The sequence below is a fragment of the Bemisia tabaci genome, chromosome 3, assembly GCF_918797505.1.
Source record: "Bemisia tabaci chromosome 3, PGI_BMITA_v3".
Lineage (NCBI taxonomy): Eukaryota > Metazoa > Arthropoda > Insecta > Hemiptera > Aleyrodidae > Bemisia > Bemisia tabaci.
The window spans coordinates 37728498-37850393 of NC_092795.1; the positions used below are offsets into that span (position 1 = coordinate 37728498).

Genomic DNA, 121896 nt, shown 5'->3' on the forward strand with positions numbered 1-121896 from the left:
CAACGACGAATCAGCATCTACCAGCAAGAAACGAGACCGCTAGAAGTTACCGTTGACTCGTTTCGTGTGACTAGGAAACTGCCCTCAGACACGGGAAATTAGAAAAAAGAACTTGTTCCAAACGACGCAAATTGCTCACTAAGGGGTGAAAATCAGACTTTTGTAATGTAGCGTTTTGTGTCATTTTATCTCTAACAAGTCACGGCTGCATCTCTCGCGTGCAAGAGACTCATTTTACCGCAAAGCATCCAGTCACATTTTTTTTTTTTTTTTTTTTTTTTTTTTTTTTTTTTTTTGATTTACCAAACGGCAAACGTTTATGATTTTCGCATTTTTTAGCAATTTGAAAGGAATATTTGATCAAAATCTCAATGTGGATGCGATTTAAATCCAGCTATTTAAAATTTTTTATTTACTTTTTAGAACTAATCCGTGTTTGATGCGACTTCAGGAAAATTTTTGGTGAATGTGTACCCAGCTCTAAAAATTCTTCAAACCATAAAAAAGTTGAATGTTCTGCATCGGATTTTCTTCTACATATGCTCGGATAATCTTTTCGTAAAATATTAGGAAAGATCTCAGAATCCGTTTATTTTGGTATGGTAATTGACTGTCTGTCTAGACATAATGTAGTTTGAAAAAATGTCTGATCAGCTATATTAGCCTGCCGCATAATACATTGAGTAAAACATAGAACGGTTTCTCTTCTAGTTGTCATGTCGATAGTCACCATTTTCATAAGCACCCAATGTAGGAGTTGCTTTTGATAGAGTAATTCATATTATGCGTGATGTTAATAAACCAAAAACTCTCCTGATAACTCATTAATAATTTAAAATACTATCGAGGAAACATCATGTTTCATTTCAAATGTTTCACAACGCAATGCATGCCACCTCCGATATATAAGTAACATATCCTTTCATTTAGAAAAGGGTACATGCCCAAAGCTCTGACTCAATTAAAAAGCTGTCTAGCCAAAACGAGATCGAAACAACATTCTTAAGTGTAGTTTTTGAAGCATGTCAAAGTTTACATTTGTTACAGTCGTCCGTTTACGGGGATTAAAGCAATATTGAAATTGGTTTTTCCACTTTGAATGAGAGGGTCTCGCCGGTCTAGGACAGAGCAAGAAGTAATGGTACTTACGAGGAGCTTCATGATAATGTTTTTTTTTTTAAAAAAAAGTTATGTCACTCAAGTTTGCATCCATAGGAACACAGCAACAAATGAGGACTTAATTTCAGAGCATCTCGATACAAACTTTGATAGCCTCCGGATTAATTTGAACATTAAGATAACGCACGCGATCTGACACTAATGAGATGTCACTGATGAACCTCTCTTCAATTTGGAAAATTTTCAGTAATGAAAAACGTTTAATCTAAAAGGGCGACGATGCGAGATCAGAATTATGATCTATTTTTTACTAAAATAAAACCATTTTTTGCATTATCGGCCAACTGGGGTCACTGGGGGACATTATTTTGTTTTATCGTTTAACAGATAATACATGATTGAAAATTGTTTACGAACAAATCAGCTGCCTTTTGCAAGTCTTTTAACCAAAATATTCTAAGTATAGTATATTTTTAAAAATTATTATGATCCCTGCATTGCCAATGTTTCTTCGTTAGTAGATTTTTACGAATGATTCTCATAATATTTGCGCAAGAAAGCGCCCTGGTAAAAATTGGCGATAGGAGCTGCGTTTCAAAATACCATAGGAGTTCTCATAGCCGACTGAAGAGGGCGATAGAAAACCATATAGCTGGCTGTAGAAAGTGGGAAAAATCATACGGCCGGGCTACACAAAGCGATAAAAAATTATACAGCCCGGCTATAGTTCCTATCGCCGGGCTGTACACTTTATCGCCTGGCTGTTGCTTTTTCGCCATCGACTATGAAAGGCTATAAGAAATTGTGTAGAAATTCGTGTGGTTTGTAAATCCATAAGTATGTACGGAATCACCTTAATATTTACAAAACGCACATTTTATTTTCCTTTACTACATATTTTTTTTCATTAATTAAAATGAGAATAATCCATACAGAGTGTGCAAACATTTCAAAGTCATGAGTTGAAAAACGCTGACTCCGCGAGATTAAGCCTAACACAAAGCGGAGCGGCGGCGCACTGGCGCCTACAAACCTAACAGGGATACTTCACGCATTGCGCAATGCGTGAAGTATCCCTGTTAGGTTTGTAGGCGCCAATGCGTGTTCAAGCGCTGGCTTCCCGCCCGCCGCGCCGCAACGTACCGCGGCGCTTGAAGCAACTATTTCACAACAGAGGTATTGTACAGTATCATAGAAATTGAAGGCGCTCCAACATATTAGGAATGGCAGGCATCCTTCAAAAGTACGGAGCTTTCCTCGCTAATTATATCAAGATACTGCGGCCCACAAAGAGAGCGGTAGTCCAAAAATACACTAAGTCCTAGCATCCGTAATTAGTAACGTTTAGCATACACTTTATCGCCAGGCTATTGCTTAATCGCCATCGGCTATAAAAGGCTATAAGAAATTTTGTTGCCCGCTATAGAAGCTATTCGAAATCTTACAGCCGGCTGTAGGTCTATAGTATTTTGGAACACGGATTCTACTGCCAATTTTTACCAGGGCGAAGCAAAATTAAATTAAATTAATATGCAGCACCTACTATATGCGGTCAAAACTACCATTTGCCACTAGCTTTTACTAGTACATACCAACATGATAAAAAAGTCATGCAAACAGATTAGTCTCTGCCATAAAGTCAAGCGGATCAAATTTAAAACGACTCAACAACGATTTGCGTCACTGAAGCGATGACGATTCTTGCTGAAGAGAAACGATGTTTTTTGTCTTTTTAAACTCATGTAATATAAATCCTGTTTTTCGAGACCGATAGTTTTATACAGAACCAATTTTCTACCCTCGAGTTAAATGGAGGAGTGTAGAAAGCGTAATCAACTTGCAAGACAACTCCACGCTAATAATGCTGAAACTTTTAACGGATCGTTACGAGAACTTTGGCCACCAACCCTGGCAGCGCATTGCGGTTCGTGGATTCCGAAGTGTAGCGCACGCCGCAAGCTTCGATTTGCCGCAGCGCAATTTGAGGATGATTCGTCTTTAATGAGTTTCAAAATTTAACTACTCTCACGTCATTTGCAGATTTACACACTCTGAAGACGATCTTCCTTCATAGTAGTTGTAATTTTTAAATTATTAAATTTCATAACGATTTTGAACATACACTGGAAAAAAAACGCATTGGATCTAGAGTCCAGACTCTTGAAAACATTGACAAGAAAATGGACTCTTGATTCAATCAGATTTAAGCTTAAATCAAAAGGAAATCCGCTCAAATGAAGAGGCTTGGTTCTTGATTTAAGCTTAAATCTGATTTAATCAAGAGTATTTTTTCTTGCTGATGTTTTTAAGAGTCTGGACTCTAGAGCCAATGTGTTTTTTTTTTTTTTTTTCCAGTGTAAATCGATGATTTTCCAACAATATATGATCATGACGAATAATGAATTGCACCTTTGATTCAGAGAATATTTTTCTTGCACATCGCTGGACAAAATAACGAGGCTAAGTTCCATCTGTTCCAATCCAATGTGTTTTTTAGTTGTTTGTAAAACAGCTGTGTCGGCTAAAATGAAAAAAGAAAAACCGTGTACCACAGATTGTGACATCATCGCATATTTTTTTATTTTTTTTAAATGGACAAAGAACATATATTTGTCCTCAAAGTTTTCAGTGACAAATATTTAAAATGATTTTAAAACTGTGTTTATATATCAGTATTTATTATTCAAATATGAGCCTTTAAGCAAGTACTCCACCTGAAGCTTTTATCCTTTTAACCTACAAATATTTTGCCAATACATTAGCTAGCCCTGATCCTTGAGCGCTTCTTGAAACAATCCGGTTGGAATATAAATCCTTACTTGTGGAACACTTAACTATTCTTCCATTTTACGATTTTCGTGAGTGTTTTGGTATTTTTTTTTTTTTTGCCAAAAATATATCAGGAGTTCATTTTAACATAACGTTTTTTTCTAGAGGTTGGAAAGACCAGAAGATCCAAAAGTTCATTTCAGCCTTACGCGATATTGGGAACACGAAAATGCGATGAAATTTACCAAAACTCGCTAAGACGACAGATTAAATTTACAGCAAGTGCTAAGGTATCAGTCCACAAATGCTCGAAAGTAATCCCAAAAGTTGGAATGACGGGCCTCTAGACAAGGTATGAATGAAAGCCTGCGCAAAATTGGTTTTCTTCGTAATTCCACGAGGAAATCGAATTATACAACGGGGATCGAGGGTCTAAAATTCAGATTCTAAGTAAGATGTAAGTGTTTACAATCAACATTGGTAAAACGGAAAAAAGAAAATAACGCCATTCGTATAAATTCACTTCCGTTTTGTTCGGTTCTCAGTCCAAAATATATGATGATATCTTGTTCCTAAGCATATTTTTCCAAACTTCCCGTCGTTGTTTTACTTGTGTGAATTTTTCAATGGTCAAGACCCTCTCTAGTGGCTCATTGCAATGCCACTTTAACACACAGAAAATAAAAATCAAATAATTATCAGATAATTTCCTCTTCATTTTATTCATTCCACATTCACATAATAAATTCATTATGGGCTCAAATTTTTGACAAAGACTAACAAACACGCAATGATGTTTTAACTCCAACTACTCAACGCCATGCGGACATCCAGCATCTCCTAAGTGAAGGTGGACCTGCGTAAATTGCTCAGTAGAAATGGGTGAGCTCGGAGTAAGCACCGGGTGAGGCTTGGACGATGCTGGAGCGGCCGACGACGCCGACAGCGGCGGGGGCGGCGGCAACCACGGCGGCCGGAGCAGGGGAGAGGGCGGTGGCGGCGTAGGCGTGAGGGTAGGCGGCTGGGGCGTAGGCAACTGCGGCTGCCGGGTAGTCGGCGAAGAAGACGGCCCGCTTGTCACGGGGCAGAGGAGAGGCGGAGACGGCAACGAAGGCCAATACGAGGGCGACCTGGGTAATAGAGCACAAATTTTGAGGTTAGTTCATAGTCCCACTCGATTAGGAAGAGAACATAGTGTACATAGAGTCGTAATGTAAATGGGAGAGCCGGCGCCAAGTTCTGCTCGACGAGTTCCGAGCCCGGTGTGCGCCGAGTTCGGGTCACTTTTTCGATACATGTTCGATCCAAAATGGCGGTGTGGAATACGTGGTGATTCCTATCTTCTTTGTTTACATCGGATGGTCGGGTACCCGTGTATCGCAAACAATCGATTATGTATAAAAAAAAAGTGACCCGGCGTCACACAGAATTCTCGGAATTCGGGACCTGGAAAATGCATAAAAGTGGCGCCAGCTCATACCCTCTTACATTACGACTCTATGTACTCTATGATTAGGTAGAGAATGATTATGTCTAGAGTCTCTTTATATCAGAGGCAAAAGACCCTCCACTGGCCTCTTGGCGATAGGTGGAAGCTTTTACTTTCGGGGCTTCAACAAGTCCTTATGTACAATTATGAGGGAGCAGCAGTCATCACCCTATTTTCGGCTGTTGACCTACCTACATGGTGGATGATGAGCTTCGGATGACGTCATGAGCCAAACAAGTTTACCGAACTACCAGTGGCGTGGCGTGCTTTGCGATACATCGATTGATTCTCCATTTAAACAGATGGGAAAGGATCGATAGACAGTGTGTTCGCAACGAACACCTTAATAATCGATCCTTCATCACAACTTCAAATGAGGAAATATCTATAATCGATTATGCACGCCACGCCACTGCAAACTTGGGCTAAGTTTACCTTCAGGAAATACGAAAGAGAATTACCTTAATTTTTTTGAACATAAATAAATTCAAAATTAAAAGTCTATAAACTTACGAAGAATTTCATGGTGGTTTTTTGTTGCACGGTGGTCGCTGTGGTAGTAAAGAAACTAAGAAAACATTGACGCTTCTTTGATGATTCAACAGTTTTATACTCCGTAGAATTATCCACAAACTCTCGGGGCTATTCTGATTAAGCAGTTTGGTGATATGTTAATGGAAAACATGACAGGATATCAATTTGTTCTAATGAGCTTAATAACATGATCAATTCGAGCTACTCTCTAAAGTTACAAGAATTAGATACAGTTCGCATTCAGCATCGTTTCTGGCGACTTTTTTTATTAGAAGAAACACTTAGGTGGCAAATAGTAGATGTGTTTTGTTCTACCCATCTCACAGAAATCTATGATCCAGATTCTTTAAGCCATGTGGCCGATCAAAAATTCCTTGAAAATAGTTTAGCAGCCTGGTAATTTCAATGACTTATAGAAATATTAGCAGCATGGCGCGATTGTTAAATTTTTCTTTAATCTCAATGATCAGAGCAACTTTTGAAAATTAAACGATAGCTAAAAAATGTGCCACACTATACAAAAGACTGTAGTTTTTGGTTGGGATGAATCGAAATGTAACTTTGAGCACTAAAAACTTGTATCTTGAGCGCAGTAAACTCGTATCTTGAGTGCAGTAAACTCGTATAGCTTCAATGCCGTCAGTTTGCATCCGTTCTCTATTAAATCAATCTCAAATTCTGAGTCCTGTATTCATGCAGATTTGATCTCGGTGCGTAAATTTTTGAAAAACATTGCTCACTTTTGGATAGAAAAAATAAGTTAATTCTCCAGTCAGTATCCTAGCAAACGGTCCCAATTTGAACTACAACGTTTGAGTACAACTATACTTCCACGATGGTTGTCTATATTGCATGTGCGAAAATTGAAGGCGTTTTTAATCGCTGAAGACTTTAACGAGTGGATAGAAGAGTATTGCAAATTTGCAACCTTACCCCGTTTACACCGAATGGATCCTCTGATTGTAATTAATTATCACATGCCCATAACTGTATTGATATGTACTATTATTCATATTTTTCCTTACACATAGAATAGTCAAATAATTATAAAGCAATGTGAGTAGAATTAAAACCAGTGTATATGAGGGTATCCGCAAAACTCTGCATGATTTTTACAATCCAATAGTGAGGTACAGTAAAATAACAGCTCGTCAGTCTGTTATATTACATATACTAGCCGGGACATCATTCAGAATACCTAATTTCATTGTTAGGTGTCATTAAAGTGAAAATAATTATCAATACTTATGTTTTATACATTTTTTCACAAGTTCTTTCAACGGATGTTTTGAAAAAAGAAAGAAAAATCATTACATCGTGCGGAAGTGATGATTTGTGCACGGAGAAAAAAAACACGGTTATTCGACGGTTATACTATACCACGGTGATTATGTCACACGGGATTTCATGGTAGTGGAACCGTGGATTTCGGTAATATTATTGATGAGCACAGTAGCATAACCCTGTTCATAATAGTATGTCTGTGCCCACAGTAATATGACAGTGAACACGGTCTAATCACCGTGCCCATCGTTACAATAATCAAAATCGACGATTCTACTACCGTGGAATCCCGAATCCCGTGTGACATTACTACCGTTGTGGCGGTGGTAGAATGTCTGTGTTTTTTTTCTAGGTGTGTGATTTTTTGAAATTTTGAAAGAATATGATTTCCGTTTACGATCCGATGCCTTGCAACAACTGCTGTGGTACTCGTATATTTCTAAAAAAAATGTAACGAGCTATTAAAGAAATACGCTTTGATAAGGTACCTAACTCGAGCACGTCATATCGTGGGTGACTGAATCCATTTGTGTAAATGAAAACGCGGGGAGGTATGTATGGTAAGAGTAACGTTTGCAATTATTTAGATGTTGTTGTCAAGATTCTAATTCAAAAAACCAAGTTCAAAATTTCTGGTGTCAGAATAGTTACAACCGCATTAAACCCAGATAGACTGAATGTCTCTTGATATAGCCCATGCCCTTAACGAAAACAATACATAATCAATGGTCTTCGGAAGTTTTAAGGTACGAAAGGATCTTCAAGGATCATAAAAGCACAGTATTGCCGAATTGTTTTATAGTCCGTTTTCTTCTTTTCATCTCAATGTCTGCTGATATTAACACTAGAACTTCCGGTAAAGAAACAAGAATAGACCATATCATATGCCGGCACCCTTCTTATAATGATCATCGAAGGTCTTCTCGAGTCTCTAATAATATCATTGACAATTTCTCATTTTAAATATAAATACTTCAGGTTCCATTATGAAAACTTTACTCTGAAGTATAAAACTTTACTGTGTTTGAGATTAGGAATAATGATTATTGTAGGAATAAAAATACTTTATAAATGTTGATGTTTATTTTTAAACAAAAAAATCATTCTTGAAAAAAAAAGATGAGCTGTGTACAATGAGAATATCTCAAAAGAACATTATAAAAATACTGAAATCAGCTACTTCAATGCATTTCTCAATTCCAAGAGAGATGGACAAGTAAGATCAGAGTTTTGAAACCCTAACTTCGAGGAGGGGGCAGTAGTCGGGTAGGTGGATTGGTTGGTGCAAAATTTCCAGAGTTGGCGATGTTGACCCATGGAGCAGCCTGAACAGGGGTGCCTTGGGGGAGCCTGAGAACAGTATCCAGCCCAAAAACAGTCGCTATGACGAAAAATAAAACGCACTGGAAAGAGAAACAAAAAAGACACTAGAGAGGTTTTGAATAAAAAATCATTCGAGATGTTCATTTGAAAAATGAAATTATTGCATCATTACAAGCAAAAATATTATGATAAATAATGGTCACCAAAAGGCTAATTTCATCTAATAAATGGACGCTTATAGAGTCTCTCTACATATAATTAACAAATCGATGGCCAAAGTGCGAAACCACATATCTCTGTTTGCGACATTGCAGACTTCCTGTCATACTTTGCTGGTTCCGTGGAAAACTAATGAGCGCGATTTTTTGAAAACTGCTCTGGCTTTTTTCAATGTTAAAATTTTGCCTTTGATGCGGATTCCAAGCTGTCAATTTGGTTTTTTCTCTTCGAAAAAATAAAATGGGGCGGCAATTTTGAATCACTTCAATGGAGACACAAGGTTTCGAACTTAGCCTCGTTACTTTGGCCAGCAATGTGCAAGAAAAATGTTCCCTGAATCATAGGTGCAATTCATTATTCGTCATGATCATATATTGTTGGAAAATAATCGTCTTAATCATAGTTTCGCAGTTATTAATGAAACTATCACTACGATTTGCTGAAATTCTGTGGTTTCCAATATGAGCCTCTATAAACAAATTAGCCTCTAAACAGAATATCTATTTGTCTCACTTAATCAGCCGACATACGACCGCGAAAGCGTTTTCAACGACAATGCGGGAGCCAAGTTTATAAGAAGTATTATGGGCGTGATAAATAGAAATAAAACTTTCCAGTGTGAACTTATATTTTCGGTTCATTCATGTTTCAGAATATTTGTGAGGATCGCACCTGGTTGAATTTGTATTGTAGCATCACCAATATCTAGTGATGCCTTCGATGAATCCTTGGAATTTTTCAAAACGTGAGCATTGAATTCAACAAATGCACACAGACAAGAAATTTTGAAATCTCAAAGAGCTTGTATTAATTAACTTTGCTCGAGATAAACGCTCTTTTTATTTGAAACCAGGCACTCAATTTTCTTCCATTCTAATTGTCATTCGGGGCCTTTTGTAGAAGTTACGTGAAATATAGATTTCATAAATTAAGATTTGAATAGAAACATTAATGAAATATTTAACACAATTTTTGGGGTTTTTTTTGTTGTCTTTTAAAACTTACATGTTTTTAGGAATGTACATCAAACTGAGGTTGAACTGTTGATAGAAAGACTTAGTTGGATAAACACAAAATAAAAATAAAATAGGCATACACAAACGTCTCTATCTCAAAATTCAAATATTTCTGTATTACACCGGTACAGATTTTAACTAATTTAAAATTTGTTGAGTGACTAGCTTTAGTTTTGAAAATTTTTCTAAGGTAGATTGGCCGGAAAAAACTATTCGCATGATATAGTATCAAGAGAAACCTATCGAGGATAATAGTGTACAAAAAAACAAAACAGGAACATAAGAATAAAAATGTTAAGCAAAACAGGAACATAAGAATACATTTGTTAAGCAAAACAGGAACGTAAGAATAAAAATGTTATTTTGAACTTACGAGGAACTTCATGGTGTTTTTTTTTACTTGAAATTCGGCACTGTAGAAGCTGAGGAGTTGAATCAAATACCCTATACAAGAAAGCTGATGTTTGCACTCAAGGTGCTAGAAGATTTTGCTAGTCCCCGTGGGCAATTTGAAAAGTGAAAACGAGAACTTATGATTTTCTAATTAGCTAACAGACCTCAAGATCAAGTGAGTCAATTCCTTTCCTACAGAGCCATATTACAATCACAGCCTATATTTTAGGTTCGACTTCAGACATTTATCTCGTCAAAGCCATGATGCACGAATCTGAATACTACACCAAATCAAGCATTTAAAAAATCATTAGTAGTCCCTCGTTTGAAAAGAAGTAATTTTTTGACCTAGCTCATTAATTATTAAACCATGCATATAATCACGAATATTTGCATAGTCTCAATCAAGTACAGAGAAATTTAGGGACTTTTATGAAAACACAGTCAAGAAGAATGAACATGCAAGATGATACTATTATTCCAAAAATTCTATAGTTCGAAATGAGCAGACTAATATTTATTGCAGAATTGTCCTCTCCAAAAAAAAAAAAAAAAAATACAAAAGGAGCGTAAGTAACAAGCAAATAAAATTTAACCAATTTCGGTTGATTTTATTTTTTAAACGATCATTGATATATAGATATTTTTTTGATTCTATAAATAATACAACGTGTCTAAGGTCCAATAACCGAGAGAGGCAATCCGCAGTTTTAGTAAAATTATGATAAGAATTTTGTTGGTAACGCGACTCGCGAATGAAACTCGGAAAGATGACAATCAAAAGATATTAATATCATGGGGTACCGAAAAAAAAAAAAAAAAAATATTTCTAGGAGACCTATCTATACTACGTCAATACCTCTTGGAAAAATGAATTTTCGAACAGTGAACCGGTTCCAACTGATGTTATAGAGAAATTAAAGCAGAATGCTGTTTGGGAAAAAGCCTCGCGTTCGATTTAGTTACCGAATTCTGTATCGAATGCGTGGTTTTTTCCCAAGCAGCTCTCCTTCCTTCCTTTCCTTTCTCTGAATTTTGATAGTTTTTGAGTTTAAAATAATTCTCCAGGCTTATGCGCAGGGGTTTTCGTCCTTTTATTGACTAAAAAATCAAAATCTGCTGAAATTTTTGGCATAATCGATGCAATACATCGCATGCCAATTTGACCACGTCAGAAACCTCGACGAATCATCTTAAGTGAACAAGTAAGAATTTCGATGATCTGCACACAATATCACGATTAGAAATAAACCAAACCTATTAAATGAACGAATAAAACTTGCAATGTATCACTTACAATTTCAATTACGTCCAAGCGACTATTTTATCCTTAGGTGCGTCTGTTTCTTGCAAAAAGAAATGATTTATACCTTTCGGTAAATAAATGTCAGAGGGGTAGGTAACAGTTTGCAAAATTGTTAATTTATAAGTATTCAGAAAATGCATAACATGGTACACAATTTGTTGATTATAAGTGATTTTTAGACATTCCTGACACATTGGTTGAGCAAATATATTTTCGTGTGATTCAACGGTATTTAAATTTATTCAGTTCGCTGTATCTAATTTGCGCAACAGATCCATTCTGCGACTTAGAAAATAGCGCTAACTTGAAATCATACCACCTTACTGTTTTTTATTCTTCCCTCCGATCATAACCATTCCAATCATGTTTTTCCAGAATGTTGCGGAAGACTACGAAGGTGTTTTAAATCTCTCGCTACCTATGTTGGCTAAACCAGACGCACAGAAATTGGAAGTCAGAAACTGGTTGTTTCATCGTAAACCAAAATCAAAGAAGAATGGCAAACGCTCTCAAAAGTGTTGCCAGTGCCGTTGGAGAAAACGAACTCAGGAGAAGGGTTGCAGTCAATTCGTAGAGCCAGACGAAGGAGATATATGGGCGGGTGTATGTTGTTGTTTCGGCTGCTTTCTGTGCTGCTAATGAATTTCCGAGGTTAAAAAAACTTACCGAAAATCCCAATGATCTTTTAAAAAGTATCTTCATTTATATTATTAAAAGTAACTCTCAACCAATCTTTTTCTACTGATGGATTCAAACGTCTCACCCGTCACTTGCATTTACCACTTCAGTCTTGACGTACTTTACTTTCCCTGAATCAAATCGAACTCTGAACGTTGACGTCACGCTTTTTGGCGGTATACAAATATGGTAACCTAGATGTCGGCGCTTAGGCTCAGCTGTTGCCCGTTCTCAACACTTTGCACAACGCAGGGCGCGGAAGGGACACTGCTTGATTAAGAAGCCTGCAAAAACCGTTTAAGTTCACGATATGACTAGCGTAGACGGAAGTTTTTCATATGTGAGCGGGATAAACAGTATTCTCCATAACCAGCGCTAATTAGAAACATTTACATGTTGCTCGGATTTCAATTTCATTAATTTCAGCTTTGCAGATCGTGTTCCTCATGAAATTCCGAGGAAGTAACGTATAGATAACGGGTGTTCCAGAGCACATGTCCACAATATTTTCCTCGGAAACGGCCGAGAATTGAGTTTCAGGACGAAAACTACTGGGGGAAAATCAACCCCAAATAATTTAAAATATATATACTTATTCAGTCCTCCAAATCCTATTTTGGGGAGGTTCTAGGGAGGGGAGAGGGCTCGGGGTACCTCTGTTCTTCGAATTTATCAAATAGGGAGGGTATGTTTTGACTTCGGATTAGAATTATACGGTCAAAAATTAGAACTTTTTGTTCAATGTACTTTTTCCTTAAACCCCCATTTTCTTGAGTTACGGGACAATTTGGGGCATAATTCAATTTGCCACTGTAGGCGCCGGTTTTAGAAAATCTAAACATCTCCTGGGAGAAGAGATCAAACCTCCTTAAAATTGGGTTTTTGGGGGCAGAAAATATCTTCATTGAATTCTTCGGGGTTGATTTACCCCTTAAAGTTTTCGTCCTGAAGCTCAATTTTCGGCCGTTTCCGGGAAAGAGATGGTGGACGGAGGCTCTGGAATACCCAGTATATTAGCGTGCCTCATTTTGTCCTTTAGCCTATTCAATTTTTCTCATTAATATAATATTTGATTGACAATTTTTATTTATTTAAAAATACTCAAAAAAAAAAAAAAAATAAATAAAATCTGTCGTCTTTGCCACGACTATGACCATAGCTACGTCTAAAAACTATTATATCCATCACATGTCTTGTCTACATTTAAAGTTATGTCCAAAAGTACCTTTTGGAAAAGGCTAAGTCTATATTTCCCTCTTAATAAGCATCATAGTGGCAAGCCTTTAAATCTAATTTTTCACCGACCGAAATGTGTTTGTCACGGACCCATTTAAAAACAAGCATATACATATTTGAAGAACAATTTATGAATGTCAAAGCTTTGCTGATGTTCTTAGATAAAAGGGACTTCGTGTCCTTTCAGCTCACCAAAAAGATAAAAAAAGGAGAGTAGAGGCAGCCAGTATCGAGGTAATTTTTGAAATGTGCTTCGGTTTACCGCAATTTGATGATCATTTTTTATAAGCTATGTAGGCTTCCCTCGTGCAGAAAAACTGTCGAAATAAAACGCAAGACATACTACATCGGATCGGTTGGCACATGTACTTCGAAAAATATGCAATCGTATTGAAAGGAAGTTAAAACGAATTACAGACATTTTGTCAGCTTCGTCATTGTGTAGCATGTACACCATAAGATTTTCAAAAACCAATCCGTCAAAATCAAAAGTTAATGGCTACACCTTTGAAGAAGAAGAAAATATTTTAGCGTCTCTGTGGGCAAAAATGAAGTCGAAAGGAATGTATGTAATAAGTACAGCTTGTTTTAAAACATGAACGGAAGGTAGCTTAACAAGGTTCAAGACCTTTAGATCAAGAAAAAAAACATTGCTCTTATGGAAAACTTAAAACATGTTTATTTCAACAAAATATACTTCTTGAAACGACAGGGTAACAGATGTTAAAAAAACTCCGTTTACAATAAATATAACTTCGTATTAAATCACAGATGATATTAGAAAACAATAACTTTTCAAAAGTTTAGTAATACGTCTTAAGTAGAAAGAATGAGTGCTCTCTTTGGGGCCATGATACTTGCCGGTGAGAACGCTGCATTTGTTGGCAAGATGAAATAATATCTCTTTTTGTTTAGCGAATTTTAGTTTTTGTAGCTGAAGCACAAGTCATGAACATAATGTATAAACGTCCGGGTGATCTCATTCTAATCAATGATGTTTGGATCAGTACTGTCCATAGCGGATACGCTGTTTCTTAGCAAATAATTTTCATTTCCAGACATATTTGTAAAATGAAGCTAAAATGCACGCAAATAAAGTCAGTTTCTGAAAACTGAGCAAAACTGAAACCTTATCAGAAAATGAGCATATGTTGACACCTTGAAAATTCCACTGGTAAAAAAAAACCTCTTGGACCAATGCCGCATTGCATTGACTTAAGAGTTCTGTTTCTTGTCACCGGATTTAAGAGTCTTGAACTCTTGTTTCAAACGGATTTTGCATTGATTCAAGTGGATTTTGCATTGAAACAAGAGTCCAGACTCTTAAATCCGGCGACAAGAAACTGCACTCTTGAACCAAGATGTTTTTTTTTTTTACCAGTGCGATTTAAGAGAGACCGAAGGAATTCGATCCAAAACTCGTCAAATTACACGAATCTAAAGAAATTTAAAGCTACTTTTTTGCGATGACTTCGGCTCCATTTTAATTATTCCTTCTTGTTATACCATTACGGAACTTTAAAGTGCGAATAAAAGGTCTCAACCCCTCAAATGCCCCCTTAGAAATGCAGATCATTCAATTTAAGTGAATCCCTTAGGCAAAGGAAACGTATTCGGCGTGGGCGCCAGGTACGGAGTGAACGACCTTACTGCGGGGGGCAGCCACGGGGGCGAAGGCGGGAACTGGGGCAAAGGCGGGGGCTGGAGCGAAGGCGGGGGATCGGGCGAAGGCGGGTGCTGGGGCGAAGGCGGGTGCTGGGGCGAAAGCGTGATGAACGTATGCGGGGGCGTAGGCTGGAGCGAAGGCAGGTGCTGGAGCAAAGGCGGGTGCTGGAGCAAAGGCGGGTGCTGGAGCAAAGGCGGGTGCTGGGGCGAAGGCGGGTGCCGGAGCGAAGGCGGCGGCGGTGGCAACGGCGTAACGCTTTTCACGGCTGAGCTCTGTGGACTCCTCTCCGTAGGCGAAGACGGCGCACAAGGCGAAGACGACGGCAACCTGGAATACAGAGCATCAGGGTTCGTGTTTTTAGGTAGAAATGGAGATGTTGCAGGTGTGAGGAATTTGCGATTTGACTGTTGATACTTATGTAAAAGTTTGCGAGAAACACGATGGTGCCACTGGTTTTCTCCGAAGTCAACTCCCAAGCTCAAAAAAAGCTCTCAAGTTGAGACCAAAATGGAGGGGATATCCCACGCTTTCCTGAGAGTCCACCACTACATCAAGACAAAATCTCCATGCAAAGATAGGGAGCAAATACAATATTGACAGGACTGCCACTTTATTTGGGGACTCTAAAACTGAAAACACGGCAACCCTGCTAATTTGCTCCCTATCTTTGCATGGAGAGTTTGTTTTAATGTAGAGGTGGACTCTTAGGATAGCGTGGGATATCCCCTTCATTTTGGCTTCAAGTCGAGATCTTTTTTGAGCTTGGGAGTTGATTTCAGAGAAAACCAGTGGCACCATCGTGTTTCTCGCGAATTTTTACATAAGAATCATTAGTCAAATCGCAAATTCCTCACACATGCAACATCTCCATTGCAAAATATAAGTCTGCGTATTTCAAAAAATAAGATGCTCTTTACATGAAAGCTAAAATTGACACATTTACGCCCATTTTTTGTCGTCGGAGTGAATAACACTGTTTCTTTTAAATTTAATGTATCATTGATGCACATAAATCATCCAGCATTACCAGTGTATCCAGTTTCCATGTGCACCCCAATCTATAAAACAAGGTGGAAGAGGTACGTAGTGAACTACAGCATAATGCATAATTTCACCGCTACAGCTTTATTCAAAAGTCACGCACCACTGGTCATGAGGGGGGTGGCCATTTGAAATTTTTGAGTTGCACCCCGCCCCCTCCCCCGAGGGGATCAAAAACTGGAAAGTACCTGAAAAAGTTCCTTCCTCAATATGAGGAAAAACGTCACAAACCGCAAATCGACACCTTAATTAGAACTAAAGTTATGGCCAGTGGTGCGTGACTTTTGAATAACCATGTATAATTTCAAGAGACAGTTTCTGTTTCGATTTTAAGTGAAGAAACTTGGTATTTGAACTGTTCATGTTATTTTTCTTGCTTAGATACAAAATACTGTCATCAAAGCACGACTCTGAGCCCAGTGCAACTGACCCATTCATATCCTTATAGACTATCAAATATCAAACTTCCTTGACTCGATGAGTTTGTCATAAAAATGTCATAAATTAAACTCAATTACACACACAAAAAACTCAATTTAAGTTTGCGTTACCAAGTTGTTTTTTAATAAAAAAAGAAAAATAATAATAAAAGGAAAGACATATACGTCATCGAATCTGCCAATAAATGTAAAGCTTTGTAAACTGAAAAATAAGCAATATGAACGTACCTGGAATTTCATGTTGGATTTTGGTTGGTGCTGCTGAGCCGTGTTATCGAATGGAAGGCACAAAAGAAATTGATGCCGTTTGATGATTATTGGACTCTTTTATACAAATCTGAAATTCAGAGTACCATTAAAATTCAAATACAAAAAGAACCCCTGGCAGTAACTATGACGGATGTACCCCTACGGCTACGCAAATACGTGCCTCTCTGTGATGCTGGTTTAATTAAAATTAGAAGATGAGAGCAATATCGCACGTAGTCAGGTGAGAAAACATTGCTCCGGGTGGCTCGAGATGATCTGCACGGTCCAGCAGCCCGATTATTGAAACTATGTCAGCCCGACACGACAAGACATAGCCCTATCTTAACCATGCAATATATCGCAATTCGATGTCTTACCGGGCTGGTTTAAATTTCAATAATCGGTCCGCAGATGCAAAACAAAGTAAGCGGAAGAAAACAGAGAATTTTCGAATCGAGATTGAGATGGATAGTGTCATCGAAATAGATTAACGAAAATAAAAACACGTATCCTTAAAGTGAGAATTTCCTTGATTTAATGAAGTTTCGCGTTTTGGATTGATAAGTTTGCTCTAGTTGTTTCAGATTTCATAGCAAGTCTTTTAATCTCGTTACAGGATGTACCACATTTTGCAATTTGGAACTATAAATTCTAGCCCAGTTTAAAAACAACGTATGTGCCATTAGTTTCCCAATGCACATAAGTGTTTTTCCAGAAGAGCCAGAATTTATAGTTCCAAATTGCAAAATGCAGTCCAATGTTACAGCTACTGTGCTGCCGTGCAACGCAAAAACGCCGTAAACGCCATTTTAATTGTTTTGAAAACGATGTATCATACCAGGAAAACTTGTGTACTTAGGGACAATGTTTTTACAGAGCTCTTTCGCAAATACTATCAAGAACTTAACCTGAAAATTTGAGGTGCATGGGTGAAACGGTTTTTATTTCATAAAATCATCAAGTTGTTGTCGTTTTGTAAAGTTGTTTTTAAAGTGTTAAGTTCCAAAAAATGCGGGAAAAACTTGATGAATTTATGGCGTTCTTGCTTAGCAAGGCAGTATGCAACTTGAACTATGAGCAGAAAAACTGTAATTGAAATGAAATAATTCATATAGTAGGACGTTAAAAAAGCACTATTTGCATCATTTCTGGAAAAGTCTGTCGGGATAATAATAATTTTTTCATCGTATGACCATCCACAAAAAGACAGTGCAATGTTTCATTATTTGCGTGTTATCGGTGTCAGTTTTCCAGCCTTCTTTTCTCTTATTATTCATTCAAATGAAATTTACACTAAAGTAAGTAAACACAGTTATAGAATGTGACTTATAAGGTAACAGTGCACCTTCCGCGCATAATTTTGCCTTCACTAGGTTCTTACAAATATGCATAAGTTAGAACATTACATCGGGTATCGATGCAACCGCTGTAGTCTACTTAGGAAATTGAAGGCGAAACTGAAACCGTTTCCATTACACTCTTCTGCAATAGTCAAATCTAAGCCTTACTAACCGTATTCCTTAAAACTTTTCATCGATATTTTTAAAGTCTGTTTCATTCTACATCTTTCCTAGGAAAAATGGGATTTTAAAGGATTATGGAAATTCTTTTTTAATCGCCTAATTGTATTTCTTTCTTCCCCAGTATTATACGAATGAAAATAATGCCAACCTCTGTTGTATTTTATAAAACTATTATTTTGATATGATAGAGAAGAGCATAGTTATGCTGCACTCAGAAAATATAGCGGCCAATTGAATATACTTTACATGAATAAAACCGATTTGAAATTATGCAAAACAAAATAAAAAAAGTCAATTCACTCACTCACGTACAATTTGCGTAGCGCATTCTACGCATTTTCAGAGCCGCGCAAACCGCGATAGTTTTTTCTGGGTCCCCGGCAATCAGGTTAAAATTTAACACATAGGCGGATCCAGGGGGCGTAGGGGACGTCTACCCTCCTCCTGTTTACCCCCCCAAAAAGAAAGCAGAAAAAGAGACGGAACTTTTCTAAAAAAAAAAAAAAAAAAAAAAAAAAAAAAAAAGGAGGAAAGACGACGTTCTAATTTGGTGATTGTTTATGACGTAATTGACTCAAATTGCGTATTAGATGCCTCAAAAATTCAAACATTTTCCGAGGTAGGCCCCCGGAAACGCCTCCCCCCGTTCGAGGTGCCTGGATCCGCCTATGACTTAACATACTATTAATTAGCAGTTTCGGAAACTTTTATTGATCTTCCAAGCGTATGACTTTCAATGAAGAATGTTTTTGGAATTTCGCATCAAAATACAAAAGTTTATGAAACTATTGTTCAGTATTTTTCGAGGCTATTAAAACATTATAAAAGCTTTTTCTTCATACGTTGACTTCATGGAAGTCCTTTTCGGCTGATGCAAATTAAGGCAGGTTTGAAACTTTCGTCTACAAAGCGTTCGTGGTACCACACAATAAATTAGTAACACCCATTTCATGCTTTGTCTCGCCGAAGAATTTTTTATCCTTGTACGGGTATAAGCCTATCTTTAAGTTGAGAAGTGTAAAGATAAGTAGATAGGTAGGGGGCGGGGGAGGTGGAGCAAAAGAAAATATGAGCTTACAGGATATTCTTTCCTGTATATTTCATTAACCTGAGTTAGGTGTACATCAGATACGTACGGGAAAAACTGAGTGGTGGTGTAAATCTGATCCTCTCAGTTTCCTATTTCGGGATTTCGCAGGCTTTGTCAAAGTCATCGATAGCTGTGGGCTGCAGCGCCGACGAGAAAATATCTAGATCGCACATCTCATCCACCTCCGAAGGCCCTCCAACTCCACAGCCGCGGATTTTCAGAACACTGAGATTCTCATCTAAATTACTTTTTTTGTAAAGGACCTGAAATAAATGAGCATTGTGTAATTATCAGCTGGAAGACATTTCACCATTTTAGCGAGAATCAATTCACGATATTTGTACATTTTATACTTAATGCTGAAACAAATTGAATCTTCCATTTCATCGCTCCATTGAATGTTTGCGGACTTTTAATAATCAGAAAATGGCATCGCTACCCGTCTCTTGAAAATAAAAAATTTAAATTTTAAAAATTTGATACATGCACTGGTGAAAAAAACCTCTTGGACCAATAACGCATTGCATTGACTTAAGAGTGCAGTTTCTTGTCGCCGGATTTAAGAGTCTTGAACTCTTGTTTCAAGCGGATTTTGCATTGATCCAAGCGGATTTTACATTGATTCAAGCGGATTTTGCATTGAAACAAGAGTCCAGACTCTTAAATCCGGCGACAAGAAGCTGCACTCTTGAACCAAGAGGTCTTTTTTTACCAGTGTGTTCGGGAAATGTCTTACCTTTACTCTAAACTTATCTTTAATTTCATGGAGCTCTACGATAATTGCTGCCCCGTAATCAGGCCTTGGCATATCTTGACTGACGTCGAGCCCTCTCCATAGACTTTGCACAGTGCTACTGTGCGCCGAATATAAACTTAATCGTCCATTAAAGTCTTCTTTGAGTACCGCTGCTTTGTCCATTTTTGACAGAATATCGTGGATTAAAACGCCTGCAAAAGAAGATAAAAATATAATTAATAACTATACATTAATACACATAGCTGGCTGTATAGTTATCGGAATGAATTGAATTTAAATTTCAAAACAATTTTCCGCGCCATTTTCTTGACAAAATAACGTAACTCGATGCCAAGATAGCAATACGAGCAGAAAGTTTGAAAGAACACATTAGATGTGCATTTTTGTCTTATTTTACAATTCATTTGATTCTTAGAAGGAGTTTATCCGCTTCTTGCAATCATGACTCACGAAAGTCACAATAAGTTTACTGTGATTTCTTTTCATTTGCATACGGTATTTAATATGAATAATCTGAATTATTATGTGTGTAATTTTTTACTCACGATGCTTAGAAACCGCAAAGTTGATTCAGCTTTGGGTATGCGACTGAATACGTAAAATCCAAAACATGCTGTCACCAAAGATATAAATAGAATCACAGTCAACGTAATAAGACCATTTTTCAAGAACATATTCTTACGAATCGAAATAACTGTTTTACTATTTCTCATTCTGCACTTCCCACTGAGAAGATTTGTAATTGAAATATTTGAGAGAAATAAAATGAAAGTATTACAATGTAAAATGAATAAATGAACCCTTATCGTTTATCGAACACACAAGAAGGTCCGGTAAAGGTACATGATTTGACATGCTTTTAACCGAGATTTCGCTACAGCATGTCAAGTTTACAACCTGGGGGCACTATTGAGTAGGACTGATTAGAAGAATGAAGTGATATAATGCTGAATATGTCACTAATTTTCATCTATGCCTTTTGCAATCTATGTTGAAGTCAAACCCCCTTCAAATCATACTACAAATAGAGGATGATGTGGTAGACGAAGAGAGGTAATTATCGCGTGTACACTCCAAATATAAACTCCAGTTGTGACAATCTCTCAAAGTGCCAAATCGTTTTTTTAAGTACTTATTTCATACTCATAAGGATTTCTTCCATTTTTTAGTACTTCCCGCCAACGGGTGCAATCTTAGAGTTCCACAAAAACAACCTTGGATACGGAGATATGAACCTTTCAAGTTCAATAATATCGTGATAAAAGTAAGAGGCTAACAATGTAAAATCTGGCTCTAAAGTACACTCTGCTGGCCTACATTTACTCTTTGAAGAAGAGTGTCACAAATAAATTAGCATGATCGTGAGTGAGGTTGATACATTACTCGCAGATAGCACAACTTGTAACAGAAATTTGGGAGGGGTGTCTAAAATTTGTCACCTCCTATTTAACCCGGACTAGCACGTTGAAGCATTTCCGACACATATTCAAAATATATCCCACGAAATAAAACTTTTGTCCGTGTTATGTACACAACATGTTAAAATTCAGTTTAAATCCTTCCCATCGAAAGTCTTTAAAACCTTCCAGTGCCGCATGCGGTCCAGGAAGTTGTTGAAAACCCCATCAGATGCGGTTTCATTCCTACGCATTTATGTGATGAAAAATAAACTATCTAGATTAAACGTTCTGGATCTATTGAGGATCAGCTAAATATGCAAGATTGAAAGATTCTTATCACACGCATTCAAAATATTTCTACTAGTGTCGCCAATTTCAGAGTTCTACCCAGTTTCACATTATAAACGTTTCTGCCAGTTACGAGCATTACTTATGCCACTTAGTTTTTCTCACACCGGAGCTTAATATCATTGATACAACATGTGAGCATTTTTTTGAATTTTTCCTCATCGGAAGATTTCTTCGTACTATACCTTTAGAGAGCGAAGGGAAACTTCAAAGGTATTATGTACAATTGTACATGGGTGGTTAAATGTCATGAAATTTAAAATAATAAAATCTCTCTCAAAAAGTTTTCGGCAGTTTTAGAAATTTGCGAGACGTAAGAAATTTACTATCGAGAATTAGGGACCAAATAAGATCATAACTCCTTGCATTTAAGTGCGGGTTGCATACAGAGTCCCTGAAAAACGCGTTTAAAAAATGTCATGAATTTCATAAGTTGCATAGGTACGAAAAAAATTTCCGGAAATATCTCACGGAAATTTCCAAAGTTTCAAATCTTTCTTACGTTTCATACCACCCTGATTTGGACGTATTTCTATCCAACAGATTTATGTGCAAGTGAGAAATATGAGGTGTGCTCGTCAGTTCTCTGGCCGTAAGAGTGAATGAGAATAATAAAGTGCCAGTGACGTCAACGGAGATGGATGCCTTCGTCACGGCTATTCGTAGTGGTTATTAACTCATGAGCCCTGTCCACAACGCTCTCGTGCCATGCCCGCGGCTCATATATCTCAGTTGGCACATAGTTCTTTTTGCTGCGAATTTAAAATCCCGCTTTTCCAATTCTTCAAAAGAAATCACGCCCAATTATACATTGTTTCTTATGCAGATTTCTAGAGCACACCCCATATTTCTCACGTTCACATAGTTCTGTTTGATAGAAATACGTCCATTTCTGAATTCAAGATTAAATGCCTCTCACTGGAGCTTTAACACTTGAACGATTCGGAAAATTGGGAGGGAGGATTGAACATCGGAAATAAACGTGTTTTGGCTTCAAAAGTTCCCTGGAGGGATTTCTGGCTTTCGGTGAAGCGGTAGTCTATGTTTAAACTATTAACATCAAAGACAGGGGTTTAGAGCTCTCTTTAAGATCCGCAATAATTATTTCCGGAGTTACAGTCGGCCTGCCACGCGAGAGGGACTCGGGACTGTCGCCTCGTGTTGAGTGCCCGTGCCGGCTTATTACTGGATCCTTGGCAAAATTAATTTACCCGCGCAAAGCATACGACTTCGACTCGCGGTAGTCGCGCTTTCTTCCACATCCAGAGCCCCTGGGGACAGTCATCTCCAGCCCTTTGTTGCCAAGTTACGTCTCTCATTACCCAAACTCATTACACAAACGGTAATCCAGGATTGCGCGAAATGTCCAAGAAAATATATGAGGATTGTGCAAAAAAGGCACAAGGATCGCGCGAATGGAAACCTTAACATCTGCTACAGGAATGCGCGAATTTAAAATTATGTTCATTTAAGGTAGAACTTTGGCAAAACAGGAAACAGGTGGAAAATAAACGCATTTTTATGTTGTCGCTAGTTTGAGTTGGTTCGTTGACAAGTTCGATGTCTTACCTGATGAAAAGATTGAATAATAGTTGCAGGTAAAAAGAACTTTCCTAAATTTTCTCGGAGAAAAATTTTTAATCGGGAGAATTGAGGCAACGTGAGAAAGCTCATACGGCGTCGAAACACAGGCCTTTTAAGCATTATTATTCGATGTCGCGATTATCCTAGCGCGAGCTCGAATAATCGCGCCAAACACAGCGCGGCCGGCGTTAAACGTATATTAGCGCCTTCAAGACTCCAGGTATACTTCACGCATTGCACCAAAAAGTGTGGCCCCTTATAAGCGCCTACAAGACTGCATGAATACTTCTCGCATTGCGCTAAACGCAGTGCAGTCGGTCAGTTGGCGTGGAACGCATATTAGCACCTACAAGACAGGAGTAATGCTGTAGGATTGAGTGTCATTATTTGTGATTAATATATATATTGAATATCCGCGCAAACATGTTACTTTTCAGTACCAGAAAAATTCGCGCAGTCCTATGCATCTCCAAAAAGGCAAAAAAGGAGGCATTCGCGCAATTCTATCGCAGCCTACACTAAGACCTACTAAAGATTTGGATCACTAGGTCGTGTGATCATTCTCAAAAACGTTTCTTCCCAGATCTGCCTTGCCGAGTGAGAACGCCGTAAATCCGTCGAGATTTTCCCTGTTTTTTTTTTTTTTTTTTTGTTTTTTTTTTTAACTTAACACGTTATAAAATAAAAACTGTTTCACCTGTGCATATCTCAAATTTCAGGTCAAGTTTTTGACAGTTTTTGCGAAAAAAATCTGTAAAAATACTGTTCCAAGGTACACGAGTTTTTCTGCTATGATACATTGTTTCCGAAAAATGTAAAATGGCGTTTACGGCGTTCTTGCGTTGCAAGGCAGATGATGTAGGATGAATTTTCAAATTTTTGAAGGTCATAGGTGGCTATATTGAGAGAATACTATGTCTTTCAGGGGCTGGTCACATGTCTTTCAATCCGCTTTGCGGCAAGGCGTAAACTCCGGAAATTTTATTTTTGGAAAAGGCTTTTTTCTTGGGTTTCCGTCCACCTAGATTTCATCAGTCGCGCAGATTAAGGTGAGTCAATGGTGCATTTAACCAAATTCCCATCACATTGCAGCACCAACCAAGATATATGATAAGTATAAGGAAAATTAATGATTCATTGGTATGATGTATAATGTTGGGTATTTTATGGTTTGTACTTTCATCTTGATCACAAATATGAGGGACTTGGAGGACAAGCGCATAAGTAAAGTTTATGCTCTTTCGAGAAATACGTGTTCCAAGTTTCGAAATTACACGGATCCTTATGGCCGAAAGAAAGTTCGAACCGACTTTTTAATGCTTAAGAATTGGAATTTGGGAGGGAAAATTTCTCAAGATATGTATTAAGACTAGTTTTAATTGAAATCATTAATATCTCAATTTTGTCAAAAACTGCACTTATGCGCCTTGTCCTCCGAGTTCCTCGAGTGGCTTTTTCGCTGTTTATTAAAGTATCTCTTTCCTGTCGAGTTGGTCAAGTACGGGACTGCCAAGCTCTTTGAGTGCCTCAGAAAACTGATGCAACAATGCATCAGGGGTGACGAGGTACCAAGGGAGTGGAAGGAGTCTTGGATCAAGGCCATCTACAAAAAGAAGGGAAGGAAGGACGACTGTAACAACTACCGGGGGCTCTCAGTGACCGGGACAATAAGCAAAGTGTACGGGAAGATACTGAAAGCGAAGATCGAGGACGAATGGCAGGATCACGAAGCAGAGGAGCAGGCTGGTTTTAGAGCTGGCAGGTCTACGATAGATCACCTCTTTGTTATTGTCCAGGTCATTGAGAAGAAAATGGCCGTAGCTCAGGAACTGCATTTAATTTTTGTGGATCTCCAGAAGGCGTATGACAGCGTGCCGTTGGTGAAACTTTGGGAGGCCTTGGAAAAATCGAATTTTAACGGGCGGTTGATTGACGCTGTTAAGCGATTTTATAAAGGGAGTTTTACCAAAGTTAAGTGCCATGGGGGTTGTCAGCGGGATTTTATGTGACTAAGGGTTTAAAACAGGGATGTTGTTTGTCGCCAACATTATTTAAAATTTATCTCGAGTGCGTGCTAAAAGAATGGACAAAGAAATGCTCTGGTATGGGTGTCCCCTTGGGCGATCTCGAAACTCTGTTTACTCTGTGCTTTGCTGATGACCAGGTGGTGGTTGCTCAAGATCAAGATGACGCGGAATACATGATGCGCAAGCTAGTAGAAGAGTATCGGAAGTGGGGTCTGGAAGTCAGCATATCCAAATCTGAGAAGATGACTTTTGGCGGTGATCAGCAAAGCATTGAGTTGGAGGATGGGCAGCAGATCAAAGGCTGCGAGCACTTTAAGTACTTGGGAGTGCGGTTGACCCAGGATGGAAGGACGGATCAAGCTATCAGGGAAAGGAACACCTTAGCAAGGAAGGCTATAGCGATGTTAAATGGAATCCTCTAGGATCAGCGGATTTGCAAAGATAACAAGAGGAGGATATACAACGCTGTAGTCAAAAGTATATTAACATACGGATGTGAAGTTTGGCAGCTGAAGAAACGGACACAGGATATGCTAAGAGCAACGGAGATGGATTTCTGGAGAAGGTCAGCAGGAATTTCTAGGAGAGATCGGGTCCGTAATGATAGAGTGCGTCAGATAATGGAAGTCGAAAATGACATCGTGTTCGACGTCATGACCAAACAACTGGTTTGGTATGGTCATGTCAATAGGATGACGGAAGAGAGGCTGCCAAAAAAGATGCTTGATTGGGTTCCTCCTGGGAGGAGACGTAGGGGACGCCCAGTGAGAGGTTGGCGACAGGGGGTGTTAAATGAGATAAGAGATCGTCAACTCCCTGATGACCTGTGGGAAGACCGAGCTTTGTGGCGATTAGGCGTCGCACAGCGCCAAAGAGCGCTATAAAAGCGACTCATATATATATATATTAAAGTATCTCTTATCTATTAGGGTTCTTTCTCTTTTAATTATGATGAATTCCCTGTTTTCTTTTTATTTCAGCCTTAAATAAAACAAGACAGTCACAATTGAATTCAATAGAAATTTAAGACCTTTTTCCTAAGGAAGATCGCAACGTCGAACTGAAAGTTGCGCGTCAGCCAACCGTAAACTTTTAACAGTAGCGTGGCGCATCGTCTTCAGAGGGTGTTCTTAAACTAGACGCTTAAATTAGCACCTACCATCACGAAACTCCGCGTTGATGTATCCTTAATACTATTTCACCATCCTGATGAAAGCTGCACTAGCAAGTGTAAAGCTCTTTCTTTCCGTTTTCAAATTCGGTGTCCAATAGACACAAGAATAAAACACAAATTATATTAAATTTAAAGACTTATAGCGAATAGAAAAACAATACTCTCAGCATACGCTTTCAAATGTTTGAAATTTCTGTCAACGTGATATTTCAATATAGCGACTCATCTCAAATCTATGGCACAGCGATCATTTTACACCTCACATGTGTAGGTTTCGCGGATGAATTAACTTGTAGAAAGCAGGAATGAGAGGATGCAAGCATGCATCTCATCGTCACTTTCGTTCCTACAATTTAAGATCAATTTGAAAACATTCGCCTCGGAGACCGTAAATTCTGAGTGTTAACCCGATTAGTTTCATTTGAATCAGCATGAGATCGGTCGCATTGCGATCTATCTCGTGTACTTCGGACCATCAAAGTAGGTTTTTTCTGATCTAGATATTTACGGTTCTCATACAAGGTTGAAATGTTTTATGAGACTCGTGATTTTTTCATTATAGCACTCGAATTATGGTTCAAGTAGACCCAATAAATTCAAATGGTCTGGCACTCTCCTCACATGTTTGGAGCAAACCATTCCGTTTTGAACCATCCATGCCAAAATCTGATACATCAAATTCTCCCATTTCAAAAAATGAATCAAGCTCTATAGAATTTGAAAAAATAACTGTCTCGAAATATTTTTCTTGAAACTATGTGATGCTGTTGATCTGTGTCTCATATCGCCTCAACCGAGTCACATTTCCTGTGAACGCGGCACGATCAAGAGACAATTTTGTCGGGCCCTTTACGAGCATGACAAGATCGCGTGTATTGAACACAACACATTACTCCTCTGACGCATAAGGGCGTATCTCAGTGGCGTGGCGTGCTTTGCGATATATCGATCGATACGCCACTCAAACCTATGAAAAAAGATCGATTATTAGGGTGTTCGCAGCGAACATCTTAGTAATCGATTCTTTACCATAGCTTCAAATGGCGATATATCGATAATCGATCATTCACGCCACGCCACTGGCGTATCTCTGTCTCCGCATGAGCCCCCGAGAGCATCCAGTTATACGGAGAATAGGACTCCCGTTGAAAGTGAGGTACGCTCTTCTTTCAGAGAAACGACGAACAGTGGCGGAGCGTGAATAATAGGGTATCGATATCTCCCTATTTGAAACTTCGGTGAGCAATCGACAATTGTTCGTTGAGAGGACAGTGGTAATCGATCCTTTTCCATAGGTTCAATGGCAGATCGATCGATCGATCGCAAAGGACGGAAACACAACGCTTCACAGCGCGGAGCCCAGAACTCTCGGAGACACCCTGCACTCATTCTCGAGCAAGTGCAGCGTATAATTTGCGCGGAATGCGCCGATATGAAGTCTCTGAACTTCCTCAAGTTCTCTTGGACCCTCCTGCTTCATTGCACTCGAGATGAAAGTCGATTGACACCTGTCTCACTCAGCGCCGCCCATCATTCATTCCCCGCTATCGCTTCCAATTTAACCCGCGTCTGCGGTCCCTGCGGCACAGCAACAGGGGCATGGCCTCAGGCTTAGGAACTACTATCGGTGAAGATTCTACTCTGATGAACATACCCATTCATATAGAATAATACAAAATAAAAAATAAATTGAGTAAAACATGGCAAAAATGTTGAAACTCTTAAAAGACGGGACGTTCCGAACCGTCGCAGGCTCATTTCAGCCTCAAGAATAATGAAACTCAATAAAAATGAAGCAGGGGCGGTTTTCCGCGCAGAGAACAGGGGTATTTCGATTACAGATGTGTAAAGTGTGTAAAGTGTACACAAAGTGAAGTAATACCCTCTTATGCTCCTTGCTAATTCATAGGAGGGCCGTAAGAGACTATAGAAGCGCAGGAAAAGGTAAAGCGCCTTCATTATTTTGCGTATGCAATACAGGCATCCATCATGTAGGTATAGTTGTATACTCCATGCGTTAACATTAAAGCCTTCGGCGAGAGGCACGACACACGGAGAAAAGAGTAATGACGGTTATACTTAAAGTGAGTCGTCATTTTTAACAAATAGTGACTGGAATCCAATTTATTGGGGCCTATCTGTTACCTGTAGTTATGATCCAGTCACAAAGTTTTGCGGGCTAGCTACGACTTGAGTTGAAGTTTCAGCCCCAAGTAATTAGGAAGGAACGTTTCATTCCATTAAATGTTTCTGGATAGCAGCAGTTTTTCTTTTCTTTTTTTTCTTTTTTTTAAAAATTTAATGCGGTATTGAAAGAACTTTGACAAGAAGTATGAGGACCCGTTTGATGGATTAGGTTTCCTCTAGAAAATTCTAGTGGGCGGAATCCTCGCTCGCTTTAAGAAAGGTGTGTGACACCACTTGGCAATGACGACGAGCTGCATTTTCAGAGGGGGTCGGCACGTGCGACCGAAGGTTTGGCTTGGGGTAACGGGCTGAGCTTTGGCAGGTCAGTTTCCTCGGGTGACGAGAAATGCAATAAGTGTCATCTTAGTGCTACAAGCACGCCTAGGAAACCGATCGATTGAGCAGCTATGTCAAAACTAAGGTTACCAGAACCTCCCACAAAGCTCCGCTCGGCGGAAAGCCGATAAGTTGTTTTCACACATGTACAGACACCCGTCACTTTGCTCATCAGCTTTGGTGACATTCCACATTTTTCGCTAGTTTGTAATAATAAGTGCATTTCGTGCAAAATGAAATTATTTTTGCAAAAAGCTTTGAACACAGCCATTAATTTCATCCTCAGACAAACAAGGGCGCCATAGCGATGAGACAAGTGCAAGAGTCGGGAGCAAAGTTGACGAGTCACGCGGGTTGTGATACACGAGATCATGGCTCCCCAATTGGGAGTAGATTAAGATCGACCTGATCAAACGGTATGCAATAATAACCGCCATGGTGCCACCGTGAACACTGGATCAACCCAGGGAAAAGAGTCAGTCAAACGGCTTGGATAGGTACGTGGAGTTCAAAATGCGATCCGGTATGATGCAGTGTTTTCGAAAATTGTTGAAGTCTATTAGAACTCCCGAATTTCATCCTAAAATTGTGATTGCATGACCGCGGTAGATTTAAAAATCGAGTCTGATTCAGAAATGAAAAACTCTTAAAGAATGCAGTCGCACACTATTGATTGATTTATTCGGTTAGAAATAATGTTAGCCCTCTTGACACACTCGACTTTTAATACTTCTCATATAGGTCAGTCAAGGTATTTCGTATTCAAAATTAAAGGAGGGAAAAGCACGAGAAAAAGAAGAAATTGATAAGTAAAAAAATCACAAGAGAAAAAAGCAAAGGTAAAGAAGAGCAGACAAAGAGGAAAAAAGAGAAGTAAAGACATTTAAGATAAAAATAGAAAGAAGAGGAAGAGGGAGAAGATGAGGAATAAGAAACCCAATATTACGAATAAGAATATGGAAAAGGAAAAAGCGATAAAAAATAAGAGGAATAAAAATAATTCCTCTCTCCGTCTGTTTCTCCCACATCTTCTTTTTTATCTTCTTCGATTCCGTATTTCCATTCGGAGTATCCGAATTTTTCAGACTGGGGTTAAATCAAAACGAGGCGTTTAGATGGATCCTCTTGTCTTCTTATAATTCACAATCATAGACCATTAAAAAGCGATTCTGTAACGCTCGCGACTGGCGATTTACAGCATCATGCCAAAATTTACCATGCGATTCAGCATTGCTCTGTTCCGAGAACGGCAACACAGTTTGCACTGCATGTCCACGCCCATACAATAATGATTACGAAACAATGAGCCGGTGAAGTTCGGGTGTCGATTTCGATGAGAGAAATAAATCGGTCTGATCCCGGTTGAGGCGCACAGTGGATCGAGTCCATCACAGAGGTCGGACATGAAATTTTTTATTAAAATCGCAAATTTTGATTCTTATTTCGTCATATTTTAAATTAAATGGGGTGTAAAGAGAGGACATTTTCACGAAAAAACCAATGAAACCACTTTCAGAACTTCAAAGTCTTGTATAAACGGAGTTATAAGCGTTTAAAGTTTCCTTTTGCCCGACCTCTCGACTCGATCCACTGTGAGGCGGCCCGTAAAGCACAGGTACCGGGGCTCTAAAAATGAATGTGAGCGATAAAAGGGGCCTTTCGTGCGTGCGCGCCCGGCTGTCCGGTCGGGGCGACCGGAAAGAATCGGGCGAAATCATAAAGCTTAATGAAAGCCAGATCCTACTCCCATTCGATTCGGTCCATGTTTCCTACGCGATTAGAGCCCACAAATGTCATGACATGCAACACGCCGCCACCTCTGCAGGAGATCGATGGCTTTAGCGGCAATAACACCTAGCTTTTTTTGCCGTCCTGTAAATTTCAACTCGCTATTTCACTCCTTCCTTTTAATTATCGCTTAAAATTCTTCTCGTCTTTTGCATCTTTATGAAAGCACTCCAGGAGGGAGGTACGAAGTTGTGGCAGTGAAAGGTCGGAGGAGGAATAATGGTTGTAGGAAGTAATAGGGAGGATTCAGGTACCCTCCAGAGAAATGTGAGTAGAAATCCAGAGAAATGTGTAATCTTTCGTAATTAAAAACGTGTAGAGATATCAATAATTTTTGTCTGAACCCATTAAAATATGAGTAAATTTGTTAAAAGTTAAGGTTGTCATTCATTCAATTGATATTTGTCAATTGCAATACATTTTGCAATAAGGAGCTACCATTTCTAGCTCACTCAAAGGTTTACCTAAAAGGGAAGCTAATGGTACAAATGTGGTTTCCAGTATCGCCGTTTCCAAAACAAATTACTGTAACCAAATTTCAACGTTTGAAATTCCACTCGAAAAATTTATATTCACCAGAAAACTGTTGAGTGGTTTTTACTAAAAAGGCCGCTTACTTTTCTTGTGATCACTCGCAAAAACCAACTAAATTCTAGATGGAAATTAGATTAATATTTTCGTGAAAATTAAAATTGTTCGTGTCAATTTTACGACCTTGACATTAGGTTGTTGAGTCTCAGATACAATAAAATGAGCCCAGATATCCAAAAATAGGGGGACCTTATGTCAAAATGGACTGCGTTGAGCAGTAAAAGACCAAGCCACGTCAGCTTTTGCTAAACTTAATTCGGCAATTTATTTAATTGTTTATATGAAATAGGTTGTGCGGATTTTTGTATTCAAATTATGATGCATTTTCCACTTAGTAAGAAGCATATTCTTTGAAAATTTCGAAGGAACCCGCACAAACTCGAAAAATTAAATCGCTCTAGTTAATTTTTCCAATAGCTGATGTGTCTTGGTTCCTTTCTGCTAAATGCGGTCCAAATAAAGCCCAATAGATCAATTGCCAATGAAATTAAAATGCTTAGACCGAAACGCTACCTCATAGTCTCTGCTCGCGCAAATGGCTATCAAACCACGAGTAAAAGCGCAAAGCAGACCAGTCTACGAGAATTAAGACTGAGAATCACGTATGACTCGAAGAGCCCAAGGGCCGGATCCGCGAGACACGGAGAATTCCGCGGCAGATCGCAGATCCGTATCGGCATTAATGGCCCGCAACCGTTGCTCCCCAGCCCTGCTCCTGATGACGGATAGGCTCAACAGGTAATAAAAACTCGTGTTGTCTGTATCATATTCTGCAACAAATCGCGCTCTTGGTCCGCCTCGGCTTCCTCTACCCTTAGCACAAGTGCCCCAACTGTTACGGTTGCGAATGGAGATGTTGCATGTGTGAGAAATTTGCGATTTGACTGTTGATTCTTTTGTAAAAGTTCGCGACAAACACGATGGTGGCACTGGTTTTCTCTGAAATCATCTCCCAAGCTCAAAACCAGCTCTCAAGTTGAGGCGAAAATGTAGGGAATATCCAACGCTATCCTGAGAGTCCATCTCAACTAGGGGGTAACCCGGACAAAATTGCAATACAAGGATTTTGTACATCAAAAAGTGCAGAAAAATGAGTAGAACCCGAATATGCAAGAGTCATCAAAAAGCCGAAAATATTTTTACCCCAAAATTCCCCAAAAACTAAACAAATTCCCAAAATGTGCCCGTTTTTTCTCCTAAATCTCGATTTTACGCCCAAACTATTTGGTTTTAGGGCCAAATGTCACTGCACAAAATTTGTAGAGGATAGAATTTCACTTCAGGCATCTCTATTTTGAGTATCATATAATGACATTGAACCCCAGATATTTCATCCAAAATAATTGATAGTTCACATCAATCCCAGATTTCATGGGAATTATCGATTTTCTTCTTAAACCGTTTGAACTTACAGCAAAAAGTTACTGGTTATTCTACGTTTTCCGATGTATGAAAATCTTGCACTGCAATGTTTTCCCGATCGAATCAAATCTCGCTCCGACTGGAGGAGGTATCTGGTATCTTCATAAGCGTGGATTTACGACTGTATTGCTGCGTGGGATTCTCCTTTCGTTCGGATTCTTGCGGTTTATTTCGTCGCCCTTTCTGACGACCTACGTATCTTAAATCCCACATGAACCCTGTTTCACATGTAAATCCATGCTCTTGGGGCTATTGCGGAAGTCGAAATACACCCTTACGCCAGAGCAGAGGAGCAACGATTTGTCGGTTAGTAAATACGACTTTTTCCATTACTCCCTGTTAGCGTGATTTTATAGAACACTGAAGGGCTACGCCTCCAACCCCGCGAAATACTCCGCGCATCTAGCGTCTTGCGTTAACCGTTACTCTTAGGATTGCATATTGTAAAGTGAGATTGGAGAGCGTTCCGATAGAAAAAAAATATTATTTAGATAGGAACCTTATCAACCACTCTGATATTGAATTAAGATCATAATGCCAGGATTTTACCACTTCTACTGTTCTGGATAGTCGGATGATGAACCCCAGGACCTTCTCATAAAGAAATGAACAAACTAAGTTTTTTGTTTCTTTTTTTCCTAATGTATAAAAGCAATGAAACAAGTTCACACTGCCTTCGAGTTAAGATATAAATTATCAAAGATTCGTAATTTTCGCAGATGGTATTCAATTTCTCCACAAATGCATTCGCATAAAATTTAATGGCCTCCATCATAAACCTAATCAGTGTTTAAAGGTGATCGTAAAATGCAGTCATTAAAGTTTGATGGTTTCCCTCCTCTTTTATTCCGTATGCTTATTCTTCATCAGGTTGACAAATTAAGATTGAGTTGATATGGGTGTATAATCACCTAATAATCGCTTTGACGCAAGTCACCAGTTGTGCCAAATATAGCGAAAAAATATCTTCAATTTTTACCAATTTAAGAAAACAATAGGAAGGAAACAATTAGTTTCAAATCTCAGATCTCGTTTCGTGAACTTACTGCCAATTTAGTCTATGGATAAACATAAAACTTACAATCATGTAAATGTATTTTTTTTTTTTTTTAATATTTTTCCTTGCAATTACACTACTATAACAACAAAAATTAATTTGAAATGCTCAAGATACACTATTTGGGCAAAAATTTCAATTCGAATTAATTAATTTAAGGATATCTAAATAGTTCTTTGACAATGCAATACAAATTATCGTCGATTATGTAACGTCTGAAAAAACTCAAAATCAAATGCATTCAACAACAACAACAAGTGGGTACAACTACTTGGAATCGCAGAAAAATGAAATATTATAGGTATTACTTCTAATTGTCTGCGTAATCAAACTTTAGGAAACATTTAATGCCATCGTTCAAAGTATGTCAACGCGATATCATTAAGTTTACGCTTCATTATCTATTTACCTGATTTACTTCTTCTAAAAATATTTCTTTCTGCATTTCAAATGGATGAGTACAGTTTTTAAACGGATACCTACATCAAACCTGTCAATCGCATTCTTATAGGGATGAAAATTTCCTCATTGGTGTACCTACTAATAATTAGTTCTGTTCGTACTTCATAACTTGTCAAATTGATTCGAAACGACATGAGACGGTATTGGATTTGCGTTTTATGAGACGAAAAAGGATACGCAACCAGCCAACTTTTTAAAGTGTAAAAGTCTAATTGGCAACAGCTGCAGCAAAGTGTATATCGCACGTGACTTTCACCTGAGGCCGAAATTTTGTGGCGTAGGAGACGTTACTGAGGGTAAAGAAAAGAGAGAAAAAAACTGACAGCGCGACAAACAAAGCGCCTGGGGCTTGCATAACTTCTTGATGAATGATGGGCAAAATCGATGGGCCGGCCCTTGCCCTGTTGCAAGTCGAGAATGGAAGAAGGAAAAGTGAACTAGAATCCATTCATACAGGATCATGCATCTGCATTAGCCTGGCAGGTGGCCCAAAGATAGTAAAGTATAGTAAAGAAAATATGAATAATTTGTGCGCTGAAGGATCTTTTACCGTGTGGAGGGACTGAAAAGTTTCACAGAGTGCTTCGGACGTGGTGATGAGGGTAAGACCTAGTGGGTGTAGTCCAGTGTTCCTCTGTAACCAAAGTTCTGATACTGAAAATGCAAGGAAAACATTTAAATTTTCCAATGCGCAGAAATATCGCAGTATCGCAGTTAGATCGAGTTTAATGCAAGTTGTTTTTAAATGAAGAAAATAATTATGAACATTACGTCGAAAATATTTTCACTAACTCAACTTCGTGTTCGGTTTGTCAAGGTGAAGCCGATTTGAAATAATGGGAGAAAATATGGAAGACGGTCCAAACCTGACTGAAAAACCTGAGCAGGGCTATTGCCGGGAAAAGGCAAGCACGTAACGTCATTAGACGGGTAACGTTGCTGCAAAGCCAGATTACGGGTGGCGCATGAAGAGAAGCTGCGCCAGGTGCTATCACAACGAGGGTGCTAAAAAAAAAGGAGAGGAAAAAGAAGATTGAAGAGGAGAAAGAAAATAAAATTGAGGAAAAAGGAAACGAAGAAAGGAAAAATAGCGGAAAACATCGCAAAAGATAATTTGAAAGTTGAATCAATGCCAAAGATGCAGCTTACATTGTTTTGAAGTACGGGATGCCCATTGAGATGACGGAAGGGAAAAATTCGTTTGCGTTACAAAATTAGAAACAGCTCCAAAAATCGACGATTTGGTTATTTTTTTTATTTTTTATTGATTGATTGATTGAGTGAGTGAGGGAGTTCAAAACCCGTGGAAAAAAAATTGGAACCTAAAGATTTTCGAAGCTTTCTTTTGTTTATTTTAGTATAAGAAAGTTCTCGCACCGGAGTATCGACGCGGGGCTCCTCACAAACAAATTATTTTTAACTCGCTTTGATACGCGATTCCAAGGCCTTTGGAAGGACGATAACCTTCCAGAGAGGATCCAAACTTTTGATTTTGTCTCTCCTTCATATTTAACTATCATTTATTTTCAGGAATTGCATATGAGGACATTTAGGGAGAATTGTATGTTTCTATGCAAAAGTTCTGGTTGATGAAGAATAAAAGCATTGAAATTCTTCTGCGGGATCTTTATCACAAGAGAGTGATTTTTGTCGCGTCAGAAATTATTAGATTCTTTCTACTTATAATTGCCTTCCAGGTTTCCGAACTTTTCGGGTTTTCCGATGAGTCTACAGAAAAGCACGAATGGTTGAGCTATTCGAAAAACATGCAGTTATCCCACTGCATACATTCATCGAACAAATATAAATTGTGCTAGGTACTCTGCCAGTGGATATCGATCACTTACTAGCCTTAGATTGATGCGCTTATTAGGCGATAAATCTATACCTGAGAGCGTGATAAAAGCAAATAAATTAATTACTGGAAAAATGCACATTTATACAGCTTTATTAGCATTCGGTTGACCCAATAGACGATTTGTAAACCTATTGATAAATACATATCGTCAATTTGAAGTTTGTCTTCAATTTTACCGCGGAGCACAAATAGCTCTTTATTGGAAAGTATTATGAAACACATCGATAATGAACAACTCATTGGCAGATATCACCTGCTTAGAGTTGCCTTCAATTTCGCCGAGTAGGCAATAAACACAACGAGCAGCGCGGATAGCTCTGTATTTGAAAAATACATACATTCATATCCCTTTGTAGATCATAGTTGCACCTTAATGGACCTTTTTGCGGGTATCGTACATTCAAAGTTCACCTTCAATTCTGCTGCGAGGATATTAATAAACCTACCGGGTTGATCAAATAGTCACTTCCCCAAAAACATGCATTTGTCTTGCTCCGTAAGATTTAATTGAATGCTTTGAACGGGGTTGCAAGTTTCCGAATGGAGTTGCAGCTCAATAAATTTGTTTGTAAGGTAAGTTTACTATCCCCAACTATCAAATTGCAATTTAGATTGAGTCAGTCGTGCTTGATTTGCCAACTTAATTAATGTAGTGACCATTAATGTCTATATTTCGGAATAAATCTTTTATTTAAATATCATGTAAACGTCTTGAATAAGAAGAGCAAGAGTTAAAAAAAAAAATACGATTTTATAAATGTTGAGCTGTATAGTTGTAGTTTTTTTTTGCTATTTTTTTATCTTAAATAAATTGATCCTAATGAGCGATAAAAACCTTTAGAGCTAAATTTTGTCGCGGCTCTTTCACGTAGAGGTGCAATATCCATCCATGAGTACAAACCGCATCACCAGTCAATCAGGAGCGCTAAGCTGGACTTAACAGCAGTTGAGACTCGTCTGAAGTATATTTAAGTACCGTAAGGACCAACGAATTCCAGCCCTTAATTGCGTATGTATGTTATGCGATTTCAGTGATTTTCGGTTATTATTCAATCGCGGTATCAAAAATAATTAGAACGAAAGACCATAGAGGAGCGAGAGTGGAAAATAGAATCTGGTACACACGTAACACTAGAGAGAGGTGGGGGTGGATAAAAGCTGCTAATTATTCATACACCAAATTCAATAGAGGTTAATAGCAGGTCTGCCACTGCAGCAGCCTCAACGGTGACACGTCTTCTTGTCTATAATCACACCGTGCGTGATCTTTGGCTCACAGTGTTGTCAGTAATACGCGAAAAAAATTAAAAATTCATGCAATGGGCCAATCGCTAAAAGTATCTCATAAGCTCAAAACTCTCTAAAATTTTCAAATTTTGTGCGCTATTAGCTCTACGTTAGATGGCACCGTGTTCATCAGAGAGGAACCAACCCACACGAAGTTGAAACTGAGAAAAAGATGTTCGAAGTTTTATTCCTGCATAAGGCTCAATGCAGAAAATAAACTTTAACCTCTCTCTTCACAAAATCATTTCTTTTTTTTCAAATTTCAGATTTTGGCAAGAGAAATAAACGACTAGTGAAACGCATAAATATGCTTAACTCAATTTTTTTCAAAATGTGGGTTAGTTCCTCTCTGACAAATTCGGTCAAGATATACTCAACTCTTTGCTTCTCATCAGACATTTGTCAAGCACCTTTTAACCTCGTTCCCATAAGATCTATTATTGGAGAATTTGCACGCAAAATTTTTATTGCTTCATTTGAAAGTGCCTACAGAGCTGATTTTAAAGTATTTTATATAATTTTTTTCGGCTATGGGAAATAGTATAGAAATAGATTTAAAAGTGAGAAAATGCGCCGCCTAATGACGTCATCTGGCGGCATTTCCCATATGACCGCATGTATTCTAGCAGAATAGATAATTTTGTCATATCTCCTCCAATAATTGTTCAATTTATGAACCACGAGTATCCTCGTGTTCAGCTCATTTGGTCGCGTCCGTTCAAAAACGGAATCATCAAATTTCAGACACCTGCAAATTCTCCATCCTAGTTGAATATATTTTTCGTAGATCTTGTGTATTTCTATTAGAAATGTAAGTTCGGTCAAAGCAATTCACAAGATTTGACTCAAACACGAATTTTGATGAAAATAATTGCCAGTCGTAATTGTCAAACAAAATATCGATCATCGAAATCTTTATCTACCGGTTGAGTGTTTAAGCCACATCTTTCTCTCAACTTGAAAGGATGTCAGTCCTGATCTCTCGCCTATCCCGAACGGGCTTAATTAATGACCTCCCTTCGGTTTTGTGGCTGCGGATCTATTTCTGACGTCCAGCATGGGTTTCGGTAATCCGACCGCTTACTGCCGGAGAAAGGGGGCTACTCGCCGCAAGTACAAAGACCAAGGTTAATTAATTTTCGGCTGTGTTTATTAACATGTAAATTCAAATTTCACCCGATGCGTGTAATTGGTATGTAAAGATAACGGCGACCTTGCCTTTGTGTGACAGATTGCTGGGTTTCACACTTGAATCTTCAAGTGAGGAGGGCGCCAAAAAATATTACTCTTCACTCCGATAAGCTCTTGCTCAAACTTTAGTTTTTATTTTTTAATTAATATCTCATTTTCAGTTTGTGCTTAATTTTTTATAAACTTTTTTTCATAACCATAATTTCGAGTAAAAGAATACATTAAAATTAAAATAAACTCGGTATTGTTGATTGCTCCTTTTTTTCTCAAATTTTTATTTTGTTTCGAGGAACCCTGGTAAAAATTGGCGATAGGAGCTGCGTTTCAAAATACCATAGGAGTTCTTATAGCCGACTGAAGAAGGCGATAGAAAATCATATTGCTGGCTGTAGAAAGTGGAAAAAATCATACGGCCGGGCTACACGAAGCGATAAAAAATTATACAGCCGAGCCATCGTTCCTATAGCCGGGCTTTACACTTTATCGCCTGGCTGTTGCTTTTTCGCCATCGGCTATAAAAGGCTATAAGAAATTGTGTAGAAATTCGTGTGCTTTGTAAATCCTTAAATTTGTACGGAATCACCTTTATATTTACAAAACGCACATTATATTTTCCTTTACTACATATTTTTTTTCATCAATTAAAATGAGAATAATCCACACAGAAAGGGCAAACATTTCAAAGTCATGAGTTGAAAAACGCTGAATCTACGAGATTAAATATTAGAGCCTAACACAAAGTGGCACAAGGAGCGGCGGCGCACTGGCGCCTTCAAACCTAACAGGGATACTTCACGCATTGCGCAATGCGTGAAGTATCCCTGTTAGGTTTGAAGGCGCCAATGCGCGTTTCGCACTGGATGCCCACCCGCCGCGCCGCAGCGTACCACGGCGCTTGAAGCAACTATTTCACACCAGAGGTATTGCATAGTATCATACGAAATTGCAGGCGCTCCAACATGTTAGGAATGGCAGGCATCCTTCAAAAGTACGGAGCTTTCCTCGCAAAATAAATCAAGATACTACGGCCCAAAAAGAGAGCAGTAGTCCAAAAGCTCACTAAGTCCTAGCATCCGTAATTAGTAACGTTTAGCATACACTTTATCGCCAGGCTGTTGGTTAGTTGCCATCGGCTATAAAAGGCTGTAAGAAATTGTGTTGCCGGCTATAGAAGCTATTGGAAATCTTACAGCCGGCTTTAGGTCTATGGTATTTTGGAACACAGATTCTACTGCCAATTTTTACCAGGGAAAAGTAATTAAATTCACCTGCCAATTGGATTAGAGTTTTCTGAATTTTTCTTTCGATTATTTTAAACAAGTAGAGCTCATTTTAGGAGCAAAGATTTTGTAAAGCATACGTCCTAATCAAGTTCTACTCTGTGAGGGAATGTAATGCTTTTGTTGACGAATATTCCCTAATTTCTTTTAGCCGCCTTACGGGAGAAAAAATATAAACACGTGTAGGAATAATATTTTCTAGTGAAGTAATATTGTTAATTGATTTCTTTCTCAAGCAAAAGTTATAAATGGTCAAAAAAACGACACTACCTGATCGTCAGTGTCGTTATTTTAATTGATGTATCTTGTATCCCCGTCAACTTTCAAGTGTCTGTCCGTTCAACTACATAGTCTCCGTGTTAATTTACTATCATCAGCTACAGATAAAATTACACGGAAAAAAATTGGATGTTGACTTAGCATTTATACTGTCCAAAAAATGCACGACGAGTATCAGATGCTGATTTTGGATTTGAAAAAATGCTAACTCAACATTGAATCCGTTCATTTTACCGTGGACGCAGTAAACATAGCATTTTTTATCGTAAAATCAGCATTTATACTTGTCGCACATTTTTCAACAACATATGCTAAAGCAACATTCAATTTTTTTCCGTGCACAACAAAATTTACTTCCGTCATCGAGATGCGTATAAAGGTCCAATGCCCCATATCGGACTCCGAGTAAAACAGTTCCTGGCAGAGAGTCTACCTCGGTGCTATTATAAAAAGCTTATCCGCAAAAGACAAAACTTTGAGCTTCGGAGTTATTATTTGCAACAATCCCCTCGGTGTTTACATGCACCAACGCTCCGCATAGAAGCGCCGGGAGAAAGAGGCAGCGAAAGTGGCGAAAAAATGAAACAAAAAAAAGTGCACCAGAAACACTGATTTATTCATAGCTTTGTGCAAGTAGTCGCGAGTGTAATAAAAAGAGAAATGCAAGAATAATGGTGTTGTCTGCGTCGCGTCGCGTAGCGTCGGGGCCCCTAGAAAAAAGGCGCGAACGATTTTCAATGTTCGGCGAGGGATCGAAGTCGGCTCCTGTTGAATAATGCATTACTATTCACCACGGACGCAGGTAGGCGCACAATGACTCCGGCTGAGACGGTGACTACACCCGCATCCGAACAACGACCAATTGCTCTCGAATCTCTGGCTCTAATGTTCTGCGTGTTGCATAACCCGCCGTAAATCATCCGTTCGGTCCGCCTCACAGTGGCCTCGCGCTTGGATTTCGCGGATGTTTTCACCCTCGGCTCCCTGTGCAAACGAATGGACTAACACCGAATTAATAAACTGTCACTGTACTGCCGTGCTACGGAAGAACGTCGTATGAACATTCGAGAGTTGCCAAATTGCCCCGGACAAACCAAGTATTTTTGAGAGCGATTACGCTTATTTTTCCTTGAAATTTTCAGACATTTTAGACTAAATTGCGAACAAGATTACCTGAAAAAATTGAAGAAAAAAACTCACAATTTTCCCAGTAAATTAAGGATTTATTGAAGGAAATATGGCAGCGTCTGAAGGTTCATACGGCTTTCTTCCTGAGCAAGGCAGTATAGCTTCCTAAATTTAAAAACTAAAAAAGTCTAAGGAAAAAAAACTTTTGTAAATAAGAAGTTGGGACTTAAGACTGACACATATTACACAAATGCACATATGAAACACGTAACTTCATGAGTACAAATTGAATAAGTTATTAGTTTTATTATCAAACATTAATAATATTTTTAAAAATGGTGCATTCATACATTTCAGCAGGCGCATATAAGCACTTTTCAATGAAACGAAAATTTACCTTATTCCTATCCAAAAGTAAAATTTTGAATGAGTTAAGAGTGTCAAGAATCCAAATGATCTCCTAAAATTTGAAAACCCTCGACACAGAATCAATATCATTTGATGACATTCTGATCCAGATGATTGCTAACGTCAGCCTCCTGAGAGCTCCAAGGTTTCATTATAAGGAATATGACTTCCACTTCTCACGACTAAGACAACTGGCATCGGTTCAATTGTAACCAAATTGGGGCAGCAGGGAAATAAAGACTCCAATTTAGGTTCAGTTAGGGGATTCAAGCATGAGCATGTGAAATTTTCCCTAAAGATCGTGAGTAAAATGAGAACTTTGTTTACAGAAGGTTACTGCCACTTTTGGTATTTTGGCTCAAAGGAAACTTGTGGTTTTTAAGAAAAATTCGCAAAATTTGACCCTGCAATTATTTAGCGAGAGAGCGGCAAGCTGGTATTAGCAAGAGATTTTTTAATCAAACAACATATACTAGAATCGTATTCTCTTGTTATTTTGCCATCTTCATGCAGCCAATTGGTTATTTAGTTTTGTTTGACGTCATAGCTAGGCAACTGATCTTTCAGGGATAAGTATTTTTCCGAAAGAGCTGTTTGAATAACATTCTACACCTAGACATTGAGAACAACGATGAGGCGTGAATAATCGATTATCGATATTTTCTCATTTGAAGCTATGACGAAAGATCGACTATTAAGGAGTTCATTGCGAACTCTCTGTTTATCGATCCTTTTCCATGGGTTTAAATGGCAGATACACCACGCCATTGTTTGAGAACCATATTCGCATTTTTTTCTGAAGAGAGAATCTCGATGTGTTGCCTCTATCTCGATGTGCATCGTTAGATCGGAATGAAACCAACTTATGCATTTTTTTATTTTTTCTCTAAATTTTAAAAATAAACAATCCAAAAAAATTTTAAATTCGCGCGAAAAAAACATTCAGCAGACTAGGTGCTTTGCCATACCTCCCAATTCAAGAGCAGCATCTTACACATGCAACTGAGTTTAGTAACTTTTGCGGGATTCGAGCAGCTTCGGCATTAAAGTAGAGATGATGTAATGGAACGCTGAGACCAATAAATTTCACACGTATCAGTAATCTTCGCTCCAGGCGGCAATCTAAAATGATTAAGACTTCCATCAAAACAAGCTTCTCGCTTGATGATAGAACTTGTCAAAAACAAACTGCACTTTTTGTCTATGTGTGTTGCAAGGACCATATGTTCATTGAAATATACGGAGCATATATTCAGCACCAGGTGTGTAAACTCGTGCGGTTGACAAACCTTCAAGTCTATCGTCTGGACTTGGTAAATTACTTCAGTGTGATAGACATATATTAAATTGGTGTCACTTTTATGATTACAGACACCACAAAACACACCGTGAAAAACGGCTGTTTCGCCACCAGCGCTAATCAATTAAAATTCAGTAAGTGCATTTCCTCAAGTCTTGATGATCTTATCAGTCAATATCTGCTGAAAATGTATTGTAACATCATAGACACACTTTATTATCCCTGAATAATCTTTAAAGCCGGAAAGATGACAAGAAATCTTTATGACATACAAATTGTAAAGGGAGTATCAATGTATTTTTGGGATTAAAAAATAGATCAAGTCCTATTTTTGTATGGTTAATATCAAGCTGTTTGTGTGAGTTGAGGATTTAATTAACGCTTCGTTGACAGCCTCAGCTTTTTTCTGCCACATACACCTGCCCCTTGTCACGCCTGGTTATAAACGTAATAGTATCCGTAGGCACGTAATAGTATCCGTATAAAAATCAATATCAGATTTGTGGGTTTTTACGACTCTATGATTGTCAAAGCAATCTGTGCCAATTAAGGCAAGATCAGCCGTTATGTAGGCTGTAAAATTATTTGTATGTCGCATCACTTTTTTGGAATATACATTTTAGAGTAGCTTTTCGAACATTCCTGGGGTGCAAAATCGCTCCAACCGCCGAGGTGCATGTTGACACTCAATGTCAACTTGCACTCAGCGAGGCAGTCCTTTCATTCCTGATGTCATCTAAAGTAATGAGTTTTCTATTGTCATGAATGAGAACATATACGAACAGGATATTTCAATTTAGTCAGAATCACTCAAAAGACGGCCAACCACTATAAAATCAGCAACGAAGATGGATTTATGGAAAGAGGACCGCAGGCATTTTTAGAAAGGATTGGAAAATTTAAGGCGCATCCAAAATTGATTTAAAAAATCCCTAGAGAGAAGTCTATTAAGTTATTTGATTAGTTTTGGATGAAGAATATGAATGAAAGGTATGGAACATCTTTGAGCTCAAATTACAGACTTAAGTCACGCGGTAGGGCAGAAGTGGAGGTCGATATCCCTCCCTCATTTCACCATGTGACCTTTTTTGGGCATAATACCTCCGACTTAATGCATATTTTGATTTATTAACACTATTGCTGCTTCTCTCATTCTCCAAAAAAGTTCGCTTTCTTGCAACGACTTTTGAACCCCTTTACTTAGAATCAGCCCAAATTGCGCCCCTACCCGCCCAAATAAAACGAGCTGATGAAAAGGACCGTATTGAACTTCTTAACTAGAACTTCCTCAGACTTTAAGCAATTCATTTCTTAAATTAGTGTGTCAGTGAAAGTGACTACGAACACGTTCCTTGAAAAAATTGAAATTGGTAGACGTTCTCCCCCTCTTTCCTCGCAAAGACGTCCAGTCGAAAGCTGCAGCGTGCTAATGAAAAACGTCATATGAACATTCGAGAGTTGCCAAATTTCTCCGGATAAAATACGTATTTTTGAGAAATGGATTGCATTTTGCAAAAAGGAACCACTAGCATTGCAATGTTGTGCAAATTATTTTGTCTTGGAGGAAAACCCCGATTATCCCTTTATAGTTTCCATTTTACTCGCTAAAAACTGTAAATTTAAGACAAATATTATCATCTATATTTCATAGTTTTTCACAATTTCCGCAATTTTATTGCAAAGGATGAAGTTGCGCAATCTTAGCATCATTGCAATGCTAGTGGTTCCTTTTTGCAAAATGCAATCCAAATGTTATGCACATTTTCCCTTGAAATTTTTATAAAATTTAGATTAAATTACGTCAAAAATTGTCCTAAAATGTGGAGGATAAATATTCACATATTTTCTAAAAAAATCATATTTCATCTAAAGAAATTTGGCAACGCCTGAAGGTTCATACGGCGTTTTTCCTCAGCACGACAGAAAAGACCAAGAGGGGCATGCAGTGTACGTGAAATAACAGAGATTCTCCACGAGGAAGCCGTTCTTGACCGCGCAGGAATCATCTAAGAGAGTCATCCTATCCTGGTGATTGTGGAATTGAGTCATTCCGAAACGACCGGGCAAGTTTTAATAGCTTTGCTCTCCGCTCGACCGCTTCCTCTCGTCTAGACGCTGCTGCGTTTTTACCCGGTAAAAAGCCCGCACCGAACCCGTGAGAATCACACTTACACCTCGATGCTTCCGACTAAAGGAAGTAAATCCAACCCGCGAATCGGAACAACGGCTACCAATCTATCATTTGATGATTTATTGATGATTCATAGATTTATCATTATTTTTAAATATACGATCCAAAAGAGTCACATTCCGTTTCCTTTTTTGAGGGGTTGAATTCTCTACACATCCTACAGGGCCGGATTTACCTACTTGCCGCCCATGGGCCGCTAGTATTTTGCCGCCCCCTTCTCATTCGTTTTGAAACATCAACAAAAACCATCAAATGAACATGCCAGCGGGGGAGGGGTGCACAAGACGCGTTTACTGGTGTTGAACACATTTTTTGGGAAAGCCCTGTCAACACTACTAGCAAAAGTTCATGGAACTTTGCGCGAAAGTTAAGTTTTGTAAACCTATCTCTGTGTGGACAACGCCTTCCATTCATTAGAAATGAACGAAAAAATTATGAAAGAACAAATATAAATGTGGATTAATGATTTTAACTTCCGCCGCCGCGCCTCGCAGACCGCCCTGTGTTTGACGCAATGCGTGAAGTATTCACGCAGTCTTGTAGGCGCTATGCGTCTCACGCTGATCGCAATGTGTCTGCCTCAATGCGTGAGGTATTCGTGTATTCTTGTAGGGGCTATCCGTTTCACGCTGTCCGCAATGACCCAATGGCCGCACTGTGTTTGATGCAATGCGTGAAGTATTCACGCAGTCTTGTAGGTGCTATGCGTCTCATGCTGATCGCAATGTGTCTGCCTCAATGCGTGAGGTATTTGTGTATTCTTGTAGGCGCTATCCGTTTCACGCTGTCCGCAATGGCAGCATTGTGTTTTATGCAATGCGTGAAGTATTCGAGCAGTCTTGTAGGCGCTAATATGTGTTACATGCCGATCGCTGCACCGAGAGCTTCTCCTTTTCATCTCAAGTCCTCGTTATCATTTCTCTCTAGGTAAGTCGCGCCGTTCCAGGCAAAATTGCGTGTTTGGTTTCCATCTTAACTCGACTAATTAAAGGTGCTGCCTCTTGTATCACTGAAAGACGACAAAAGTAGAAATTACTATACTCTCAGAAAATTAGAAATTTTGTCGCCTTTTCTCGTTTGTAATTTTTTCTTCGCTAAGTCCGATTTTTTTTTATACCTACATTTGAAAAAATTGCCGCCCTCTATAGCTTTGCCGCCATGGGCCGCGGCCCACATGGCCACTCCCTTAATCCGGCCCTGCATCTTAATCAGTAAGTATAATTTGTCGTGCCTCTAACGTAAGGACGTATCTCGATTACTACGTGAGATCTGTTCTCCGTAAGACTCTATACTTTCCGGGCTCATGTGGAAGTCGAGATACGCCCTCACGTTCAAAGGCGGACCCAGCAATTTGGCAATACCGGGTTCCCTCCATTTAAGACTATATTAAATAATCGATTCTTCTCGGAGCACCTGGCGCCTCCAAAAATCGATACATTTCCATAGGTTTAAATGGAGAAAAGCAATGTTGCACATGTGCTGGATCCGCCAATGCTCACGTCAGAGGAGTGACGAATTTAAGTACATTAATTTTCTGCTAATCACGTTCTGCCATACTACCGTGTTAAGGAAGAAGGCCGTATGAACCATTGGATGCTGCTGGATTTCCTTTGATAAAATACGAATTTTCCGTGAGACTCTAAAATAATTTTTCCTCTGATTTTTCCATAAATTCAATTCGCAATTTAATCTGAAGTATTTGAAAACTTTAAGGAAAATTATCGGTATCCTTTTTTTAAATTAAGTATTTCATCTGGGAAAACTTGGCAATATGTGAATGTTCGTACGGCGTTTTTCGCCGAAAATAACGCGTTGCACAAACATGCCGCTTGTAGACTAGGAAAAAAAACTCATAACAGCATCGTAAATACAGATGAAGCTTTGCGTAAATAAGGATGCAATCGGAAAAAAATCGTTAATAAAAGGATAAGTACGTTGGGAGAGTGTAAATTTGATTTTTTCCATTTTCCTTTTACAAATCCTACATACTACACTTTCTCATTGGTCTTTTTTAATACATGTTTCTTATTACTTCAAAAACTCTCATACCCTTTTTTAACATTTCAAAATTTACTGTTAAAACTTTCACTTCATTGTTGCCCTCTTGCTGTAGCCAATACTTGCTTCGTAGTCATCTCGGAGAAGAAGTGTTGAGGGTTATCCCCTAAAATTTTGGTACTACCCTAACTTTTTGGATGATATGGACATTTCAAATTAAGTTTGGTAATACCACAACTAAAGTTGGGGTAATGCCGCAAAATTTGGGGCCGCTAGAATAGGGGTACTCCCACTATTAATTGGAAATCTCCAAGTTGGTGCTTCATTACTACCTTCGTTATCCGTGTTTCAATCGTACGCTAAAACTACATTTTGACGTATTTTTTCACCGATTTTTCAATCGTTCTTTGTACATTTTTTTCGTATGCTACCAGGGAGACCACACACTGGATGCTACAAGTCAGACTGTCATTGTCCACGCTGAGACGGCGCAGTGGCTTAGCGGCTGGCGGTGAAATGATTGAATGCCCCCAGCGGCCGGATCATTGTATCTACGTCGATACGAAGCAAAGACACAGCCCTACCTCAGCCATGTAATATATCGCATTTCGATGGTTTATCGTGCAGCTTTGAACTTTCAATAATCGGGCCGGAGGGCTCGACATGTGACGCGCGACGCATTCCGTGGCGTAACCCCCCGCAGCGCAGCGGGATCTTTCCTGCAGTGCCGGTGCCGCGGCCGGTCGACCCACCTGTAATTGCCGGGGCTGCCACAGGGACGCCCGACGCGACGCCGCTGCTGAGTCGTAACGGAACTCGTAATCACTCGAGATTCATTGCGAGTAATCGTCGCGCCACTAGGAAAGATCCGATCGTAACGAGAAGGGGGAGGAATCTAATGTGCACTGAGTCACAATGCGTCGTTTCCAAGATGAAAGAGCCTAGAGTCCCTTTATACTGAGAGTAAAGACAATGCGACTACATTTCTGATTGGTTCCCGTATTTTAGACCCTCACAGGGTCACACACGGGAATAAAGAATACATTTTTATTAATAGAAAATTTGCAAGTGTGTGTAATTTGATGAATTTCGAGTTGAAGAAACAAAATGATCTAATCTGCTAAAATACGTGTGTTTAAATGGGAAATGCCGCCAGATGACGTCACTAGACGGTGCATTTTCTCACTTTTAAATCTATTGTTATACTATTTCCCATATCAGAAAAAAATTATAAAAAATACAGTGAAATCGGCTCTTTAAGCACTTTTAGATGAAGTAATAAAACATTTGCTTTCAAATTCTCCATTGCAAAGATGAACTGGAATGGACCGGGGAATTGGGGGTACGACAATGAAAAAATGGAAATGAAGAGGGAACGGAGACAGGGATTCGGGAATGGATTGATTAAAGATTGCAAAAAAAATTCGATTTTTGTAATCTTTCTTCCCGTTTGTGACATCCATTAACCGCATTGTCTCGACTCTCTCATAAAGGGACTCTAAAAGAGCCTTACTGAATTTCAGCGTTGCGAGAAGTTTACTCGTAAAATTTATTATTAACGTGGACTGTGGGGCACTTCCAACGGAAAATGTCGCTAATATAGTTCCGAATGGAGAATTTGCGCGAAAAAGGTATATTGTTGCCTCTGCAAGTGCATAGGGAGCTGCGTTTGTAGTACTTAAAAAAAATATAAAAAAAATAAATAGAAAAAAAACTATGATATAGGAAATTGTAGAAAAATATATCAAAGTGAGAAAATCTATACCGCGTGTCACGCCATTAGGTGGCATTTCTCATTTAAACACATGTATTATACTAAATTAAGTCATTCGGTCACATCTCTTCTAATTTTGTTCATTTTAGTTACCAAAGAAAAACGCAAAAATCACCAAAATGTTGAACAGTGTTTGGACAAAATTTTTCTTGGAAGAAAATAAGTTCTTTCGGTCAACTTCACAACCTCAGAATGAAGTTTCGCGCCCTCATCCTGGAAAAGAAAATGATGCGATGCTGGGGAAAGTTCTTTTAATCTCACACGAGTGTTGGCAAATTTCCCGCAGGAAAACATTTATTTTTGAGGAAAGAAATGAATAATTTTTCCGTGACATTTTCAGGTACTTAAAAGTAAATTATGAACAAAACTCTCCTAAATAATTGAGATAAAATGTTCCCATGTCTCTGAGAAAATGCAAAGCTTAGCGGACAAAAGCTGGCACCGTCCAAAAGCTCAGACGGTGCTCTTTCTCAACACGTCGGAAGGCACCCGGGTGGGTGCTTACGGCGAAATGCGTTCCCGAAAAATTGCTTTGGGGAGCTTTCTTCTGCGACCTATTTGAAATGCTCTTAAGAGCAAAGAGCTTCTCCTCCTGAAAGGGGAGAAATGACTTTTTCTACGTTTACTTTTGTTAATTTCATCATGCTGTTGACATGAAAACCTTTACGTGTAGATTAGGTCGTTGTTTCCTGGAGCGAAGAACTTAATTCCATCCCAAGATTGCAACTCAAACAATTTCTGATTCATTGAGGTTTGCAGGGGTAGTTATTACTGACGCACACTTTATTTCTGATATTACGAACTACAAAACATTTTCAATAGCTTCAAATATTGGATAAAGTATTTTAAAAACACTTACTTTGTGAAACCAGATATTTCAGCATTTTCGTTGAATTGATTAATTTTATTTTTACAAATTTATTTGATATTTTATCATCCCACGAAAAAAATATTGCAGCTTTATAGATTCGTAAATTTTCTCCGTTGTAATTTTTCGAGAGAGAATAAAACGTATCCATCCTCTACTCTGGGGCCTTCCATTTTCCCACAAAATCACAGTGAAAACTACGCAGATCTTTCCTACAGAATAACATTCCAGAACCTCACGTAGATATGTATTTAATGATCAAACAAGTATTTGTTCCCCCCTTGTAGTTTGAACTGATCTCTATTTTATGCCATTACTCATGAAAGACATTAAAAAGCAACGCTTGTAGAAACAATGCTGAGCACACAACGTGCCGTGTTGAGACAGGTTGGTACAATTATTTTTCAAGTTCAGTGCGCTTAAAGATAACAAGTGAAAGCCATTAAAGTAGTCAAGGTTGAAATTCGATTCAGAATACGGTCCTTGGTGTGTAAAATGTCTTAGAATGAACAAATTTTTGCTATAAACTTCCGTGTGCAAGGCCTTAATTCACAAACGATCACTTGCCACGACAAACCCATGACCGGAGTCAAACCTCCTCTCTGGAAAGTGCAAATATGACTCACTCCATCGTTTTGCCACTTTCGATTCAATTAATTGCTATCAAATGATTGATGAATCAATGGACGATCGATAAGCAATAATCACGGTCGATGATGAACGGGCCCCTTCAATAATCGGACTCCTAAATATCAAGGGAATTAAACCAGCGCGCACTGATGCCTCGGGCTCCATAATAGCTGGGCGTGCTATACCACGAGATCATCGTGATATGACTGATTTGATTACGCTATTTGTTCAGTACTTCCAGCCCGCGCGATTAATAGCCGCAGATACGGCGTTAATTTATTCGCGATATTTTATATTTCAAAGGTGCTCCCTCTAATTTAGAGACGTTTAAAATAGACGAGAGCTCAGTGCAGGAAATAGACCCAAAGTGCCGAAGGCAATATTGAAGCCAAATACTGTCACAGCTGAAATGCAGATTTCTGATTTTTAATGTAGCTCGATCATCAAGCGTAAGTATCTTCTATTGGGATCATTGAAATTATGCGCGGTACAAACTCTACCATGATAGATTCCTGTAGCGAGTAGGTGTCACAGAGCACCCTATGGTGCCTTAAAAGCGACTTGTACATACGTACGAACTTAAGTCTCAAACTTTTTCTTAATAATTTCATAATTCATGGCATTGCAATTAAGTATCAACAACGTTTATCGACAATTTTGGGATTAGGAGGTGCTGTCAACTGAAAATGTCTTTAAAAATAAACATTTCCGCAAGGTGTTATAGTTATTCACTAAAAGAAGCAATAATTTTAAATGGCTCATTTGAGACGAAGCTCGCGCTACCCACCTACACATGGCATTGCTGAATTTATCAATGTACAACTTTGTATGGATATTTCGAATGATTATGAGTTTTTCTGGTAAGTAAAATAGGGGGCAAATTGCTTGATTTCAGAGACTCAGGATGAGCATGTGCCTTTTTCTTAGTTATAAACTGCAAAGTTAGTAAGCTACAATAATTGTGTCACCTTACACTGCAATTCAGGTTTGATGCAAGTGTAACGTGAGTTTCCGCTCAAACTTTCACTGATTTAAAATGATTGTCGAATATTCCTGGCGTGTTGCATCAATCTTCGAGTCAGCTTTATTCAAATGAATCAATTGTTACGATTGCAGTTTAAATAATCTTTCTATATTCAAAATATTATTTAATTTAACTTCGTGCCTATATTTTACAAAAAGGCAAATCTCGAGAAGAGAAATCTTGAAATGTTGCATTGTCAAACGCTGTACTATGGAGTTTCGCAACACCTGATGCATACAATATACGTTTAAAATTGCCAACCATGTGAAGTTTTCAGAAAAAAAATCGTTAACTTTTCATACAGAAGTAAAAAAAGGAATGATTTGATCTGCCAAGATCTTAACTGCAGTGTAAAAAATTGACGAAAGTCTAAGTTATTATTCTTTGAAGATACCTATCAGCTCTCCTTGCAACATTCATTAACTCCCTAACAATAAACTTTTTGCATCAATAAAGTCTGCAGCTACAAGGAAATTCGTTATACTTTTCACCGACCGAATCAAAACGCAACGCCGAAACACCATTTTTGCGAACATTTATGATCGAAGCTAAGCGGATTTAATAAAGCTTAGTATTTGTTACTTTGCAACCGATACGTCCCCTGTGAAATCGTTTGACAGTGTCGCAATCAAGTGGTCGCGAAGGGCTCTTGGCCGGCGTTGCGAGCATTCGCTAGGAATTCCCCTCATTTTACGATGGGTTTAAGACGAAGCTCGGACAAATTTCAGAAAATGGGCAATGCCGGAGCGCACGTCAAGGGAATCGACTCGTGTCAGCGTGGGTGTGGGTCACTCTTGGTATCGCCGAGTGCAAATCAAAGCTAAGTCCGTGCTAAACTTGATCAGCAAAGGACTTAATTGTGTGACGTAACAACACGACACTGATAATCACTGTCACCGTGTGAGACACGCTACGCAAACGGCGGAGTTTGAGGGTTTGGGATCCGACTGGAACTCCTTCAGGACCATGGTAGGGGCACATGGCCATGCCTGGAAGCAAAAGAAGCAGATATCTTTCTTAAAAATGATGTTGCCCCAAGTTACAACAGACGTGTTTTTTTTTGTTTTTTTTTTTGTTTTTTTTTGTTTTTCTGACAAAAACTTTAGGCAGACGGAATCTCATTTGCTAAAAACATTCAAAGACGTAATAACAGGTGGCACAATAGTGATGAGTCCACAAAATATTTTGGGGAAAGCAATGTTAAAAATTTCCAAAAATGTCAAGGAAAGTTAACCATTTGAGCTCTTCCAATAGTTGGATTACATTTTGCAATAAGGAGTCACTATATCTCTGACTCTTCAATAAAAGCTTCTTTCTGCATAGAGAGACCAATGGCATATATCTTATTTCTATGATGAGCCAGAGTTAGTGGTTCCTCATTGCAAAATTTAGTCCAGTTTATACCACCATGTTATACATAGGTACAGCTCGGGCGAAATTTTGTCGAACTGCTGACATAAAAGCGTAACTCAATTTCCACATGTTTCCTGTTAACCATAAAACTCCATACTTTCTGGAGCTCATATGGAAATAGAGATACGCCCTTACGTCAGAGGAGCCACGATTTTTAGGGTATTTTTCCTTGCAATGCGTAATAACAGTAACTATACATTTTACCGTCTGGCTTGCTTCACTTTTGTGCTCCATTCAAAATAATGAGCGAAATCTCCGATCCCGGATATAACATTACGGAAGTTAATTCTCACAACAAGCGAAATAATTTTCAATACTCTGAACTTAAGCCATTCCTAACCTCAAGAAACCCTCAACAATTAGAGCAGCGGTCCAAGTCGGGATTTTAGGTCAAAGCATCAACGTCGATGGCATTACGGCTCAATCGTCCCCATCGCAGCCAACTTTTGACGTTTCGGTTTGAGCCCGGCAAATGGGTGATATAATCGGTATTGTTAAAAGTGAGCTTGCCCGGGCACGTCCCAAAGAAAGCGCTTGTACATGTTACAGGAGTGTAAGTGGGCATTGTCGGCAATTGCCGCAGTGTCATTGTGGTCCGCAGTGGTTCCGATTGCGATCAAGATTGCTTGTTCTTGCGAGAGATTTTGACCCCCGTCAATCATCTCCCTGCACTTATGAGGTTTCTGCACTTGGTGAAATTGGCGTTCCGAACACTTGATCTTATGTAGATTCAGCTGGGCGCAATGATTTATCATTTAGAGGGTGTGAAGAGCCCTCGCTGATTTTTAAATGATTGACTAAACGAATTGTTAATTAATCAAAGTTTATGTTTACGAGCGTTGATAACCCGACTGTTCTTAAACAGGGTTATCAAAAAGTCCTATTTGTGACGCTAATTTGAAAAACAATAAATTGAAAAATATTGCCGCAAACCGCATGACAAAATTTTGGTTTTTCATAAAATGGCAACCGGTCAATCAGTAAGTAAGTAAGTAAGTAAGTAAGGCCGGGCTGGCCGGCGAGGCGCCCTCAAGGGTCCAAGGCAACTGGCAACTGCCGTCGTGCACCCCGAATTTGGACCGTACTCCTCAACTTATCTTCGTACTATTGACACATTGAGTATCAATTATATTCCCGCAAGGCTCAGCGGCCGTCTGATAGCCAACGGAAGGTCTTATCAAAGACTGTGGCAGACGCTGCAGAGCACGGACTTTCGGAGCACGGCCATGCCTCCACCGAGTTGGACTGTGTTGTTGCAATCTACACTGGTAGGTAGCGCTGGCAGTCGCGCACACTACGAGTGATTACCGATTTTTCACAACCCAGTCGAACAGTGCAGACCGGTCAATAACAGGGGCGGACTTACCTACTTGCCGCCCATAGGCCGCGCATGTTTTTTTTACGCCCCCTTCTCATTCGTTTTGAAACATCAATAGATCGTATTCGACAGTGGTTCGATGTATCGTTTGGTTCAAAACAATACAACATAACCTCAAACAAAAATTTTAGGATTCAATTTAGAAAAGCTGAAAATGAGAACATTCCTAACAATTTCACTTTTCATTGCCATTTGGTACTCGAGAGAATAAAAATTCGATCACATAAGGCCCGTTACCTCTGATTTCTAAATGGGCTTTTGAAGCTGTGGTTACATATTGAATCAATCGATATCAATTTAATCTCACATGTGTGATCTGTCAAATACTATCTATAAAGACCATCAAGTGAACGTGCCGGTGGGGGAGGGGGAGGGGTGTACGAGACGCGTCTACTTGTGTTGGGCACATTTTTTGTGAAAGCTCTGTCAACACTAACAAAAGTTCCACAAGGCCTTCCATTCAAAAAAAAAAAAAAAAAAAAAAAAAAAAAAAAAAAAAAAAAAAAAAAAAAAAAAAACGAACGAACAAATTATGAAAGAACAAACATAAATGTGGTTAATAATTTTACCTTTCGCCGCCGCCGCGCCGACCGCACCGTGTTGGAGCAATGCGTGAAGTATTCATGCAGTCTTGTAGGCGCTATGCGTTTCATGCCGACCGCCGCGCCGCTCCGTTCCGGGTCAAATTGCGTGTTTGGTTTCTCTCTTAACTCGACTAATAAAGGTGTTGTCTCTTGTATCACCGAAAGATGACAAAATTAGAAATTACTGTACTTTTACTCTCAGGAAATGAGAGTTTTTGTCGCCTTTTCTCGTTTGTAATTTATTTTCTGAATCCGATTTTTCCTCTCTTTTTTGGATACCTACATTCAAAAAGATTGCAAAATTTGCCGCCCCCTACATTTTCCCGCCATGAGCCGCGGCCCATGCGGCCACCCCCTTAATCCGGCCCTGCCGGTCAAAGTTCAAAATGACAGAAATTTGGCATAACCATTTTTATTGACGGATTGGCATGACAATCAGAGTTCTGGCGTTTTTGGGACGAGAAAAACGATTCCGGCCCTAGTTTTCCAGAAAATCAAGTCATTTCCGAATGAGGATTTAAAGAGGGACGTAGATATTTATAGGTTGCTGACGAATTTGCATGAAACTTGGTATCCGGGGGTATTTCAGCATGAGGAAAATGAATCATTCATTGGATTTTTAAAATTCTGAATAACTCCATAATGGTGGCGGAGGAATGGCGGGAAAATTAAACCGATGACATTATAGAACCCCTATAAAAATTTCCGATTCGCGAGAGTCTGTCTCTTTTTTTTTTCGTGGTGATTTTTTTTTTAATGTGATCAAGCGTGCCAACATAGGTCAGGTCTATGTATTAACTTTCAAATTGAAGACTTGACGCTTGAGAGAAGCTGAAAAGCAGACATATTAACCGATCCAATTTCCAGTGCAGGGAGGGTACGAAGGGACCCAGGGATGCTTGCCGCAACTCGATGCCTTACCGTTTTGGGGGCCTGTGCGTCAAATTCACGACGCACAGTGGACCGAGTCAATTAGAAAGGTCGGACATGAAATTTTTGACTAAAACTCCAAATTTTACTGTTTGCATTTTCAATTTCAAGGGATGCTTCAAAAAGGAAATGTCACGAGGAAACCATTGAAACCACTTTTAGAACCTCAAAGTTTAATTTAAAAGTTAAACATAAGAGTTTAAAGCTTCCACATTTTGTCCGACCTCTCCTAATGACTCGATCCACTTTGCGGCGTGCAATCACGCTGCGATGCAACGGAGAGCGCATCGGGACGGGGTGGAAATTAGTTGTTGCAGTCGAGTGTCCTGCGATAAGCTTCTCAGGAGCTATGCGCCCCTCCGGGACGTGCCTATGTGAACGCCAGCACTTGAATTCTACCCTCAACCCCCTCTTCTCTTCCCTCCCTAGCTTACCCTCCTTCTCCTCTCCTCGTTCTTAATTTCATTTGGAGAAATCTCTTAAAATAGAGGAAGTAAAAAAATCCATTCTTACATGAATGCCAGTTTTTGGGTGAAATGGACTGTAAGAGAGCGATCAATATCAAAGCAGCGAATCTTCATTAAAAAATCATGGGTAGGTTGTTATTAGATTTTAAAATTGCTGTTCCGAAAATACAAATTGTTTCCTTTGAATTTCCGCACAAGTGCGGAAATTCAAAGGAAACAATTGTGCACGAGTGCTAATTAAAATAAGAATAAGGATGTTAGTAATGCTTCGCAGCGTTTGATTTGTTTGATCTTTTCCTTCGTGATCTTTTTCGATGATGCTTTGCACGTGGATCCGTTAATAAAACAGTGCAAGGCCTTGTTTTCTAGGTTGCTCTTATTTTCTGCTGCAGACTTGTGCTGAGCAGACTTGCCCACATGTAGTAAGGATACAAAACTAGAAAATAGTAATAGATAGCCAAATTCATTGTAAGTATTTCTTAGTTTATTTCTATGTTTATAATTTACAATCCAATAAAAACACATAAACAAGATACTGAAGAGTAATTTTTTTCCAACCAAGAGAAAATTTGCTCGCCTAAAAACCTTGTAAGGGATACTTCAAATGATTTGATATTAATATGTTGTTCAGGTCTCGGTACACGATCAAATACCCGAACCAATTACCATCAAAGTGTCGGAAGTCATCAGTCTTAACATCATTAATTTGCTTAATTTTAAAATGAAAACTTGGCAGAAATGTTACCCGTGGCAGGAAATTATGAATGGTGGTACTCCATTCTGATCAAAATTTGACGGCCCGTCCGATTTTGATCAAAGAGGACTGTTGCATGGTGACCATCAGTCATCAGGTGGTCTACTTTGATCAGAATTGGTTCGGAAGATCGTGTAACCAGACCTTTCTGATGAACTAAAATCTTCAAAATTTTACATAAGGATGCATTTAGTGGTCTTGATTTTGGCTCCTAACAACTTTCCTCGTCTCAAGGAAACATCACTTTGAGTTTTTTGTTGGAAGTCTAAATTTAGCCGGTTAAGGTCTAAAAATCTTGCATTTTTGGTAGGCCAGACAACACTCATCTTTCTCCTAATTAGTCAATGCTCGCACCACTGATTATAAGGTAAGAGGAGGGGTATAGACTGGTGCGGCGGTGTAAGGGTGAAAGCTCTCCGTGCGTCAGGAGGTTTTTCCAGACAGCGACCGAGCTTTTAAAAAATCCCCAAATCTGTACGGTGAACATATCTTGATATTCCGAGAGCGTTCCTTGGGTTCTCTAAAATTTAAGACCACAAGTTTGCCAGATAGAGTATAAAATACGGCATTTATCTTGCCACCATGCTGCATTAATTTGACTGCTTCAGTTATTGAGTCTAACCTTTTACTTTCATTTTTTACGTACTGCGAATGAAATATTCAGTCTAAATAACATATTTCAGATAATGAAACATATAGTATGCAGCATCGGCGTTAAGAAACGCACGGTAGGTGTCACAAAAATATTTCCATCTGCATATACTTTTTCTCGTGAATACTATCTTTGACACACGATAATTGGGGGCTTTCTCGGTTAATGGGTGTTTGAGGCTATTAATGCTGCTAAGATTGTGCGATTTTTTGTAGCTTTCGCGGCAGATGAAACTCGTTCACTGTCGCGACTTACCTACTTCTTTACAATAGTGAGGAAAAACCGGAGCTGATTCAGGGAATAATTCATAGCAGAACTTTCAGATAAGTTACTTAAAACTAGAAAACTGCGTTGCTCGATCTGAGCAGCATTGGAAGTCTCATACGCCCTTTTACCGAAAAATGTATTAATTTTGTAAGGATATGCTTAAGTTTGCATATGCTTTAGAAAAAAGAAAACAGTGAAGAGATAATACCTTTCAAATTCAGCCTCATAGATGAACATAGAAGCCTAGGCTATATTTGTAAGACGCTCTTAAAAGTGTCCAGAGTACATTTTGAGGGAGGCTCGGAACCAGGAAATTTGAAGTCAAAGAGTTTCAAAGAGGGTCTCGAAGTTTCGGCGTTAATCCATCACCGCACGCTTATGATGACATACGTATTTGGACTGCATCTTGCAATTTGGAACTATAAATTCTGGCTCTTCTGGAAAAACATGTATGTGCATAGGGAAACTAATGGCACATACGTTGTTTTGAAACCGGGCTAGAATTTAGTTCCAAATTGCAAAATGTAGTCCAATTGCCATTCGCTACCGTTTTCATTCAGGTAGCGCAACCGATTACTTGCACTGAGACTTCAGGTGGAGCTGTAATTGGACCGAGTTTATCAGAAAGGAACCAATGAACATCAAGTTGAAACTGAGAAAAAGAGGTTCAAAGTTTTATTCCTGCATAAGGCTCAATGTAGAAAATAAACTTCAACCGCTCTTTTCACAAACTAACTTCTTTTTTTCGACTTTCAGTTTTTGGCAGAAGAAAATAAACAGCTATAGGAACTCTTCTTAACTCAATTTTCTCGCAAATGTGGGTCGATTCCTCTCTGATGAACTCGGTCCAATTGAAGATTTCATGAGGAAAGCACCCTCAAAACCTTTTTGCAACCCTCTAAAGAGGCATTTTATTATTACGCCCGAACATCCCCGTTCCAAATGGAGGGAAAGATTTCTCTACAGGTGGCAACAGCAGGAAAGGTTTCCGCTGGGATTTTGAATGCAAGGCATTAGGATTCGTTTCCTCGCTGATAAGCCCCTATTCATGAGCCGCGCCAGGACATGCAAAGAATTAAATTCAACGTTTACTTAAACCTAGCCGGGGCCAAATCGAGTTTGATCGCTTCAAGATACGATTCGCCAGTGTCACGCTATGCGCTCCGTTACGTGTGTCCTGAAGGCACCTCGTGGAGGATGAGAGCATCCCGATGGCATTTCGTTGATTGGAATATTTCTCCGAGCTATTGCAATATTCCGGTTAGGTGTTAAAAGAGCCACTAAATGTGAGGACCATGAATCAAGCATTACAGTTTGCTCAGAGATCAAGAGTGACTTAGTTTTCTATCAGTTTTAATCAAAGTTATAAAATGTATTGAAACTAATGGAGTTCCCGTAGGAACTGGGTGTGCAAATGATTTATCACTAAACTTTATTAAACATAACAGTATCTGGAGTAAAACTTGGTAATACTCCCCTACGTAGGTACTCAATGATTTGCGTGCTACAATTGATTAGTCCCGTTCATCTTTGAAAATGTTAGAAAAGTGAAAGTTCCTTCATTTTTTGAGTATGCAACACGCACACCCGTGGAACACGAATAGTTGCTTCAAGGCGCTGCAGTCTACTCAGTCTAGTCAATAATAAACAAGCGGGAAAGTTCTAATACTGTCGTATTAGAAAAGCGCTCAGGTGTTAGTCAATGTATTTAGTGAAGAAAGGAAGTATAAACTCCGTCGACTTGGCTGGGTAATGGAAATACAACATCAGCTGATAGCAAACAAAGGTTACCAAGGAAACCGTAAACGCGTTTTTTCGTTTCCCGAAAATGATAGTCACCTTTGAGCTCATCAGGCGCGTTTTTTTTAGGCTTCATTTGAGTTCAACGATCAATTTCGATAAGAATTACTCTACCACTAAGAAATTTTTTTATAGACAAACGATCGAAACTACCTGCGCATTACGTTAAAAGCGTAAAATACGGTTTTCACAGCTTTACTTATTTTAAAACTGGACCCCCCCCCCCCAAAAAAAAAAAGCCTACACATCGATGAGCTGGTGCGCCATTTAAACGAATTAGCACTAGTATACTAGTACTCTAGAGGCAAGTCGAAATCAAAAAGCGCTGCCTATCGGCTGAGCGCTTAATAGTATTGCCATAATATTGTTGGATTTGTTTTGGGTATTATAATTGCGCATGCAAGAAGGTAGGCATATTGGAGACCTCCAATTTTAATTTACGATGTAAATGAGAAATAAAAACTTCCGCTTATTGTTAGTCAATTCAACCTTCCCACTCACCAAAGAAACCAAAGACTGCAGGAATCAAATTGGACGCCTCTCTTATTAAGGTTACTTTTACAAGAGAGTGGTATTTTCTCTGTGTCGAATGTTCTTCCCCGAAAACGATAGGTGATAAATTTGTATTCGATGACCAGTATGACTCACACTGATTTTGGGAATTTTGCGAGCGGAAAGGTTGACTTCCTTAATTTTTTTCAATACGATTAATGAACGCTAATCCCTCTCTCGGATGTTTGTCATCAATCTTTGGGTTTTTTTTTTATGTTAAACGTATTTTGCGTGACATTATGATGAGCAAACTCATCCTGCGATGTTCCAGTTCTTATCCCAATTCAGTGGTTTAGTGCACATATCAGTATTCTACAGGGCGATCCAATGTTCCTGCACCACCAGTACCATGCATCGACCTTGTGACTTTTGATCAAATTAAGATAGAGACATGAAATGTTGTGAGCAGTCCTAGATAAAAAAAAAAAAAACATTTTTGCCTCCCCCCCCTCTCCAATTCCTAAGGAGATCACCCTGAAAAGGAACAAACGCCCAAGCAATTATACGGATGGTGTGGCAATTTTGGATCACCCTGTGTGACTTATGGTCCCTTTATATAAAAATATTCCGAGTCCTACAGACCTAGTCAATTTTTAGAGGAGGGGAGAATCGTTTTCGATTTAATCCGTTTTTTCTTTATCAAACATATCATTTGAATTGGATTTTAACAGCGGTGTTTATTTAATTTGTAAGTTAATCACACGTTACCCTTTATTTCCAAATCTACATTTTTGATTGTTTGAGTTATCCAATTCAAGTTTGGTCGGACTACTTTTTGCGTAAAGGCACCTCTTTAGCTCCAAATTAGTAATTCAACTGAGTTAAATAGACCTAAGTGTGGCGCCAATGTGTAGACAGACAGCATTTGTTACTCGTCTTCAGTTCTTTCCTCCGTTCTCACAATTCAGACCCACCAATACAATGGGTTCTGTTGACATTAAAAACGGAATATTAGCATATATGTTCAGGTAACAAGATAATGATCCTTAAGTGGTGATTCGATAATTTTGCTCTGCTAAAATAATTATCGGAATGATTGTGCCACACATCGCGAAGATTCAACAAAATCTACACTTTCACATTTCCGAGAACGTAAAACACTGGCCATGGAGGATAGCATCTCCTGGAGTAATTATGGTTTAAAAAACCACTAGGGAGATCCTCCGATGTTGAGTGAATGGAAGTGTCTTCAGGGAAGTAGTGACACGCCCTCCGACAACGAGCCAAAAATTAAATTCTAATTTTATTCAGTTACGGATCAAATCAAAGCTTAACCCTGGAGTTTAAAGGAATTCTTCGAAGCTTTACTAACAAATGATTTCTGAATATTTTGGGTAAATGAATCGTGCAAGGAGTGGAAAATGCATAATAGAGGACATAAAAAAATTATCTCGATGTAAGAATTTGTTACATCATACCTCCGCAACCAAAGTGTGATAGCTTTTAGATATACTTTCAATAAAACTAACGAAGTAACAATACTTGAACTTTTGTACCTGAAATATATTTTTAAATTAGTACGTTTTCTCAGCTTGTCATAAATATTCCGAAGCCTTGGGGCAAAATCTGAATAGAAATCTGGGGAATCAATCAGAGGGATTCGGGTCAGCTGTATTCGTCTCACAGAATAGTGCTTCAAGGGTTGCCTATCGATGACAATTAAGTAAAGAGTAGTTGGATTCGTGCGAATCGAACGTCAACTTTAAAGGTGAAGTTATGTCTCCATTGAAAATTCGTCAGAAAGCCTCATATGTCGTATGGGTGCTTATAAATTGCTTGTATATTTCATCTCTGCTCTTAGTAACGGAGGAGAGTGAAAATGATTTCCGCTAAACTAACACCTACTCTTTACGGTATTTAAGCAACACAGTTTAAAGACATTTTCTTTTTAAAAATATTAAGGAGGAGGAACTTACGCAAAAAGAGTGTGGATTATTCAAAGTCGCTAATATTCCTTCAATTTTCAGAATAGGCCAGATGACATCCTCTGTGTATAGTAGTCTTATCCTCTTTGACGGCACAGTGAGGAAAGTCGAGCTTTCCTCAACCGCCAACGCGATGACGTGTAACGCTTAACGCATAACGTCTGAGCGGTCCGCTACTTCCTCCACTCCGCAGCCCACCCACGCTCCACGCTTCATCCCTCTAGCTTACGGAGTTGCCCTTTCCCCCTCCGCACCCATACCATTGCGCTTATACCTCAATTATAATGAAAATCTCTTTGTAAAAACAGACACGAAGCACCTCGAAAGGTTTGACCGCAGATCAGTAATATAGTTATGGAATCAGTACTCCCATTTCCCGGAACTAAAACCGAATTCCGGAACTTTTGAGATTTTCTAGAATTTTTTCCGGAACTTTTGAAATCCCTGTAATATGTTCCGGATCTTTTGCATTTTCCGGAACTTTTGAAAAAATTGAAAAAGAATTCCGGGGCTTTTGACGGTCATGGAGTGGGAGAAATTGGAACAAAAAAGTTTTGCATTCCGGAACTTTTGACAGACATGGAATGGGAGCTTTTGGATGGAATAATTCTGCTCCTTTCATGCAGAATCAGCTCAGGTTCGATTTTTTAAGCTCATCGTACTCAGGAGGTTGCAAAAAATAACTTCATATAAGGACGAAACGTAACTGGTGCCAAATCTCTTAATCTTACGGGTGGGGTCCTTTCTTTGATGCGGCAGCCGTGCTTTCCTAACGTGAATCAGAAGTCACCACTCACGGGGTTTTCGGGTTTAGAGCTGCTGTTTTTCACGGATTGCGAGTGCAAAGAAAACAAGGCGAATGCATCTTCAAGCTGAGAATTACGAGGATACAGGGCTGACCCAAACTTACGTGACTCCTGGCAGATTATTTGTTGAGCGGGACCTGTTGGGTGGAAAGAAAGCAAGCATGGAAGTTCATAAATTGCGCCGGAGAAGTGCAGCAACTAATTGCTTTTCTGCCGGGCGACTCAGAGTCGATACGTCCTGTCCTCCGATCGCTCTAATCCTCATACGCGATGATGACGGAAGTGAAGCGAGATGGCAAAGGAACGTGTGGAGCAGATCTTGCTCGTAGCTCTTTGCTTGTTTTTGCACTTTCGTCTTCTGTTTGTACGTTCGCACCTTTTTCGACATTGATTTTCAGCACAGCAGTCTTGAACCAAGCGTTGATGACCCGCAATCTTAATTATTTACAGTAAATCGGGCTATAATGCCGTGCTGAGGAAGAACGCCGTATGAAGATTCGCGAGTTGCCAGATTCCCTTCACTAAAATGTTTATTTTGGAGGAGAGATATAAATATTTTTTCTTCAAATTTTCAGGGAATTTAGGTGAAATTGCGAAACAAATTTTCAAAGAAATTGGAAGAAAAATACTCATAAGTTTACCAGGAAATTCGTGTTTTATGAAAGGAAATTGTGCAACGCCTGAAGGCTCATACGACGTTCTCCCTTAGCGCGGCAGTATAGGGGTGCTTGAAGAGCAAGGCGCACAAGTGCAGTTTTTGAAAAAAATGAGATATGAATGATTTCAAGCAGAACTAGTCTAATTGCATATTCTGAGAGAAATTCGCAGCCGAATTTCAATTTTCAAGAATCAAAATGTCATTTCAAACTTTCTTTCCACCATAAGGATACATGTAATTTCGTAACTTCAAACACGTTTTTCTCGAAATAGCGAAAGCTGCACCTATACCTACATTGTTTCATGCGATCAGTGATTTAATTGCAAAGAATGTTAAGATGCACAATTCTAGCAACATTGGAGTGCTTTCGGGTCATTTTTGGTGAATGTGACCCATTTCTACAAGAAGTAGTATTAAAACACATACATGTACGTTGACCAAAGAAGGAGACTGTATCCTTTAGTTAAGAAAAGTTAAAGAATAAAAGTAGATACTGTGCTTTCTTCTGCGTGTTTTATGTTGTAAATGACGCAAAAATATAACAACTGCCGGCGTGGCGGTGGACTAAACACTCATTTGCAGTAGCCGATCGGTTTAATTCCTATTATTACCACCCATCAAAAATCCTTTCTTCTTGCTGTGAGTGCAGCAATTGCCGACGTGATAAACCCATATTTTTCTGTCCGTTACAATTATTTTGAAAGCCGAGAGGCTTCTCAGTACCTACTTGAACCAAGTTGCCAAACTGATTTACTTTACAATGTTTCAATTATATTTGTTTCAAAATTTGGTGAAATGTTTTTAAAAATTCATCCATGCTTTATTTGTTCAGACTTCATACTAAATCAATTAACCTCAAAATGTATGAGTCAAAGCGTAAGATAGTTTTTTTTTTTTTTTTTTTTTTTTTTTTTTTTTTTTTTTTTTTTTTTTTTTTTTTTCCAAATTTACCGGTAAAGTCTCCTTCCTAAAATACGTTTTATAATACATGAACGAATCCTGCAAAGGAATGAGGGTTAATACAAAAGTATAACGATCAAAATGTAATGCAAAGAAAACATGGATTGCTGATTTAACAATTAAATTGTTAAAAAATATGTCCAGCATGTTCCAATGTAGATTTACGATAAAAAACACCTTAGTGGTTAAATTAGCTTTCCGCTATTGTAAAATGTACATTTGAACATGTCGGACATCTTTTTCCAACAATTTAATTGTTAAATCAGCAATCAATTTTTTTTCGTTTGATAAAACTATCCTTTATTCTTTCGACTCCCAAGATCCTCCTAAAGTTGGGCTAACTTAACCAATAGTCGAGCTGACTATCGGAAATCTGACAATGTGGAGCGTGTATGTATAGTTGAGAGCCACGTCTGGACGTCCGGAGCCACGAATGACCCATTGTGTTTACCCAAGCCCCTGAAAGTGGTTTTTACATTGCTAAAGTGGAGCGCTCACCGAAACCGAAATGCGTTGCGTCATCAAGTTTCCAAATTCCCCGTTTATCCCGGCAACCGCCATTCCGGAGCTTCTCCCTCGGAACACGTAGCACCCGCTAAACTCGAGCGCAATTTTGGCTGATCGCTCTTGCGTCACTATGATCTCATCACTCGATGGCGAGAACGTCTCTAAATTTTTGCATTAAAAAACAATAAACACAAACCAAAACTTCTGAGACAAAAAATTAATAAAGCTTTTAGCAAGTATCCATCTTGCGGCGAAAAAAATTATTGATTTTTTTTTCTTCTCAATTAAAAATCATAATACAAAAAACAAGAGAAAAAAGTCAAATATTACTTTCACTCTGGTATGGAAGTCTTCTACTTGAAAAGACTTTGAATCCAAATAACTCGGTTTCTGTTTGACAGGCGTAAGTCCAAAAATCATGAGCCCTGGCTTTCGTTGATCACGCAGGATGCTATAGGGCTGCTAGGGCTTATGAGTTTTTGGACTTACGCCCATCTAAGAGAAACCGATTCAGATAAAAACATTAAACGGTTCTAGTCAAAAATGATACTAAATTCCTTCGCAGTAAGTTTGAAATCTGAATAAACTGTTATTTGACTTAAACTGCAATATAACATCGGCCCTCCCATAGTGTAGGATATATCACTCTGTATATCAGATATTTCATTCGTCCATCATGCCATAGACAATCAAAATTATGAATATGTAATATGTGCGCTGGTGTCATACAATCCGTAAGCAAAGCGCATATAGACTAATTTAATGTAAAATTTGCTTACAGATATTTTTTCTCTCAAACTATCTCGAGCTACTTCGACCCACTGCGCGACCGTTCAGACCGCGCTAGAAGCACCACTCTTGGGGCTGATTTGCATCTAAATATCGGTTTTTATCTGCAAACTGAAAACAAAATAGATCGTAATAGTAACCGTTAACTCCTTGCTGATTGGTGAAGTTTATCTATTCTTTAGTGGTGATGACGATGGCACTTAGTATTCACAACATCCTTGGAGTCATTCAACATTATAGTTCTCTTAAGAAGATGTCAAGGAAATTTCTTTGCCTTAATAGCAGACAACAGTCTTGTAAGCAGCACATAATATTAATGTGAGAATAATATGTATCAGGTGGACAAATAGTAGGCTCAGACATTCAAATAATGTTTGGCGGTAAGGAATTTGCAGAAAATGTTATACATTTTGCCAGTGTAACATGTGTGTTTTTGACTCGGCATAGTATACTACTTCTACAAACAGCATTGTTGTACATACGGTTGATTGTCATAAGGAATATTAAAATTATTCCCAACAAAGTAAATTGGTGGGTATTGAAATTGCCACATATGTGTAGGTACATGATTCAATTCATGTTGATGACGTAATCTCGTAGATCGCAAAAATAATTTACCACCAATGAAACATTCATGATCTGAGAATACCGGAAAAATGCAAAATTATATCTCATCAAATTTCTCGAGCGAGGAGTCAAAATTCGAAAACGCTAGCTCTAAATGCTGAAAAAATAAGAAATGTCTTTCTAATGTTAAATGCATCCATTTCATGTTCTATTCAGAACGATATTTTTCTGACTTATGATCTGAATCCAAGGGAAAATTAGAAAAAAACATAGTTTCTTTACCACTTAATTAGACAGACAGTTATTCAAATCATCCAACGCAACAGTGTAATTGGCGTGTAACAGGTTTTATATTTCCTCACCACAGATGTCTAGGAAACTTGTCCAGGCATCTTCGGCAGACACATATGGAGCAGTCACACTATTCGGGCAAATCTAAGATGCTCAAGTATCAAGCACTCCTTCAGATTGAGCCTGGGATTTTGGTCGAGATTTTTTTTTCAACAGTGTAAGCAGTGTCGTGGACTGTTGCAATCAGTGTAATTATTTAATCAATGAACTTCAAATTACTGATTATATACTCACAAATAAAAACCTAAACTGAAAGGTACTCTTAAGATAAATGTTTCTCATTCACAAAAATGATACATTGTGAACAATTTTTGCACAGTGATCTTAAATAATAGCCACCAGGCACCAATTTTAGCTGTATTGCAATCTTTTAGCTGTTCTAACTCCCTTATATTGTTCTTAACGCTTACCATCGCTCAGATATTATTGACAGGGTGCGCTTGTAAAGTTGGTGAACCCATTATCCGTAGGATAATTGGAGGTCACGAGTTCGCGAAAATGTAGGAGCCCAGCTCTTGCATTGTAATTTCGTTTAAAGTGGTGCGACATAGAATGAGCAGCAAGTCTGCAAATTTACCACTTGCCAGATGTGTATGTGATTTGGGATTTATGGTATTTCCAAAGGTCACCTAGATGGAGATTTTTAAATAGAAAAAAAAACATATTCTCACGATTTACTCTAACAGACTTACATTCGTTCAATCTTAGGCGTGAAGATATGCGATTATAGCATTTAGACTTGACTAGTTAAACGAGAATTTAGTCCTTTTAAGTAGATTATACTAAATCGCGAGGAAAATGAATGAACTTTAATGAAGCAATATCGATTTTTAGACGTTTCCGCACAAAAAGTAGACTCTCAATGCAAAGTTAGAGCTACAAGAGAGGAAGAAGAAGAAAACATTTTTTAAAAAAAGAACATTTAAATTAAAATAAAAGTTGCGTTGGGCAAGCGGATTTCCATTAGGTTTAAAGGAATACTATAAGGCATTGCTTAAACAAGAACATATTTTGATTAATAGAAGCAAAGGCTATTAAGGAGAAAGTTATGACTCAAATAAAAACCTCACCTAGATCTCCGTCACTAAATTATTGAAACATATAAAATGTACTCCTTCTTTCGAAAAATAAAAATGTATATTTTTATTCTAAAAGTCAACAATGCATTGTGACTTCAAAACGTGACCTATGAGTGTTTGTTTACAAGATCAGCGGATAATTTAAGCTTGTCAAACAGGCACTCAGTCTTGAAAATCACCCGAAGATCTCTGAGATCATGATTTTTTACGAGAGTAATTATTACTCAACTTTATGCATACGACGTCATAAAAATCTGAAGTTCATCTTAGCTAAATCTGCGTCGCAACCTAAAAATAACTCCGACGAGGGACGTCAATGAGGCATCATCCAATGTAAGGAAGGTTGGGCATGAATGTTTGGTTTCATAATCAGGGGAGATCCACTCCACTTACGGGTCACAGGGGTAGAACCTTGCTAACAGAATTGAATGATGTTTTCTTTTAACTGTTCTTATCTTGATCCTTTGGCAAAATGGACGCCACTTTTAAAAAAATGAAATAAAATAAATCTTGCTTGACCGAGATTTAGTCTTTATGACAAAATTTGCTTCGATCGATACAAATATTGTTGATGCACTTCTGTTACATAGTGCGACGACTGTACACTAAACTCTGGCTCCGATTAAATGAATAAACTTTCCAATTTTTTTTTTTTTTTTTTTTTTTTTTTTTTTTTTCGTGTGCTTTTTGTGTGTTTTTGTACTACAGTAAAATTTTACGTACAGGTATGGATGTTTTCTCAGAAATTTTGATGCCATCCCGTATACAACTCACAAAAAATTTGATAAAGAAAAAGTAAAAAAAGAAAGAAATAAAGGAAAAGAAATTGGAAACATTTCTGACACAAATATGCCTAATTGCGAAAATGAAGATGTTCGAAAACTTAGTGATCCCATTTGCATGCTTTAAATGAACCACTAAACAGTGTGTAATTTTGTTTGTAAACATCGCCTACTTGAATATAGCTTTCATTTTCACTAAATCTATCTGACAATGAGATCGAGAATAGTTATTCATTCAAAACTTACATTTACGAGTTACAGCCATAAACGTTACTAGAACATATGCATGATGCGTAAAATATTTACGGACGTCGTCGCCTTAAAATTTACCCTCAATTCTGCTGCAGGCAACAAAACTTACGAGGAAGTGCAAATATTTAGTTATCTACTTAAAAAATAAATAACTGCATCTATCCATAAGCTTGGCTTGAAGCGATGAAAGACGTTGTGAACGCATTGGTACACATCGTCCGTCCAAAATTCGTGCGCCTTCAATATTGCTGCATAGGCAACATACTTACCATGGAGTGCGACTAGTTATCTATTCAAAATCTACTCACTAATCTTGCTCTCTAAACAGCCTATGCGTAAACCTATATCCAGATATCGTTCATTAGAGATTCTCCTTCAATTTTGACGCATCAAACATACTCGGGAGTGCAGTTATCTATTCGGAAAAAAAACCAATATATTTCTCGATGAGCTTTGATTGAACTGATAAACGACGTAGTAAAGCTATTGGTAAATATCGTACTTTATGCCGTGCTTCCTTTCTCGCTTACCCCCCTTCCCCCATTATTTTTCGTTTAACTTATCTCTGGCATTATGCGTCTCTCTTAAGGTTCCATTCTAGATGCATTAGTAATGTTTTTTCATTTAAATTAACAAAATCTCATTCTGAGAAGTAACACATTGCGTAACTTACAAATTTTGAAAGTTAAGCCAGCACGTTTTACGTGAATTTTTTTTTTTTTTTTTTTTTTTTTTTTTTTTTTCAACCGCACATAAGTGCTGGAACCTGGAGCCATCAATTTGCGGGCCTAAAAATTCCGGCATCAAAGAGTTTCCCTAGCGTCTCGCTTGGCTTGGCTTACGAGGCCGACATTGACAAAATCCTAAATTAGCCGGGAGGAAAATTAGTGGAAACTTTGGCGGAAAATCGACGTCGGAAAATTAACAAAAAAAAACTGATTCATCCGCGAAAAGTATACAGCTGACCTTGGTTCAAGAGTTTTCTCTCTTAAGTCACATGTTTTTCAGGAATCGCAAGATCAAACGCGTCAACGCACAGCGCGTTAAGCTCGTGCGGTAATTGCAATACGTGGCAACAATGAACGATGATCGAGACGCACACCGTATATCGCTGCTCCGGACTTCGCACTGTGAGCGAAAACCTACATTTTTCCGGCTACAAATGTGGATTTACGATCGTCAATTGACGAGCTTTGTTTTACTATTTAAGGTCGCGCTAAAAAAATGAATAATAACTGTTCGAATGTCGAAATTGACTTTCGAAAAAATTGTCATTGACACGTTCAGAAGAAAATTTTCTTGTTTTATACAATTAGGTAGGTTAAAAAAACACGTTTAAGGTCACAAATAATTCTCTTACACTAAAACTGTTTTGGATGAAATATTTTTTTCAAGTTTTTATTTAATTTTTCTATTTATTTGGGAATACAATTAATTTTTTATGACAAAAGTTTGCTAAGTATAGTAATCGGCCCTAAATTGTGTTCACGCTGTTGGGGTTATGCAAATTATTCGTGTATCAAAATCAGATTGGTGGATAGCGTTTGTACCCTGATCTTGATCATCTTGACGAACACCTCTCTCCCACTTAGCGATATGGTCTTGGGCGGGCCGTGTCCCCTGCCAGCGCCAACCAAACCTACAATCCTCCAGGTCCGCGAAAGTAAAAGTTCCGCGGCGCAAGGGGAACCCCCCTCTCAGAGGAACCCTGCCGTCCCCCTCCTGGGGAGGGGGAAGGTCGCCGTCGCATGCGACCAAAGAGAGGGAAAATAAGTTGTTATATATTAATAATTCTGGTATCTTTCACCGTTACTCGAAATACTCGCGAATCAACTGGTGCCGTGTCGTGGTGCGAAAGTTCGGACTTTTTGGACTTGTGGTACAGTGCTTTGTGGAAAATTTGGAGTGATTGGAGTAACCATGAAGTTTCTGGTTAGTACTATTGTTTGTCTTTTTCATTTGAACGCTGGAAAAGGGATCATTGGACGCATTTTTTTCCTCTCTCAAAAAAAAGCGGCTTTTTAAGACCAAAAACTCCTCAGTCTAATAGAATTTAACTATTAGCTAGCAAGAAAATAATCAAACATTGGTCATAAGAAAAAGTGGAAAAGGGTTAAATAATTACTCCTGGGCCTGATAAAAAAAATTCCCTTTATTATTTAAAAGAAGAAATCTTTTGGAGGCAAATTACACTACAATTTTTTTAGAGCTGTTAGGGTGATTGGGTTTTTTGGTAATTTTAAGCGGAAAGTTTTTCAACTGACGTTAGTATTTTAGTCTTTATGGTGGAATTTTTTTCCTAAACTGTTTTATAGCTCATTAGCTCTAGTTATGAAAAATAAGGCACATTATTGAGGGTACATCCTAGGATTTTGCATGTTTAATTCCTTACGAGAAAATTGGGAAATCTTCAAAGATATGCAAGTGAAAAGGCAAGAAAATCCAATGGACGTCTAAGAAATATAATTAGAACTCTTTAATTGTTTTTTTTTTTTTTTTTTTAAATTTTGTGGAAAATGAAAATAGCATTTTTTGCCAAGGATTCTTACCTTGATTTTCTTACCGAAAACTCATTCAGCATAATCCCTGATGCATTTTTCCACGAGATGAACGCTAGATTACGCGTTTTACCTTTAAACGAGCTTTGGCCCATCAATATCTGAATCATGCTTTTTTCATTTCGAGTTTTAGAACCTACGGCAACGTGTGTCGCGTCACTTCTTTCTTTTCAAACACTTTTCATATGTTTTATAATTTTAAAAAAAAAGAAAAAAAAACCTAATAAAAATTTAGTTGTAACGAATTCGGCCAAATCTTAGGAATTTTTTCTTACCATTTCCAAAAAGGAAAATACATATAAAATTAAAGTTTTTTTCCTGAGGTTATCCAGCAACCATTTTGTGAGATTTATCACTCCAAAGTTCAATAAGAATAAGGCTCCGCTTCTTGTTGCATCTTATATGGAAAAAAGGGGGTGACTTAGCTGCTAGATTACGCTCAAAGATAAAAATGTCAACTTTTTGTCTCATCTACCTAAAATTCGTTATAACTTAATCAGCATTTGTCGATTTAGTTCATGTAATATTTTTTTATCAGTCAAAGCCTTAAGTTGAAAGATTCAGAGCTTTTGACCAGCAAGGGCTACTAGCAGCCATCAATAGTTTGCATCAATCGGATCATGTAACTAAACCAATCGATGACCTCACTTACTTTTAGAGCGATTCTTGGTTTTTGGGAAATCCCTGAAAGTTTCAATGATCAGTTTACTGGAGGTGACATGTTCAGAAATACTCTCTAGTTGACGGCGGAGCCAGCCTGCGACCAACTTCTTTCGCATGACCTCTCATCCCGTTGAGAAATAGGACAGCGTTAACGTGAAAACCGAGTTCAATAGAAGAATGAGGAACATTAAGACTTCACGAGTCAGACGCGATTGGATTGATGCATGACACACTGAGGTTCGAGTAATTAAAATGCTCGATCTAATTCCAGACGAGGATGTTCCCCGTATCTTGGGTAACTCCGCAATAAATTACTGAATCTCGTTCAGATACCTCAGATGTGCGGCTAGACCCCCTCAGCTGAACGTACTTAACTATACCTGCTTAGTGGAAAATGTTGTTAATGGCTGTGTACCTGTTGAATAATTGTAACTTACCCCTTGATGTGGTGTGACACGCTCAAAGAAGACGCTCTCTTCGAGTGTCTGTGTGTTGGTCCCTCAAAAAGGTGGGAGTTGGAATTAACAAAATTACAAAACAAGGTATAGCTGACGGTATTAAGAAGACGTTGGTACATCAATGGACCTCAAAAATTATCATTAAAAAGTCGAGAAAATTATTTTGCAAATTTTGACTCAGGAAGGAGTAAGATTTTTCTGCTACTCTCACGAGATTCTAAGATACATTCATTTGCCTTGACTTATACGGTTCCTACAGTCTGTACTGGTAGATACAATTTTTGAAATGGAGGCGGGGAACTATTGTTCCAAATCTCATTGGGTATCGTCCACTAGAGAGGTTATTTTAGTATGCCGAAAACTGTAACTTAATAGATTAGAGTACCGCTTCAGAGAAAAGTGCATAATTTTATTACGGTATAGTGTATGTATTAGTCGCTTTCATCGCAGCGCACTAGGGCGCTTTGCGACCCTAACCGACGCACGAATTTTTCATGATAGGAATATTTCGGAGGGTGGTATCTCTCCATCTCTTTTTGGATGTCCTCTGTCCATATTTTAGCTGGACGATCTTTTAGCTACAACGCCTACCTGTAGAATCTCACCCTCACCCCAATACCTACCAATGGAGAATTTGCACGAAGAAAATGTATTGCTGCATGTAAGAAGGCCTAACGAGCTGCGTTCCGAGTATTTTTCATAATTTATTTCTGATCTGGGATATTATAGAAAAATAAATTTTAAATTGGGAGAATCTGCCGTTTTGTGACGTCATAAGGCGGCATATTTCCTATTCAAACGCATGTATTGAAGCAAATTAGGTCATTTGGTCATATGTTCTCAAAAAATTGTTCGTTTTAGAAATCGAGGATATTCTCGTGGTCAGTTCGCTGAGTACTTTCTCTTTAAACGCGATATTCCCAAAATTTCAGACGCCTGCGAATTCTCCATTACGCACGGAGATGAAAACTTCGTGCATGGGAACCGAAGTTGAGGTCATATGGATCTCTGAAGTTTTCGGATCACGCATCCGAAAACTCGAGGTCCAGCTGCCGAAGTTCGGGTCAAACATCTTAAGTGCTTCGGTATGCACCGGAGTACTTCAGATGTGCGACCTGAACCCTTCGGTATGTACTAAAGTACTTCAGATGTTTGACCCAAACTTCAGCAGCTGGACCTCAAGTTTTCGGATGCGTGATCCAAAAACTTCAGAGATCCATATGACCTCAACTTCGGGTCCCATGCATGAAGTTTTTCCCTCCGTGTGGCATAAAAAACGCCCAAAAACATCAATCCAAACCGAAAGTATGACGTTTAGACCTCAACATTGTCCCCGAATCTTATATTTTGCCTCACCCAATCACATTACTTGGATTGTTAGTGTTAGTCTCTAGGATTTGTGTTCTTTTAGAGTATGTGAGCATGATGCACATCCTATTAGCCGGCTAGGTGGAAATCAATTCTGTCGCTCGGACAAGCATGAGCACGAGCCGGTCGTGATTCATGCAATTCGTTCCATATGTGGATGGTCAAGATGTCACCAAGGAGTCAGCGCGTCTCCTCTGCGTCTAGCCGTCACTAATCGCGGATGGCGGATGTTAAGTTGACAGGTGCTCGGCCGTCGCGCGCCGCGCCTGCCGCCGCATCTCGTGCCAGACTTCCTCCATCCTCCGTAAATCGGGCTCCCTTGAGTATAATCGCCGGCGGATGGACCATTGTTCCGGTGAACTTGAGAGCCGTTCGGCCCGGGCCAGCTTCGACAAAGACTCTCACCTTGCAGACAGCCCGCGTTATGCAACGATTTGATCGATTTTCGGGTAATGGGAATTCCGAATCGGCTTCATTTTACGGCGTTTGTACGCGTATGCTTCGAAATTGGCCTCAAAAATCGTCGGGGCTCGGTAACTCATCGAAAAGTGAATTGCAGTATTAGGGCTCGACAATGGACCTGTTGCAAACGTTTGTCAAAGCGAGTAGAGCAGTTTTCTTCTCCCTATTTTATCTTTTTTAAGGGGATGGAAAATTTGCAGGTGTCTGGAATTTGATGAATTTCGTGTTTAAATGGGAACTACTGAGTGAGACTGAACACGAAGATACCCTTGGTTCATGAATTGAACAATTATTGGAGAATATATGGCAGAATGATCTAATCCGCTAAAATACGTGTGTTTAAATGAGAAATGCCGCCAGATGACGTCACTAGACGGTGCATTTTCTCGATTTTAAATCTAATTTTACACTATTTCCCATATAAAAAAAAAAAAAAAAAAAATTTAAAACATACTATGAAATCAGCTCTTCAAGCACTTTCAGATCAAGCGTTAAAAAATTTTCATGCAAATTCTCCGCATTGGCCTAAAATCTAGATGCTCGCGTCAGAAAAGTCTAAAATATATTCTTGGCTTTGTAATCAGTTTTATAAATGTGCTCACTTTTGCGCTTCCCATTTCAAAAAGTATATTCCGGAAGAGACCTAATTTGATGCACCGAAAAAAAGGATGGTGATTCAACATTCTGGATGTGAACATTGGTGCGACAACGCTGAATAAACCGAAACAGCAGTTGCTTCAGCAATTTCAAGATGTAATACTAACTGCTGTGGCTGTTATTTCAGCGTTTTGCGAGTTGTCACACACTTATTTACACCTCGAATATTAAATTGATGTCCTTTTTCATTTTTCGAGGTGCAAATAAATCACCTTATATTCACAATTTCACACGAAGCTAAAATGGTCATTATCGTGTGACACAGTTCCTCGAATAAAAGAAGACAACAATTTTATTAATTGAACTGCACTTGAAAAGCAGGAACAAGAAGATTTCGGATTAATTGATTCTGCTTTGTTAGTTGCTTTCAATTGAAAAACTGTGACACACAACAACGGTCCTTTTCAGTTACGCTTGGAGCTGTGAAATTGGGGTGACGCACTGACGAGTGTATCAAATTATTCATTTTACTTGCATTACTTTTTTAGGCAAGAAACCGAAAAATGCGCACATTTCATTCACGGATTGAGAAGTCCGAAATTTTTCCAATTTTAACCGTGATTTTTGAGTCATTCTAAATAAAAAACAACTCCCATTTTTGCTCCAGCGAAATTTGGTAATAAACTGTAAATCATTCAAAATAAAAGTTTTACGGTAGTGCTTTCCATTGTATTATAAGATAGTTCAACAGAACAGGACAAAAAAAAGAAGGAGAAGAAGAGGAAAGAAATAGGATTTAGGACCCCAGTCATAAAGCATTACAATTAAAATATAAAACAATCGTATATAATTACAGCAAATTGATTTAAAAGTTCTACGCGCTTACTTTTACTTCTTTTTGACAACTTCGTATACTTTAGTATACCAAACACCAGAAACTATCCATGCGATCTCTACAGTTACTGATGACATGCGGTTTATGAGCCCTTCAAACTGCGTATGATGCCTAAAATTGAGCGGCTCCGTTAGTAAGCCTTAATCGCTGACTTCCCGAGCCAAGACAAATGACACTTCACCTAACAACCCTCACTTCAAATACGCCGCTTTACGTAATCCAGCTGAAAGTCAATCGCAATTCAGTGAAAGTGACTCGTCTCGGTAGCAAAGGGGCCCCGGTGCCCTATTCATTACGGCTTGACAAAGCTGCGACAATGTGGAGGCAGTCAGCTATCAACATAGAATCTCCTAAATCGCGGGCAAACCGAGGGAATATGCAAAGCGTCTGCATTTGAACTTGTGCATTGCGCCACGTGATCTTCCCGACGGACGCGATCAGTCTAACCTAGACCGCTCTCAAATGCTCAAATGCTGAAATCGAACATCACGATCACGAGCCAATCAGCGACAAAATCCGCTCACCGGTGTTGACAATGCAATGAAAATGTTTTTTAATTTGGCGACCTCTAAGCTATAATGGCCTGGTTACACGCTCAAATTTCCGTCAAATTCCGATCAAAATGGTGACCAGGATGGTGGTCAAGAGTTATCTAGATGGATGAGTAAAATTAATTAAAACAGCGTGTTGATTGAAATAAGCATGAAATAAGCACGGTTGTGTGGAAATCAGATGAAGGATGAGCCCCACAGCTCCATCATCTACCATCAAATTTTTGCAGGCCGCAGAAATTTGATGGTAGATGGTGCACACCAGTCACCATTTGATCGGAAATTGATGGAAATTTGAGCGTGTAACCAGCACAAAAGAAAATTATTCACTCGTTGTCAACTCGAGTTCTTCTGGGGAGTATCTCTTAAACATTTTTTAAAATCTATAGGAGCTTTAACACTATAAAAAAAAATGCGTGACATAAGTCATACTAAAAAACTAGTGGAGTATCGAGGTGAAATGCTTCTAGATACTAGAAAGGAATGGAGGGTCGCTTTCAAGTTACAAGGTTCAAACTATCGAGATTTGCCTGAAAATTTTTAGATGCGCAGGAGGCCCTAGAGATTATTACATCGTCACCCTTCGGCCAAAGTATCACAAGCGCCTTGCGACGTTTCAAAATTTCCGCACCCATTTTATTTTTTTACAGAGAAATTGTTGAAGGAAGCTGTCCGAAAATGTCACCGAATTCTCTTTGTTCTGCAGATGAAATTCAATGAAATTTTCTAACAGAATCAACCAACAGTTACTCTGTAAAAAAAAAAAAAAATGGCAGCGGAAATTTTGAAACATCGCATGGCGCTTGTGATACTTCGGCCGGAAGGTGACGACATAACTACCCTGGTTATTACTTAAAATTGATGCGAAGACATGATTCCCATGAGAGCAACACATTTTGGCGACTTTATTGAAGTTACCTTGAATTTGTATAAGAAAGGAGCCAATTCAAAGTTGACTTACTAAACGGGTAGAGGGGCGAATCTTTGTGCTTCATTGACGCTCTGTATTCCCTTGAAAGTAACATAAAAAAAGGGATTTTGAGGCGGCCACACTGAAAAATAATTCTCGGCGTTTTTACCAAGGTCCGTTGGACTTTTACCATCTCACTTTTTTTACAAAGTATTGGTAATTTTACCAAGGCAGACTGATAAACTTACCTAAAAACCGGTATTTTTACTGTTTTTTTTTCAGGTAAGAATACCACTTTTATTGGTAATCAATTCCCGGTAACTTTGCAATTTTATCTCGGTAATTTTACCAAGGTCGATAATCAAAATTTGGCGTTTTCACGAAGGTCCACTAAAATTACCGAGAAAGTTCAATAATTTTACCGAGATGTCTCGGTAAAATTACCAATTCCATTAATGGTAATTTTACCAAGAAAAAACTGGGATCAAATAGAACCCAGAATTCTTGGTAATTTTACCCTTCTCTAAGTAAATACACCGAGATTTTTTTTTCAGTGCAGCATCCCTCACTTCCAAAAAGAAAGTGCTAGTCTCCGACGAAACAAACGCATTCCTGCGGTTTTATCGTCGAAATGTTTCATCCCTGACTTTTCAATCTTAACAAACGCACATTCTGAGGAAAAACGGCAACTGCGTAGGGAGTTTGGGGGGTGCCCGTTGATCCTATTTTTGCAGGGAGAGACAGTCGGAGTTGGAGTCCGAGTCGGAGTTTGGCGGTCGGGTCGGCGAGGCTATTAGTCGCCCGACTAGTGGCACTCGCGGATCGTGACTCACATGGCTGATTGTGAGTGCGAATTGAGTCGCCGAGTCCTCTCTTGGAGCCCCATTGTGCCCGCGGCCGTGACTCACAATCGCTCAACGGCCGCACAGCTATCGCCACTCCGCTCAGAGATGCGTTCGTGATCACGATCCCCCGATTTTTATATCACCCGCAATCGGAACCATTGTCGAATTTTGCAGATTACACTGACTGAGAAAAAAGGCGAAAACATGTAGTCGAGATCCGATGCCAGAACTACACTAATTTAGGGTCGCTGAGTTTGAAAATGAATATTTTGGTCTCCATTTTTGCATAAAATTACTATTAAATCGACGTCTTTTTGGTAAACGGAGAAAGAAGAAGAAGAAAAATGAGAAAAGGATGAAGGAGAAGAAGAAGAAGGAGGAGGAGAAGAAGAAAGAGGAGAAGAAGAAGAGGAAGAGGAGAAGATGAAGGAGATGAAGGAGAAGTAGAAGAAGAAGCAGAAGAAGAAGAAGGAGGAGAAGAAAGAGAAGAAGAAGATGAAGGAGAAGTAGAAGAAGAAGCAGAAGAAGAAGAAAAAGATGAAGGAGAAGAAGAGGGAGATTTATCGATTACCGGATTTTTATATTACCCGCTGGATTGTCCGCAATCGGAACCATTGTCGAGGCGAAAATATGCAGTCGAGATTTGATGTCGGAACTACACTAATTTGGGGTCGCTGAGTTTAATAATGGATTCCGATATTTATTTGGTCTCCGTTTTCGCGTAAAATTACAATTAAATGGACAGAGTTCATCGGAAAGGAACCAACCCTCATTAAGTCGAAACTATGAAAAAGAGGTTGGAAGTTTAATTCCTGCATAAAGCTCAATGAAAAATATAAACCTCAACCCCTCTTTTCACAAACAATTGTTTGTTCCTAGACTTTCAGTGTTTAGCAAGAGAAATTATACGGCCTCTGAAACTCAAAAACATTCTTAACTCAATTTTTCAAAAATGTGGGTTGGTTCCTTTCTGATAAACTCGGTCCAAATGGACGTATTTTTAGTGAACGGAACTAAGCACCATAGTTGGATCGGCGGGTGCTGAGGGTCTCGAAGCTCATTCCGTCCTGTGCTCACACTCTTTTTACATGGCGCTTATTCCTTTTGACAATCGTTTTGTGTCTGCAAAGGCAGGTACCTGTTTTACGCAGGTGCTGAGGGTGCTGCATCCACTTACTCTTCGCTGCTGAGGTCAAAAATAACCTCAATTTCTTTCATTGTCAATCTAATTTCTGGTAAATTGAATTCTAAAAAAATACGGAAATTGGATTTTCTGAACGATTTTTGTTTGATGGTATAGAAACCAAGGTCATATTCGGTTTTAGCAGTGGAAAATAAGTTAGCGTAGGCTTATTCTACCTTAATGAAGCGTTAAAGCCACCTAGCCTGCGAAATGAAGAAAAGCCGATGCCTTTATACATATAAGAGCCTATGCGCATATATCTCTGTTTTTGTGTTTTTTTTATCTCTGGAGATTTATACTTGCCATATATATTGACAGGGGTAAAAACCCCTGTCACCCTTTCTCCGCCTGTTTCCCTCCCCTCCCCCGATTAAGCTTTTTAACTTCACAAATTTTCTTAGTTTTGCCTTTTTACATCTAGAGGCCTACCAGATTGATTTCTACTATGTGCTCACTGGCTGAATAAAACCCTTTGACGAGCCATTTGACCTCATATTTTCAAATTTTAATATACGCTCTTTCTTTCGTTGTTTTCTGCCAAGCGCGCAACGGAAATAATTGATCCGCGTAGAAATCAAAGGAGACGCCAAAGTATCTTCGACGATTCCTCCCTGCCATGTAATCATCATTTCAATCACGCTAGGCTGTAATTATTCTGTCGCGTGTAATTCCCCCTTATCTAACTCATCAGCATTCTGAATCATTATCCCGGAACCTTTCAACGGCTATTTAGACTACATCAGATTATACGAGGAATCAGACGAGGAGCGTACAATATCGTACCTATCAAATTCATTGATTTGAGTTTTGACCTCAATTTGACTTGAGAATCTGCAGAATTTTAAGCTTTAGGAGTGAATCTGGTTATCTCTATCGGTACAAGTGACACTCATTTACTGACGCGTATTATTATTACTTTATACCTTTCTTTATGTCACATTTGCTCCCAGCCCCTTGATTTTTCATGTTTTTCGAGAACAAGAAGAGAGATTGTTTGCATTCGCTACACTTTGATTTACATATCTTACTTTATATTTATAATATGAAACTATGAGGGTATCGCGTAACGCATAATGTGTGAGGTTCAAAGCGCTTTGGGGTTGGTCTGCATAGCAGTCACGGGGTGCGTTCCTCCTAGTTCTTAAAAAATAAAAATTGAATTACAAAAGAAAAGGCAGCTTTAAAAAGAAATAGAAAAAGTAAAAAAAAAGCCCGCTCCACAGACCGCGGATAATCCAAATCGCGGATAACCGAGGCGTGGATAATCGAAACTCTACTTTACACACATTTTACACATTTCTAATTCTAAGCAATTTTACTCCGGAAATGATCGCGGAAAGAATGCCTCCACTATGAGTGCTCGAAAGCGAAAGTGCCGCGGCCTTTTTGCCCACCCGGTCAACTGTGCGTCGCTCGGATTTAAAACGGTTCGGGCCTGAGGCAACCAGTTGTGCACTCCCGAACCGGTTCGCCATCCGATCTCAGTTTGACAAGTTCGTTGAATCTAGATGGGCACCGTAAGCGCAACCTGTTGCTAGTCATCGATCGATCTCGGCATTCTTGGCGCGTTACCACCAAGTCGTACCCACGGGAACTCAAGAAACTCGGAGTTTGCGCGCGCCGTCGAGTAGATTTTCTGGGAAACGCGGCAGCGGCGCGGCGCGCGTCTCCACGTAATGAGCATCATTAGCGAATTCAGCGCCGTTTTACGATGGACGCGCCTTACGTGCGCACGTATGCAATTCGCAGTGCTTCTAGCGAAATTCTCGGCTTCCGGAACCCGACGACGAGGGCACCTCCGGCACGGTGCGGAAGTAAGCTCGTTCGAACTGAAGGGATGGCACAACGTAAATAGCGTTGTTACCCAAATGAAATTGAGTGAGCTGCTGCTCCATGTGGCGTTTTCATTGAAAATTACGTCCATTTCAGTCTGGTCGTTTTTTACCCACTTTCAATTCATCGGCTTTGGCGTGATGTACACACTGAAATAATAATGTAAACATACCGTCCGTTCCGGGCTTAGAGGCTGAACGTTCCGGGTGCTGGAGCCGTAGCTTTGATTGCTCCGGGTGCTACGCCCGGAACTATCGGCCTCTGAATTCGGAACGCGGACGGTGTGTCTATGTAGCCCGTAAGTACGGCTTTCTTGACCGGAGTTTTTTTCCCGTGCAGTACCACAGTCAAACCAACTCTGAATGGTAAAATATTGACTTTAGATGCGTTGTTTGAAAAATGTGTATCCTTTATAAACAAAGTGACTCTTCACTAAAGTAATTTTTGAATAATTCACCAGATTATTTAAACATGTATCATTTTCAAATAATGCAAGAATAGAAACTTGACATGAATGTAAGTGCATGATGAGAATTCACAGCAGTATGCCCAATACTTTCCGATACTGAAAATTAGAGGAAACTAGACGCAGAGATGTCGGAGGTCGACAACTTTTTTATACGCGTAAGTTATGCATTTATAGGAAAATTGAAAATGCCGCGATAAAAATCAGTAAAAGTATGCGTCGTCAATACGGTAGGCCATGCTGGAGTTAAGTTAAGGTGCATGAGAAACAATCAAAGCTTCACGAAGTATCGCATGCGACGTGTACGAAACGAATCTCATTATAACTCCTAAATGCAACTATTCGAGCTCCACGGATGTCCTTGTTGCATACGCACTCAAGTGAAGGCGTTTAGACTTCAGACACCAGTTGCGCTCATCGGAGAGAGTCAATGAGAGGAGTTATACAGAATGTAGAAACATTAAAAGTTCTTATCGACGGTTATACGGAACGGAGAGGTTTTAAAAGTGGTTTCATTGATTTTCTCGTAAAATTTGTTTCAAAAGTCAATTCATAACATAAATATTCACATCAAAATTTACAGTTTTAGTAGAAAATTTCCTGTCCAAACTCCCTAAAAAGCTCGTTTCATTGTGCGGCGGACTTTACTGCGAGGGTCTAAAATGACAAGAGTGCCTTCAATTCTACATGTATACTTCAAATACATCTTTTAGGCATGAATAGTTGCTCTACAAATCATGCTCAACATTTACTATACTACACTAAATACTAGACTATATTTTTATATATTACTTACTATACTTTTACATATTAACACTAAAAACTTTAGCTTATCATTCATCTTTGTAAAATCTCTTGTTAACAATCGAATAAAGAATTTCTCTTGCAAAAAAAAAAAAAAAAAAAAAAAAAAAAAAAAAAATCATGCTCAACACATCACGATATCAAACTTGAGGCAGACATTTTTTACCGAATTAAATTCATTAAATTTTAGACACCTGCAAAATCTTGATCTAACTCTTGGACTCACTCCAGGAGAAGTTTGTAAGAGGACTACAATTATAGTCGCTCCTCAGACGTAAGGGCGTATCATGATTTCCACTTGAGCCCTGTTCTCCGTATACCTCTATGCTTTCCACGGTTCACGTGGAACTAGAGATACGCCCTTACGTGAGAGGACCGACATTTTGTACAAAGCTCTGGAGCATCCGACGATTCCGTCTCGCGGTTCCCTCGCGGGCAAATGAGTCAATAAACAGTGCTCGCACCAGGGAATGACAGCTGATTGTTAGGAGTCTAGGTCCACCGGCTGGATAACATCCCATCCTGCTTCATTTGCCTGGCAGCAGTATTGCTGTTGGTGAGCTCGTTGCTACTTAGTTTATGATTATGCGGTTTAAGAGTGTGTAACAAGCTATCGAGAGTCCCGCAGGAACTAAATATTCGAGATTTACCCTGGGCAAGTAGCTAGTCTCTACTCTCTACTGTAGTTGCAGCCCTCATAAGTCAGTGACTTCACTGGCGATGGAATCGCTATTCTAAGTTGGTGAGGCATTGGCTAGATGGGTGTAACACGGTGTTTTAAAAGTCTTGTATTGTCCCAGTGTTTCAAGTACAAGGAAATGAATAATTAAGTGCTACAACTAAGCCGCAGGTGTGATGCAACTTGCTGAACCAAATCGTTAATTTTACCTAGAAGGATACAGAATTTATCATATTCAATCTACACAATTTGTTGACGTCAGGAGAGGGATATGTCACGTCATTCAATTACACATTCATAGACCTGTACCTGTAAAAACCTCAAAATGCGAAAAAACTCATGCCCAACTTAAAAAAAAATATTGATCCAGGAGGGGGGTGTCAAGCTTTTACAAGTAAGAGAGCCAAGTCATCGCCCCTCTCACGTAAAGACGTATCTCAGTTTTCACGTAGCAAACCTTATTTTCCGTAAAACGGCTTTCTGGGGCTCATTTGGAAATAAAGATCACAGCTTTTGATGGGTAATACAAGCAGAAAGATTTGCAAGTCACACTATTGGTCATAAAGCGAGTAATTATCTCTGCGATTACGAGTTTCAAGAGCTGAAAACATCAGACACAATTGCTTGCATATATGTATATGAGATGCAGATTCCAACAATTGTGACAAGTCGAATTATCACTTTAGATCCACCCCAAGCCTGGCTGTTACACGCTTGAGATGCATGATTTCCGTTCATGCCGAGCTTGAACCGAGAATTCCCCCGAGGCTAAACAAGTTGCATAGCTAAAGGTGTCTCAAGTTGGACCTCTGACAATTTGCTGTCCAAAAAGTTCCCCCATTCATTTTAATTTTGATAGTAGCGCTCTGAAGTTTGAGAGTCCTACATGAAGCCAAATCGTGTATTATTACCCCTTTATTTATATTTATTTAAAGATGAATAAAATAGGGACATGTCAAAATCAATTTGCTTGCGAGGTGCTGTGAAAGTGCTGTTATGGAAAATAAGGCGAAGGCAATTAAGGCGACAGAACCCATACTTTCAGACCTTTTAAGACCCTTGGTCATCGAACTTATTTTAGTTCATTAATGGATGCACATTTGGGTTTTATTCACGGACTCACTTGGTATAATCGATGAAAAATGTAGCTCTGTCAAGAGTTTAGAATTTTAAATAGCAACGCAAGTTCAAATTAAGATAATGGAGAATTTGCAGGTGTCCAAAAATTGATAAATTTCGTGTTCCGCCGAAAACTACTGAGTGAACTAAACACGAGGATACCCTTGATTCATAAATTGAACATTCACGGGAGAAAATAAGACAAAATGATCTAATCTGCTAAAATACATTTGTTTAAATGCAAAATGTCGCCAGATGACGTCACTAAGTGGTGTATATTCTCATTTTTAAATTTTATTTTTGTACTGATCTCTATATGTAAGCAATTTTTTCTAAAAAATATTGCGAAATCAGCTCTTCAAGCACTTCTACATGAACCGTTACCATATTTTCCCCTTCATTTGCTTATGCATTAAACGCTTCTCAGTTGCTGCCTAAAACCTGACACGTAAATCCTGAAGGAGCGCCGAACTGAATTCCCACTTCCGGTATCTCGTGTGAGTCTTAATGGTAACTCCATAATTGTCGGAAACCGCTCCGCAAAATATAATCCGCCAATTTTCAGCCGCTGCACCCAAAGAAGAGAGAGCCCCTTCGTCAGACATGGCATTAATCACCCTGATGATGTCGGATGTTGATCCGCGGACGTTTTCTGTTCTATTTATTATGCCCGGCCGCTGCTCTCGCTTATGCAATCCCGCTCTTCGAGGTGTCCGGTGTTTTTCGCACCTTACGAGCACACGTTTTTGGCCGCTCTTTTGGGCCCCAGTCATGAGATCCGAGCGTCGTAAATCTGTCGCGGGTAATTTATGAGCCTGAATGAAGGGCCCATAGAGAAGGTGCCTTGAATTGCCCGGCTGGACGGCCGCACCAGGCCAGTCTGATTCCAAGGAATATTTTGTCAAATTTCTCCTCACAGTGTTCAGCTGACAGCGATGCTTCCTATGATAATTTCAAAATAGACTCCTTCTAGTTGGTAAATACTAACATTATGAGGTTGATAGATTCAATTAAATTGAAATTCCTTGAGTCATTTTCGGAAGAAATCTAGTCGATGGCTCTTACAAATCAAACCAACTATTTTCACCTGTATAACAAATACGAATGTAATGTCTGAGGTCTGGACGTACTTAAGCCCCTCCCCTACCTCCCCCCCCCCAAAAAAAAGAAAAAAAAAATCTGGAAATTGAATAAAATTAAAAGGAACTATATACCTATGTTGCACGTAAATCTCAAGCAGTAATTCATACAAAAGTGGTAACGAAATGACGTGGAACGAAAATTTCACAAAAATTACGCAGAGGGAAAATGTAATAGGGTAAATATAATAAGAAGCTGCAGATTGACTTACACTTCTTATCCGAAAAATAATGTGCTGTCCACTTTTCATCGCAATTGAAATTACCTACTATTCAAACAGTAACCCGTCTTGAGGAGGCAAAGATGATGTATATGCTGACTAATTTATGAGGTTTGAGACGATGGCGCGAGAGAAGGGTTGTAATCTGTGTGCATGATGCATTCAGGAGGTAGAGTACTGCAATACGTTCATCACGCACAAAATCAAGTGATATTCGTAAATGGTTTGCACCGTGATTGTTGAGTTTGAAGCTTACTGAAGGGGTAAGTTTTAAGTGGAAATTTGTGTGAGAAGATATGAAATTATGTAAGTGTGGAACAAATGGAAATGTGGACTCTAAATCTGATCCTGCTTTTACGTTAAAATAATGCAAATTTTTTTCACGGTCCTGGGCCTCTTACGATCACCTCTTCAAAGTCAGCCGTAAAACAAGCAGTTCATAAATCACACACTTTTTTTTCCTGATTGTGAACTTAAGGGGCAACGCCACAGAACACCTAGTAAAAGTATTACATATTTCGCAAATTTTGTAAATTCCTCACAAATAATACTATACGTATTTGTTGAATGCAATCCGAAAGTCAAATGCGACATCAGAGGAAAGGCAACAATAATGTCTACTTGGCTCATTTATACGATTACCTACAGGAAAAAGTTTTGACTTTTCTAAAGATGAAAGCAGTCTTTGGCATTAAAATTAGAATATATTCATAATCACAAATCTGTGGTTGATTGAATTTTTCGAAATACTTGTTATTCTAACAACATTACTAAAAAACCATCAACTTTAGCTGGAAAATTTGACAAAAGATATTCATTTTATCATGACAAAACATTTCCTCGTTTAAGCGATCTTTCTATCATTTACCTTCTTACGCAAAATAGTTTTCAGTTTCAGGCCGATGTATAATAATGGAGGTATGTCCGCACTGACTATGCTTCAATGTATTTACAAACATACTTTAATGCTCCAACAGTGTGTAATCTATCCCTCAGGCTTGAGTAAGATGCGAGGACATCCACTGAAATCAGCACGCTCGTCTACAAATTCGGGAGATCACACTGCGAGATAGGTGCTCAAATTTCGGCAGTAAAAAGCACGCACGAACTGCTGATTTGAAGAAATTTCTCCGGGTCGTTAAGATTTTATAATTCATTCACTCATAGCCCGCGCATTGTGGTGTGCCCCAAATCCCTCTTCCGAGCAGTCGTTTGTCAAACCACAGGTATTTTAATCGTCCTGCGTGGAAGCAGTCTGCCCCGCGGGTACATGTAGCACTGGAGTGAACGTGTTACAGATAGTAAATGCGTGTTTCAAGTCAATCCAAGGATTTAATTCTGCATCTGTCTCTTCTACGTTTGAATTTTATCAATGAGAAAGTCTTTTTATTTGTTGCGATCTTGAGGTACTTCATTGTCTAAGCAACAGGCAGGATGTGCCATAATAAACTAGGGGAGCGAGAAAGTAAAAATTATGACGATTTCAGGAGACAAAAATTTGACTCGCGAAGCATATTTATGTGAATGGCAAGGTTTTAGTCCTCCTCACGATGAAAAAATAACTGTTGCACTTACGATGCTCATAGTCGCAACACATACGTAAGACGGTAAGAGCCGCTTTTACAGCTTTTACTTCTGGAACACCTAGCCGCCACAGTATGTTATCGTTTCATTGTCTCCCTGGGAGTTAGGTTCCTAGGAATTGTAACACAGAATCGTGTTTTGATGCTCAATATTCTTGTAGATAAGCTAAAAATATTAAGATCTGTCCAAGCATCAACTCTCTCCGTTCAATATTAGCCAAGATATCGCGCTTTGAAAAAGTCGGTTTATGACGTATCCACCGCGGTAACGACACCTTTGGTGTTGATTACGTCATAAACCGATTTTTTCAAAACGGGATATCTCGGTTAATATTCAACGTAGCAAATTATTGTTTGAATGAATCTAGTTATTTTAGTATATCCACTATAATCAAGCACCAAAACACGGTTCTTCTACAGCGCAACCGACTCGGTGCTTTAAAATCAGAGACAAGAGAGCCTCCACTAGTATCTTGGTAATGGTGGAAGCATTTACTTTCGAGACTGTAACATTCAACTATTGGCCTACTTGCTTGGTTGATGGTTAAAACGCGGTGGCAATTTCGTTTTGCAAACAAACCGAAGTTTGGGAAACTCGTTTAGCTCATGACGCCACCTGAAGCTCACTATCCACCAAGTAAGTAAGGTCAACAGCCGAAAAAACAGTGATGACTGTTGCTCCCTTATAATTGTCCATTGGGAGGAATTGAATCCCCGAAAGTAGAAGCTTCCACCTGTCGCCAAGAGGCCTGTGGAGGGTCTCTTGTCTCTGTGTAAAAATCTTTTTACTCCAGTTTTTCTCTAAAAATCGTGCAACGCCAAGCGATTATCGAGCTGCGACGGAACAATCATCAGTATGGGTGAACGGTCCTGGTTGGTTCGCACCGGTTTTGCGCGGGGTCGAGGTCGGGCCCTGCCTGCGTCGCGTCTCGCCTCCTGTCGTCGAGGGAAAAATAGAAAAAGGCGAAGAGAAGAAAAAGAAGAAAAAGGAAAGGCGCAAGAAAACCAATACTCTCATCGAGTGGAACTAATTAAGCTTGTGCTTGCGTGTGTTGAGCCGCCGGATTCTGCAATTAATTATCGGGCCTAATTGTGAATTCGAGCCAGATCCAGGGCCCGCACCCGTGGCCGCGCGCGCTCGCTTGACAAAGGTCGCCGGTCGCTCCCGGACCCACTGCGCCCCGCGGTCACCCCGCAGCCACATTTCACTCCCAATTCCCGCGCTTTTTACCCGTTGCGTGGACAAAATGGGCCTCTTTCAAACTTTAGCTAGAACAAAAAGAAGTATTATTTCTAATAGAAAATGGCTAAAAACTCACGGTGAGTGAATCGAAAAAGTCCGAAATACATTCGGACCTTCACACGGAGAAAAAAACTTCAAGCGTGGGACTCGAAGTTTAGGTCAAATGGATCTCTGAAGTTTTCGGATTGAGCATCCGAACACTTAGGGTTCAGCTGCTGAGGTTTGGATCACACATCTAAAACTTCAGTTCTTACATCTGAAGTACTTCGGTTTTCACATCCGAAAAACTTCGGTTCTCACATCTGAAGTACTTCAGATGTAAGAACTGAAGTTTCAGATGTGTGATCCCGCACGGGTTTGATGGAACGACACCTCTTACGAAATGTTATCCCGAGCCGTAGAATCGTTTTTGAAGCAGGATGCTTTAAAAAAACGAATATTTTTTACGCAGATTGTGAAGTAGGACTGTAGGACATGCTCTATGAGAATAAATTCAATGGGACAAAATACTGGCAACTATGGAGCGGCGTTGCTGATAAAACGTGTTGACATATCATCGACTCTTGGTCATGGGCACTTGTCACGAAATACAACTGGGATCAGATAAAGATCCTGCGGCAATTTCATAAGAAGTTCAAATACATGTCACAGGCTACATGAGTATATGTTATTAATTACAATCAGTGTGGCTCTCAAATGCCGAGTTCTCGGTTGCCCACTGTAATAGGAATTGGAGTTTTTTGAGGACGCATTGTATTTTTTCAAAAATTTCAAGGCAAGATCTGCAAAATTTTCAAAGTTCTACAGTTGCTTTTGAGGATGCTTGTTTTTACTTTAAGATAGGAGGGGCGTGGCGTGCTTTGCGATATATCGATTTATCTGCCATTTAAACCAATGGAAAAGGATCGATGGACTAGGAGTACGCAACGAACACCTTGATAATCTATTCTTTTTCCCTAGCACCTATATGGATATGATGAAGGAGATACGCTTTGATTATTCCTATTGATTAAGATGATAAACCCTTGAAAGTATCTTAGTCATAGTTTCTCTTGCAAATAAAAGTATCGGGGGTGGGGGTGGGTGGGGGGTATATGAAAATGTAAGAAATATTTTATTTCGTGCCTTTTCTCACGATGAACCCAATTTAGGACCTTTTTTGGCAGACTATACCATCTGCCATTCCCTGTAAGTACATGACGATACGTACTGCATTAGTTGTCTCGTTAGCACGGCAGCATTTCTCCACGGTTATTGTCTTACGCCAATATAGGGTACATATTTTTTTGTTCTCCACCTTTCCCCACCTTTCCAATGACCTAAATCCCTGATGGAGAGGGAACTAAACATCAAGATATCCCTTTTATTGCATCCGTGCTTCAATCACAGGGCTGGATCAACATTACCCGCGTTCAGTCACACTCACACTTCAAATGCCGCTTTAATTAGTACCGGGCGGAAGGGGTCTATTCAGGCTAAGCGAGAATTGCAGGGCCCGAAAGGATTTGTGGAGGGGGGAGCGACATCCACAAATGACATTTCGCATACTCTCTCTCAATCAGAGCGCAAGGAGCTTCGATCAATCGGAGGCGCTTATGCAGGGAGTGCACAGATTAGCTCACACGTGCGATCATGCTCGATAAGCAGGTCTTTGACGTTGCCACGTTTTTAAGAATAAGTGTACTCGCAAAAAAAGAAAAAAAAACCCAATTCTACAAGACAAAATCAAATGATATTAAATGATAAATACAAATAAGCAGGGAGCTTTAACATGCATACAGGGTGGCATAGACCTACACTGAAAAAAAAAACTCCGGCTCCAGGAGCCGTAATTACGGGATATATAGAACTACCGTGCGTTGCGGGTGAGGAGACCGTAAAGTCCCCCACTCAGGAGCCGGAGCAACGGCCTCTAAACCTAAAGCAAAGAGAGTTCATGGCTCAGATGCCGATGCTCTGGCTCCTGAATGCCGGACTTAAGGTCTTCTCACCCGCAAAGCAAGGTAGTGCTATATAGCCCGTGATTACGGCTCCTGGAGCCGGAATTTTTTTTTGAGTGAGGTTAGGTTATACCATAACGGGCCTTTTTTCGGTAAAAGGTTCGATGATGTCCGCAGGACTGCGAGAATGATTAGGGAGTCAACCCCGAGGAATCCGAATTTCATGGTCCCAGAGCCCTCCCCCCCCCCCCCACGGTCTCCCGGGGGAATCACAGGGGGACCGTGCTTCAAAATGATGTTGGTCCTCCTCTGAATCCAGCCAGCCTCAGCTTTAGGGTGTCCCTCAAATCTTCCCTCGTGGGCTTCCTGAATCAAACTTGCACCGCGTGCAGATGAAAATATCATGAATCCGGCACTACTGCTTGCATCATATGATATTCAACGCTGCTCAAGGCTAAACAGCATTTATGTATCCAAAGGATATGCGTACTATTGGTGGGTTGAAGGCAATAAGCGTCCGCTATCTGCTGAGCGCCTAAAAATAGAAAATAATTAAACCTACTTAAAAGAGAAATCGTCAGAAAAGGCGATGATTTCCACTGCGTAATATTGTATTATCTTTTATTTTTGGAACATCCATTCTTATTTCCACCTCATGATAATTAATTGCATGCTACGAAATAGTTTTTGGGGAAATTCGTCAGATCAGACCTCACTTGTCAAAAATCTGAAGCAGAATTAGATATTTTATCTTTCGCGCTGTAGACCTCGTACGGTGCATGTACATATGTTACTCATGTATATTACTATCGGTGGTTCAACAGTAGGTTCAGCTCGTTGATTATTGATGAGCCACGTGTGGAGTAATCAATATTTATCGAGCAAGACCCGGTTTGACAAACTTGTTCTCCAAACTGCTTAATCCACGTTACGCGATGATGTTTCTGTAAGACTCTGCTCATTAATCGCCATGAGGCAAACATCCATCTATGAAATCAACCAATCACTCGTTTCATACTTGGATATGGATCAACGCATGATGCATCGCTCAATAGATTTGTTTCTCAATTGAGGAGCTTGGAGAACATGGCGCTTACGTGCTTTTTTTTTAAAAAAAAGAAGAAGATATCATTATGATTTCAACTAAAACTAGTCGTAAAGTATGTTCCCTAATAAAGTCATTGCTAAAATCCAATTTTAAAGCATCAGAAACTAAGTTTGAACCTCTCTGCCACAGGCTCCATGTAATCTTGAAACTTCAAACACGTATTTTTTTAAATAACAGCAACTGTTTTATGCACCTTGTCCCTCAAGCCCCTCAATGGGTTAGTTGAACGCAAGAGACACAGCCAATTAAATACATTTTTTTGTAGTAAATTTGCTCGAAAGTCACGATCGACACATCGGAAAAGTCTGAAATCTACTCCTTAGCGCGTAACATGCGTAATTTATAACACGCTTTTTCAAATTTACCGTGCACATATATACGGGCAGTTTTTCGAGTGGCCGGTAGTCAGGTTTGCCCAGAGCGAGACCTGACCTAAATAAGCAAACAATCTCGTGAACTGTTAAACACTCTTTTTGCGTAAGATTTCAATTGATTCAAAGCGCTCGTTTTTGCAAAATAAAAAAAGGAAAGGGGAAAACGCGCAAAACGATGGAGGTCGCACAATGGAAAATGTTAAAGAAATCGTTTTTTTTACTTGGGTCACTTTCTTTAACACCTCTGCCTGTGCAAACCTAGTCGGCGGTGATTGAGGAAGACTGCCCACAGACGCGGAAAACTTGAAAAAGCGTGTTATAAACTACGCAAAATGCGCGCTAAGGAGTAGTTTCCACACTCTTTTAACGCGCCCAACGGGATTTCCGTGTGATATTACCGACAGCGACCACACTGTGTTAGGTGCAATGCGTGAAGCATTCCTGCACTCTTGTAGGCGCTATGCTTTTCCCGCCGACCAGTGAGGCGCAGTGCGTGAAGTAATCCTGCACTCTTGTAGGCGCTAATATGCTTTCCGCACCTACCAGCGACTGCACCATGTTTGACGCAATGCGTGAAGTATTCCTGCAGTCTTGTAGGCATTCATATGCGAAGAATGTCGGTGGAGAGGTTGCCCAGACAAGTTTTGGATTGGGTACCACTCAGGGAAAGGCGACGGGGACATACCAGAAAGGGGTGGCGGCAGGACAATGACGAAAAATGTTCAAAATCAAAAATTTAATAGGAAATGATGATTGACACTGGAGTGAAACAACTTTAACCGTATCGTCTTTTTTTATACCATATTCAAATGTTCTGCTCGATTCAAGATCGAGAGATTCTTCCCAGCAAAAAAAATTCAATAATTATTGTTTCGCTGATATCAAATAATTTTTTTCCAGTTCGATTCCATCCAAATTTTGCCTCTGTGAAAGTTAAAATGTTTTGTATTGACATCTTTTCACTTACTCGCTTCCCTTGTCGATAATGTTACTATTGGTCATTATACTTATAGTTTCATCAAAATATATTGATTTTTGCGATACATGTGCGGTATTTTACACCTCTGTAATTTAAAAAAAAGAAATAATGATACGTGAGTCCACGTTTCTTACTGGCCGAGTAAACTTGAAAAGCAACAGTTTTTCCTTCATATCGCAGAAGTACGCCTCAAACGATGGCGGAGCTGATGATCAATGAACGAATGTTCTGACTTGGCACTAAATCGCTTTGCAGTTACCGGAGAGCACCTATTTTCTGAGAGCGTGAGCTCGGTGCGGGCGCGCAGCCAGGTGCTTGTTCAGCCGGAAACCTCGTCAAGTGATTAGAAAACTGAAGCTCAAGTCGGAAGCTCGCCTGCACAGACGTCAAAACTGATCATAATTAAAGCCGCCAGAGCGTCAGCGTAGCGCTTAACACGACGGCTCAACTGGTAGCGGCTCAAACGCGGATCCAGGAGCAGATTTAAGTTCTTTCCCACGCTCCCTCAGGAAGGAGCTAAACCCATTCTGCATGAATATCCACCGAGCACGCTTTTGTAATTGAATTAAAAATGCCAACGCTTCCCCCGCCCCCTCAAAAAAAGCCCATCTACTCTGGAAACCCATACACTGAAAAATAATTCTCGGCGTTTTTACCAAGGTCCGTTGGTACCTTTCCCATCTCACTTTTTTAACCAATTATTGGTAATTTTACCAAGACAGACTAATAAGCTTACCTAAAAACCGGTATTTTTACTATTTTTTTCAGGTAAGAATATCACTTTTCCTAGTAATCAATGCGCGGTAACTTTGCCATTTTATCTCGGTAATTCTACCACAGTCGATACAAAATATTTGCGTTTTTACCGGGGCCCAGTAAAATTACCCTGAAAGTTAATAATTTTACCGAGATTTCTCGGTAAAATTACCAATTCCATAAATGGTAATTTTACCAAGAAAAAACTGGGATCAAATAGAACCCTAAATTATTGGTAATTTTACCCTTTTCTTAGTAAATAGACCGAGATTTTTTTTCAGTGTACTTTACCGTACATTTCGCGTGAATGGATCGATGAGGGTCGCGAATGCTCATGGGATTTAATCCCCCTGGATAGAATTTATTGATGATATCATGTAATAAAGTAGCAGTATTGACATACATTCTAGAGCATAGTTACAAGATAATAAAGTTACAAGAAATTCCGTCTCAATTTGCCTCTTTACCGCAACGTAAACCGTGTAACGTACACTGCGCGGACCATAGACATTTTCACACTGAAGCGCACCAAAATGGTATAGCTAAGGATACTTTTTCGTTACCTATACAAGCTTCAGGTCTAGTCATCCAAGCGTCACATCAAGCGTCAGGTCTATTCAGGTCAGTCTCTTGATCGGAATAAATTACGCGTGATAAAGGTGTACTTTTAATCTTAAAGTATCTCTTCAATAAATCAATGATAATTCGCTAACGTCTCTTTAGTAATATCTGTTTGTTGGGAGCATTTACCACTGGACTGACTTTTACATGAGCGTTTATTCCATCCTCCCACTTCCTGCGTAAAATCAGGGCCTGCAATTCGTATCATAGTATAAGTTGTGCTGCCATCACCGCACTATTGATATAAAATTAAAATTTCAACTCATAGGAATTTTTGAAAATATATCTCGTTAGTCGATGTTTATACGTGCGTATTTTTTTATGTTACAGGTAAGCTGTCAGCCTTCCCAATCTCGTTTATAGTTGTAATCTTATTTTTGGTGAGTCTGTAATTATTTTTAATTCTCATTAATTCTTAAAGAAAATGCACTTACAACTTATTTCCATAAAAAACGAAATGCAAATTGTATCTCATACCTGGAGGATGTCCAGATGATATCTTCTGTGATTCTGAATGAAATTCGCCGACTTTTCCCTTGTATAATATACACATACCTCAAAAACTTGTACATAATTTCCCGATGCAGGCACGAGAGTATTTCTATATAAATCACATTTTTTGCAACTTCAAGGAGTGACCATTAACAAGAGATACACGATGCATTTGAAATCCTAAAATCCCTAGCTGTCTTGCAAAGTTCTTGGTCCACTCTCCTATGGGGCTGCACTACCACACTCTGACCTCTCGCATACGATTCCTAAGGGACCATCATGTTTAAATCAAATGTTGATAGCGTCTCGGTACCAAATTAGAATTGATCCATTGCTATATTGATTTAATTTGAAACTCTTATATTGTAAATAAAAACCCAGTTTTTGGTTGAAAATGCATATCTTTCACATGTAAGGCCTCGGTGAACTTTCAGAGCTTAATTTTACCAACCAAAGCATGTTCTGAAGGGTTATCGTTTTCTAACCCTTGAATAATAAACTCCTTAGGAAGGATAATTCCAAGGTAGCTCATATTCTTGCCGCTATTCCATGTTGCAACTATGAACTTTCCATGAAAGACGGGCTCCAAATCATTATCGGGAGAGGAAACTTCTTCAAGACGCAGAAACTGCTCTGGACAACTTCTCAGGATGGAAGCCATAATAATTGACGCGCATATCCTTAGAGGTTTATTGGGATTATCAACTTCTCGGGTGAGTTAGGACCCCGAAGTTCCCGAGGTGGAATATGAGAGTGTGCATTCAACTCGTAGATTCTATCTGGATTCAAGAAAGTAGTTAAAAAGGAAGAGCAAGGAACAAATCCCTCTACAACCTCTTGAGAGGGTAGACAAAACACTGCAACTTCATTGGTTTTAATTTTTTTTTTATAATTCGCGGACAGAATAATGAGGAGCTTGATTTGTACTTGAGAGAGTTGTAGAGTTGTAATCAATACTCATTTTTATTTCTGAAGGGTGAGGACTGATATTTTTTCCTTTTTTTTCTTTAACTAAAATTAGAGTAATATCAATTGATTGTACATTCCCATAGCGATTTATAAAATTTAGACTCGCCTCACTTTGATGCTCTGATCAATGGACATTTAATGAAAGCCACTGAAGTACATCTCGCAAAATTGCGACTTTTCGCTTGAATTTAGGATCAGCTAAAGCTAATCTAGGTTAATCCGGACTTTGGTTAGATATCATGCAAAACCGAAAAGTTAAAAAATTAACTAACGTTAATTTACGGATAAAAGTCGATATACAAACGCAAGGATCCGCGATGTAAGTAAATGATGTATTTTAGACGGTAATTATCAACTGTCTCATCGCTGATACATATACTCTTGAATCAACTTTCAAATATTGAGGTTCAAATATCAGTTTTAATGGGAAATTTGACACCAATATTCAGACTCTGTACATTTTCACAAAGCGTCAAAAGTTTGATCAGCCGAGCTCAGTGAGATTTGTCTTTTGAAGTGACTTAAATGCGGATAAGAACTTTATGAAGACGAACAGCATATCCCTCGGTTACTTTGCATAATGAATCTTGGCGGGGCTTTCAACATCTGAGTTTGCTTGAAACCTGAGCGTTACCTTCCCAAAAGCGACTCAGTTGTTTTTGGTAAATCAGCGTAACTTTGTAGACTTTCCCAGAGTTTATCTTTTCAAGTTTATTTTCAATATAAATCGTACCTTGTCACTTAAAATAGAATCAATCAAAGAGCTTAAACAATTTAAAGTTGGAGGAGCGTGAACCAGCTAAAAGATCATAATATTAAATGTAACTGTAGAGCCTGCATGTGAAAGATATGGAGAAAGATGGGAAAGTATACGTTTACAGTCGTAAGGTTGTTGTTCTTATTGGCGCGTAACTATTTCCTTAATATTACCACTTGCTTAACTGATAAATATTTTCAAGCAGTAAAAAGAGAGCGACTTACACATTTAATTGAAATACCCATGCAGAGAAAGATATGATCATAACTTCAGTGTTCCATTCACTCGATCAATAAACACACAATCCAAATTCCCACCATTCTATCTTTGAGGGTGTTTTGACGTACCAGTTGACTTGAGAATGGTCATAAAAGAGTGAGAAACTGCAAAATATTCCATAAAAAGGGAGGGGGACTATCTTATAACTTTATGAAACACCAATGGGTCTTAATAAAAATACATTTATTTTTACTGTAATGAATATGCGTTTTTTCGCAACAGCCGCAACGGCGGCACGCGACACACAGTGGATCGAGTCAAAAGGAGAAGTTGCGGCTGCTGCGAGAAAACGCATATTCATTACAGTAAAAATAAGTGTATTTTTATTAGACCCATTGATGTCATGTCGGTCTCCTGGGGTGTAGTGGTTGTAGCGCTGGCCCTATGACCAAGAGGTCCCGGGTTTGAATCCCGGCCAGGTGATCTGAGTTTGATGGTCTCAGGCAATGGTCACTTGGGGCTGGGGTAAAAAGCGTGGGATTAGCCAATAGGCTATTTGAAATTTAAAAAAAAAAAAAAAAAAAAAAAAAAAAAAAAAAAAAGTTGGAACAATCTGGAAACTTTGAAAGCTCATATTTTCGAAAATATGAAACAAAAGTTTGAGAGTCGTTCCGTTGATTTTAACGTGAAATTCTCTAACGTGAAACACCCTTTGAAACTAAAGGTGTGACGGAAAAAACATAAAAATTTGAAATTTGAGCCAAAAATTTCATTCCGAATCTCTTCTTTCAGTTCGTTCCACTGTGTGGCGGCACGCGGCACTCCGATAAATCTCGCAAATCTTTTCGTTCGGAGAAACGAAACGATGGTGTCGCGTTAAAGCTCGGAAAGTGCTATTCCCTAATGACTATCTATCCTTTTTACGCAGCGCAACAATTAAGACAAAAAGCCGGGCTCGCGTGGCCCTATCAGTATTCGATCACGTTCAATCGGCACAATCAAAACCCCCGCCCTCGCCCCCCCCCCGCCCCACGCTGGCGTGCCTCCTCTCACCGGGGCGCAAGAATTCACGGTTTACGTGCGAGCTTTTGCCCGTTGAACAAGCTCAAAATTCAAAACAGATGAACGGATAAAAACCGGGCTGCTCCAATTTACCCGACTTGCACTGAGGTTGCCTGTTGCCACGCTCATTTGGACCGAGTTTATCAGAAAGGAACCAACCCACATTTTCGAAAAAATTGAGTTCAGAATGTTTTCGAGTTCCACCAACCGTATATTTTCTCCTGCCGAACGCTAAAAGTCGGGAGACAGAAATTGGTTTGTGGAAAGAGGGGTTAAAGTTTATTTTCTACACGGAGCCTCATGCAGGAATAAAACTTCAAACCTGCTCTTTTGCTCAGTTTCAACTGAATGTGGGTTGGTTCCTTTCTGATAAACACGGTCCATTTTTAAAAACTGGCAAGGAGGACGGTAGCAGGATGCCAAAAAGGTTACTAGAGAGCAGAGCTCCACAGCTTCAGTGTCAATAAGGAGAGGTAGGCCAAAGACCTAAGATGGGCCAAAAAAGTAGAAAAAGTCTTGACGGAGTTGATTTTGGGAAGATTGAAGTAGAGGATCGAAGGTTGGATGAAGTGGTGATTTGTTTTGAAGTTAAAGCCCACGAGGGACTGTTGTGTCATTTTAGAAGTGTAAAAAATATGAAAGAAAAGAAAGAATTGAGAATTTTTCATCGTAGGACTCCCATCCATGAGAAAATTTTAGACACAGATCTCTCTTTTTTAATTAAACATTTTAATGTCCAGTTGAGTACAAGACTCATGAATCACCACTTGTAAACTATGAGGAGATACAATCATATGCCTCAGAGCAAAGTTGTTTTGAATTTTTCTCCGATGATTCTTTGGACGTATTTATATGCCAAAAGGAACTATGTCTCACGCATACCCTATTCATATAGTTCCTTCTATCATAAATACGTCCATTTGTGCTATATGAAAGAGGTAGAGAAGAGTTTACGAAAAAAAGGCTAAAAAGTATCCCCTCTTGCATGCGAAAGTTTGGTCGTTCCAGTACAGGAACGAGAGGAGACCGCGAGATGCCGGGGGGGGGGGGGTGTGTCCCGGTCAACATAGCCTAGTTTTTGAAGGGAGAGAGGAATCCAACGTAGCGTTACAAAGGGGGTGGAAGGAGTGTCATAAATATCAAAATCGGTCTTTCGTAATTTAGGGACGGCTCAAAAGCTCTCTTAGGAATTCTCCGGCGCGACCTATCCCTTTACAAAAAGCTCCGGCGGCAAGTTCAGCCTCGGATAATGCGGCATCGAACTTCGAAGTGAAAAATTAATCATTCAGCTCGGCCGTGCTGGAAATCATGCAAATTCGCGCCGCACAGATTCGAGCCAAGATTTGCATTTTTTCACATTCCGCCTACAATCGATAACTTTGATTTCGCACTTCGAGTCTGCGAGATTGGCGAGTTAGACGATAAATTGGACCCGACGTATATTATATTATCGGGAATAAATTGGCAATAGTCTGGCAATTCGGCTGGAGGGACTTGTTGCTTGTTGCTCCGAATGCAAATGAAACCGATCGATCGTGGCCCAGCTCCGATTTTCGTTTAACCGCTCAATTCGTCCCTTCTCTGACGTAAGGGCGTATCTCGAATTCCACGTGAGCCCGGATGTCCATATAATTCCATGCTTTCTGGGGCTCAAGTGAAAATAGAGTTATGCCCTTACGTTAGATGAGCGATGAATTCAATGGCAATTGGCGGTTTTTTCTCAATGGAGGGAGGTTTTTGAGTCTTATAACAATTCTTTTTTGATGAGGAGTCCTTAAATCCATCACACATGATCACAAATAAAATATTTTTGACGATCAAAATCAAAAAGTTTGATATTGTGTACAACAGTGGCGTGCCGTGAATTACGATGTATCGATCGTTATGTCATTTAAAACTATGGAAAAGGATCGATAAACACGGTGTTCGCAGCGAACACCTTGATAATAGATTCTTTATCATAGGTTTAAATGGCGTAACACTCGATATATCGCAATTCACGCCATGATACAAAAGATACAAATTGGAGGTTTTTCATAGGGTTTACGCCAGCATAACGTAGCCTTTGGAAACCTTATTTCATGAATACCGCTGCTTTGAAGCTTTCTTGTGGTGCCAAAATGTGAAAAGGGATTTGATTGATCCCAGCGGTAAATTTTTGGAGTCTTCTTAAAATTTTTTCGTATACAAGCATTTTTGCCCGATGATTCCAATTTTTGTCTATTACTTTACTATCGTAATTTAAGAAATCTCGTAGACTTTTAGATTTACGAAATTGAAATAGTATCAGATGTGGTACAACGTATAACTCTCTTGTCAAAACTTCAATCGCCCCTCGGACCTCAACTTTGAGTTCGGAACGCCCAGGATCGAGCAGAAATGTGGAGAGAAACGTTCCAGAGAGTTCACCAACATTCCGTTACGAGACGTAATTTACAACGCAGCTCCGTGCTTAGTATTGTTAGTTCATGAAACCACTACACTGCGTTTGAGTAATTCGAATCAAACGAGCTATTACGCCACGTCGAGCAATTTGCCTACACATCAATTAGCACGGCGTAATGAAGAGCGTGCTTCATTGCATCGATCGAAAATTGGGAAAGCCCTCGCCTGGATTCGATCTACTTTTCATTCAAAATTATTTTTGCTTGATAACCTTCCATTTCCAACTTCGTGAGGCATGCTGTGATACACTGGATGATCATTATTTTAATGTCTATCTCTCTCCGATTTTAATTGTTGTCCCCCGCCATGGTTAGCCAAATGTTCACTCAGTGCAGGTGGCAAATAACAGAAACACGCTAGTTGCGCTAATAACAAAAACTACCTACATTGTTGCAGCGTACGTAGAAAACCTTTCCCACAGTAAACTCTTCCCATAAGTCATTCATTATCATTTTCCAATTATCGATCTCAACTGATCATCGCTATTTTGCTGATTCTTTAAATGAATTATTAAGAATCAAAACGACCAGGTTCGGTCCTCGATAATAAATGCTTACGTTCAAATTTGGTGAACGGAATCCGCCCGTCATCTAAAAAGAAACGAATTTGAGCCTTGGTATACGCTAGTTCTTGAAATATGAGATGGGAATTTGAAAAATGTCACCATTTTTAAGCATAAGTTTACCATATTTTCATTATTTTACGTCCTAAAACGTTTAATGCAATCATGCATCATGAATGTTGAATCGGACGTATTTAGTGTGACTAAATAGACCAATAACGTAACTCAAAAATCCACAACAGCTGCGAATTGATTGCAAATCAACCCAGTTTAATCCCCTTATCCCCCTCTCTCTTCAGAGATTTCCCATATCACACTCTCTTCGGCAGGCGGAATATAAAGAACTTCCGTCGCGGAAATATTTCTACCGTGCTAAATAAAAACGTCGTATAAACATTCAAATGTTGCCAAACTTCGTCTTAAAAATTTTTACTTTTCGAGAAAGTTATGAACACTTCGCCTTGAAACTTCCAGACTTTTTAGATAAAATTACGAACGACTTCTCCTGGAAAATCGGAAAAAATCTTCGTAAATTTTTCTGAAAATTCGTAATTTGTCGAAGGAAATTTGGCGGCGCCTGATGGCTCATACGGCGTTCTTACTTAGTACGGCAGATTAGTAGGCCATTGAATGCGAATCAGCAAAATTAGCACAATCGGCCCACGGGTCCGCATTAATTTGCAATGAAGAAACACCACGACGATCCGAAGAAAGGTGCAGGGACCGATCCGTCGCACGGTGGATCGGGTCAATTAGAGAGGTCGGACATGAAATTTTGGACAAAAACTGCGAATTTTGATGTTTAATTCGTCACATTTTAAAGTTCAAGGGGTGCTACTACTGCTTCTAGTAGAAAATTTCACGAGGAAACTGATGGAGCCACTTTTAAAACCTCAAAGTTTTGTATAAATGGAGGTATGAGCTTTTTAAGTTTCCAAATTTTGTCCGACCTCTCCTATTGACTCGATCCATTGTGCGACGCCGGTTGAACGGACGAGCGTGAGTTAAATGGACCGATTGCGTAGTCAATAAAAAGTGGAGGCTGACGCGAGACAAAGCAAGACGATGCGACGGTAAAGACGCTGATCGACATTTCGATTGATGAATGAATGAGGATATATCTTGAATAAGAGCTAAATGCAGAGTAAACAAAAAATTGCCAAAACGAAGCCTCAGTCTGAGCCGGAAATCCGATTTTGCGATTTCTTTTTAGTTTTCGCGATATTTCTCACTTTTCCAAGCCCATGATGATGTCACCGACAGTGGCGTGGCCTACTTTGCGATATATCGATTGATATGCCACTCAAACAAATGAAAAAAGATCGATTCTCAGGGTGTTCGCAGCGAATACCTTAGTAATCGATTCTTTACCATAGCTTCAAATGGCGAGATATCGATAATCGATCATTCACGCCACGCCACTGGTCACCAAATGAAATCATTCTGACTGAAGTTTCTTGAAATCTATGAAGTGGAAGTCCCCTCTTATAAGCAGCTGGCCGCTGCAAGATTCAATCATCAGAATGAACATACATCAGAGTCACTTTCACAGCGCTCTCTAGAGCTCTGCGACGCCCAACTGCCACAATGCCTGGTCCTCCCACGACTCGTCAGGGAGCTGGCACTCCCTCATTTCATTTAGATCGTCACACGGAGGAAAAAACTTCGTGCATAGGACCCGAAGTTGAGGTCATATGAATCTCTGAAGTTTTCGGATCACGCATCCGAAAACTTGAGGTCGAGCTGCCGAAATTGGAGTAAAACATCTGAAGCACTTAGGTATGCACCGGAGTACTTCAGATGTGCCACCTGAACCCTTCGGTGTATACTGAAGTACTTTAGATGTCCGACCCGAACTTCGGCAGCTGGACCTCAAGTTTTCGGATGCATGATCCGAAAACCTCAGAGAACCATACGATCTCAACTTCGGGTCCCATGCACGAAGTTTTTTTCTCCGTGCAGAATAGAACGCTGTAATATCTGCAACATATCACTCTCGAGGGCTTTGTGTGGGTGCTGGTTCACAGTAAAAGGAAGATCGGATTTAATTTCGCTGAAATCAATTAAGGCAATGAAATGCTACGCACAACAGTGCTGCGTGCTATGCGATATATCGGTTGATCTGCCATTTAAACCTATGAAAAAGGATCGATAAACAGGGTGTTCGGAGCGAACACCTTAATAATCGATTCTTTACCATAGATTTTAATGGCATAACAATCGATATATCGCAATTCACGCCACGCCACTGACGCACAAGGAGTGTTCCCTCATCCTCGACTTTTTGGGTCCCGTTTTCTTTATACAAGCCATTGCTCTGGAGAGGAACGGTCAGTATTTATGACAGGAGTGTTCTTGCCGGAGCTCCCTTTGTAAGCAGAGAATTAACTGGCTACCAATATTTGACTACCGAGAAACCGCACTTTTGCCGCAATCACACGCTGAATGTGGGAGCTGAATGTGGCTTGAATGTGGAAGTCATCGGCCCGATGCCTGAATTTTGCGCGTGACGCGCAAAATTCAGCAACGATTCTCAGCAACCATCGGACCAATTTTGAATTTGTCTGAACTATTCGAGTAGATTTGATACACATCTGGATGAAAATAACTCGAATTTGCTAAATTTCAGCCGTAGGGCGATGACTGTTGACTTCCACATTCAGGTGCTAAATTCAGCGTCTGATTGCGGCATAAGTTTTACTGTCTCAGTTATTTCCGGACTCCTGCGCATTATCAATAACAATCGGAGGGATCGACATCGCGCTGCGTTGCACAGGCGGATATGAGAGTCGCTTCTGCGAAACAGGGATCTTCACAAGGGTTCTTGTCGATTGCACCAGGGCGCTCCCCGCCCGGTTCGAGACTCGCTCTCCGCTTCGCTTCCTGGAAAATCATGTAAAGCCTTCACTTGGAGTGGTGAAATGATGCCGGTGCTTAAACGGCCTCTCGAGATGTTTCATTTGATCTCCCAACTCAAGGAGGAGTGCGTTCCTGCTCCTCCACCGCCAGATTTGGCATGACGTGAACGGAGGTCAAATATTCTGGAGACTCCTCCGAGGTGGCATGTCAAGAACTTATGAAACTCATAAACTTGTGAATTTTTGTAAAAAATTTCATGTCCGACTTCTTCCATTGACTTAATCCACTGTGCGTCGGCTAATGTAGAGTAACTAGATAAAGAGAGTATGGACATCTTGCCGGGACATTCTCCATGGAGATCCTAGGACCCAAAATGGCGACACTTCGTTTTGATTTTTGATGATGGGAGGGGGTTCATTACCAACTTTTAATGGTTATCATCAGCCGCACCTGCTACCAACCTTACTATTTCCAAGTTGATAATGGTCGTGTTTGCACCCTTGGGAACCTAATGGGACTTCAATACGTGGTGATTTTAAAAAGAGTACGCGATAAAAGCCACAAGGTTATTAAAATAATGCAGTGCAGAAAAAAAGTTGTCACTACTACTTTACTATACCGACTGGAGACGTGTTGAAAAAAAAAAAAAATAGAGAAAAGCGGAGAGGAACCATCAGAATCGAGCGACTTGACTTAAGTTCAAGGAACCGCTAACGTGCTTCATCCATAATCCAAAAGCTCCATCCCAAAACGACCCAAACGAGACCTGGCACAAAGCGAAAGTGCCTAATGGCATCCTCGCTCACAGGGTGCAAGATGGACTGCATTCTCTCAAACATTAAGGGATTACGTACGAAACTGTTGTCAGATTCGGCACTATCCAAGAGATAAATAAGCATGCCTTTGGTTCTCCGTCTAACTTGGCAAGTTTGAAAACGTTTCAGCCGCTTTAACGAGACAACCAAGGGAAAAATTTGCCGTCCGTCAAAGCGAAAAATTCCGGCGGTGACAGACCGAGCATGTCCAACTTCGGAAGCTTGTAAATTGTGATAGCAATGCCGCGCTGTTCTCACCGGATCTCCTGTCAACGAAACGTTCAGGCGACTTGTCAAAACGTTGCCCTTTCCTCAGGCTGAAATATTTAATAAATATGAGGAATTAGCGCGTTGGGGATGTGAGTTCCGTTGATGATGAGCCGCTTTCATTTTCGGTTGTTGTCATCAATGCCGCCAGTAATTTGTTTGGTCACTTAGTGACATATTATTTTAAAGGCGATTTTGCACCATTTAGTTTTGCTTATTGCAATCACTTCGCAATACTGAAGATTTGAGCCGTTATACCCATACAGACTTTTTTTTTAAATAAAAAAATGCTGGTTTGTAAATAAATCAACCAATCAGTCATGCAAACATACACAAAAACCGACATCTGAAACCTTGATGTAAGATCAATATTACTGCTTTCAAGTTTTAACCAATTTCACTGTGCCAATACTTTTTTCGATTGAAAGAAGTAATTTTGACCATGGTTTAAGGTTTTGAACGACGATATTTGAATAAAATACCAATCAGTGATTTGGTTCGAATTAGTGACAAGGTTAATTGACTGGTGGCTAAAATTATTCCTCGATAGTTTAATTTCAAAGTCCATCAATAACACGCTAATTGCAAAGCACCAAAGCTGAGAGGATTCACATATTGACTTTCAACAATGCGTGTAATTTTTTTTTCTCTCTTCCTTTTCTTTTTTTCTTTCTTTCTACACTTCAAATTTCCCACGAGGGATAATCTTGCGCTTTACAATCTATAAAGTCCCATTTCCCCTTCATCCCTAATCAAGTCAGCCCCTGATACTCGTTGATTGAGATCATCAACCTCGATTCACCTGGCCAGGAAGCGAACCCAGGACCTCCCGATTATAGAGCAAGCGCTGCAACCACTGCACTACAGGAAGGCGACATCTAGGTACTATAAGCCTCGTACAGGTGCTGGTTTTTCTTGTTTTGTTTTGTTCTGTTTTTTTTTTTGGGGGGGGGGGAGGGTTATTCGTTTTGTTATTAAAGTCAAAATTACCATCGTTGGGACAAAGTGATCGTAACAGAGAATTTAGGCAAACATAATGTCAAGAATACTGCAAGAGACTGTTGTTTTGGTCGAGGCTCTAGCTCGGCAAAGTGCAACCACTTTTGGATCTGAGCTTTTAGATTCCATCCCGATGGGAACGGTCGACCGCATTTCTTAAGCCGGCGATCGGCATGTCACATTTTCTACGCGAAAGGCTCTATCTGGCTGAATTGTGAAGAGTTGCTCACCGGCACAGGGCGGCGGCCACTGTTGGTTGAGAGACCAAGCGAAGTGTCTGAGCCTGTAACTGGAGCAAATGTATTTACCTACTCGGGCTGGACGCAAAGGCAGCGCTGCTGCCAATTTAGTAGGCGGCCTGAGAGTGGTCATTTTTGACGTAGAGACAATATATTTTCAATATCGAAACAATATTTACATTTATGATTTATTATTTTAATTGCCGAATGATTATTTTACGCTGTGATAGATGAGTAATGTCTTGAATGAGCTATTTAGATCAAGGGACCTAATTCAACAAATTTCATCAACCTAATTGAATAAATCAATAAAAGAAATTATGAAATGTAGATCCAAAAGTCCCTCCATGGAAGAGGGGGGTGGATTCCCACGAAGGGATGGCGGCAGGGCGTTGAAGAAGAGATGTTGCGTTGTCAGTAGTTTCCCCATAAACTTTGAGAATATAGGCACATGTGGTGTTTGGGTGTCGCAGACCGCCAGACTGCGCTGTAGGAGCGACTTGTAAGCATGTATGTAAGTCTCCCCCCCCTCCCCCGCCACCAATAGGGAAGACCCATAACTGTCTCACCGGTGATTCACGATGGTTTTACAATGATTTAGCATTAAAAAAAAGTTTCGGAAGGAGCAAATTCTGAAAAAAAGAACTAGAATGATCATGATATTGAAAATGATATAACACTCTTAAAAAGTAAATCAATAACCCAAACTTATTAATCACATTTACTGCAAATTATGTAAGGCTCTTTCTTGCAAATTGAATCACTTAAAATGAAAGGTCACCGTGACCACTCAGACCGATTCATTCCATGTACTCGTCCCGCAACTCTTTCAATGGATAACTAACTTCATTTCCTGGAATGAATCAAGAGAAAGTTTTCGTTTTTTTCATCAAGCATAGTCCACGAATGAGAATGTGTCACTTGCGGAGCTGAAATTCACCAAGTGTCAGCGAGTCGCGAATCAAAATATTTTTTCAGCAATCTTTCACGGCTGGGCCAGGACAAAGAGGTGCCGAGGTCACATTTTTAGGCATCGAATTTCTGGCATTTTTGAAACTGCCACCATGTGAAAGAAAGGTTTGCTCGCGGCAGTGGAGTTTCAAAAATTGTGGTTTAAACTAGTGTCGATGGGGCTGCTGTCACGGCGCTAAGAGGTTTTTTCTTAGTTTCTTTATTTTGAAAACTTACAATAATTGAAAAAATCTACAGAGACATTTACACACTGCCCTAGTCTTTACAAGTTTGTTTTTATCATGAAATAAATGCTATATAAATATTGGTTCCACTAAGATTTTAGAATGCTGAAAGGCGCCACGAGTGAATTTTCTCTGATATTTTGAAAATGCTGTATTAGAATTATGTATGTTCTTGCACTTGATCGATGGTTTCCCGTAAATGACTGATGGGGACGCATATTTTTTTACTACAACACACAAGATGTCCATATGCCTTTATTTCCTCTCTTCTATTCATTTTTTTCACACTGTTACATTTTACCGATTGATAAAACCGCCTCCTTATATTTTGATACTTCCAGCACCATTAACCTCATTCTTTTACATTGTGGGCCTCTTCCTGGCAGGCACTCTTATGTCCTTTCCGGGCTGGTGGCTGGTGACCGGCATGAAGTTTTTTCGAGAAATAAACAAAAGGTTTGCGACACTGCTTGCGATAGGCGTTGTTGTATTCACTACAAGGAACATTACTCTATCAGTGGACGTCAGAGGACATTGCCTATCTATACTTGGTCTTACTTTGTTGCCAGTTCACCCAGTTACCAGATTCCTGCGAAATATTAAAAATGCCTTTAAATCTCCTTTAGGGTTTTCTCGCCCATTTTTGTTACAAATTTCAGCACCTTAATTGTCTATATGATTGGCATATTGAAATTTAAAAGTCCTTTAAATTAATATACTTAGGTTTTCGCAACAATTTTGGATTGTCAAATTTTTCGACAGATGCGATTTCTCCCAGCACTTCATTTTATTGCGCGATAAAAGCGCGCTGTGCAAGGTAACGCATCTCTGAGCATTTGACACAGTTTAGTATGCGCAAATGTGAATTTTTGGGGGTTTTTTTCAATTTTTGTTTCTAAGTTGTGGGTCACAATTTCACAGCTTTTAGCTGACCCCCCCTGAAGTTACGTCTGACGCCTGAAGCAAAGTTTAACTGTGTTGTCTATCGATAGTAAAGAGAAGGAGAGGTTTAACTTAAATATAGCGTTCAGCTGAAGACACCTTTAGTTTAAAATTGGAGAGGAAATGAAAAAGGAAGAGGGCAGGATGAATGGCAAAATTCAAATTTGATCTTAATTTGTTTCAAAATGATGGATGATGGGGTTTTATGTTTAAAAGGCTTCGAGATTCAATTACCAACGGGAAAGGGGAGAGTAAGGGAATCTCAAAAATTAAGAAAGATAAAGCTTGGCATATACTGTGGACAGTGCCTAACCTGCAGCAATGCCAACGAGAAAAACGCGCTGCACTTTTGGCCTAGCAAAACGCAAGGCATAAAATTGTTAGTCTGCAATATTCACGTTGCATGTTTTACTGTATGTCGGTTGCTGTTTTAGTCACATGTGTGCAAATAAATCTACTGTTGTGTAACGACCATCTAGCTAACCAATAAAAATCAGAATTTTGGGAGCGATTATACTAATGTGACCGTTATTCCTTGTTGTGGACTTTTTTTGGTCAATATTTAAATTTTGATCGTGTAGTGAGGGCTCACTGGAATGACGTAAGATGGAGTCATCGAAGTTGTTGAATGATGCCTTTCGGGCTGATCGAGCTTGGCAAGCCAGTGACACGCGGGTGATTTAAACCGGTCCACCGAGGTGGTACAACGCACCGATAAAACCTGCGTAGTATACGCATTGCTCCGCCATAAAAACTCACCTACATTGCTCAAATATGGTTTACCCTGTTGCCTAATTAAAACGCATGAATCATAAAGCTTGAATAAAAAATGGACTGCTTCAATGATTAAAGAACCTATGCCTTTGAAATTAGAAGTATTAGTTGTGATTGAAAATAGTGGCTGACTGCAGAGGTTTACTCTCGTTTAATTTTTCTATCTATGTCATATGAATTGGTTCTTAATGTAGATTAGAAATGGAAAGGACATAAGTGATTAGAGCCAGAAATAAAAATAGAGAGATGTAAAGAGACGAATCGACACAAGGTCCAAATAGCCTATATCCTCCTTTGTAAGCTACATATATACTACTCGTATAAATGTTTCAAATACCTATGAGATGAAATTGTTAATGGTATTCACTATTCAGCAACTTATCAGCTCGTGTCCTTTATTTAGCTTCAATCCTTTTTTCTTAGCTTTTACTCCAAATCTCTAACTCCTCCATAATGTAAGTGGGCGTTATCAGTTCCTATTCTTCCGGCGTCACTCCTGTTGGAGTCCATCATTCACAGGAAAGAGTGACACCAAAAAACTACCTAATTGATCACACCACAAAAATGCATACTCAATTACATGAGACAAATGGAAAAGAAAAAAACATTGAAAGAAGATTAGTTAAGTAGAGCACTTAGGCACGGCTATTATGCAAGGCTGTAATTCTTAACATTAAACGCAGTACCATCAAGTACCAAACACTGCGAAGCTCAGAGGCTTTGCTGATCAGTATTGTCTGAAAAGTGGCGCATGACAAGTAAAAGGAAAACTACAATTATTGTCGAGGTATATAGGGAAAAAACGGTGTATAGTTGTCACTTTCAATGTAAATATTATTAAAGCAAAGCTGTAAGTACTATACCAAAGCAACACAGCACTGTTTTGAATCAATATGAGAGATTTTCTTATGGCGAGAGACCTAAAGAGTTTTTGCATCGACTAATCTGTTTGGAAAAGCAGAAACATAACTCTTGCCAGGTTTTCATGCGAGCTTCATTACTAACTTTTGAGAAATTGAGCCAGCTAGTATTGAACTTGAAGCTCACAAAAATTCAGACCTCTTTCTTTGTAAAAATCAAACTACTCTACATGATCGAACATTCACAGACTTTTTATCTGATTTTACTCAAAGTAAAAAACCATTATTTGCACATTACTTTCATACATAGAAATAAGGCGTGCAAGGACCAGGTTCTTGAGAACGTACCGCCGAGTTCTAGCTCCTTTTAGGAGTACTTTAAGAACACTTCGTGTAAACTTACTCAAAAAGGCAAGTTTTCATGATTTAACATTAATCATGTCACAATCCACTGCATTGAATAAGTAAACGCCGAACAATTCAATTATAAGACATAGCCATACTTTATCAAATTAGGTTGTCAATTTTCGTATAACGCGCATTAATCCATACATGAGAGGTAAACGGAATAGACTCATTTTTACAACGCTGCGATGACGAAATGACGAAAAACGAAAAAACAATAACAGACCTCAACGGGACTCTTAGACTCGTTAGACTCTCACGCTTATGACCACTCGGAGCAGTGGCGTGGCGTGCTTTGCGAGATATCGATTGATCTGCCATTTAAACCTATGGTAAAGGATCGATTAACAGGGTGTTCGCAGCGAACACCCTTATAGTCGATTCTTTATCATAGGTTTAAATGGCATAACAATCGATATATCGCAATTCACGCCACGCCACTGACTCGGCGCCCCTTTTGTAGCTACTTTGAGCCCCCCGAAGGAAACCTTTACGTTGCTATGATTAGTACTTACCTCTTTGGGAGTGTTCGGTCATTTGCTGCCGCTGTCCAGGCAAACGCCACGAAAAAGATTGCTAAATCTCCGGGAAAATGCCTTAAATTATTTCGCATGCGCCTGCCTCGCTACGAAAGACAGAAATTGAGATGGCGTTGGCAACGCGGGAGGGCGCGGGACGAAAAAGGAGAACGCGAGTACACGCTTAGCAATAATGAGCGAATTTGTACCGATGTCGAAGCACGGTGTGTATTTGCGAAAAAACTCATAAATACGCTCGAACAATCAAAAGGACACAGCAATAACTAACGTGATAATATCGTCTCTTGCGGAGCGCTATTGTCACGCCGAATGTGCATAAAACCTATTTTCCTTTTTCTGATTAAAGGCGAAAAGTCGAAAGGACCAAGTAACAGACAAACGCTGAAATAAATATTAAGAGAGAATGTAGCCTTGATACCTTTTTTCCGTTAAACGTTGAAAAATAAACGGAAAATAGGCATCGCTGCTACATTTTCTCTTATTATTTATGTCGCAGGCAAATAGTGAAATCAGGCATTCTGTCAAATGCCTAGACAGATAGTCAAATTTTAACATTCTACACAATTGTGTGAATTTATGGTGAAGAGCTCACGATTTTTCACAATTTTTGGAAAAATAACTCATCAAATCTACGAACTTTTTTGTCTCTTCCTCTTTAATTGCTTCTCATATTTTGAAATGTTGAAATTACGAAAATTCTGTATTTTATGATATGCTGAAAATTTCAGGACCAATGTCTGTTCGGGAGATAAAATTCGCTGAAAATCCTAATAGTTCCACAATAGTGTGGAGCAAAGTTTTACTGATAATCTTTTCTTGCAGGAGCAATGAACAATTTTGTCTGAAATTAGGAAAAGAATCAGAATTTCAATCTACGTTAGAATATTGTCATGGGAACGGAGTTCCCCATGATATTAGAATCGTTCCGTTGCTTTCGCTATGGGATTCCCTATACCTCTGCGACCTTGAGCGTTTCGCCCAGTCTCCGATTTTTGGTTGATTTTCCGATGTATCAAAAACCGTTGTATTTTTTAGCCAATCATGTCTCTACGTCAAGTTGTGTTGATTGCTAAAATTCGCTTTCAGCGAGTTTTTTTCCACTTTGAGATGTCGTGTCTGACTGGTAAATCTGCGCAGAACCACGAAGTTCCGTTTTTAGGCAAATTCTTTTTTTTGGAGGTTTTCATTGGCTATTTTTCGCCATCAGTTTTCTGTTCGTTGGTGCAAAAGATCGCCTACTTCGTTGCTCTTGAGAAGCCGCCATTATCCCACCTCAAATTTTAAACATAGAAATAAAGAAATTATAACTATTGTGCAAGGTGGAAAACTGCTCTGGAGGACCCGTTAATATGAGCCAAAATCGGAACTCGATTGATTGATTTATTCCATGAATACAGAAATATTACCTGAGCTTATTGCCGCGATGGCAAATGCCTGCTGATATGAACCTTGAGACACATGATAGCATAGGCAAACAATGTCTCACAGAGAAAGGCGCTTAGCTCGTTTCTCCAGAAGCTACGAAGACGCGAATCGCCGAATCGCTCAAGGACAACTCTTGTGATAAGTCCCGCCCATCGTCCGAGTCTTTTAAATGCTATTTTTTCTCATTTTGTCGCTGATCTGTGATAGCCTCGTTGACTGAGACGCCACATATAGGTATTGACAAGGTGCGGGCCATAGGTGATCGGGAGTTCGATACCCAACGATGGGAGTTAATTTTTAATGGTTGTATTGAATGTTTTAGACCAATCATCAAAAAATAATTAATACTAGATGATAAATGTACGAACATTTTCTCGTGACTTAATATGTTAAACAAAAATACTGGAATATACCTCCTTCATATAATCAGCCACATGTTTCCCCAAATTAATGACGTTATTTTCTTTTTTTCAATAAAGTTTATTTGCATTCAACGTTCGTAAGTTAAGCAAGATGTACCTATTGATACAAATAGAAAGACATGAAAATAGCATGTCTAACATTTCAGTTGTTTTTTTTTTTTTTTTTTTTATTTTTTGTTTTTTTGTCTTTTCAATAAAACAAATTGCCTTGGACTAGAATCAGTGTATCTCTGAAGACAAAAGCTAAGTTTTGTGATACAGAAATACTAATATATTCATCCGTTATATAATCAGGGAGATGTTGACCCAAATATTGATGTATATTTTCTCTGTTCGCCCAAATTAATGATGGTATTTTCTTTTTTCAAAAATAAATAAAGCAATGACATGAAATTAGTATAGTGCACATCGAACATTTCAGTTACATCTATTTGAATGAAAAAATGGCAACTTAGGAGGCACATAGGTCACTTATGATGCGTATTCGGGCATATGTGTAGAGAAAAAATATCATACTTTACGCCGAAAAAGCGAAACTGAAAGTTAAATGCGTTAACTTCCGAAAACCATGTATAATCCAACGAAAATAAATAATTGGTAAATAACAGCTTTCTTGTATGCAAAGAAAAAAAAAGTAAAAATGTTAAAAAAGAGATGTTGACACAAAATTACATAGCCCTTTCAATTCTGAAGATACTGCAAACGAACTGTACCTTAAAATTTTCATATCCCAGAAGCTAAAGTTCCCATGACGAATATTGCTATCGCTAGCGATTGCAAAAACCAACTTGTTTGACTATTTGCCTGGACATTTGATAAAGTGCCTGATTTGACTATTTGCCTGCGACACTTATAAATATAAGATACCTCTATGAAGCTCTTCAGTTAAACGCTGAAATGTTGAGCACGGAAGCATTGCTCCTGAAAGATGTAATCTCAAGTAAATCTTCGCGGGAAACTTGATTAGACTGTTACTCAATGTTGTAAATCCACTTAAAAGTTCGACCAAAGTGCCCTCAGTTCAAACTAAAATCATTACGCCTCTTGAAAACCTGATGCAGCAATCTCAGACTTTCTCTCGCTGTACATTTTATGACGGCGATTAATTTTAGTTTATTATTCCAACGACAGTATTGCACGGCTCAAACAAAATTGTCATTTGAGATGCGTTGGTTAGAATTGCAGAAAACATCCTGGTAGAATTAATTTTTATATTGTAGAAAGTTGTTTATATTTTGCAAAAAAGAGCCTCTTTTCCCGACTCAATGATACGAGTAAAATCACCTTTCAGCATGCTACTAACGACACATATCGACGGTGTAAGTCGGCAATCAAATAACTCGGTTTGCGACGTTGCAGACTTCCTATCATACTTTAAACGGAAAACTACTCAACGACAATTCTTTAAAACTTTCGTGATTTTTCTTCTCTGAGTGAAGAAAATTCTGCAAAAACTTCAAGAAATAATGTCAATTCGCTCTCCTAAAAAAATATTATAGAGAGAGATTTTCAAACACCGCAAACGAGTTATGTGATTGCCGACTAACACCGTCGATATGCGTTTCACGCTGACCAGCGAACGCACTGTTTTAGACGCAACGCGTGAAGTATTCCTGCACTCTTGTAGGCGCTAATATGCCTCCCGCGCCGACCAGCGACCGCACTGTTTTAGACGCTGCAAACGAGTTATGTGATTGCCGACTTACACCGTCGATAAGTTTTTTTAAAAAGGAGTCAGAAACAGTGGCTTTGCATGTAGACAGTGTAGTCCAACTTTATTAACTCATGATGAACTATTATTCACAAGATTAACGTTTGACAACTTTTTCAAAAAGGGAGTTTTATGCACGACAAATATGAAAGTGTAAGATAAAATTAATAAGTGTGTTGCTCATTTCCGGTTCCGAAGCGTCCTTTTCCCGCTCGTAGCGGTCATTAAGAATCTTGGAACCCGAATCTGAAATTCCGTCGAAATATCACTCGCTAGACTGAATGCTTAGGCGTAGACTATAGCGTTGCCATTTTAAGGAGAGTCAGACTACTTCATAGAAGCAGCTGTGCTACAGTGAGCGAAATTTGACAACGTCCCGCGTACATCATTAACAGATCGTCCATAAATCATTGTCAATTTCTAATCGTATATCTTCGAGCTCAGCTCACGTGGTAGGTAAAAAGCAGGCTGAGGCACAGCCACGGAAATTCGGAGGATGATTGTTACAAGTGTAATGCACGCGGACGTAATTAGTTAGTTAGTTAGTTAATATATTTTAAAACATTCAGCGTCACAGGCTTTTAACGTCTTTACAGAGAATTTTGAAAATGGAGGTATATACGAAAATTTAGATTTTTAAATTAAGAGAGGCAAAGAGATTACAGGAAAGAAGATGAAGATGCATACTAAGAAAAGAAATATATCCAATAATTAGGTTTGATGTGTCACATCTCACTCAGCTATATAAAAGCATAAGAGTAACGTGTGACGCACACTGAGAAAAAATTATGGTCATAATTACCATGCATATTAGTGGTGTTCAATATGAACTCTTAATTAGTAGTTGCCATAGCCAATGATAGAGATATTTTTACCATTAAATGGTAATTTTACTACCGCACACTTGTAAAATTACGATTGCTCCATAAAAGTATCACTATTATTCGTATGGCCACTACTAACTAAGAGTGCATATTGAACACAACTAATAGGCATGGTAATTATAACCGTAGTTTTTTCGCAGTGCATATCACCTAAGGCGTTAAGCGCTTCATGGGAGTTGAACTGCTTAGCAGTCAGGGGGCTGCCTCCCTACAAATAGGTAAATTCTTGCGCGTTTAAAATCCGTTATGTCGTGCGCTTATTACGCTGTAACGTCATTAAAATTGTTGTAAAGGAACACCGGGTGCTAATTTAAAAGTACCATAGAATCAGCTGCTGTTTGATCAAGAAAAATACACACAAAAAATAAACGCAATAAGATACTTAAAAACGTTAGAAAACACCTACCGTGCGTTCCTTTCTTTGTCAAGTGAAATTTTTTAACCGACGTAGCCTTTTAAGGGACGATAAAAAGACCCAGTTTACGCGATCGGACGAGTGAAAAATTAAATTTTTACAAAGTAACTATGATGATACAAGACGTTGCAGGTTTTTCCTCATTAATTTTTCCCATCTTTATATTTTCCTTCCAAGAAAAACCATGTAAAAAGTTGGAATTTCTTCGAAAGGGGTGGATGAGAGAGAAAATTAATAAATCAAGCAAGTTCTTTCGGCGTTCGAAGTTCAGAAAAAAGGAAGTGAAACGAAATGAAAAGTCAAGAAAGAATGGTTTCTCCACGGATCCGTGTAATTTGACTGTCCAATCTTTGACCCTCCCTACGAATCTCAGGCCTCAAAAGTTTGCTCTCGTTTTATCTTTTTTGTTTCCAATATTTAAAATAAAATACTTTTTTTTAAAAGAAATAAAAAGAGAGGGTTGGTATTTTCCGCAAAATTGAGTGTAAACTTCATAACTTCACGATGTTTTAATTTTAAAAGAGATCATTCATTTGAAATTATCATTTTAAATCTGTAGGCGTGAGTTTGCAACCCTTCATTTCTGACTGAAGGGCGTCGCGGTTCTCATGAACAGGAGATATCGTAGTTCCATCAATTTGGGGGTGAGAAGTCTCTGAGCTCTTATCTGAATTTTTGTTTCAAATGTTTCAAACACCCACACAACGCAGATTCTGGATAACTTTATTTAATTCTTCTGATGTCAAAGCATGGAGAACGATAATCGTTTTTCTGTGATTCTTTCTTGTAGCGGTAGTTCTTCTCTCAATATTGGACCGCGTTTAGCAGAAAGGAACCAAGCCACATCGGATATTGCCAAATTTAACTGGGCAATTTAAATTTTTACAATAGAATATTTGTGTACTTGGATTTCTTTGCAAATTGTGAAGAATTTGCTTCGTGCAATGCAGAAAATTTACGGTTAGCGCTGAAATCCGCGCAACCGTCTTCATGTAAAAATTTAAATTGCCCAATTAAATGTGGCGATACCTGACGTGGCTTGGTTCTTTTCTGCTTATCGCGGTCCAATTGGACTACATTTTGCAATTAAGAACCATACATTTCGGACCGGTTTAAATAGAACGTATAATTAATTAGTTTCCCTGCGTACATAGGTGTTTTTTTACATGAGACAGAATTTATAGTTCCAAATTGTAAAATGCAGTCCAATTAATTGACGTTGAAATTTTGGTGAGCGAGTTCATTACTCTCAATGGTCCTCATCTTCTTCGCGAAACTTAAAAACGCGCCTACCTAGAAAACAGGTGAGCTGTGAGCGCCTCTCTAATACGAATGTATCAGAGCTTTCCCGCTTGTTTTTGCAACGAATTGCCATTCGAGCGGGAACGAACGGCCCTCAGGTTCCGTCTGAATCGTTCCACTCGAGAGTGTTGTCATTATCGCCGGCAAACTTTCTTACGTCCCAAAGTCGCGGCATATTGATTCCTGTCTAGAATGCGCGGAGTAGAAAACAGACGAGAACATTTGCATAGCTTTTGTGCCGAGCCCCGGCTGGGAGCCCGCATTTACGACATTAAAAGTTGTGATTTGAGTGATGTGACTCCGGCTTGGTTTCACCTCGCTCCGTTTCGGTTCGGTTTCGGTTTCGGATCCGAGCGTTTTCGGGGCCCGTGACAGCTCATTAATGTTCGCCTGGAATTGATTTATTCCCTCGGCTGGTGACGCATCCGCTCGTCTTTTGGCGTGGGTGCGCGCTGTCATGAAGATCCAGCGACGACTCGAATGGGATGGATTATCAAATGGCACGCACGTCACTACCCCGAGTACATATTAAGGAGAGACAAAGACAAAGGTCACAGCCTGGAATTATCTTACTCCGTAGCTTTCGACATGAGTCCTCATGAACTGCCTTTCATTTTTAGCGTCGTTTTCATTGCCTTTCCTTCAATATATCATTTCCCTAGGAGGCTTCATATGGTTTACATCGTGTGTAAGGGAGGTCCAAGGAGATCCTTAACTTATCATCGTAGGAAAGACGATTTTTGCCAATCTCGATTAAAATTGAGCAGTGTTACTGGATCATGTACCTATAGCGGAACGGAATCAAACCACATCATCTATTGTCAAATTTAATCGGGCAGTTTAATTATTTTGAAGAGAAAGGTTGTGTGGATTCCTTTGAAAATGTTAAGTAATTTGCTTCTTACCATGCAGAATATCCGCACCATCGTTTTCATGTAAAAAGTTCTAGTGTCCAATTGAATTTGGCAATAGCTGATGTAGCTTGACGCAGTCCAGTGGAGATTTTGAAATCATGCAATCGACTTTCAGAGAGTTGCAACTTCACCGTCGACATGGAGCTTCCTAAGAAAAAGATCTGTTAAAAGAACGAATATCCTTAGGTAATAATACATGATAATAAAGAGCTTTTGGCCTAAAAAAATCTGAAAAATTCCCTGGGCATGTTTTATTTGTAGGATGGTGTGTTCATAACGTATATGCAGTGATCTGAATATTTGCAATGAATGATAGTTTATGTATCGTTCCGCGAGAGATCAATGTTTGTTCCTTGGAATGTCACTGCCAGAAGACTAATTTATCAATAATTTTAAACTCATGCCTTTCATTTTCTGATTCCAGGTTATATTTGGACTCCTGGCCACGTCAGTCCTCGCCGACCGGCCCTCCTCCAACAGCGACAACAAAGCTGAGCCGGCATCCTCCTCCAGCTCGAAGACCCACGAGAAGCGGACGACCGCCTACAGCGTGTACGGGCCGCCTAGCCAGCACGCACACAATGGACCAACACCCTCCTACTCGCCGGGCTACGTGAGCAGCTACGCACCCACCTACGCCTCCGGGGTGGACTACTCGGCGCCCGCCACCTACGCCATCGCCGCCCCCTACGCCGCGGCAACCCATGGTTCGTACGCTATCGCAGCGCCATACCCAGCACCCGTAGCCGTCGCTGTTCCGGCCGCTAACTACGCCGCCGTGCCCACAGCCAACTACGCCGCCGTGCCAGCACCCAACTACGCAGCCATTGCCCATCCTCTCTTCGTGCCGAACAGCGGCGTGGACTCCCACGCCCTCGCCTACCCCGCTGCAACCTATGCAGGTCCCAGCCTCGGCGTCTACCCCGCCATCGGTATCCCCGCCAACTACCCTCCTGCCGGCTACAACTTCCCACCACCCAACTACGTACCCTACACGGGACCCAACCGCGAGACCTACACCAACGCCGATGGAACCAGAGTAGGTCCAGTGACTTTCGGACCTGGACACGGAGGTGTCTACCACCCACCCTCTTTCGCCTACTCACCTTCCGGCTACGAACCAAGCACAAACTACGAGAAACCCTCCTCCTCGTATGGCCCACCCTCTTACTCTCCTCCATCTCCATCTTACGGGTCACCTTCATTCACCCCCTCTTACTCTCCGTCATACTCTGGACCGTCATACTCCTCGGGTTCGCCCTCATACTCCTCAGGGAGCGCAACAAGTTTCTCCACCACCCACAACTACACCCCCTCCAGGCCAAGTTCCTCTTACGGACCGCCGTCACCTCCATCTACGTATGGACCCCCTTCACCTAACTCTTACAGCCCTTCGTCTTCGTACGGACCCCCATCTCCTTCCTACAGCTCTCCGTCGTCTTCCTATGGACCTCCATCTCCCTCCTACAGCTCCCCCTCTTCCTCCTACGGACCACCTGGACAATACGCTTCGTCATCGGAAAATACCTACAACACAATTAGGTACAGTGGGCCAACTGACTACGCCAAACATTAAATTTAAGTAGGTTAATTTACACCAGTCATGAAGCCTTACCTGCACAGACAGACACATTGATATTGAATGCAAAATCTGGTAATAACTCAGTCATTTTCAAAACCGAACGAATTCCGTGAGTCGTCCACGTAGCAAATTTATTTAATTTTTCTTTTTGTAGCCCGTTATATCTTAATACTTCTTAAGATTTAGTTTTTCGCACTTAAAGGAAGAAGTAAACATTCTAGTGGCGATCAGTTCAAAACGAGGCTATTCGTTTCCGCGAATCGACATAAGGTCATCGACCTAATCTTGCATTCGTGAAGCAAATGGGCGCAGAGCATAGCTTATCTAAAGTTATTTGCCATAACGGAAAGATTTTTTGTCGGTTTTATGTGACTGACCATGATTCACTCTTACAAAATTTAAAGATAAGTTTTTGCTCGTTTCCCTTTTTTTGGCACGTTCTTTCCGATTGAGTAATGACCTCTCGGATTAAAGAGGAAAGAAAAAAATTGTCATACTTACGACAAAAAAAGAGAATTATTTTTACTGCATATTTTATCCGTCGCTTCAGGATATACGACAGTGTGGAGGTAAAAAAAAAGATTTATCTCATTCCTTTGAGCTAAAATGATACTCCATGTTGACAGAAGAATCTCAAATAGAATTCACAATTGATAACTTTGAATAAAATTGTGTGCATCTTGTCGCTTTTCCAGCTCCTTCAATTTAGCAAGGCAAAATACTATAAACCAGCACGACATAAAACGTCAATAATTGTGTGCACGTGTATTACGAAAATGCAGCTAAAATTTCTCAGCTCGTTAGAGAAGCAAAAACCTGATATAGCTTGTAGGTAAGGCTTCATGAAATTGTTTTACAAAAATTATTTTTCATGAGTACCTAAAAATTATTTTCAAAAAAACTATAAGAATCGCCAAAAAGGGCTCAAACTGCCTCCTCAGCTCGTAAGTTCTGTACATTTATAAGTAGGTTAAGCTATTTCTCATTTTTACCTTATCTTGTGATGAACTTTGATAATAGGGAGTTACCTTTTCGTTACCCTGACATTATACTAGATCGAGCCCAACTCGCCAACCTTATTTATTGTTTCTTTGTTTACATTTATCCGTCCGTTGAATGTTGTAAATATAGTTGTAAACGCATACTTACACCGGTTATAGTATTTTATCGCCCGAAAAAAACAACGTACTTCCGAAAATTTTCGGCGGTTACTTTTCCAGCTTGATACCATTAAAAGGAAAGCCTTTTACCTTTCATTACACGATAAACCAATATCCGAAGGGTATCTAAAAGGCTATATATTACTTTAACCATAAATATATTTCTTTATTAATTATTGAAGTTTCAGAAAAGAGTACATCAATCTATGTCTCATTAACATTTTCAAAAAGCTTTGATGGAGAACGTTGCACAATCTGTGCTGTTTAAGAATGCATCGTGAGTAAATGTTATCGAGTGATGTCAGAATTTCTCTTTTTTCCCAGCGGAAAATTGCAGTTACATTCATTCTATTGTTTTCTCTTTCGCATTTCATCTCATAAATGTGTAATAAAGGTTTGTCAGTAAAACGAATTGTTCCTACAACGGAAAGGAAGTTTCCCAAAAACTTACTTAATAGATTTAATTGCAAGTATATTATGTTAATTTGTTCATGGTGCCAACTTGTTTAGTTTGTAAATACAAGATCGTATCACTTTTGCATACTGTTAGAATTTTAATTTGTACACCTAAATTTTTCAAAAATAAATACACACTCACTTAATCCCGTGTTATCATTAATATCAGAACCTTTGATGATGATGCATTGATTATTATCAGCGGATTTCATCGTTTGCAAGACGGTTTCAGGACATTCCGTCAACGAGTTTTTGTCCCCGCACCTGTTTTGTCCAGTCGTTAACGTTCACGCGTAAAATAAGCAACAGTGACCTGGTCCAAGCGTTATATTTTAGTCTGTACGTACAATTATATTGATAATGTCGGAATGAGAAAATTGAGAGAGAAAGAGCTGTTTGTTACATGGTGACTCATTTTTTAAATGAAATTTTACTTTCTCCTTTTGATTCATCTTTCCAAATTGTCATTGGACAATATTTTGTTATATTTCTATCCTTAAAACTTTCGTTATAAAATTTACCTTTGTTTTTAAAAATAAAAATGAAAGTGTTACTTCATTTTAAAAAAAATTACATTTTTAAAACGCGGTAAATATTTGTAAAACCATTTCCAAGCGATGACATCGATATTAATCTCAATGAACCAGGTGTGTCGAAAGCAACTGTAAAAAA

The 121896-nt window shown here is 39.3% G+C and overlaps 4 protein-coding genes and 1 long non-coding RNA gene across 6 annotated transcripts; 1 reads left to right on the plus strand and 4 right to left on the minus strand.

Annotated features, from left to right (window-relative positions):
- Positions 1–4583: 4583 nt before the first annotated feature.
- Positions 4584–5978, minus strand: LOC109032907 (uncharacterized). The gene is made up of 2 exons (XM_019045252.2): positions 5891–5978; positions 4584–5018 (listed from the first exon to the last, which is right to left on the minus strand). The coding sequence occupies exons 1-2, from the start codon at positions 5900–5902 to the stop codon at positions 4758–4760; spliced, it is 273 nt and encodes a 90-aa protein (XP_018900797.1). The 5' UTR covers positions 5903–5978; the 3' UTR covers positions 4584–4757.
- An 8042-nt stretch (positions 5979–14020) lies between these two features.
- On the minus strand, positions 14021–21425 carry LOC109032942 (uncharacterized). Of its 2 annotated transcripts, none has more exons than XM_072298318.1 (5): positions 20678–21425; positions 20196–20323; positions 19422–19638; positions 16742–16850; positions 14021–15359 (listed from the first exon to the last, which is right to left on the minus strand). In XM_072298318.1, the coding sequence occupies exons 4-5, from the start codon at positions 16751–16753 to the stop codon at positions 14961–14963; spliced, it is 411 nt and encodes a 136-aa protein (XP_072154419.1). In that variant the 5' UTR covers positions 16754–16850; positions 19422–19638; positions 20196–20323; positions 20678–21425; the 3' UTR covers positions 14021–14960. The 2 variants fall into 2 exon arrangements, with proteins under 2 accessions (XP_072154419.1, XP_072154418.1); XM_072298317.1 differs by having other exon boundaries at positions 20112–20323.
- Positions 19465–21102, minus strand: LOC140223768 (prostatic acid phosphatase-like). The gene is made up of 3 exons (XM_072297579.1): positions 21027–21102; positions 20112–20323; positions 19465–19638 (listed from the first exon to the last, which is right to left on the minus strand). The coding sequence occupies exons 1-3, from the start codon at positions 21100–21102 to the stop codon at positions 19465–19467; spliced, it is 462 nt and encodes a 153-aa protein (XP_072153680.1).
- Positions 21426–40999: 19574 nt separating the features above from the next.
- LOC109032910 (uncharacterized) lies at positions 41000–51894 on the minus strand. The gene is made up of 3 exons (XR_011899549.1): positions 50062–51894; positions 42908–43061; positions 41000–41387 (listed from the first exon to the last, which is right to left on the minus strand). It is a non-coding gene; the product is annotated as an uncharacterized lncRNA (long non-coding RNA).
- Positions 51895–69954: 18060 nt separating this feature from the next.
- Positions 69955–121370, plus strand: LOC109032945 (uncharacterized). The gene is made up of 2 exons (XM_019045300.2): positions 69955–71129; positions 118451–121370. Exons 1-2 carry the CDS (start codon positions 71118–71120, stop codon positions 119600–119602), a joined length of 1164 nt encoding a protein of 387 aa, XP_018900845.2. The 5' UTR covers positions 69955–71117; the 3' UTR covers positions 119603–121370.
- Positions 121371–121896: the final 526 nt, after the last annotated feature.

Excerpts from the sequence above, each read along its gene's own strand:
- LOC140223768 (XM_072297579.1), bottom strand. The coding sequence starts at position 21,102 with ATGAAAATTAGTGACATATTCAGCATTATATCACTTCATTCTTCTAAT. Across the intron at positions 20,324-21,026 it reads CTCAATAGTGCCCCCAGGTT|GCGTTTTAATCCACGATATT; the intron begins GTAAACTTGACA and ends CTTCTTTTGCAG. Across the intron at positions 19,639-20,111 it reads AAGATAAGTTTAGAGTAAAG|GTCCTTTACAAAAAAAGTAA; the intron begins GTAAGACATTTC and ends CATTTATTTCAG.